Below are 144,179 nucleotides of genomic sequence, written 5' to 3' on the forward strand. Positions count from 1 at the left end.
TTTAGCACTAGAGATTAGGACAACTTTATTTTCTGCAAAAATATCCTTATTGCAAGGTAGATTAGGGATATTTTTCTCTCCCCCTTTTTTTCCTTTTAAAACTGAATGTTTTTCCATCTCTTTTTCACACCAATAATCCCAATATGTGGATATAAAACTGTTACGTACCTGCTTCTATCTCCAGATTAGCAACATATGTATATCTGTATAGGCCAATAATAATGACAAGATATTAGGGTTATCAGTTCTTTATTAGCAATATTAGCCAAAAGATTACCTTCATATGTTCTTTCTGAAATACAGCCTTCAATTTTCATGCTCTCTCATCCATTAATTTGGACAGCAGAAGCATCTTGGTAGTCATACTCTCTCATTCAGCAGATTACGGCCATACTCCACAGGATACGCCTGATCCCGTTTGATCTTGGAAGCAAACCTGTGGCAGGCCTGATCAGTAACTGTGTGGGGGACCAGCAGCGAACACCTGGTGCAGTAAACAACCCAGCTGAACAGCAGAAGTAAGACACCCCCTTCGACTTTTCTATTCTTTTCTTTACCCTATCTCTTTTATATCTTAAAACTTTAGCAGGTACCATCAAATACGTTACATACAAAACTATCTCTTTGTCTTCATTAACGATTTTCTCTATTTTACAAATAGTTTGGTTAGTATATCTTCATACCAAATTAGCACTTAATCGCACTTTCAGACTTCTGTCTGTAGCAAAAAGTCGAATGATACAATATTCATCAAGTAAAAGCCTTCCCGGGTACACAGCTGCCTAAACATAGAGCAGACGGTGTATAAGAACCCTCATAGGCAACATCCAAAATCGTTACATCACATATATCCTCTTTTATATCGCAAGCACCCATAAACACAGAGGATACTAAAACCAAGGTATTTTCTCTCTGGGACCAAAACTTATTTATTAATTACTAATAATTTTCACCAAGGCGTTTATTATCACTACATCTATTTTGATAAATTGTCAAGATAAGCATAATTAATATGCACCATTATTTGTAAACAAATCTTTATAAACTGTGTCACTTTATTTTTAATATAATTATTAAAAGTTATGTTTTAAATGTCTAAATGAAGAGTGCCCCAACATAGAGTCTTTCTCCTCTCCTGTTTTAGTACTGTAAACCTACTGACTCTGGGAGCACCACCGACTAGTAATTGGTACACTCAGTGTACATTATCATTATAAAGTCGGTCACAGACCAGGAACCTACATAGGTCAATGTCTGTATCAATAACCTGTTGCGGAACTATCCTTGTAAGTTTTACCTCTATAATTATTGCAGAGGGAATAGCTGAATGGCAATAAAGTTATAAATACTTGCAGCTGTATAATAGAGGAGATACAGTATTTGTGGAAGTGATAAATCTAATCTCACTAAATAAAAGATACACTGAGAGCAATGAGAGAGTACTGATAAGCAGGGCAGTACAGAGCCTGGCTGGGCCCAGGTGCTTTTCAAGAGGTGTGGCTTAATCACAGGAGGTGTGGTCATGCACCCTTAGAAAAAAATACTGAAAAAAATGGTATTTTAAGCACCTACATGGCCACACAGCAGCGTGTGCCGGGCTGAGGGGAAGAGCTGCAGCTGCTGCCAGGTAAGGGGGACCAAGGCCCCTACTGGACCCCTCTATCAGACCTGGGCCCAGGTAAGTTGTACCCTCTCTCCTCTGCACCACTGCTGATAGGGCTCTAAGCGGATTGATTGATTGATTGATTGATTGATTTAATGTATTTTATAATGCAGATAATTATTTCTAACAAGGCAAATTAGCCCATATATACTAATAAATAACTGATATCTAGGCAGTAAGAAAAGACAGCAGCCAGGGGTCTTTTAAAATAATTTTATTACACTTGTTTTTTTAATAACTAGTGTGAATTATAAAGCGCTATGGAATGTTCTGCATTATATAAGAAACTGATAATAAACAAATTAGCACTCTTAGATGGAGTTGTTTGCATTGTACTTCATAACAATTACTGTTCTTATATGTCATTCTATAGATTTACATTGTTGCCCAGGTAAAAGTTCAGATGAAATGGTCCAATTCATTCACTTTTAATAAAATTGATCAGTAATATTTTCTCCAAGGCCTAAAATCCCAGAATACCCATTTGTAGCAAATGGTTATACACTGACCATTTATCAGGTAGACTGCAATGTGCCATTCTGGAGCTGCACACATCACGGATATGTTCTCAGATGAACCCTGGTGCACATCACCACTAACTGAATCAGCCTCTAAGTATCATTTTACAGTGGAGGAACATTGTCAACTCTGCACCATGTGGGTATAGTAAAGGTGGGTACTCACATAGCGGTATTCTAAGCAATCTGACTAGATTGCTTAGAATTTAAGCCTGATCGCTCCGTGTGTACCCCTTACAGCGATAGCGATGTGCAGCCCCGCGCATCGCTATTGCTGCTGCTAGATTGGCCTGCATGCAGGCTAATCTAGCGTGTCGCTCACTTCACCCGCTGGGTGAAGTGAGCGCCCCCCCATCTCCCCCCGCACGCTCAGCACACATCGCGCTGTGCTGAGCAGCGGGAGAGATGTGTGCTGAGCGGTTCGCTCAGCACACATCTCTCCCACATCGGCCCGTCTATATGGGCCTTTAGAATAGTCACAAAGTGCAGGCCAATGCTTCACTGGATAATGGCTGATGTAGATTTTATGTAATAGAAACCTTCCCACGCTCAGATAGACCACTGACTGCAACCATATCTTTATTTTTGTAGATAATGAAGACAAGGGATCAGGAGTAGATCCAATCATCAAACCGGAACAAGGCAACACCTTTATGGCACGTGACCAAGGCGATACCTCTGGAAACTATTTTGCAGACCAAGGCTCATCTACAGATATTCATGGAGACCAAGACCAATTTGCTGCATATTTTCATGATAACCAAGGCCAATTTTCTGGATCTCCAGTATAGGAACAAGGGGGTTTAGGGATATAGAGGGAAGATTGGTTCTGGGGAGTATTTGTTTAAAAATTTAACAATTTGGTTTTGAATAACCTGGAATTACAGTATAGGACTAATAGGGTCTGGGGATATAAAGGGAAGAAGGATTCTGGGGGGTTGGAGACTATTTGTATAACAATGTAACAGTTTGTTTTCTAATAAAGAAAGAAACCTACACTTATCTGCATAAGGTTTATTTGTAACAAAGGGCCTGATTTGAAGTTGGGAATGCACTGCAGTTGGGGCAGATGTAAATTGTGCAGAAAGATTTAGATGTAACAAGGGGCGTGCCAAAACTCAGATCTAAATTACAGTTTAATAATATAGCTGCCCAACACTTGTGGACTACACACATAAGCAGCAAGTATTTACATATTACCTAGCAAGCTGCAAAAAATCAGGGTACTACTGTGGTATTTGTCAGTGAATTTATACACCCCCAACCTGCTGCAAAATAATCTTGTTCAAACTTATTTCTTACTTCTGATGAAGCTAGGTGACCGTGCCTAGGGAAACGCGTTAAGTGACAAGCTGCCACCAACATATGCATTCCATCCTGTGAGGATCCAGATATGGACTTTTAACACAAATATTCCTGCCTTGGAAATTTCTCTGTGGGACTGCATCATTACAGCACTGATTGGAGTTAATCAGCCTCTGCATAAAACATCTCAGCTTGCCTGCTGTTATTTTCCAAGCTCTTGGAGGACTCCATCACCATGGGTAACACCAGCTGTATTTAAACAACACTATTCCCCAGGGAACTTTATTTCTCAGTCCGGGATCACATGTGGATGCATACTAGCAGCTATTCTTATTTTGATCCTCAGCTTCAATCTATGCCCAATCTTATTTGTTTTTAAGTGACATTTTAACTGTTTAGTGAATAAATTATTTACTTGTTCAATTCATCCACGTTTTTGTTATTATTATTGGAGAAACTTCTACTAGCGCCAGTACACCTTTTCCTTTATTTCTACTTAAACTGTTTGCATTCTAGTACTGCAGTATCACAGAGTACCTAGGAAACACTGACGTGCGGTGGGGTGAGGCAGAGTCTTTACTGTCATACTAACGTTTGCACCAGAGTTTTGACTGTATAAAGTATATAAAAAATACAAAGAATATGTTAGAAATATCTTCTTTGCATTATTCTAATAATTTTATAGCCAAAACTCTGGAGTAAAAAGTCTATGGCAGGGGAGGCAGTGCCTCCCCTGCCTATCTTTTCCGCACATTTCTGTTCAAAACTTACCAAATTTCCAGTAGTTTACACTGCTTCACCTGTGTATAATGCAGTGGCGTGCGGTGAGGTCAGTGGCTGGTGAGGCACTACAGCCATAATGTCCGCCGAATCTGCCGATGACCCCTACCGCCGCCGAGCCAATGCCCGCTACTGCCCCTGAGTCGATCCCCGCTGCCACCGCCACTGGCTTACAAACTCGGCCACCATAAACTGACCCATCCCTCCGCCACTAATTTGCATCTCACTCCGATGCCGCCAATGCCCGCTGCCTGCCTGCTCATCATACTTGTGATATATTGTACATTTTTATAGAAAAAAAAATGAGTGTTTGGTACTGGGAAGGGAGTGGGAGGAGGACATGAATGCAATTCTGTTGTCCAGGGCTACCATTAACTTAATGGAGAAGGGTCTGAATGGGTTAAAAAATGTAAAAAAAAAAATGCGTGAGGTCCCCCCTCCTAAGTATAACCAGCCTCAGGCTCTTTGAACCGGTCCTGGTTGTTTAAATACTGGGGAAAAATTGGACAGGGGTTCCCCGTATTTAGACAACCAGCACCGGGCTCTTAGTCCGGTCCTGGTTCCAAAAATACGGGGGACAAAAGATGTAGGGGTCCCCCGTATTTTTAAAACCAGCACCGGGCTCCACTAGCCAGGGACATAATGCCACAGCCGGGGGACACATTTACGTAGGTCCCTGCGGCCATGGCATTACCCCCCCAACTAGTCACCACTGGCCGGGGTTCCCTGGAGGAGTGGGGATCCCTTAAATCAAGGGGTCCCCCCCCTCCAGGCACCCAAGGGCCAGGGGTGAAGCCCGAGGCTGTCCCCAGCACCCCTGGGCGGTGGGTGCCAGGCTGATAATCATGAGTTTTAAAAAAAGAATATTGTTTTTTGTTGTGGAACTACAAGGCCCAGAAAGCCTCCCCCGCTTGCTGGTACTTGGAGAACCTCAAGTACCAGCATTCGGGGAAATAAGGGGCTCGCTGGTACTTGTAGTTCTACAACAACAAAAAAATACCCAAATAAAAACACAACACACACACACCGTGAAAGTAACATTTTATTATAACACACTTACACGCTCACACATACTTACCTACATCCCACGCCGAGAATCACATCCACTTGTCCAGTAGAATCCGATAGCGGACCTGTAAAAAATGAGAGATAACTTACCTACATCCCACACCGAGAATCACGTCCACTTGTCCAGTAGAATCCTATAGCGGACCTGTAAAAAATGAGAGATTACTTACCTACATCCCACGCCGAGAATCACGTCCACTTGTCCAGTAGAATCCTATAGCGGACCTGTAAAAAATGAGAGATTACTTACCTACATCCCACGCCGAGAATCACGTCCACTTGTCCAGTAGAATCCTATAGCGGACCTGTAAAAAATGAGAGATTACTTACCTACATCCCACGCCGAGAATCACATCCACTTGTCCAGTAGAATCCTATAGCGGACCTGTAAAAAATGAGAGATTACTTACCTACATCCCACGCCGAGAATCACGTCCACTTGTCCAGTAGAATCCTATAGCGGACCTGTAAAAAATGAGAGATTACTTACCTACATCCCACGCCGAGAATCACGTCCACTTGTCCAGCAGAATCAGAATCCAATACGGGTACCTGTAACAGTGAATGAAAATAAGCAGTTACAGAGAGAGAGAGAGAGAGAGAGAGAGAGAGAGAGAACAGCCGCACAAGAGAGAGGCTCACTTGTCGCTCTGGCCCGTTGCTTAGTAACGGGACGCCTGGCAACAACAAGCAGTCTGAGCGGAGGCTGTACAGACGGGATATGGAGGCGGACGGCTGCAGAGACGGATGGGATCTGGAGGCGGCAGGCCCAGTGGAGAGGTGAGCACTGCGGGGACATTTTACACAAAACAAATAGAAAACTAACTCACCCCTCACTCCTGCTTCAGCCCCGACACTCCAACGCCGGTCACAGCTGCCGGGTCCCGCCGCCTCTTCCGCCTCCAGCGTCGCGTGGGTGATTGGACAGCGGATCCAGCACTTGATCCGCTGCCCAATCACAGGTGCCTCGCTGACATGGGGCTGGTGTCCCTGTCAGCGAGGCACTTCTTTCAGTGCCGCTTTCCCTATCTATTTGAATGGGCTTATACAGCCCAGTGCTTGGCCCCGCCCCCCGCTCTGCCCCGTTCTCATTATCCACGGGAGGCACTGCTATCAGTGCCTCCCAAATGCATTTACATGCATCAAATTATTACAATTAAATAAAGAAGATACTTATGACACAGACTATGTGTCATAAGTATCTTCATTGTATGATTGTAATAATTAAATCACAGGGGAGGCACTGCCTCCCCTGCCTCCCCTGACTGCACGTCCCTGGTATAATGCCCAGATGTACGCTTTGGCCCATAAATTGCATGTAAATCTGGCTCTGGGGCTACCCAGTGCCTTCTGAGCTATTTAGCTCACCGCACGTCCCTGCTAGGAAATTGCAAACAAATGTGGGGCCCTCAATGGTATTTTGACAGCTAACACTCTTCAAAATATGAAAGGTTTTATAGCTTTATATTATAGTTTATTGTATTTATTTATAAGATGTATCTTTATATTGTGAAGTGTTATTGTCAGGTGAGATCCAATATCATAGATTTTATAGCAGAGGCATAAAACCAGGTTTGTTTTGGTGCTAGACCATGCTGGATTAGAATAATCCTTATGTTAAAAAACACAGACAAAATAAATATTTTTATTGAAAGGTAACAGTCCCTCATTTTATTTATTATTTATTATTATTTATTACCAGTTATTTATATAGCGCACACAAATTCCGCAGCGCTTTACAGAGAATATTCGGTCATTCACATCAGTCCCTGCCCCAGTGGAGCTTACAATCCATATTCCCTATCACATGTACACGCATTTTGGGGTCTATTTATTAAAACCATTTAACTGACGATTTTTCCCTTCAAAACAGTTTATAAGATTGTGGGGGGGGGGGGGGGGGGGGTTGTTTACATTTCATTTAATATAGTTTAAAACATATTTTTTTTTTAAATATTTAAATATTATATTATGCACATCTGCAGAACGGATCTCCTCGTCAAAAACTCGGGGAGACAGTGGGCCGGCGCAGTCACATGTGATCTGACCATGCCGGTTAAGTGGTTAATTATCAGGTTTTAGACTTGATAATTATAATTTCTTATCACTTAGAAATTATGTACCACTGGGATGTGTGAAAGCACACCTGCAGGTACAGCTAGGAGATGCCAAAGGAGCCCATCTGTGTGATGCGCAAAAGTAATGTCATCTATGTATTTCATGCTGTGGGGGCTGGTCACCCTACTGCACATGAGTGGTCATCAGACATTAAGTACAGCCTCCCATGCACCATTTTCTCACTAGTAGTAGTAATGTCACTTCCCAAACACACGTATCATCCATCTCTGAAATAACACTGAGGCTGAGGAACAAATCAAGAGCCTAATTCAGACCTTATCGCTGCAGCAAAATTGTTGTCCAACGGGCAAAGCTATATGCACTGCAGTTGGGGCAAATATAACATGTGCGGAGTGAGTTAGATTTGGGTTGGTTACTTTGTTTCTGTGCAGGGTAAATATTCAGTGGCACATGCAGGGGGGGGTTTCCGAGCCCCCAGAAACCCCCCCCCCCCCCCTCTACCCCAAAATTTCTTTCTTTTTTTTATTTCTTTTTTTGCTGCATTTTTCGAGCCGAGTATTATTAATGGCTGTCTAGTGTCCTCTGCAGCCTGCTGTCTTCCTGTTGGCACTTGTAAGTGCTTAATAAAAGTTTACTTTATTTTAATTACACATACATATAAACACACACACACATATGATATACAGGCGGAGTATCCCTTATCCAAAATGCTTGGGACCAGAGAAATTTTGGATATCGGATTTTTCTGTATTTTGGAATAATTGCATACCATAATGAGATATTATGGTGATGGAACCTAAATCTAAGCACAGAATGCATTTATGTTACATATACACCTTATACACCCAGCCTGAAGGTAATTTTAGCCAATATTTTTATAACTTTCTGCATTAAACAAAGTGTGTGTACATTCACACAATTCATTTATGTTTCATATACACACCTTATGCACACAGCCTGGAGGTCATTTAATACAATATTTTTTAATAACTTTGAGTATTAAACAAAGTTTGTGTACATTGAGCCATCAAAAAACAAAGTTTTCACTATCTCAGTCTCACTCAAAAAAGTCTGTAATTCGGAATATTTGGATATGGGATACTCAACCAGTATATACATGTATATATATATATATATATATATATATATATACACACACACACATGTGTACTGTATATATATATATATATATATATATATGCATGTTTAATATGCTATGTGTATATGTATGTGTGTATATATATATATATATATATATATATATATATATATCTATATAAAAACAAATACTCTCCCTTTGCGCTAATTTGTAAGACCTGTCACCCTGAATAAATACGTATGTAAACTATTTGGTATAGGCAGCCTGATTCAACTAAGTCCCCTGTTAGAAGGGACTGGAAATAAGGAATATACAACAATAGAAGAATTGGCGCCAGGGGGTCGCATCAACTCCCACTATTCCAACCCCTAATTGGTTAATACTTTTTTTTTAAATTAATAACAACATGTTCCATCATAAAACATTTATTAAAAACATATTCAAATTAATACACAGGAGATATATTATTCCACACTTTAAGATGTATGACTCTTAGCGCTGAATACAAATGTTGAAGGATCACAACAATCTCTTCCTTCTCCTTATAGTTGGTTCGGAGATAGCTTCACAACACAGACAACCCAACGCGTTTCGTCTTATACAAAAGACTTCATCAGGGGTATCTCTAAAATTGTAAAAAATCTTATCAGAACTAAAAATAATTGTTCCTTAATAAAAATGCATAATACATTCAATCAAAATATATGAGGAACATATCATTATAATAGAACAAGGATATATCAGAGCAGACAGAATGAAAAGGAAGAAAATTACAATTGAATCTTGGGTCCTACCTCAAGCAGCTGAGAAGTACAGTAGTTTATACAAACAGTATAATGCGACAAAACTTGTTCATACATGCATGATGGAAACTTCAATATAACACCGAGGCTTTCTGATGAACAGTCAGTGTGGCCTAATTGGAAAAATATTGACCTCATCATATATACTGAGTGTTCATATTATATATGTAATAAAAATATATCATAATGTCCCCTCACATACCTTGTGGTGAGATAACTTGTACAAAAATTCGGAAACCAAGGTACTGAAGGGTAACTTAGAAAGGAAACCTAATAAATTCATATTTAGGGCAAATTAGTGAATGGTCATTATCAGATATTTAATTAGTCAATGATATCAGTTTTGACTTAGGATAATTGATGCATTTTATAATGAAACCGTATTTAAAGAACAACCTCCCTTTTTAGGTATAACATTTATTGGAGGTTTTTAAGACAAAAAACTCTATTGCTGATCACTACTACCATTCTGGCCCATAGCAATTAAATACTCTAATGAGTCCAGCTGTTTTATTGATTGACATAACGAAAGTGCTGATCTTTAAACCCAGACTCTAAAAAGTGCTGGAATGAATTATCAAAGAATAAACTTTTAATTACATACTGTCACAAAATCAAAAGAGATGTGAAAGTGAATATATCCAACCATTGAAAGCACTAAAGTGCAATATTGCAAATATACATGAATAAAATATACATAGTGACATTTACATTTCTCTATCGTCCTAGTGGATGCTGGGGTTCCTGAAAGGACCATGGGGAATAGCGGCTCCGCAGGAGACAGGGCACAAAAAGTAAAGCTTTAGGATCAGGTGGTGTGCACTGGCTCCTCCCCCTATGACCCTCCTCCAAGCCTCAGTTAGATTTTTGTGCCCGGCCGAGAAGGGTGCAATCTAGGTGGCTCTCCTAAAGAGCTGCTTAGAAAAGTTTAGCTTAGGTTTTTTATTTTACAGTGAGTCCTGCTGGCAACAGGATCACTGCAACGAGGGACTTAGGGGAGAAGAAGTGAACTCACCTGCGTGCAGGATGGATTGGCTTCTTTGGCTACTGGACATTAGCTCAGTACAGGCTGGATGGTCACCGGAGCCTCGCCGCCGGCCCCCTTGCAGATGCTGAAACGAGAAGAGGTCCAGAATCGGCGGCAGAAGACTCCTCAGTCTTCTTAAGGTAGCGCACAGCACTGCAGCTGTGCGCCATTTCCTCTCAGCACACTTCACACGGCAGTCACTGAGGGTGCAGGGCGCTGGGAGGGGGGCGCCCTGGGAGGCAAATGAAAACCTTTTTTGGCTAAAAATACCTCACATATAGCCTCCGGGGGCTATATGGAGATATTTAACCCCTGCCAGAATCCATTAAAGAGCGGGAGACGAGCCCGCCGAAAAAGGGGCGGGGCCTATCTCCTCAGCACACAGCGCCATTTTCCCTCACAGAAAGGCTGGAGGGAAGGCTCCCAGGCTCTCCCCTGCACTGCACTACAGAAACAGGGTTAAAACAGAGAGGGGGGGCACTAATTTGGCGTTAGAAATATATAAAAGATGCTATAAGGGAAAACACTTATATAAGGTTGTCCCTATATAATTATAGCGTTTTTGGTGTGTGCTGGCAAACTCTCCCTCTGTCTCTCCAAAGGGCTAGTGGGTCCTGTCCTCTATCAGAGCATTCCCTGTGTGTGTGCTGTGTGTCGGTACGTGTGTGTCGACATGTATGAGGACGATGTTGGTGAGGAGGCGGAGCAATTGCCTGTAATGGTGATGTCACTCTCTAGGGAGTCGACACCGGAATGGATGGCTTATTTAGGGAATTACGTGATAATGTCAACACGCTGCAAGGTCGGTTGACGACATGAGACGGCCGACAAACAATTAGTACCGGTCCAGACGTCTCAGAAACACCGTCAGGGGTTTTAAAACGCCCGTTTACTTTAGTCGGTCGACACAGACACAGACATGGACACTGAATCCAGTGTCGACGGTGAATAAACAAACGTATTCCTTATTAGGGCCACACGTTAAGGGCAATGAAGGAGGTGTTACATATTTCTGATACTACAAGTACCACAAAAGAGGGTATTATGTGGGATGTGAAAAAACTACCGTAGTTTTTCCTGAATCAGATAAATTAAATGAAGTGTGTGATGATGCGTGGGTTCCCCCCGATAGAAAATTATGGGCGGTATACCCTTTCCCGCCAGAAGTTAGGGCGCGTTGGGAAACACCCCTTAGGGTGGACAAGGCGCTCACACGCTTATCAAAACAAGTGGCGGTACCGTCTATAGATAGGGCCGTCCTCATGGAGCCAGCTGACAGGAGGCTGGAAAATATCATAAAAAGTATATACACACATACTGGTGTTATACTGCGACCAGCGATCGCCTCAGCCTGGATGTGCAGAGCTGGGGTGGCTTGGTCGGATTCCCTGACTAAAAATATTGATACCCTTGACAGGGACAGTATTTTATTGACTATAGAGCATTTAAAGGATGCATTTTCTATATATGCGAGATGCACAGAGGGATATTTGCACTCTGGCATCAAGAGTAAGTGCGATGTCCATATCTGCCAGAAGATGTTTATGGACACGACAGTGGTCAGGTGATGCAGATTCCAAACGGCACAAAGGTGTATTGCCGTATAAAGGAAGAGGAGTTATTTGGGGTCGGTCCATCGGACCTGGTGGCCACGGCAACTGCTGGAAAATCCAGCGTTTTTACCCTAAGTCACATCTCTGCAGAAAAAGACACCGTCTTTTCAGCCTCAGTCCTTTCGTCCCTATAAGAGTCATATCTGCCCAGGGATAGAGGAAAGGGAAGAAGACTGCAGCAGGCAGCCCATTCCCAGGAACAGAAGCGTTCCACCGCTTCTGCCAAGCTCTCAGCATGACGCTGGGACCGTACAGGACCCCTGGATCCTACATGTAGTATCCCAGGGGTACAGATTGGAATGTCGAGACGTTTCCCCTTCGCAGGCTCCTGAAGTCTGGTTTACCAAGGTCTCCCTCCGACAAGGAGGCAGTATGGGAAACAATTCACAAGCTGTATTCCCAGCAGGTGATAATCAAATTACCCCTCCTACAACAAGAAAAGGGGTATTATTCCACATTATATTGTGGTACTGAAGCCAGAAGGCTAGGTGAGACCTATTCTAAATCTAAAAAAATTTGAACACTTACAAAGGTTCAAATCAAGATGGAGTCACTCAGAGCAGTGATAACGAACCAGGAAGAAGGGGACTATATAGTGTCCCGAGACATCAGGGATGCTTACCTCCATGTCCAAAATTTGCCCTTCTCACTAAGGGTACCTCAGGTTCGTGGTACAGAACTGTCACTATCAGTTTCAGACGCTGCCGTTTGGATTGTCCACGGCACCCCGGGTCTTTACCAAGGTAATGGCCGAAATGATGATTCTTCTTCGAAGAAAAGGCGTCTTAATTATCCCTTACTTGGACGATCTCCTGATAAGGGCAAAGTCCAGGGAACAGTTGGAGGTCGGAGTAGCAATACTGCTACAACAGCACGGGTGGATTCTAAATATTCCAAAATCGCAGCTGATCCCGACGACAAGTCTGCTGTGCCTAGGGATGATTCTGGACACAGTCCAGAAAAAGGTGTTTCTCCCGGAAGAGAAAGCCAGGGAGTTATCCGAGCTAGTCAGGAACCTCCTAAAATCAGTGCATCATTGCACAAGGGTCCTGGTAAAGATGGTGACTTCCTACGAAGCAATTCCATTCGGCAGATTTCACGCAAGAATTTTTCAGTGGGATCTGCTGGACAAATGGTCTGGATCGCATCTTCAGATGCATCAGCGGATAACCCTATATCCAAGGACAAGGGTGTCTCTCCTGTGGTGGTTACAGAGTGCTCATCTTCTAGAGGGCCGCAGATTCGGCATTCAGGATTGGATGCTGGTGACCACGGAGGCCAGCCCGAGAGGCTGGGGAACAGTCACACAAGGAAAAAATTTCCAGGGAGTGTGATCAAGTCTGGAGACTTTTCTCCACATAAATATACTGGAGCTAAGGGTAAATTTATAATACTCTAAGCCTAGCAAGACCTCTGCTTCAAGGTCAGCCGGTATTGATCCAGTGGGAAAAACATCACTGCAGTCGCCCACGTAAATAGACAGGGCGGCACAAGAAGCAGGAGGGCAATGGAAAAAACTGCAAGGACTTTTCGCTGGGCGGAAAATCATGTGATAGCACTGTCAGCAGTGTTTCATTCCGGGAATGGAAACTGGGAAGCAGACTTCCTCAGCAGGCACGACCTCCACCCGGCAGAATGGAAACTTCATCGGGAAGTTTTCCACATGATTGTAAACCGTTGGGAAATACCAAAGGTGGACATGATGGCGTCCCGTCTGAACAAAAAACGGGCCAGGTATTGCGCCAGGTTAAGAGACCCTCAGGCAATAGCTGTGGACGTTCTGGTAACACCATGGATGTACCAGTCGGTGTATGTGTTCCATCCTCTGCTTCTCATACCTAAGGTACTGAGACTTATAAGACGTAGAGGAGTAAGAACTATACTCATGGCTCCGGATTGGCCAAGAAGGACTTGGTACCCGGAACTTCAAGAGATGCTCACAGAGGACTTATGGCCTCTGCCGCTAAGAAGGGACTTGTTTCAGCAAGTACCATGTCTGTTCCAAGACTTACCGCAGCTGCGTTTGACGGCATGGCGGTGGAACGCCGGATCCTAAGGGAAAAAGGCATTCTGGAAGAGGTCATTCCTACCCTGGTCAAAGCCAGAAAGGAGGTGACCGCACAACATTATCACCACATGTGGCAAAAATATGTTGCGTGGTGTGAGGCCAGAAAGGCCCCACGAAGAAATTTCAACTCGGTCGATTCCTGCATTTCCTGCAAACAGGAGTGTCTATGGGCCTCAAATTGGGGTCCATTAAGGTTCAAATTTCGGCCCTGTCGATTTTCTTCCAGAAAGAAGTGGCTTCAGTTCCTGAAGTCCAGAAGTTTGTCAAGGGAGTATTGAATATACAACCCCATTTTGTGCCTCCAGTGGCACTGTGGGATCTCAACGTAGTTCTGGGATTCCTCAAATCACATTGGTTTAAAACCAGTCAAATCTGTGGATTTGAAGCATCTCGCATGAAAAGTGACCATGCTCTTGGCCCTGGCCTGGACCAGGCGCGTGTCAAATTGGTGGTTTTTTTCTCAAAAAAGCCCATATCTGGTTGTCCATTTGGACAGGGCAGAGCTGCGGACTCGTCCCCAGTTCTCTCCCTAAGGTGGTGTCAGTGTTTCACCTGAACCAGCTTATTTTGGTGCCTTGCGCCTACTAGGGACTTGGAGGACTCCAGGTTGCTAGATGTTGTCAGGGCCCTGTAAATATAGGTTCCAGGACGGCTGGAGTCAGGAAAACTGACTTGCTGTTATCCTGTATGCACCCAACAAACTGGGTGCTCTTGCTTCTAAGCAGACTATTGCTAGTTGGATGTGTAATACAATTCAGCTTGCACATTCTGTGGCAGGCCTGCCACAGCCAAAATATCTAAATGCCCATTCCACAAGGAAGGTGGGCTTATCTTGGGCGGCTGCCCGAGGGGTCTCGGCTTTACAACTTTGCCGAGCGGCTATTTAGTCAGGGGCAAACACGTTGGTAAAATCCTACAAATTTGATACCCTGGCTAAGGAGGACCTGGAGTTCTCTCATTCGGTGCTGCAGAGTCATCCGCACTCTCCCGCCCGTTTGGGAGCTTTGGTATTATCCCCATGGTCCTTTCAGGAACCCCAGCATCCACTAGGACGATAGAGAAAATAAGAATTTACTTACCGATAATTCTATTTCTCGGAGTCCGTAGTGGATGCTGGGCGCCCATCCCAAGTGCGGATTATCTGCAATACTTGTACATAGTTACAAAAATCGGGTTATTATTGTTGTGAGCCATCTTTTCAGAGGCTCCGCTGTTATCATACTGTTAACTGGGTTCAGATCACAGGTTGTACAGTGTGATTGGTGTGGCTGGTATGAGTCTTACCCGGAATTCAAAATCCTTCCTTATTGTGTACGCTCGTCCGGGCACAGTATCCTAACTGAGGCTTGGAGGAGGGTCATAGGGGGAGGAGCCAGTGCACACCACCTGATCCTAAAGCTTTACTTTTTGTGCCCTGTCTCCTGCGGAGCCGCTATTCCCCATGGTCCTTTCAGGAACCCCAGCATCCACTACGGACTCCGAGAAATAGAATTATCGGTAAGTAAATTCTTATTATTTAAACAGAGCTTTGTTCAGAATGATGCCATATTCCCTCACCTTCTATATATCTGCAGTGGACACTCAGTACCTGTGCAATGAAGCACCAGACTAAATGTTACCCCTTATAAAGGGAAAGGTGATGATGTCATCACATATCCTATTTTGATTGGTGCACAAATAAAGGCTAATTATAGCCTGATTATTAATAGTATAAACTAACCAACCTATGAATTTTATCCTCTTATCATTAGGATTGATTCACTATAATAATCCTCACCCTTATATCCACCCAATATAAGTAAAAGTTTAATTGTTATATGACCCACAATGCACTGCAGTGTGAGTCTCATTGAAAGCTGCTTTTGTGAATGAATTACAGTATTAGTAGCCAATCACTGTGTAATAGGGGCGGGTACTTTAGCCTCTGATATTAGAATATCTGTGTATATCTATAAATAAACATATTGTGAGCACTTAAGAGACACTGCTGTGGGGAAAGTGCTTCCCTTTAGCCCCCTCCACCACCTCTGATCGTTAAAACGAACGGTCCAGGACGCTGCACGCGTCTGCTATAGCGGGACCTTATGCATTCCAGCGCCATCTTTGTTTTGCGTTCCACCAGCCCCGTCCGGCGCTTCCCGTCATCTGACCTGATCACAGGTTATAGGCGGCCAATAAGGAGACTCTCTACCGATTACAGAAGCTAGAATACCGAACGACCGTTCAATAGATAGCCACTTGTACATACTTTAACCCCCGCTTGAATCAATCATTAGTGTCTCATCTGACAATAAATTCCATACCTATGGGGCATACTTATTTCTATTCCATACATTAGAGGAGAAATGAGAGGTCAGAACCCATCATATCCCATATAGTGTACCTATATGAACTATACAGATAGCCTCAGGCCCTATTTAAAAACAGGACTAGGACCCTCGTATAGTTCACAACTCCTATGAGCCCGTTTTGTGGGAAATGCATATCCCACATACGTTTCCCGTATAACGTAAAATTTAATTTGAATTGATTTATACTTCGACGGGACCACTAGTATACCCATCTTCTAAATAGTATTTGATTTAAATGGGTCATGAATTCTTCCACTACCAGTGTAAAACCTTATAAACAGTCATGTTCAATATATTATTAAATTGTGCTATATATGATCAATTGATGCCCATACACATTCTTATAAGTGAAATCTCGTAGCTACTACACTAACGTGATATCATCTTTACCTCATAAATTAGTGATATATTATTACAACCCACACCCTTTACAACGCTATATATCAATTGATACTTTACTGTATATGAATCAACTCGTAAAAACTAATGGTTGATTCAGATTAATTTAAAACTTTAAATATAGAACCTAAGGTTCTGTTATACTATACTATCACCTAATGTGCTATACGTGTTACTTGAATCCATATTAACTCTATACTATCCTCCCTACAGCTTGAAGTGATGTACAGTATACGGACACCCCTATGAACAAAGCTCCATCTTTACAATAGTATAGTCATATAAACATAAATACACATACTGACAATTTATTAAATTACATCCTACTCTTATGGCCTAAAATACCTTCTTAGTTTGAACCGGGGGAAGGTATAAGCTAATAACTGAACCTGTCACTGAGCAAGCATAGTCAATACATCAAAGGAGGGTTTGTCTCCCTTAAAGGAAGACTGCCATGTCTATGCTCTCGTTCAATCCATTCGGAATGAGGGTATTTAGGGTATAGATCCAATAAGATTCCTTCTTAGTTAACTGTTTATCTCTATCACCTCCTCTCTTATCTTCCTGTGTATTTTCAATCACTGTAAATGTCAAGCCCTGAACATCTGAATCATGTTTTTCCTGAAAGTGGCGGGGGAGGCTATGATTCTGAACTTTATTTCTAATATTCCGCAGGTGTTCCTGTATCCTTATTTTAAGGCTTCTCTTGGTTTTGCCTATATACGATAACTTGCAACTACATTCGATCTTGTATAACACATAGTTAGTATTGCAGGTAACCACTGACATTAAGCTGTGTGTTTTATTACCCTCATCTTTCCAATGGAAGCCCTTCTTATCTACAAAACGGCAGCAGTTACATTTATTACAAGGAAAAAGGCCCCTTCGCTTCATGAGGGGGTGTCCGTTGATATTCTCTACATTTTGTTGGATGGTTTGAAGTTGACTGGGTGCCAATAAGTTCTTAAGATTTTTGGATTTTCTAAAGACGATGTTTGGTCTGTTGGGTAGATGTGGCCCCAATACAGGGTCCTTGAGGAGAAGGTGCCAATGTCGGTACATAATGTGCTTGATCTTAACATTTTCTTGATTGTGTTGCGTGATGAAGGGTCTCTCCGACTGACGTTTTGCTATTTGTAAACGTCAGTCGGAGAGACCCTTCATCACGCAACACAATCAAGAAAATGTTAAGATCAAGCACATTATGTACCGACATTGGCACCTTCTCCTCAAGGACCCTGTATTGGGACCACATCTACCCAACAGACCAAACATCGTCTTTAGAAAATCCAAAAATCTTAAGAACTTATTGGCACCCAGTCAACTTCAAACCATCCAACAAAATGTAGAGAATACCAACGGTCACCCCCTCATGAAGCGAAGGGGCCTTTTTCCTTGTAATAAATGTAACTGCTGCCGTTTTGTAGATAAGAAGGGCTTCCATTGGAAGGATGAGGGCAATAAAACACACAGCTTAATGTCAGTGGTTACCTGCAATACTAACTATGTGGTATACAAGATCGAATGTAGTTGCAAGTTATCATATATAGGCAAAACCAAGAGAAGCCTTAAAATAAGGATACAGGAACACCTGCGGAATATTAGAAATAAAGTTCAGAATCATAGCCTCCCCCGCCACTTTCAGGAAAAACATGATTCAGATGTTCAGGGCTTGACATTTACAGTGATTGAACATATACAGGAAGATAAGAGAGGAGGTGATAGAGATAAACAGTTAACTAAGAAGGAATCTTTCTGGATCTATACCCTCAATACCCTCATTCCGAATGGATTGAACGAGAGCATAGACATGGCAGTCTTCCTTTAAGGGAGACAAACCCTCCTTTGATGTATTGACTATGCTTGCTCAGTGACAGGTTCAGTTATTAGCTTATACCTTCCCCCGGTTCAAACTAAGAAGGTATTTTAGGCCATAAGAGTAGGATGTAATTTAATAAATTGTCAGTATGTGTATTTATGTTTATATGACTATACTATTGTAAAGATGGAGCTTTGTTCATAGGGGTGTACAGTGGCGTAAGTTTGCCCCAGTCGCCCGGAGGCATGATAAATGTTGTTGCCCCCCCCTACATACATACACACCCCCACACACACACCCTCTTCATATGTAGCTATCCGGCACTCATGGAGAACAGTAGCAGCGTGCTCAGGTGCCTTTCCCAATAGTAATATAGATACACAAGCAAAGTGGACGGCACTCCAAGTCAGTCATCACAATAAAATAGACACCAGCATACCTTTATAGCACACCTACAGTACTCCCTCACCCACCAGCGTGTCACAATGTAGATGCCTTGGCGCAGTGGTGTGCCGATATATATATCTATATATAAAAAATGCACAAATGCCTTTTTCACTTAAAAACACACAAACGCCTATTTCACATAAAAACACACACACACAAATGTCTCTTTCACTTAAACACAAATACCTATTTTACTTAAAAACACACAAGCGCCTTTTTCACTTAAACACACACACAAATGCCTCTTTCACTTAAACACACACACATGCCTCTCACTTACACTCACGCCTCTTACTTACACACACCTCCTTCGCTTAAACACACACACACATGCCTCCTTTGCTTAAACACACGCCTCCTTCGCTTAAACACACATGCCTCATTCGCTTAAACACACACACTCCTCACTTACACACATGCCTCTCACTTACACACACGCCTCCTTCACTTAAACATACACACGCCTCTCACTTTTACACACACACAAATGCCTCTTTTACTTAAACACACATATGCCTCACACACACACACACACACACACACACGTCTCCCTTACATGCACACATACCTCTTTCACTTAAAAACACACACAAACAAAAACATATGCCTCCTTCACTCACACACACACCTCACTTAAACATGCACACATAAAACACAGTGCTGCCAACATTTATTAAAGACCCCCCCAGCACCCCTCCCCCTTCCAACTACACACACCCCCACACAGTGCAGCTTGAGGCAAGTGCTGCCAGTGCCTACCTGCTGCTAACAGCCCAACGGAGGAACAGGGAGCTTCACTCGGCCAACTCAACTGGAAGGGCCTGGCAGGAGCTGCACTCTGGAGCTCCCCCTAGCTGCAGCCACAGACAGCTCTCTGTATATATGAGGAGGCAGCTTCTGTGTCACTGACTCGAAAGCTCCTCGCAGCAAATGATCGCCAGGGTCAGTCAGCTGGAGACAATGGAGGAGATGTGCCCCCTTGAGGGCAGGAGCCCGGCGGCAGCCGACTCCACTGCCTCCCAGAGTTTTGCCCCTGGGGGTGTCCGTATACTGTACATCACTTCAAGCTGTAGGGAGGATAGTATAGAGTTAATATGGATTCAAGTAACACGTATAGCACATTAGGTAATAGTATAGTATAACAGAACCTTAGGTTCTATATTTAAAGTTTTAAATTAATCTGAATCAACCATTAGTTTTTACGAGTTGATTCATATACAGTAAAGTATCAATTCATATATAGCGTTGTAAAGGGTGTGGGTTGTAATAATATATCACTAATTTATGAGGTAAAGATGATATCACGTTAGTGTAGTAGCTACGAGATTTCACTTATAAGAATGTGTATGGGCATCAATTGATCATATGTAGCACAATTTAATAATATATTGAACATGACTGTTTATAAGGTTTTACACTGGTAGTGAAAGAATTCACGACCCATTTAAATCAAATACTATTTAGAAGATGGGTATACTAGTGGTCCCATTGAAGTATAAATCAATTCAAATGAAATTTTACGTTATACGGGAAACGTATGTGGGATATGCATTTCCCACAAAACGGGCTCATAGGAATTGTGAACTATACGAGGGTCCTAGTCCTGTTTTTAAATAGGGCCTGAGGCTATCTGTATAGTTCATATAGGTACACTATATGGGATATGATGGGTTCTGACCTCTCATTTCTCCTCTAATGTATGGAATAGAAATAAGTATGCCCCATAGGTATGGAATTTATTGTCAGATGAGACACTAATGATTGATTCAAGCGGGGGTTAAAGTATGTACAAGTGGCTATCTATTGAACGGTCGTTCGGTATTCTAGCTTCTGTAATCGGTAGAGAGTCTCCTTATTGGCCGCCTATAACCTGTGATCAGGTCAGATGACGGGAAGCGCCGGACGGGGCTGGTGGAACGCAAAACAGAGATGGCGCTGGAACGCATTAGGTCCTGCTATAGCGGACGCGTGCAGCGTCCTGGACCGTTCGTTTTAACGATCAGAGGTGGTGGAGGGGGCTGAAGGGAAGCACTTTCCCCACAGCAGTGTCTCTTAAGTGCTCACAATATGTTTATTTATAGATATACACAGATATTCTAATATCAGAGGCTAAAGTACCCGCCCCTATTACACAGTGATTGGCTACTAATACTGTAATTCATTCACAAAAGCAGCTTTCAATGAGACTCACACTGCAATGCATTGTGGGTCATATAACAATTAAACTTTTACTTATATTGGGTGGATATAAGGGTGAGGATTATTATAGTGAATCAATCCTAATGATAAGAGGATAAAATTCATAGGTTGGTTAGTTTATACCATTAATAATCAGGCTATAATTAGCCTTTATTTGTGCACCAATCAAAATAGGATATGTGATGACATCATCACCTTTCCCTTTATAAGGGGTAACATTTAGTCTGGTGCTTCATTGCACAGGTACTGAGCGTCCACTGCAGATATATAGAAGGTGAGGGAATATGGCATCATTCTGAACAAAGCTCTGTTTAAATTTGTAAATGTCACTATGTATATTTTATTCATGTATATTTGCAATATTGCACTTTAGTGCTTTCAATGGTTGGATATATTCACTTTCACATCTCTTTTGATTTTGTGACAGTATGTAATTAAAAGTTTATTCTTTGATAATTCATTCCAGCACTTTTTAGAGTCTGGGTTTAATGATCAGCACTTTCATTATGTCAATCAATGAAACAGCTGGACTCATTAGAGTATTTAATTGCTATGGGCCAGAATGGTAGTAGTGATCAGCAAGAGTTTTTTTGTCTTAAAAACCTCCAATAAATGTTATACCTAAAAAGGGAGGTTGTTCTTTAAATACGGTTTCATTATAAAATGCATCAATTATCCTAAGTCAAAACTGATATCATTGACTAATTAAATATCTGATAATGACCTTTCACTAATTTGCCCTAAATATGAATTTATTAGGTTTCCTTTCTAAGTGACCCTTCAGTACCTTGGTTTCCGAATTTTTGTACAAGTTCTCACCACAAGGTATGTGAGGGGACATTATGATATATTTTTATTACATATATAATATGAACACTCAGTATATATGATGAGGTAAATATTTTTCCAATTAGGCCACACTGATTGTTCATCAGAAAGCCTCGGTGTTATATTGAAGTTTCCATCATGCATGTATGAACAAGTTTTGTCGCATTATACTGTTTGTATAAACTACTGTACTTCTCAGCTGCTTGAGGTAGGACCCAAGATTCAATTGTAATTTTCTTCCTTTTCATTCTGTCTGCTCTGATATATCCTTGTTCTATTATAATGATATGTTCCTCATATATTTTGATTGAATGTATTATGCATTTTTATTAAGGAACAATTATTTTTAGTTCTGATAAGATTTTTTACTATTGTAGAGATACCCCTGATGAAGTCTTTTGTATAAGACGAAACGCGTTGGGTTGTCTGTGTTGTGAAGCTATCTCCGAACCAACTATAAGGAGAAGGAGGAGATTGTTGTGATCCTTTAACATTTGTATTCAGCGCTAAGAGTCATACATCTTAAAGTGTGGAATAATTTATCTCCTGTGTATTAATTTGAATATGTTTTTAATAAATGTTTTATGATGGAACATGTTATTTTAAAAAAAAGTATTAACCAATTAGGGGTTGGAATACTGGGAGTTGATGCGACCCCCTGGAGCCAATTCTTCTATTGTTTTATATATATATATATATACCATATGTGTGTGTATATATATATATATATATATATATATATATATATATATATATATGTATATATACACACACACACACACTAGTTTTACGGACCCAGCATATACTGGGTCACCTCCCGTGCTTGGCTTCTCCCAGTTCTGGAGTGGAAAACCCCATGCAAATCCTGCATTTGCCACTGATAATGGCTGCTTTATTTTTACACTGCAATTTAGATTACAGTTTGAACACACCCCACCCAAATTCAACTCTCTCTGCACATGTTATATCTGCCCCACCTGCAGAGCACATGGTTTTGCCCATTGGAGAACAATTTTACTGCTGCAATAAGGTCCGAATTAGGCCCACAGAGTTCAAAGAACAACCTAGAGAAGAGTCCAAGGGTATTCAAAAGCACTATGCTGGCCCGGCAACAGGGGAGTTCATGGAAGACAATTGTACTGGGCTCCAAGATTCTTGGTATTCCAGATCACATACTGTGCTGTATTCAGCAGGGCGCAGGCAGAAAGAGGGAGACTGGCAGGCAACACATTAAAAGTTTATTTTTTTTCCACCCGGGTTGCATGATGTCATAGAAACATAGAATTTGAAGGCAGGTAAGAACCATTTGGCCATCTTGTCTATCTTTCTAGGGTGTGGTTATTAGGGTTAGGGGTTACAGTTGGATTAGGGGTTTGGGTTAAAGTTTTGGTTAGAGCATTATTGTTAGGATCAAGGTTTGGATTCACCACTTAACTGGCAATAATGTATGTGATATGACCGCAGCCAATAGTGCATTACTTGGCAATGTCTTAGCACATATGATGGGTAGCAGTTGATATAAAGACAGACACAATAACAATGGTCATAATCCCAACAGCCATTGATCAACATTCAAAATACTGACATGGTCAAAATACCGACATTCATTATACCAACATGTTCAAAATGCCGACATGTCAAAATGCCAACATACGTTTTTAAAGAATTTTTGCTCAAAAACAGACTTGTTTATACTTTACCATCCCAGTGGACCTGGAGGGGCAATATAGACTTCATCCTGCTGTAGCCACACCTGGGAGTGATGCGGCAGTCTCTCACCACCGGCATCACTCCCAAAATCATGCCCCAGAATTCAAAGTGGGGATCAGATGCCGGAAGTAAACATGCGATGATGGGAACATTTCTCCCCTCCCAGCACAATTATGCTGATCACTGCATATGCAGAGATCAGCTACAGCAGGGGGTACTGATTATCAGTCCTGCCCATGACCCGCACTCAGACATGGCCCTAACCGATTTGGCAAGACTTCAAGACTTTGGTTAATGCCCCCTAGCAGATAATCCCAACACAAACCTTTGTGTTTATATGCAGATAGGGTGGCATGTTGACATACACCCTAGAACCGGGGGGGGGCATAATGACATACATACAGTGCCATGGAGGGATATGGTGACACACACACTGCAGCCTGGATGGGGGTGCACGGTGACATACACACTGGGGCCTGGAGGAGGTTCACTGGTGCCTGGGAAGATATATTGTAATATACCCTGAGGCCATGGTGACACACTGTGACCTTGGCATGGTGACATATGTACATACTGGGGTCTTGGAGGACATGGTGACATACATATTGGGGCCTGGGGGCATGTTGCCATACCCACTAGGAGCATGGGGGCATGGGACATATGCTGGGGCCTGGGTGTATATGGTGACACACATACTTGGGATTTGGTGGGGGCATGATGATATACACTGGGGCCTGTGGGGGGAATAGTGACATATATACAGGTGCCTGGTGGGGATATGGTGACATACACACTGGGGCTTGTGCATGATGACATACACCATGGGGTCTGGTAGGACATGGTGGCATACATAATGGAGCCTGGACAGGGATATGAAGACATACATATTGGGGAGTGGTTGCAAGGTGGCACACTGGAAACTGTGGGGCAGAAACAGGGGGGAATGGTTACATTGTGACCAAAGACAGTACAATATGGCACACACTGTATCTTGGTTGGGGGGCATGGATACATACACAGTGGGAATTTGTTGGGTACAAAATGACACACACACTAGTTTGGGGAGGAACATGGTTACATACGCACTGGGGCCTTGTAGGGTACAAAATGACACACATAAGACACACGCACACTGTAGCTGTTCGGGGGGTCAACATGGTGACACATACAGTTTACTGGTGCCTGGAGGAAAGAAGAGACAGCTACATTGATATAGTAAGCAGCATTGCTCAGACTAAATTGAGCACGCACTGGTGAAGTTCAGACCAGAGGATGCAGCTTGTTCACAGATGTGGGGCCTTACCGGCACTCCCATAGGCTCAACCGCCATCATTTCTCCATTGGCCCGCAGCAGGTAAAAGCAGCAGTGTTCTCCATGACTGATGGAGCCTGCCCTTACTCCTCATTAGCTCCTGCTCCACCCACGCCATGCCCCGGCATCCACACACTGGTCACCATGGTGGTCAAATCAGTATGTCAAAGTAATTAATTGGGTGAGCAGGTGATCAGTCACAGTGCCTACTCTACCCCTATTCCACTCCTGCATCAGCCAAAGGCTACACTGCAATTGTTCATAAAAAAATAAAAAAAAATTATTAATACACTTTGCCACCAGTGAGAGACAGGCTGGTCCTAGAGTAGGGATGCCCCTAGGCATTCCAAATGATAGGCATTTGCCTATAATACAGATGTGTCCACTTACATCTTTGCTAATTTGCTAAATTTGGCACAACATGCAAAACATGGCTCAGGTGTTTTGCATGAGTAACAGGTGGATGGATTTTTTAATTTTTGTTTGCCATAATAGAATATGTATAAAGTAACATATTAAAGAAGCAAGTTAAGAAAAATCACAAGGCATGGCTAAATCTCTGAGTCTATAGTATGTTAAACCAAGCCATACATGGCCGGATATAGCAAAGATGTATGTGGACACATCTGTACCTACAGTGTATGTCTGGCTCTGCCCAGTTTATGCTGCACTCTGCAAAGAGATTAGGGGGACTGGCTTCCACAGAAGTGGGGGGAATTGGGGGGGGGGAAATCTTTTGGCACTGGGCGTGGGGTAAGGAGGGGGGGTGTGATGCTCCCCAATTTTTTTGGCTGGTGTATATATATATATATATATATATATATATATATACTTGCAATTCAGTCGGCACTCTATGGATTAAGAAATCACAACTAGCCTCCGTGCAGCGTTAGACATGTCTAACGCTGCACGGAGGCTAGTTGTGATTTCTTAATCCATAGAGTGCCGACTGAATTGCAAGTATTTGTTGTGCCACCTCAGGCACCAGTTGTAAGGCACCTACCACTTTGTGATGTTCGTTTAAATCCCATTTGGACACTCACTATTACACTGTACTGCACGGAAGTGTTTGCTTGTACACAGAATTATGGAGCAAAATGCAAGTGTGACCCAGGACGTCCCAGGGTGTAATATCATGGGTAATATGACCCCTGGTGAGACATTTAGTTTTACCCAGGAACAGATTGATAACATCTTGTCCAAAGAAATTTTACCTGTTATGGACACAGCAATGAAAGCTGAAGATTGTCTGTTCCAGCTTATGAAATTTAAACGCAGGGAAATAGACTTCTTGTTACATGGCATATCCCTCACCGAATACTACAGAGAGCATAAAATACCCAGAGGATTCCGTATCCGCAATGTGCCGACTATTGGGCGTCACAACCCGGAATTTGTCAGAAAGTGGATCGGAATCCTCAATAAATGTGCCTTCGATCTTATGGTCTTGGTGATCGAGGAGGCAAACAGGGAATTACAGCTCACACGGCAGAAAATTGCGACCTTTGAAAGGGAGAATATGAAGGTGCTGGAATCTGATAAATCCCAAGATTGGGTTCACAAACTGGAGACCCAGTGTGACCAATACAGGCGGGATTTACTCAAGTTTAAGCGTAATAAAAAGATGACGGTAGACCAGGATTATGATGACAACAAAGTCTACAGGTGGCTAGCGGGCGTGGATGGTTCGGACAAACCGCGATTTACACAGAGACGTAGACCGTGGCAGAGGACGAAACAAGGCCCCAGGAGTGCTAAATCCAGCAGCGACAGTGATTTTGCCTTTTCAGAATCTGAGGAAGCCTCTGGCAGTGTCCCTTTAGGACAAGCCACGAAAGAAGGCTCTGGCAGGTCCGACGCACTCCCACCCGCAGGGGTGGCCAGAACAAAAGGGGTCAGAAAAGCCGCCCAGGACAAGAACTACACTTAATATTCAATTTGTCCCGCAGAACCATCACGTCCACTGAAACACAGGTCCTAAGTCGTGGACTTAGCTTTGTACCGACCAATGCGCATGATCCATTCAATTGGTCGCGAGACCTACATCAATTCACCAGAAAGCTTAGGCTTAAAGAATTTTTTCAGAATTCTCCCCAACAAACCGTCGCACCTTCTGTATTTGACAAGTTTTTGCAACAAGCCTCCAGATCCAAGTTCGATCCAGTTTCCTCTAATCCCTCCATTAGAACCTTCAGCAGGCTCATGGAAGAATCGGTCAGCAGATTTGTGGCTGCTCCTGCAAAAATCAAATTGAACATGTCCGTCAGTGAGAGAGAAGCTTTAAAAAATCTACAGTCCTATAAGGACATTGTGATCCGGCCCGCCGATAAGGGCGGGGCCATAGTTATCATGGATCTGGAGTATTATAGGGAGGAAGCTCTGAGCCAATTAGCTGATCAGGAGGTATACCGTAAGCTCTCTAAGAATCCAACGTTAGAATACCAACAAGAACTGTTCACTATATTGGAAGAAGCAAAGACACAGGGCTTATTGCCCGATAAAGTACATAAGGTGTTATGTGTCCAGTTCCCAAAGAGCCCCATACTGTATACTATCCCGAAGCTTCATAAACACCAAACGAAACCGCCCGGGAGACCGATGATCTCCGCCAGAGACTCTTTATTCCAACCAGTGTCCCGACTTTTGGATAGTATTTTACAGCCGCTATTATTGGAACAAGGAACATTTCTCAAGGACACTAATTCTTTTATTTTGAAATTGCAGGAGCTTGCTACGGTACCACCTGGCACCTTGATGTGTTGCCTGGATGTTTGCAGCCTATATACATCCATCCCACATCAGGAGGGGATGTGTGCGATGCGGGATTTCCTGGAGGATAACCTGTCTCCATCTGTATTTAACCACAGCTTGTTCTTGACCCTGTTAGAGCTCACCTTAAGCAGAAATTACTTCTTGTTTGATGGTGAGTTCTACTTGCAGCTACGAGGGTGCGCGATGGGTTCATCGGTAGCACCCTCGTATGCTAATATCTACATGTTTGCTCAAGAACATAAGATGTTTTTTACCAATCCAGCAGTAGCTGAGAATATCATCCTTTATACCAGGTATATCGATGATGTTTTCCTGTTATGGGGGGGTGGGAAAGAAGCCTTCCTGGGATTGATGTCAGAAATTAATGCTCTCCCTTCCCCTATTAAATTCACGTATGTCTGCGAAGAGAGGGAAGCTAACTTTCTTGACGTGAAAATTGTACTCAAGGAGGGTGGTATTTCTACTGAAATCTTCTCCAAACCCACCGACAGGAACACATTGTTGATGGCCTCCAGTCATCATCCCAAGCCGTTGAAAAAGGGAGTGTCCCTGTCCCAGATGATGCGGGTAGCTCGCATCACAAGTGATAGTGAAAAGATCCCGGCCCTTCTAGACAATATGATCCTTAAATTTTTACAGAGGGGTTATGACAATTCAGTATTGCAGTCTCAAAAACAACAGGTGCTGCAGATGTCCAGGGAGCAGTTGTTACATCCAATAAAAAAAGATCCCAGTAATATCCTCCCTTGGGCCACTGACTTCTCAACGGCTAGTCCAATCATCCGCAGGGCTTCAAAAGCCCTGTGGCCTATAGTGTCATCGGATCCAGAATTACCATCATTCAAAAATATTAAACCCATTGCTGCATTCAGGCGTGGCGCTAATTTGCGTGATAGAATTGTAAAAACAGACATCACTGGGATGGGTAGCTTACCGGTTATTAATATCCAAAAAAAAGCTCCGGGTTGCTACCGTTGCCCTAAGTGCACAACGTGTAGTTATATGGTGCCTTGTAAAGATTTTCAGCATCCACATAGGAGTGTTAAATTCTCTATCAGACAGGTAATTACCTGCAGCACCTCATTTGTGGTGTATGCTATTGTTTGCCCATGTGGTTTATTCTACATTGGGCAAACCACACGCAAATTTAGCGAACGCATGGCGGCACACCGTTCTGCCATTAAATTGACTCTGGAGGGTAAACCTGTTGACCAGCCGGTGGCCCGGCATTTTAAAAACGCAGGCCACCCTCTTAGTTCCTTAAAATACTTTGGTATTGAACATGTTCCATTATCCATGAGGGGAGGGGACAGAGCTAGGATCCTACTGGAGAAGGAGACTCGTTGGATTTTAAAATTAGATACGTTTTGGCCTCGCGGCCTGAACGACAAGATTAATTGGAACACACTTGGTTAGGCATTACGTGCCCATTATTGAATATGCGTTTCCATAAAAGTATTGGGGAGGGAGAACCCATGTAGCTTCTACATTTATTTATATAGTTTCAATGGTTTAAGGCTTATTGCTTATCACTATTGAACCCTTTGTTTCCAGTTATTAGGAGTCCGGTTTCCACTCTTGGGTATTCTCCTGGGCTACACAGCAGGGACTTTAATGTTCCTGTATCAGTGATCTGTTTGTATACAATTGCTTGTTTTCTATGTACATTATTTGTTTTTTGTTGTTTATTATGTTCAACTGTATGTGCATCAGATTACCTGCCTCCCCCCTCCGATCACAAGCTTCCTGGCCATGGAGGAAGCTGAGCCGGCACCCTGTGAAGCGCAGCAGGGACGAGGTGAGCCGCAAACATCGGCTCGCCATGGTAACCAGTGACGCGCTGACCGGAAGTGACCCGGCGGCTTCACTTCCGGAAGCCAGGACGCGGGGAGAGACGGCGGTGGGGAGCACTGCAGCGGGTATTTAGGTGGGGTAAGTGTTGTATGTGTGTCTTGTCCATTTGTTGGTGGTGTTGCTGTCTACTTGAGGAAAGGGCTGCTGCCCTGAAACAGCTGTCGTTTTTTGCAATACACCTTATTTTCATATACATTGCGTCCAGTGCCGTTTTCTTCTTGGAGTACTATATATATATATATATATATATATATATATATAAATATAATATACTGTAGCTTGGCACTCTGGATAAATACTGCATCGAAATGGGGTGCCATCCCAAATTCTTAATAGTTACCAAATGTCTTTTTCAAAGAAAGGACGAGGCGGCACTCCCATAAATTGAAATCAAGCTTGTGTATTTAGGCAATCATCATAATCTCAGATGGGTGGATGTCGACGTTTCAAGGCTCGCAGGCCTTTTCGTCAGGACGTGAATACAAGTGAAAAATTCTTAGAAACATATCTCATTACTGTGTCAGTCTTACCTTTAAATAAGAGTGTGCAGTCCGGTACAGGGACGCCCGCTGCTCCCGCCCGGCCGGAAGTGAGGAGGGTCCCATATTGACGTGTTTCCTGTCAGACGGTTACCTCGGAGACGCTGTAGCTTCGGAAACACTGTGGCCACACGCGTCCTACTCCGTTGCCTGGGTAACAGCGCCGCGGCCGCCACTCGTTCCTGCACACAAATACACAATGTGAAAGCATCGTGATACATTATGTATAGATACATCGGTGTATAGATAGTGTTAAAAAATGTGAAACATACAACATATATAATTAAAAATCGGTATATTAGAGAATACATCAACTGCACTTTAGGTAAAAAATTCCATTAATAATTCAATTAATAACTAAATCATAGACAAAACACCTTATATACAGTATATTCACTTAATATTCATAATATTATTCTTTAAATACCCGCTGGTTTATAGCAACTCTCAGAATTACAGGAATATATTCCAGGAATTTTTTTCGTTAAGGCCTCTAGGTGAAATGGTGTCCAAAATATATATCCATTTTGATTCACACTAACTAAGGCGTTTCTTACGGTCACCACCTCGAATATCATTAGGAATGTGATCTATTATTTTGTACCTTAAAGAGGCTAAAGTGTGTTGAGCTTTACTTGAAATGGCGAGCCACCGGTTGGTCGCAATCTTTATTCTACAATGCTGCTTTTATAGCCGAGCGATGTAAATCCATACGCTCTCTAAATGTGCGAATAGTCTGACCAACATAATATAGCCCGCAGGGGCACATAATAATATACACTACAAATTGCATCATGCAATTTAAGACATGATTAACCTTAAATTTACGGCCCGTATGTGGATGTTTAAAATATGCTCCGGTTTCCATAAAACTGCACTTCGTGCATGATGCACATTTGTAACAACCCAACTTCTTTTTCTGTAACAGGAAAGAGCTACTGGGATTGACGGGTACATGCCTGATATTAGTTTTCACTAACAGATCACGCGAGTTTCTACCCCTTTTGTAACAGGGCATGATATTTTTATTTTTAAAAACCGGTAACTCACTATCACCTGATACAATAGGCCACAATGCTTTGGTGGCACGTGGTAAAACCTGGCTAGCCTAAGTGTATTCAGAAACTAGTGGAATCCTATCCTGTTTTTTATCCCTTGATTCTGACTTTAGCAAATTTTGTCTCGGGGTTGCTAACACTTGTTTCTTCGTTTCCTCTAATAAGGATAAAGGATATCCTCGCTTAGTGAATTTCTCTGAAACTAGATCAAGGGCAGGTGCAAGCTGACTAGGGTTACTAGTGATTCTAGCTACTCTAAGCATCTGAGATTTTGGGAGAGCTTTTTTTCATGGTGGAGAGTGACAACTACTGTGATGTAACAGAGTATTCCGATCTGTATGTTTATGGAAAACTTCCGTAAATATATTGGTTTTCCTTAATTTTAACCAATACATCCAGATAATTGATTTCTGTTTGGCTGTATTGAAACGTAAATTTTACCGGATGGTTTAAAGAGTTAATGTTTGTTACCAACTCTATTAGCTCAGATTCTGAGCCTGTCCAAATAATGAAAAGATCATCTATGTATCTTGTATACATCATGATCTTTTTAGATATAGATGGATCTGTAAAGAAAAAATTACGCTCTTGCTCAAACATAAATACATTGGCGTACGATGGGGCCACATTCGTCCCCATCGCACAGCCAGTGCACTGTAAATATTTCCTGTTGTGTAAGAAATTTTTTTTTGTAAGGATAAATCTAAGTAATTCCAAAAACAGTGAAATATCAAAATCAGTAAAATGATTAGAATGTAAAAATAGCTTCATACAGTCTAGACCCATAGTATGTGGTATTACTGTATATAAATTTTTCACATCCAGGGTACACAGGAATGCCCCGCTGGGAATATTCTTCAATTGGCCCAACTTTAACAAAAATTGCGTGGTATCTTTCAAGAACGTACTTTGTTTAACCACTAACGGTTGTAACAAATAGTCCAAAAATTTAGATATTGGTTGTAAAAGAGACCCTCTCGCCGATATAATCGGCCTACCCGGGGGGTTTTGGGCATTCTTGTGTACCTTGGGAATCGTATACAAAATAGGGATGACTGGATGAGACTGGATCAATGCATCATGCAATTTTTTATTGATAACTCCGTTCCTCACAGCAGTAGTTAAGATCAAATCAAGTTCACGCTTATATTGATCACTCGGGTTTTGCGTTAATTTCAAATAGGTATTTGGCTCTGCTAGCTGTTGATCTATTTCCTCAATGTATTTGCTAGTGTCCATAACAACTATGGCCCCGTCCTTTTCCGCGGGCCGTATAACAATATCAGGGTATGATCTTAAGTCCCGTAAGGCTTGTTTCTGTAATCTATCCAGATTATGAAATTGTTTTTTGGACGCCATATCAAATTTATTTACGGATTCATCTAGCAAACGTGAGAATGTTCTTAAAGAAGAATTATTAGAAGCAGGATCAAATTTAGATCTAGAAAACTTTTTATGAAAGTCCCGGAATGGATCATCTTGTACAGGCAATTGGTTTTGGAAAAACTCTTTGATCCGAAGAGATCTATTGAACCGGTGAAGATCAATTTTCCATTTAAGGTCATTGTGTGGATTACTGGGAATAAATGATAGTCCTTTATTGAGTACCGAGATCTCTGTAGACGACAAGGTACGTGAAGATAAATTAAAGACTAGTTCCTGGCCTTGCTCTTGTTTATTAGCGGCTTTGTATATTCTTTCCGACTGCCTCCCCCGTCGCGTGGGCTTGTTCCAGGAACCTCGTTTTTTGACCGGGTAAATCTACTCACAGGCGTTCTTTATGAGTGAGTTTCATCAGAATCATTGACATTGAAGTCGCTATCACTGTTGGATTGGTTTCCTCATTGTTGTCTTCTATCTTGAGATGTACGAGGGCGGTTATATGAACGATTGCCCTTGGTAGTAGTACCCGACAGCCAATGGTACACCCTTTGATCCTCATAGTCAGTTTGTACCACGGTCAATTTGCTTTTTTTAAATTTCAGTAACTCTTGTCGATAGGACTTACATTGTTGTGCAAGCTTTTCCCAGGTCGCTTTATGTTTTTTATCCTCCAATTAGGTTTTGTAACTGATGTTAAATTCATCAATCATGCATGTACCCGTCAGTCCCAGTAGCTATTTCCTGTTACAGAAAAAGAAGAAGTTGGGTTGTTACAAATGTGCATCATGCACAACGTGCAGTTTTATGGAACCCAGAGTATATTTTAAACATCCACATACGGGCCGTAAATTTAAGATTAATCATGTCTTAAATTGCATGATGCAATTTGTAGTGTATATTATTATGTGCCCCTGCGGGCTATATTATGTTGGTCAGACTATTCGCACATTTAGAGAGCGTATGGCTTTACATCGCTCGGCTATAAAAGCAGCATTGGAGAATAAAGATTGCGACCAACCGGTGGCTCGCCATTTCAAGGAAGCTCAACACACTTTAGCCTCTTTAAGGTACAAAATAATAGATCACATTCCTAATGATATTCGAGGTGGTGACCGTAAGAAACGCCTTAGTCAGTGTGAATCAAAATGGATATATATTTTGGACACCATTTCACCTAGAGGCCTTAACGAAAAAATTTCCTGGAATATATTCCTGTAATTCTGAGAGTTGCTATAAACCAGCGGGTATTTAAAGAATAATATTATGAATATTAAGTGAATATGCTGTATATAAGGTGTGTTGTCTATGATTTAGTTATTAATTGAATTATTAATGGAATTTTTTAACTAAAGTGCAGTTGATGTATTCTCCGATATAATTTTTTTAAATTATATATGTTGTATGTTTCACATTTTTTAACACTATCTATACACCGATGTATCTATACATAATGTATCACGATGCTTTCACATTGTGTATTTATGTGCAGGAACGAGTGGCGGCCGCGGCGCTGTTACCCAGGCAACGGAGTAGGACGCGTGTGGCCACGGTGTTTCCGAAGCTACAGCGTCTCCGAGGTAACCGTCTGACAGGAAACACGTCAGTATGGGACCCTCCTCACTTCCGGCCAGGCGGGAGCAGCGGGCGTCCGTGTACCGGACTGCACACTCTTATTTAAAGGTAAGACTGACACAGTAATGAGATATGTTTCTAGGAATTTTTCACTTGTATTCACGTCCTGACGAAAAGGCCTGCGAGCCTTGAAACGTCGACATCCACCCATCTGAGATTATGATTGCCTAAATACACCAGCTTGATTTCAATTTGTGGGAGTTCCGCCTCATCCTTTCTTTGAAAAAGACATTTGGTAACTATATATATATATATATATATATATCAGTGGCGTGCAGTGAGGTCAGTGGCTGGTGAGGCATGCCCACTAAAGCCGCCGCTATGGCTGCTACCAGAGGTGAGTTTAGACCTCATGGAGCCCTAAGCAACACACGGATTTGGGGCCCCCTTCCTCATACAATCCATAGCACTATATCCTGTCATCACCGCCCCTGGCTGTGCCTGCTGTGCTTGAGTCTCCTTCTACCCAGGGCCGGCGCCACCACTAGGCAGCTTTAGGCAGCTGCCTGTGAGCGCTAGCACTTAAAGGGCGGCACTGAGTGGAACGGCATGAGGGATGTAAAGCACCCACTCCATGCTCACTCGCTGGCCGCTGCTGGATTTGTCTGGGGCTGGAGCTGCATGTCCGTTGCCTGTCCCCACCTACCCCTCCTCCATCGTTCACTTCCTCTCTCCCTGCTGCAAGTGCCAAATGTTATTGGTACCGGCATCGCAGCAGGGAGGAGATTACTGTGGGGCCATCAGGTCTGCAGTTTAGCCGGGAGGAGTAGAGAGCAATCAGCCATCCTCTAACATAGTCCTCCTGTTCCCTATGCTCCCGCGGCTGTAGTCACTCAGAGAGTGCGGGTGGCACTGGCAACATGTTTTGGGGGCGGGCTCTTTCAGTGTGGGCGAGTTGTGCCCTGCGTGTACTCACTGTCAGCCAGACCAGTCTGTTTTGCTACAGCCAGTGACTCCCGTCCTGTTCAGGCTGACGCTGGGGGGATCAATGCCATTTACAGGGAACTCCTGTCCCCGCCTCCGCCTATGTTCCTAACTGGTGCTGCGTGATGATAATGATCTCGGCATGCAGAGACAAACCCAGTCTCTGCCCTGCCATGCTCCCGAGGCTAGTCCCTCCCCCAAGATCAGCCACCAATGAGCAGCATTCTATTCTCACAGACACGCCCCTCCCCCTCAACCTTCTTCCTCTTATCCACGGCCGCGGCGCCAACTCCAAAACACCACTGTCCCCGAGATGGCAAATAAGGATAATATGATGCTGGTCCTAATACTGCAGCGGATCCCCTGTTCACTGGCCTCACTCAGGTTAGTGATATGGCTGCGTTACTCCTCTCATACGGTCAGCAGGACTCGCTGCAGGCTGACTCAGGAAGCAGGTAAGTAATATAATAGTGCTGGGTGGTGAGTGGGCTACTCTCCTCCCTCACACTGTCCTGCATTGACCTTCTCACTGCACTTCTCCCCCCTCAAAGTGCGTCAGGGGGGGGGCGGGGGTGTTAGAGATAGGGAAGTTGCTGTTATGATTAGATATGAACAGGGCAATATGTCAAACTGTGAGATGGCCATTATTCATGTATCTCTCCCTCATGTCTCTCTTTCCCCCATATCCCCCTTTCTCTCTCTCTTTCCCCCCATGTCCCTCTCTCTCTCCTTCCCCATGTCACTCTTGGCTGTTGAACTTACAAGATGCTGCCTCCGCACTTTTTCTCCTCCTGAAGGGCTGGGTATTTGGGGGGGGGGGGGGGATGCTGAAAGTTTGCCTAGGGTGCTGTGAAACCTTGCACCGGTCCTGCTTCTACCTGCACTAAAGCAGTAGGGAGCAGATTCCAGAGCCTCCTCTCGGACAGCATGGGGACAGACTCTGCTCACCTCCATTCTCCGCCAGCAGCAGCAGGTCTCCCAACAGCTGCACTGCTGCTTGTGATGGAGACTGGAGACAAGCAGAGTCATCCCTGGCCAGCAGTACCAGTATAGGAATGGGCTCTACCTGGCGCAGTTTAGAAACAGGCTGCAGGCTACATATCCCCACTTCAAAATTCCACTTCGACCACTGTGAGGGATGGTATCAAATCCTGGCACTTCAGATGACGACGGTCAGAATACCGACAGCGTCATCCCGATGTGCAGGATGACGCTGTCGGTATTCTGACCGTCGTCATCTGAAGTGCCAGGATTCTGATACCATCCCTCACAGTGGTCGAAGTGGAATTTTGAAGTGGGGATATGGAAAAGTGAAGGATGCAATTATGTGCGCGCCGAAGGCGCGTGCGCTCCTGATAAGGGGGCATGGCCACTCACAAGGGGTGCGTGCCCTTCCATGTAGTTTACCACACCATATACCCCACAATAGAAGAACCCCTTATACTGTCTAGTACTGGTGCCCAATTCACATTATAGCACACATAATGAGCCGAAACTCACATTATAGCACACTGAATGAGCTGAAATTCACATTATAGCACACATGAGCCGAAACTCACATTATAGCACACTGAATGAGCCGAAACTCACATTGTAGCACATTGAATGAGCTGAAATTCACATTGTAGCACACTGAATGAGCCGCAATTCAGATTGTAGCACACTGAATGAGACGAAATTCACCTTGTAGCACACTGAATGAGCCGAAATTCACCTTGTAGCACACTGAATGAGCCGAAATTCACATTGTAGCACACTGAATGAGCCAAAATTCACCTTGTAGCACACTGAATGAGCCGAAATTCACATTGTAGCACACTGAATGAGCCGAAATTCACATTGTAGCACACTGAATGAGCCGAAATTCACCTTGTAGCACACTGAATGAGCCGAAATTTACCTTGTAGAACACTGAATGAGCCGAAATTCACCTTGTAGCACACTGAATGAGCCGAAATTCACCTTGTAGCACACTGAATGAGCCGAAATTCACCTTGTAGCACACTGAATGAGCCGAAATTCACCTTGTAGCACACTGAATGAGCCAAAATTCACATTGTAGCACACTGAATGAGCCGAAATTCACCTTGTAGCACACTGAATGAGCCGAAATTTACCTTGTAGAACACTGAATGAGCCGAAATTCACATTATAGCACACTGAATGAGCCGAAATTCACATTGTAGCACACTGAATGAGCCGGAATTCACATTGTAGCACAATGAATGAGCCGGAATTCACATTATAGCACACTGAATGAGCCGAAATTCACCTTGTAGCACACTGAATGAGCCGACATTCACATTATAGCATACTGAATGAGCCGGAATTCACATTATAGCACACTGAATGAGCCGAAATTCACATCTGGCGTATGACTATGCTGCGCTCACCCCCGCTGGTGGCTCATGTGGTGTATACATACATCACATGAGTCGCCAGCGGGGGTGATCGCAGCAGTCTCAGCGGAGCCCCAGGCACAGCACTGCAGCTTCCCCCGGCCGACACTCAATGAGCTGCCAGCGGGGGGTGAGCGCAGGATAGTGTCAGTGAAGCCCTGGGCACGGGCTGGCACTACAGCTTCCCCCAGGCGCCCAATACCCCAGAGACCAGGAGGCTGACTGTGAGCTGGGGGTGGAGCCATGGGCAGTAAATTCCTCAGCTCGCGGCTCCACCCCCAGCTCACAGTCAGCCTCCTGGTCTGTTGCGTGTGCAGCCACGGCGACGTAATTACGTCCCGGCGCCACTGGGTGGGGAGAGTTTGGGAATTTACAAGCTACTCACCAGTCACCAGTGTCTGTCAATAGCGGCTGTGGCCTCTCACATAATCCCAGATGCTGCGGCCAAGCCTCTGCAACTTCTCCTGCGCTCCCTCCAGCTGACAGCCCAGCTCAGCTGGCAAGTGAACGGCGGGCGGTAGTGAGGTGGAGGGGGGAGATGAGCAGCACTGGCGGTGAGCGGGGGGGGGGGGGGGAGTAGTCTGTGGGGAAGATGAGCAGCACTGGCAGTGAGCGGGGGGGAGATGAGCAGCACTGGCAGTGAGCAGGGAAGGGGCTGTGGGGAAGATGAACAGCACTGGCAGTGAGCGGGGTGGGCAGTGAGAAGCACTGGCAGTGAGCGGGGTGGGAAGTGAGAAGCACTGGCAGTGAGCGGGATGGGAAGTGAAAAGCACTGGCGGTGAGCGGAAGGAGGGGTGGGGGCTGTGGGGAAGATGAGCAGCACTGGCAGTGAGCGGGGGGGGGGGGAGATGACCAGCACTGGCAGCGAGCGGGGGGGGGGGGGATGATGAGCACTGGCGGTGAGCGTGGAGGGAGAGATGAGCAGCATTGGCACTGAGCGGGGGGGGGGGGGATGTGCAGCACCAGCGGTTGTTTGGGGGGTGGGGGGGTCGGGAGATGAGCAGCACTGACAGTGAGCGGGTGGTGGTGGGGGGGGGGTAGATGAGCAGCACCAGATGAGTGGGGTGGGGGGAGGTAATGAGCAGCACCAGGTGAGCAGGGGGGGGGGGGGAGGAGAGATGAGCAGCACTGGCACTGAGAGGGGGGGGGGGGGAGATGAGAGGAGAGATGAGCTGCACTGATGGTGAGCGGGGGGGGGGGATGAGCAGCACCAGGGGAGCGGGGGGAGGTGATGAGCAGCACCAGGTGAGCGGAGCCGGGAGGGGGGGGGGGGGGTTTGGAGACGGGCAGCACTAGCACCGAGCGGGGGGGAGATGAGAAGCACTAGTGGTGGTTGGGGCGGGAGAGATGAGCAGCACCAGGTGAGTGGGGGGGGAGGTTTGGGGGGAGAGACGGCAGCACTAGCACCGAGCGGGGGGAGATGAGAAGCACTAGTGGTGGTTGGGGGGGGGGGGGAGAAATGAGCTGCAGTGATGGTGAGCAGGGGGGAGATGAGCAGCACCAGGTGAGCGGAGGGGGGGGGAGAAGATGATAAGCAGCACCAGGTGAGCGGGGGGATAAGGAGAGATGAGCAACACTCACTAGCACTGAGCAGGGGGGGGAGAGGGGGGAGATGAGCAGCACACCATGAGATGAGAGGCACCAGCGGTGGTTGCGGGGGGAGGGCAGCACTGACGGTGAGCGGGCGGGGGGGGGGATGAGCAGCGCCGGCGGTGTGCGGATGATTAGCGGCGCACAGCTCTACACAGCCGCCTAGTCAGGAGGAGAGGTCAGCACCAGGTGAGGGGGAAAGGGGTCGGGGGTGATGAGCGGCGGCGCCGGCGGTGTGCGGGTGATGCGGGTCTGGCCGGAGGAAGGAGGATCGGACAGTGCCCAATCATATCTGCCTCAGATGCAGGGGCGTGCTTTCATATGGGCAGAAAGCACGCCCCTGTCACTGAGGCACTCACACTGGTGCCGCTTTTCCTGTTTTTTTTAATGGGCTTTTACAGCCCTCTCCTTGGCCCCGCCTCCTGCCCGCCCCCCGCTTCCGGACCTTTGTCATTATCTACAGACCTGTTTTTGGTTAGATCAACACAGAGGACTTGTGGACACTCGCTCAGGTTAGAGGAAAGGAGATTCCGCACAATACGGCGTAAAGGCTTTTTCACGGTAAGGACAATACGTGTTTGGAATTCCCTGCCCGAGGGAGTTGTAATGGCGGAATCTGTCAACACCTTTAAGAATGGGTTAGATAAATTCCTATTGGATAAGGATATCCAGGGGTATGGTGCATAGTCATGCATTATAGTTACTATAAATAGGGATAAAATGCAATGGCTGACAGCAGCATCAGTCAGAAAGTTTAGTCAAATCATCATGCATAGGACACCACAAATAGGTTGAACTCGATGGACAATTGTCTTTTTTCAACCTCAGATACTATGTTACTATGTTACTATGTATGTTACAGGAGGCACCGCTCTCGATGCCTCTAAAAAAAAATTTCACCTGTTTGAAAATGTAGAAATGATTAAAATAATATAAAGCATATACTTAGGACACAGAATATGTGTCAGAAGTATCTTCTTTATATTATTGTAATCATTAATGACAGGGGAGAATGACAGGGTAGGCACTGCCTCCCCTGCCTCCCCTGACTGCACGTCCCTGATATATATATATATATATATATATATATATATAATACAGTGTTTCTCCACACTTCAGTGGAGAAAGATAGCACTCTCCAGACTTGCAAGATATAGTATAAACAATAAAGTCATTTATTCAAAAACTTGGTTCCATGTAACTTAATGTCACAAATACAGTATATACACAGAAGGGGCTCACCAACGTTTCGGTCCTATATTAGGACCTTTCTCAAGGTATATGCCAGTAAATCCATATTCAGAGTATCAGTGGCAACAACAGCAGCTTCAAGGAGGAACCAGGACCTGCATAATGCCTCCCAGGTCCCCTATATATACCTAAATGCTAATGGACACCGGAATCATATGTCTCAGTGGCCGCCGCGTCACTTCCGGTTAGACCGGAAGTTGTGTACCATCGGCGCCGCGCTGTATAAACAGCCTAGTCAATCACCATAACTAGCAATGTTAGACTCCCTTCTAGGCAGCCTTCCCAGTTGTACAGTGTAATCTGCGGCCGCTGCGGTCAGCCGAGTAGTTTCCCCGGCTCGACCGCTGGTTGCTATGGTAACGCGTAATGCCGCTAGGTCACTTCCGGTCTAAACCGGAAGTAGTGCGTTCCACACTGTAGTGTTATGCCTGTCAGGCAGTGATCATGTTCACTGACAGGGGACTTTTACAAACATGTAGTGGCATAAGAGTATCTGGGCTGGCGGCAAGACTTTAGTTCGCACTACTACACCATCACCCTGACTACCAGAACCACACGGTGTATAGGTGGCTACTAGGTGACTCAAGACCTACTAGACCACAGAGAGGTTTCCGACAACGGCGTCAGGGTCGGCGACAGTACGCCACCTCGGATGCTGGATCATCTGCCTCCACTTCGGATACAGAGCAGATTGATAATCGTCGACCTCGTAACACAGCTTTTTTAGGACAGAGTTTAGACGCAGGTCTACCCCCCAGCGGGGGACGCGCAGACCACACCCAAGGAAGGGGCGACATATGGCGAAGGTGCAGGGACAAAAACAAAGTTTAGTCTTCAATTTGACAGATAGACCACTTGATGAGGCCACATTGAGCCTTCTCTCCCGTGGCCTGTCTTTTGTACCCATGTGTCCACATAAACCCTTTGAGACGACCATCGACATGTACAAATTTGGGTGCAAACTGAGGCTCCGTGAACACTATGGGGATAGCAGCCTTGACAATAGGTCCCCCTTTCGTCCACCATCGACATACGATCCACCCTCATCCAACCCCAGCATAAAGACGTACATTCGATTGGTAGAACAGGATATTAGCACAGGTACTCCTAGGAAGCCCTATGACAACCTTTCCAAACGGGAAAGGCAGGCACTAAGAACACTCCGAAATGATACCTCTATCGTCATTAGACCAGCAGACAAGGGGGGAGCGATCGTTGTGCAGGAGTGGGGTGACTATAACAAGGAGATTTGCAGACAGTTAGCCGATACAACTACCTATTTAGGTTGTGCTACCAACCCTATCCCCAATTTCAAAAACCAAGTGGATCGGCTATTACAACATAGCCTCCAATCCAAGTGGATCGATAAACACACCTTTGACTTTCTCACGGTTCCTCACCCAGTGTGCCCCATTATTTACACCTTACCCAAAGTCCATAAAACACTCTCTCATCCACCAGGTAGGCCAATCATTTCGGCAAGACATTCACTGCTGCAACCATTGGCAGTTTATGTGGACTCATTTTTGCAACCAATAGTACAACAGTCAGATAGCGACATCAGGGATACTATGGATTTCCTCACCAAACTCTCCGAACTACCACAACTATGTGGAGATGTCAGATTGGCAACTATGGACGTATGCTCACTATACACCATTATTCCTCATAAAGACGGACTGCAAGCATTAAGGGAGGCCCTCGATACCCACCCTCCGGCCAACCCACCGATTGACTTCATCATTCAACTAGCTGAAGCAGCTTTGAAGCTCAATCACTTCTCCTACCTGGACAAGTATTATGTACAACAATCCGGGACCGCTATGGGTTCTAATTTGGCGCCGGCATACGCTAATATCTTCATGGCGGCCTACGAGAAGAAGCACATCCTACCAGCATATGGGGCTCACATTTTGATGTACAAACGTTTCATCGATGATATCTTTATTCTCTGGACTAGAACAACTGAGATGTTTAACCTGATGGTTGAGGCGCTGAATAAACTGGAAAACCCGGTGAAATTTACACACCAGATTGATGACCACCATATTAATTTCCTTGACATCACGGTCTCAATAGAAGACCATGTGATCAACACGACGCTCTTCAGGAAGCCCACCGACAGGAACACCCTCCTTCTTTCTACCAGCCAACATCCACCAGCACTCAAAGAGAATCTGCCCATTTCCCAATTTTTGAGGGTTATGAGGAATAACTCCTACCCAGTGAACATGGAACAACAGTTGAAGGAGATGTCGATGAGATTCCGAGAACGTGGGTACTCAGATGGCTGTGTACAACGATGTCTACACAAAGCCCGTGTAAAATTTACAGCACTGGACACAACAGACACAAGTGCCCACATCGTTACCTCAAGTTTGAATACCAACACTGATAGGATGGTCTTCACCACGACATTCGATAGCGAGTCCGGTAAGATTAACAAAGCCCTCCGTAAGAGGTGGCCCATCATTACAACGGATACTTCACTGAAGGCAAAAAATACACGACCACCAATGATGGCGTATCGAAAATCACCGAACCTAAAACAACTCCTATTAAGACCGACAGCGACCCCGACTGCTCCGGGTAGGACAACTTGGCTGCAAGAGCAGAAACCGGGATGCTTCAAATGCACCGGCTGCACCACGTGCCGGAGCATGCTTACCGGCCCCACTTTTCCCCATCCACATTCTGGACGTCCAATCAAGATCAAATACAAACTACATTGTCTTATGGACCATGTCATTTACATCCTCACATGCCCTTGCGGGTTATATTATGTCGGGATGACATCAAGATGGTTCCGTGATAGGATGGCCAATCATAGGACCACCATCCACCAAGCAATTGAATCCAAGAAGGCAGAACAACCAGTACCAAGACACTTTTTGGCACATCAACACCAGGTATCCAATCTCAGGTGTAAGCTGATTGATTGGGTACCTTCACCCGCCCGCGGAGGAGACCGTACTCTGACTTTGAAACGAAGAGAAAGCTATTGGATCCATAGACTAGATACGATTGCTCCTAGAGGGAGAATGAAAATAATCCTCTCTCAATATTTCTCGGCTAGCTGCGTGGAAGTTCTCATTCTACCTGCTTCCTTCCTTTTTGGACATCTGCCACAGACTTACCTAATTAAGATTCAAGCTGGCCCGATTTGTGACCTGGTTCAGTCGACATTGGCGATCTTCGATTTATATACCCATAATGACTGTACCCAAACTTCACAGCACAGCCCCAACCCTATATCTGGGCTGGCGGCAAGACTTTAGTTCGCACTACTACACCATCCCCCTGAGGGGTCATCTGCGCATGACACACTGCTAAAACACCTTACTGGTCACAACTGGGCCCTAAGATGTGCCCTAAGTAGGACTGGGTATCTCCGACTTGACCCGGGTGGGCAGCCCCTCTGCCCTGAATCCTTGTTGCATATTTATGTATATATATCCCTGGGGCGAAGGCTCGCCTAGGGTAACGTTTATACACAATTGACTTTAAACCTAATTTGGCATATATCAGTTTTATTTCTGCATTGGTGTGACGCGCGTAGCGCACACTATTATGTATGTTATGATTTGACTTATATTTATAATACTATGTGTAGTCTCCCAGGTCTCCGTTATACCGACCAACACTCCCTTGTATTACCACTTCTACATCCTTTACTCTTATGCCACTACATGTTTGTAAAAGTCCCCTGCCAGTGAACATGATCACTGCCTGACACGCATAACACTACGAGCGTGGAACGCACTACTTCCGGTTTAGACCGGAAGTGACCTAGCGGCATTACGCGTTACCATAGCAACCAGCGGTCGAGCCGGGGAAACTACTCGGCTGACCGCAGCAGCCGCAGATTACACTGTACAACTGGGAAGGCTGCCTAGAAGGGAGTCTAACATTGCTAGTTATGGTGATTGACTAGGCTGTTTATACAGCGCGGCGCCGATGGTACACAACTTCCGGTCTAACCGGAAGTGACGCGGTGGCCACTGAGACATATGATTCCGGTGTCCATTAGCATTTAGGTATATATAGGAGACCTGGGAGGCATTATGCAGGTCCTGGTTCCTCCTTGAAGCTGCTGTTGTTGCCACTGATACTCTGAATATGGATTGACTGGCATATACCTTGAGAAAGGTCCTAATATAGGACCGAAACGTTGGTGAGCCCCTTCTGTGTATATACTGTATTTGTGACATTAAGTTACATGGAACCAAGTTTTTGAATAAATGACTTTATTGTTTATACTATATCTTGCAAGTCTGGAGAGTGCTATCTTTCTCCACTGAAGTGTGGAGAAACACTGTATTGTACTAATGAGTCTGAACCTGTGATTGGATTAGACTTTGATTTGGCACCCCAGCCGTTACCTGTGTTGGGTGAGAGTGTGGGACTTCCCCTACATATTATTTGGGTATACTTAGCATGCTGAGTGTATCTTTTCCTGCACCCACTACATTTGTTTGATTGTGAACCAGGCATTCTGCATGATCTGCACATAGCACGTCTTATTCACACGTTACCTGTTTAGTGTCACAACTGAGGGCCTGAGCTGACGGGAGGCAGCCTCAGTTGTAGGGGCTGAGATGTACCGGAACCTGGGAGGTTGTATCAGACCCCTGGACATGTAAGTAACATGAATAATAACTGCCCGAAGGCGTGACCACGACAACTTGGATAAAAGTCAATGATGTTTATTATGACAACTCCGCAACACAGCAGCAGTAAAAGAAAACGTAAAAGTCAGCAAAGAATAAATACAGTTCCTGGGAACTACAGGATGGCAGGAGCCATAGGGCACTGGTAGTGTGAGATAGTTCTTATGATCTTCTAGATGGAAAGTCCTTACCAGGCCCGACTGTAGATATGGAGATAACCCAGGATTGTGCCAGCTGGTGTTCCAGGAAAAGCTGGGTTGCTGAAGATAAAACAGCTGCTGTGGATACTGGCTGGAACCAGACTGTTGTTAGCACGGAGTGGATACTGGCTGGAACCAGTTAAATAATAAATGAACTTGGGAGCGATGAAATATGAACTGAAATGTAGAACTTGAGAGCGGAGAAATAATAATACCGGTGGAGAGTGGTAAAGTGTAGAAAGGACACCGGCCCTTTAAGGGAAGCTGTACTCTGCTGGAAGCTGAGCTGGAAGCAGGTAATGTTGTAGCTGGAAACAGATGAATCCACAATGGATTGGAGAGTCAGGCTACACCGCAGGTGGAATGCTGGTGCGGGTCTCTATGGTGGAAGTCTTGAGACAGGAGCTGGAACCTGGAAGACAATCACAGGAGAGAGACAAACAGGAACTAGGTTTGACAACCAAAGCACTGACGCCTTCCTTGCTCAGGCACAGTGTATTTATACCTGCAGCAAGGAAGGGATTGGCTAGGCAATTATGCAGATTAACAATACTGACAACAGATTGGAGGAAATGATCAGCTGACAGAATCCAAGACGGCTGCGCCCATGCAGACACTTGGAGGGAAGTTTGGTTTGTAATCCATGTGGTAATGAAAACAGTAATGGCGGCGCCGGCCACTGGAGACAGGAGACGCCAGGCTGACAAGTGCACATCCAACCACGCGGACACAGCGGAGGCCGCGGCTGACGTAATCGCCACTCAGACACTCTGCATGCAGAAGCTCAGGGACGGCGGCGGAGGCCGCAGGAGACGCCATGCCAGGTGTAATATGGCGTTTACTGTGACAGCGTCTCAGAGTGACAGGAGAGGATACAGGAATGTAAACATTAGGATAACAGATGGGATCCGGTCCTGGAGCGCTGAGCCAGCCTTAGGAGGCATCTGATGGGTAAGAAATGGCGTCCAGATACCCGGATCGTGACAGCACCCCCCCCTTTAGGAGTGGCCCCAGGACACTTCTTTGGCTTTTGAGGAAACTTGGAATGGAATCTCCGGACCAAGGCAGGAGCATGGACATCAGAAGCATTGGTCCATGAACGTTCCTCAGGGCCATAACCCTTCCAGTCAATAAGATATTGTAGTTGACCGTAACGGTGACGTGAGTCCAGGATCTTGACTACTTCATACTCAACGCCTCGTTGAGTTTGGACTTTCGGAGTTGGAGGAAGTGAGGAATGAAACCGATTCAAGATCAGCGGTTTCAACAGGGAAACATGGAATGTCCTGGGTATTTTTAAGAAGGGAGGCAACTGAAGTCTGTAAGCAACAGGATTGATGACTTGTTCAATCTTGAAAGGACCGATATAGCGAGGTGCAAACTTCATACTGGGAACTCTTAACCTCAAATTCTTCGTGGATAACCATACCCGGTCACCCACCTTGAGAGCAGGAACTGCTCGACGCTTCTTATCCGCAAACTTCTTGTACCTGAACGATGCCTTGAGCAGAGCTGATCGTACGCTCTTCCAGATATTGGCAAACTGACGCAAGGTGATATCCACTGCGGGAACAGAAGTTGCTGGAAGCGGTTGGAACTCAGGGACTTTAGGGTGGAATCCAAAGTTAGTGAAGAATGGTGTTGAAGCAGATGAAGAATGATACTGGTTGTTATGACAGAACTCGGCCCAGGGAAGTAATTGAACCCAGTCATCTTGAGAGGAGGACACATAGATGCGGAGGAAGGCCTCCAAGTCCTGATTCACCCTCTCGGTTTGACCATTGGTCTGAGGATGGTAAGCCGTGGAAAACTTTAGCTTGACTTGGAGGACTTGACATAAACTTCGCCAGAATTTGGCTGTGAATTGAACTCCTCGATCTGAAATAATTTCTTCAGGAAGACCGTGGAGTCGGAAGATCTCTTGTATGAATACTTGAGCCAACTTGGAAGCTGACGGAAGACCGGTGAGAGGAATGAAGTGTGCCATCTTGGTGAACCGGTCAACTACCACCCAGATGGTATTGAACTTGTTGCACATGGGTAAGTCTGTAATGAAATCCATCGACAAGTGGGTCCAGGGTCGACGGGGAACGGATAGTGGAACCAGTTGCCCCGCAGGCGACTGGCGGGATACTTTATGTTGGGCACACTTTGGGCAAGATGCAATAAACTCCAAGACGTCCTTTTTCAGAGTTGGCCACCAATAGGACCTAGAGATAAACTCCAGGGTTTTTTGGATACCTGTATGTCCGGCAAAACGGGAAGCATGGGCCCAATGCATGAGCTTCTTCCTTAGCATCGACTTCACAAAACTTTTCCCTGATGGGGGCGTAGAGTCCATCCCTACCGTGGAGAATGCCAACGGATTTATAATAGGATGCTTGTCTGAAGACTCTGACTCATTTTCTTGCTCCCATGAGCGGGAAAGGGCATCGGCCTTGCGATTCTGAGAGCCCGGACAGAACTGGAGTTTAAAGTCGAACCTGGAAAAGAAAAGTGCCCATCTGGCCCGACGAGGGTTGAGACATTGTGCGCCCTTCAGGTATAAAAGGTTCTTGTGGTCTGTAAGTATGGTGATTGAATGAGAAGCTCCCTCCAACAGATACCTCCACTCTTCTAGAGCGAGCTTGATGGCTAGCAACTCCTGGTCGCCAATGGCATAGTTGCGCTCAGCTGGGGAGAACTTCCGGGAGAAGAAACTGCAAGGGTGTAAATGGCCATCTTTAGCCCTCTGAGATAACACCGCTCCTACTCCAACGGAGGAGGCATCCACCTCTAAGATGAAAGGAGAGTCGATGTCAGGCTGTTTCAGAACAGGCGCAGAGATGAACCTTTGTTTTAAAAGATGAAATGCTTGCATGGCTTCTTCAGACCACTTGGACGGGTTAGCACCCTTCTTAGTGAAAGCAGTAATAGGCGCCACAATGGTGGAAAAGTCTCGTATAAACTTTCGGTAATAGTTGGCGAACCCTAAGAACCTCTGGACCCCTTTGAGGGTTAAGGGTACCGGCCAATTTTGGATTGCTTGTAGTTTCTCAGGATCCATCTCTAGTCCGGAACCGGACACAATGTACCCTAGAAACGGAATGGACTTGACTTCAAAGACGCATTTTTCTAATTTGCAATAGAGATGATTGACACGGAGACGGGACAGAACCTCTTTAACCCAAAAACGATGTTCCTCTAAATCGTTGGCAAAAATGAGGATATCGTCTAGATAGACCACGACATGACGGTATAGAATGTCTCTGAAGATCTCATTGACAAAATGCTGGAAGACAGCTGGAGCATTGCTCAATCCGAAGGGCATGACGAGGTACTCATAATGTCCGTCACAGGTGTTAAAGGCGGTCTTCCACTCGTCACCCTCACGGATCCGGATGAGATTGTATGCACCTCGCAAGTCCAGCTTTGTAAAGATGGTAGCTCCGCTAACTCTGTCAAAGAGCTCAGTAATCAGGGGTAAAGGATAACGGTTCTTGATGGTAATGTCGTTCAAACCTCTGTAGTCGATGCACGGCCGCAGACCACCATCTTTCTTTTTTACAAAAAAGAAGCCTGCGCCGGCTGGAGAAGAAGAAGGTCGAATGAACCCCTTTGCTAGGTTCTCTTTAATATATTCCTCCATAGAATGCGTCTCAGGCAGAGACAACGGATAAGGTCGGCCTCGAGGTGGAACCTTCCCTGGAACGAGATCAATCGGACAGTCCCATTCTCTATGAGGAGGAAGGATATCAGCAGAAGCTTTACTGAACACATCCGTGAAATCTTGATATGGAGGAGGTGGAACATCAGACGACCTGGGGGAGGAAGAACAGACAGGCAATACTTTAAACAAACATGTCTCAGCACAGGAGGAACCCCATGCCAGGATTTGCGTAGTCGTCCAATCAGTTGTAGGATTGTGAAGACGGAGCCATGGAAGGCCCAGGACCACAGGATGTGTGGCTCTTGGAATCACTAAAAAAGAAATAAGTTCGGAATGAAGAACTCCCACTCTCAGACGAACTGGTAGAGTCCTTAAAGAAATAACTGCATCAAAAATTTTGCTGCCATCCACGGCAGTTAAAGAAATGGACGAAGGAAGTCTCTCGGTGGGTAGGGACCACCGTTTAACATAGGCTTCGGTAATAAAGTTCCCAGCTGCTCCGGAATCAAGGAGGGCAATGACGTTCCGATAACGTTGAGCAACTTGAAGCGAGACTGAGAGATTACAATCTTGAGGAGATGGAGAGGAGATCATTACTCCTAGCCGGCCCTCTCCTTGGCGAGCTAGGATTTGGAGTTTCCCGGACGTTTGGGACAGGCATTAATGGTGTGAGACGGAGTTGCACAATAGAGACAGAGAAACTCGGAGAGACGTCTTCGGCGCTCAGCAGGAGTTAAACGGGAACGGCCAAGTTGCATGGGCTCATCTTTAGATGGTGACAGTTGACGAGGAGGAGGAGCAGAAGATTTTGGAGCAGATGATCTTCCACGCTCAGTTGCTCTCTCTCTGAAACGTAAATCAACTTTCGTGCAGAGTGAGATTAGCTCATCTAACTTAGAAGGTAAGTCTCTGGTAGCTAACTCATCTTTAATACGCTCAGATAAGCCATGCCAGAATGCAGCATACAGGGCCTCGTCGTTCCATGCCAGTTCGGATGCCAGGATCTGGAACTGTATCAGATATTGTCCTACAGTACGTGACCCCTGGCGTAAACGGAGAATCTCGGATGAAGCTGAGGTTACCCGGCCTGGCTCGTCGAAGATGCGCCTGAATGTTGACACGAAGGCAGTGTAGGAAGATAGCAGGGTGTCGGACCTCTCCCATAACGGTGATGCCCAATCAAGGGCTGAGCCACTGAGAAGAGAAATAATGTAGGCAATTTTTGTACGGTCACTGGGAAAATTGCCAGGTTGTAGCTCAAACTGAATCTCACACTGGTTGAGAAATCCCCTGCAGAATCTTGGAGATCCGTCAAATTTTGCTGGCGTTGGAAGATGAAGACGTGGAGCAGAAATGGGTAAGGTGGGTGGGGTAATAGCTGGAGTCACTGTGGTTGACGCACCAGACGCGCCTGATCCACGGAGAGTTGTCTGAATCCCATCCAGCCGAGTAGAGAGATCCTGGAGACAGCGGATGATGTGGCCCTGTGCAGCCTCCTGATGTTCTAGTCGGGCTGCCAGTTCTTGCATCGGCCTGGCCGCTTGATCCTGGTCTCCGGCTGGATTCATTAGGTCAGTGCTTACTGTCACAACTGAGGGCCTGAGCTGACGGGAGGCAGCCTCAGTTGTAGGGGCTGAGATGTACCGGAACCTGGGAGGTTGTATCAGACCCCTGGACATGTAAGTAACATGAATAATAACTGCCCGAAGGCGTGACCACGACAACTTGGATAAAAGTCAATGATGTTTATTATGACAACTCCGCAACACAGCAGCAGTAAAAGAAAACGTAAAAGTCAGCAAAGAATAAATACAGTTCCTGGGAACTACAGGATGGCAGGAGCCATAGGGCACTGGTAGTGTGAGATAGTTCTTATGATCTTCTAGATGGAAAGTCCTTACCAGGCCCGACTATAGATATGGAGATAACCCAGGATTGTGCCAGCTGGTGTTCCAGGAAAAGCTGGGTTGCTGAAGATAAAACAGCTGCTGTGGATACTGGCTGGAACCAGACTGTTGTTAGCACGGAGTGGATACTGGCTGGAACCAGTTAAATAATAAATGAACTTGGGAGCGATGAAATATGAACTGAAATGTAGAACTTGAGAGCGGAGAAATAATAATACCGGTGGAGAGTGGTAAAGTGTAGAAAGGACACCGGCCCTTTAAGGGAAGCTGTACTCTGCTGGAAGCTGAGCTGGAAGCAGGTAATGTTGTAGCTGGAAACAGATGAATCCACAATGGATTGGAGAGTCAGGCTACACCGCAGGTGGAATGCTGGTGCGGGTCTCTATGGTGGAAGTCTTGAGACAGGAGCTGGAACCTGGAAGACAATCACAGGAGAGAGACAAACAGGAACTAGGTTTGACAACCAAAGCACTGACGCCTTCCTTGCTCAAGCACAGTGTATTTATACCTGCAGCAAGGAAGGGATTGGCTAGGCAATTATGCAGATTAACAATACTGACAACAGATTGGAGGAAATGATCAGCTGACAGAATCCAAGACGGCTGCGCCCATGCAGACACTTGGAGGGAAGTTTGGTTTGTAATCCATGTGGTAATGAAAACAGTAATGGCGGCGCCGGCCACTGGAGACAGGAGACGCCAGGCTGACAAGTGCACATCCAACCACGCGGACACAGTGGAGGCCGCGGCTGACGTAATCGCCACTCAGACACTCTGCATGCAGAAGCTCAGGGACGGCGGCGGAGGCCGCGGGAGACGCCATGCCAGGTGTAATATGGCGTTTACTGTGACAGCGTCTCAGAGTGACAGGAGAGGATACAGGAATGTAAACATTAGGATAACAGATGGGATCCGGTCCTGGAGCGCTGAGCCAGCCTTAGGAGGCATCTGATGGGTAAGAAATGGCGTCCAGATACCCGGATCGTGACATTTAGTTTCATCCGTGTACTAATGAGTCTGACCCTGTGATTGGATTAGACTTTGATTTGGCACCCCAGCCGTTACCTGTGTTGGCTGAGAGTGTGGGACTTCCCCTACATATATATATATTATATATATATATATATATATATATATATATATATATATATATATATATATATATATATATATATATATATAATCTATAAATTGGCACATGGGGATTGGGGTCACAAAATATTGGGGGCCCACTGACATTGGGAGTGAGGGTATGGGGGATCTGTTACCAGTAGGGTGTGGTGGTTATAATGTTGGGAATTATTTTGCTACTGGATGTACAATTTCTTCTTGGGGGAAAGAAGTATTTTACAATAAAGGCCTATGGACACGGTAGTGTGTTGAAAAACACCCACTAAGTATTTATTTTTTAACAAAATATTTCAATGTATTTTTCTAAATATATTTTAAACTTTTTTCAATAAAAAAAAAAGACAATATCTAAGCAGTTTCTGGAGGGGGGGATAAAAATCATATTTGTGAGGGTTAGGATAATAATGTTAGGATTAAGGGTAAGGATTAGGATATTAGTGTTAGAGAATTAGGATTAAGGAAGTGGTTCCCAAATTTTTTGAATCACAGCGCCCTAGAGCATCATCATTTTTTTCACAGCACCCCTAGGACAAACGTTTCTTGGTGAGAAATTTAGAAAGATATTAAATTCAGTAAATTGTGTTTATAGGTCATCCTTAGGTTCAGTTATGTAGTGATGGACAGGACTTGCTTATATTTGTCCACATATTTTATGATTGGAAGCCACCAGCACTTGTTTTGTCTATTAAAATTGGCATAAATAATTTGAATTGGTCCTGGACCACCAACTCAGGGCACCCCTGCGAGTGTCCCAAGGCACCTCAGGGTGACACGGCACACCGTTTGAGAACCACAGGATAAAGGGTTATGATATTAATGTTAGGATTAAGGGTGAGGGTTAAAGTATAAGGGTGAGAGGGTATGTGGACAGATACTCATGGCCAGGTCACTGAGATTCAGCTGGAGAGTGTCCGGGGGGGATGCGGTTATGTGACTGGCAGTTGGGAGACCGCCGGTCAAGATACCAGGATCCTGAACAATGCATAGCCCACTGGTTGGCATGCTGACCTACAGGGACTATTCCCACTTGTGGGTGTCCACGACACTCAGAGTGGGAATAGAACCTGTGGCATGTGCAGCGAGCCACTGAATCCTCTGAGTGGCGTTGGCATGGTGACCGGTGGTGGTCTCCCGACTGCCAGTCACACAAACCCAACAGGTCCAGGGTGAAGAGCGGAAGCTATAGGGAAAAACCTAAAACTAACAGAGATGCAGCAAGCCTGATCTCCTTGCAATGTCCAAGCAGGGTGCCCAGAAAGTAGTGTCCAGGATATATAGAAAACAGGTGTTTGAATTAGAGAGAAGCCAAAGCAGTTCCTTCAAAGTAGCTTTAGAGAAGTAGAAATTTCAGGTCTACTTTTATCTTGCTGTTTCCCATTTGTTTAACTCATGTATAACTCTAATAATGTTGTAATGGGTGGTCTTCAGTTTGCCGGCTGTCGGGATCCCGGTGCACAGCATAGCATGGCGCATGTAGCACACCACCGTGCCCGCAGCGAGCCCGCAAGGGGCTCATTTGCACTCGTCCAGCTGTTGGTATGCTGGTGGTTGGTATGCTATCCGCCGGGAGCCCGGCCACCGGCATACCATACTACACACGTTGTAACACACACATCCCTGCTCCCACAGAATTTATTTTCCAAAATGTATTGCTGAATTATCAAGGTTGCAAATTCTACAGCTATTAATTACTTCTGTTTAAATTTAGTTGAATTTTGTTTGCCCTATGCTGATGTCCTACCTACCTTCTCTCCTATCTGCTGCATCATGGACTCCAACTCAACTGTCTCTTTCTTTCTCTGGAATTCTGCACTATATGTTACTCCTTTATAAATCACTCACCCTGCCCACTGTAACCGCCTCACCTGGTACTGTCAAGGGCAGGATGATCGACCCATGGAAATTTTATGCAGTGATTATCCCATTAGTCCACTTTTCACTTTATCCTTATATTTACCAGTTCCATGTATTTCTTATTTGAACACTGCAACCAACAGGCCTTTCAACCTCATGCAAACTCATCAGTCCATTTAAACATATGTACATATGTTTCTCACATCCTCATGCAGTCTAAGAACAGTTGTTATATCATGATTTGCTTGCAACTCATGTATGTTTTTTGATGTAATGCTTTGCTTGTAATTGGCATTGCATGTGTGGGGAAGTTGCTCAGTGAAACATAGGGGGTCATTCCGAGTTGTTCGCTCGGTAAAAATCTTCGCATCGCAGCGATTTTCCGCTTAATGCGCATGCGCAATGTCCGCACTGCAACTGCGCCAAGTAAATTTGCTATGCACTTAGGAATTTTACTCACGGCATTTTCATCGTTCTGGCGATCGTAATGTGATTGACAGGAAATGGGTGTTACTGGGCGGAAACAGGCCGTTTTATGGGCGTGTGGGAAAAAACGCTACCGTTTCCGGAAAAAACTCAGGAGTGGCCGGAGAAACGGGGGAGTGTCTGGGCGAACGCTGGGTGTGTTTGTGACGTCAAACCAGGAACGACAAGCACTGAAATGATTGCAGATGCCGAGTAAGTCTGGAGCTACTCAGAAACTGCTACGAGGTGTGTAATCGCAATATTGCGAATACATCGTTCGCAATTTTAAGATGCTAAGATTCACTCCCAGTAGGCGGCGGCTTAGCATGAGCAAATCTGCTAAAATCCGCTTGCGAGCGAACAACTCGGAATGACCCCCATAGTATATTATTGCATGCTGTCTGGTGTTTACCTCCTTTGATCGTTTGGCCATTTATGGTCAGGTGTACTATATCTTTACATTTAGTGAGGTGTAGTCATGGTGTATATGATAGAGTCTGATTCCTGATTAGTAAAAGAAAACAAATACCAAACACTGAGCAACATCACCAAACAGGTAATTTCAACTTTAAACTTGTCATTTATTTTATACTGTCTGGCAGGGCCGGCTCTACCATTAGGCAGATTTAGGCTGCTGCCTAGGGCCGCCTTCCATTGGAGGGCGCCACTGAATTCATCTAACAAAAAACTGAATGATATGAAAGTGACCTCCTCCTTTTACACTGCGCTGGCCACTGCTGTGGGTCTAGTCAGGTACAGCCACCACTATCAGGCTGTACCACATAATGTCTCAGCGTTTCCTCTGTGCTGACATGTGTAACAAAGTCATGTGAAGGCACATAGGGGAGGATTTAACTGTGGATCCGGGGGGGGCCCCTCTACGGCCGCTTCTCATAGCCCTGATGTACCTACCTCCTCCAGGCCCCTAGATCCCGGCTCTCCATCAGCAAGCAGCAATTGACTACATGTCAGCTCCCAGCAGCATTGCTGTAATGCTGCTGCCGCCTGTAAGAGGAACCAATTATCAGGGAAAACAAGGAAACAACTTTTAGGTAAGTAACCCATGGGGGTTCTGCGGGACCACAGACAGTGCAGATCTTACAGCCTGATGGGTGGTTTGCACCTGTAAACAGCATAATAGGGAAAACACAGGCACTGGGGCACAATGCAGTACATGTGGAGGTAGGGGGATCAGTAATGAACTTACATATGGGGAATGGAACACAATAAGGAGCAAACAACTATATGTATCTGTGTGTATGTGTGTGTATGTATACACATATAATTAAATATCCCCACCAGACCACATATACGGATGCATATCTCGGCATTTAGTGAAAATGTGAAATTGGCATCAGTGTATTGTACAATCCTTAACATGCCGGATAGTTTGTATACATAGGCAGAAAAAATGGTCGCCATTCAAGGATTTGAAAGTGAAAGTATACATGCGAACAAAGTCACAAAATGTTGTGACTTTGATTACAAAATATTTTCACCTTAAAAGTCCTTGAGTGTTGTCCCTTTCCTCTGTATATGTATAATGATGCAATTCACCCAGCCCACCTAGTCGCAACCTGCATCTACCCTCCTAGAGGTGGTGGTGTTTTTTTTTTTTTTTTTTGCAGGTTAGGGGGTGCGATGCTGAAGCTTTGCCTAGGGTGCAGAGAGACCTTGCACTGGCCCTGCTGTCTGGACATGGCTACTAATAACAGATGCACAGACAAAATTCTTAAAGCTATGTGTGCAAATGCTAGGAGCTTAGGAGACTAAATTCCAGAGTTAATTGTGATAATGACAAAGGATAACCTGGATACTGTGGCAATTACAGAGTCATGGTGCAATGAGAATCATGACTTTGACATAGCTATACCAGGATACAATTTATTTAGGAAGGATAAAATGAGAAGAATAGCAGGAGGGGTAGCAATGTATGTGGAAAAAAAGCATATATGCTACTTTAATACAAAAAATTGAATACAAATTTGAGGCCCTTTGGGTCCCCATAGAAACTGGAGAGAAGAACATTATTCGCATTGGGGTGATCTATAGACCACTAGGCTAGGGGCAGGATTTGGACAGGAACCTATTGTTGGACAGCACTAAAATGGCTCTAAAGGGAGAAGTTATAATCATGGGAGACTTTAATTTACCTGATGTTTATGGGAGAGGTCTTTTGCAAGTTCAGCTACAAGTGGCAAGTTTCTAAATTCCTTACAGGAAGCTTCTCTCAAGCAATTGGTGAGGGAGCCCACTCGCAAAGACTTAATATTAGATTTAATTCTTACATATGGTGACAGGATATCAGACATATATGTGGGTGAGCACCTGGGATCCGGTGATCATCAAGCAGTATGGTATAGTATAAAGACAGGATCCAACTCCTGTCACACAAAAACCAAGGTGTTGAATTTTAGAAATGAGGAGATGGTTAAGTGATTCATTGGCAGACTGGAGGAACTTGGAAGGAGTGCAGGAGAGATGGGAAAAACTAAAAAGTGCAATACTAAGGGCAACAGACCTTTGTATCAAAAGGGTTAGGAAAAGCACCAGGAAAAGGAAGCCAATGTGGTTCACAAAAGTAGTATCAACTAGTGAGAATGCAAAAAAAATGGCTTTTAGGAAATACAAAGACTCAAAAGAATAACGACAAAGAGGTGTATCTTGATAGACGGAAGGATGCTAAGAAAGTGATCAGACGTGCAAAGGCAGAAGCTGAGGAGAAAATGGCCCAGTCAGTAGATAAAGGGGGCAAAACTTTTTTTTTAAGTATATAAGTGAAAGGAGAAAATCAAATGGAGGAATAATAAGACTTAAGACAGAGAGTGAGCATTTTTGTTCAGTATTTACTACAGAAGGAGAAGGGAAGGGGCCACAGTTAAGTTGCAAGGACATTCATAAAAGTAAGGTAGATGAAAGTACATTTACAGAGGAGAAGGTCCTAACAGAACTTTCAAAACTAAAAAAGTGGATAAATCAATGGGGCCAGATGGGATACACCCAAGGATAGTAAAAGAGCTAAAAGATATGCTGGTGATACCTTTAACAGAATTATTTAACCAGTCACTAAATGCAGGTGCCATTCTAGAGGACTGGAAAAGAGCAATGTAGCACAAAAGTGGTAGCAAGGTAGAAACAAGTAACTACAGACCAGGAAGCCTTACATCAGTAGTAGGGAAAATAATGGAAAAACTATTAAAAGAAAGAGTTGTGGAATATCTTAAATCAAACAACTTACAGGATGCAAAACAGCATGGATTTACTGGTGGAAGATCATGCCAAACAAATCTTATTGACTTTTTTGACTCTGTGACGAAAATAATAGATCAAGGGGTAGCTGTAGATGTAGCATATCTAGACTTTAGTAAGGCATTTGACACTGTCTCACATAGCAGACTACTAAATAAACTTGAAAGCATAGGGGTGGATTATAAAACAGTTAAATGGTTAAAAACCTGGTTGCAGGATAGGAAACAGACAGACAGTTGTAGTAAATGGAGTGCAATCTATGGAGGGAAATGTTACCAGTGGAGTACCCTAAGGATCTGTACTTGGACCAGTTCTCTTTAATAACTTTGTTGGTTACATTGCAAATGGTATTAAAGGGAAAGTATGCCTTTTTGCAGATGATACAAAGATATGCAACAGGGAAGACATGCCAGGAGGGGTAAAACAAATGATTGATGACCTAGGTAGGCTTGAGAAATGGTCAAGAATGTGGCAACTACAGTTTAATGCTAAACAATTCCAAATCATGCACTTGGGTCTCAAATACCCAAAGGCTAAATATAGCATCAAGGGTACTATAATGGAAACTACTGAGGAGGAAAGGGATTTAGGAGTCACTATTTCAAGTGACTTAAAGGCAGGAAAGCAATGCAACAAAGCAATGAGAAAAGTAAGTCAGATGCTTGGTTGCATAGGGAGAGGAATCAGTAGCAGGAAAAAAGAAGTAATAATGCCACTGTATAGGTCATTGGTACGGCCCCATCTTGAATACTCTGTCCAGTTCCGGAGGCCATATCTCCAGAAGGATATAAATACATTAGAGAGTGTACAAAGAAGGGCAACTAAAATGGTGCTTGGCCTACATCACAAAACTTACCCAGAAAGGCTAAAAGATCTTAACATGTATAGTTTGGAGGCGAGAAGGGAAAGGGGGGACATGATTGAAACTTTCAAATATACCAAGGTTCTTAACAAAGTTCAGGAGGGAAACATTCTTCAAAGGAAGAGAAGTATTAGAACTCGAGGACATATACTGAAACTGGAGGGAGGCAGGTTCAGGGGAAATTTAAGGAAAAATGACTTCACAGAAAGGGTAGTGGATAAGTGGAATAGCCTCCCATCAGAGGTGGTAGAGGCTAAGACGGTAGAGCAATTTAAACATGCTTGGGATAGGCATATGAATATCCTTACAAAGAATTAAGATTCAAAAAGGGAAGCGATTTCCTAAAGGATAAAAAAAGGGGGCAGACTAGATGGGCCAAGTGGTTCTTATCTGCCGTCAAATTCTATGTTTCTATGTAACATAGTGTAAACAACATGGCTTCCTCATCTGGTGCTCTGTGTAGAATAAAAAATGTATGGTTTGGATGAACTTGCAAGGATCATGCCAAGCATTTTATCTCCTCCATTATGTAGAAAAAAGTTTATAGAGAACTAGTTCTCTGGTGGTATGCCAATTCCACCCTCCTGGCGTTAATTTTAAAATTAATTATAGAATAATACAAAAAAGATACAATACACTGCAGCGTGTGTTTCAAGACTTGGTTAGAGTCTTCAGCATGTATAGGTAAAGTGTAAAATGAAAACACCGCGCTGTGAGGTATCTATTCTATTTGTTATTTCAATAAGTCACCCATATGTTTTATTTATCACACAAACTAGAACCAATAAACCTAGAAATAATGACACAGACAACTGTATAAATTGGAAAAAATGGAGGTCACAGCCAGATTTATTAAATTCTAATCAGAATTGAAAATATTATTCACCGGTGGCGAAAAAGCAGTGTCAACTCGGCCATGGCTTAAAACTTTAATTTTTAAACAAATGGGGCGGAGTTTCTGCCCCTTGCGCAATCCGTCCTGGGTAGAACCATCTCCCCTTAATTAGCACAGTGCTGGTCCCTCCATAAGATGGTGACCTGGTCCTCCCCTGAGGTAGTGACCGACTCGCCTTTTCTCAAAGGGGAAATGCTAGCCAAGCTCTGCTGCGCTAAATTAAGCCGCCGAATAGCACTGCTTTCCGCCAAATTCGGAGGCTCTAGACTACGAAAACCGCCACCACAACTTAAAACCTCAAACCTCCTTTCAACACCTCAATAAGGCTGTGACAAATAACTCCAAACCACTCTCAGATAAATGCACTCCATCCAACCTATATAAATATTCCTGCTCGTAATGCAAATCTGGGTGTTTAACAACTTTTCCACCTAAACTAATGACATATCTGGAGGTTGGGCACTGAGTTTCCTTCTTACTTTATCTAAAGCCGCTCCCCCTTGGGTGCCCCTCCAAAATCTACACGGTACCACTTCTGACCATACCACCTTAATCAAAGGCCAATGCTCTGTGATTATCTGAAAATCCTTTTTTATGGCGTTAATAAGTTCTATACCTTTAAATGTACCCAGATCATTGCCACCTAAATGTATCACCAAACAATCAGGGGCATCCCATTTTTCTTCGAAGTTCCAGAGCACACTTAATAGGTTGTTCCATCTCATTCCCCTTAAACCTATCCACCTCACTTCAAAAGGGAACAACTTGTACATCCTGTGCCTACTGGCCCAATAAATATATGAGTAACACACAATCCACACCCGGCTTGATAATGTCAAACAAAAACCTGTAGAAAAAACAACAAAACAAAGAACATTTTATTCAATATTACTATAATCTTTAACGAAACTGCTAAAGAGAAACAGGGAAGGATAAAAACTTAGTTGTTTAGGCGACCCAGATGGAGGTGAACAACACCAAACCTCAAAAATGTTGTGAGGAAAAAGGTGAAAAGCACTCCAATCCCCCTTTAACGGCGGGTGGCTTATGGCCCTGGGATTCCGAAACAACAAACTCGCAGGACGCCTACCACTAATGCAACTTATCACTCCTAATATATCCCTTATAAACACCCGACTTCCAGCGCCCTAACCTTTTAATATCCTCGCTGGAAGAACCTGTCGATGCTGCGCAAGTTGCTGCACCTATCCTAAAAGAATGGGACCCATAACTCTCCAGCGGAAGGTCCAACGCTATCAAACACATATTGAAGACACTTGTGCATTGAAATTTGGATAAAGGATTAAGATCCTTATGACCCAACCATTGCTCCCCCCCTTTTGGACGAAACTGACCATAAGCCTGTGCTAATCTTACTGGGCAAATGCTCGGCTCCTTATGCATAGGAAAATAAATCCATTTACCTCTCCCTAGTTGATCCGTTTTGGAATGGTGTATTTTAATAAGCAGCTTATTATCCTTCAACATTACATTATTTAACAACATGCCTGAATCCACTGAACTTTTGCTTTTTGCCGCTATCTCACCTACTCTAACAGCCCCGCAAAAAAGCTATAGCAAATGCTAAACTAAAAAAGGGCGACCACAAATTCCCCTAATGCAATACCAGAAACCGCGATAATTAACTCTTTCAATAACTCAATGTCGATTGGTCTACATGCGCCACTTACACCTGCTTGCTCCTTAGCCCAACCCCTCAAAGCCTTTGATAAAATAAAAGATTTAGTTGGGTCTGACAACCCTTCCAAACGCAAAAAATATGAAATTCCTGCTAAAGCACCCAACATAGCTGCTTTATAACGACCCCTCTCATGCCATAACCATACAAATTCTAATATAGCATCGTGGATACTCTTACCCCTACCTCCAGAATTCAAATACGCCTGCCAATCCTCCCAAGCTGCAGAATACGATCTCAAAGTTCCCGGGGCCAACGCCTTCAATGCTAAAGCTTTCATGCCGGTTTGATGATCTGCCATACAAATTCGGGACATGATAAACCTTCCATTTTTGCTGCTGGGGCTAATGCTCTAAATCTATCCCATTGAAAACGAGATAAAGCATCCGCTATCCCGTTCTCAACCCCAGGGACATGCCTAGCATTCAAATCTATATTCAACTGTAAAAACCTAACGGTCAAATGCCGTAGCAACCTCAAAGCGTGTGAACACGAAGATTTTTGAATATTAATCGCTTGAACCACCCTTAAATTATCACACCAGAATAAAATCCTCTGATTCCTAAGCCTAAAACCCCATATCTCAATTGCGACAATTATTGGAAAAAGCTCAAGCAAAAGCATACGGTCAGTAAACTTCCTTGTGCGCCATTCCTCAGGCCAAACTTCGGCGCACCATTCCCCTTCAAAATAAGCACCGAAACCTAACGACTCTGATGCATCTGTGAAAAACTGCAGCTCACGATTACTCATTTCTTCATGCAACCAAATGCGTACACCATTGAACTCACTCAAAAATGTTACTGCAATAAAATTTTCTAACAAGATCCTTAAATTATTCACTTTCTCCGCTGGCAATCTACAAAGGCCTGCCTCAGTATCAATTTCTATGCCCAGATAAGATAAACGGGTCACAGGCCCCTATGTTTTATCTTTAGCTATCGGTACACCCATAACCGAAAAAAGCGCTTGAACTAAAAAAAATAATAATTCCTGGCGCACTGAGCTACCCGCAGGACCTGCCAACAAGAAGCCATCCAAATAATGGGTGACTCCCAACTGACCGGTGCCTGCCCGCACACACCACTGTAGAAATGAACTAAAACCTTCAAAATATAAAACACGAAACTGAACAGCCCATAGGCAACACCTATCTACATAAAATTGACCATCCATCTTGAAACCCATAAACTTCAACGAATCAGGGTGCAGCGGTAACAGTCTAAAGGCTGATTCTATACCCACTTTTGCTAACAACGCTCCCGAACTAAAACCTTTAACCATAGCCACAGCTTCTTCAAAAAGACTGATATTTTACGCTATACAAAGAGGGGTCAAGAGCCTCGTTTATTGAGCCCCCTTCCGGGTAGGAAAGGTACTCAATTATCCTACATCTTCCTGGCTCTTTCTTTGGAACTACCCCCAATGGAGAAACGCAAAATTCAGCTAGAGGTGGACTTTCAAAAGGGCCACACATACGCCCTAAAACAACTTCAGCTGCAATCTTCATTCTTACTATCCCTGGAAAATCTGTAGCTGACTTTAGGTTTCTCTGGCCAAAACTATAACCGGCCTAACTACAGGTAGATTGAAACTGAATTTAAAACCTTGCAATAAAAATGCTGCCACCTCCCTAAGAGGATAGCAGCCTAACCATCGTTCTAAAAGTTCTAAATTCACTGAACTGCGGGTCTGTTGCAGTCCTTTGCTGGGTGATTTCCTCCACACAGCATACAGACGTGCCTATATCGACACAATTTTCCCCTATTACATTGTGCGTTATTAAACGCGTAACATTTTCCTCCTCCTGCCGTGTTAAAACCTGGTCTGACCTGAAAGGGCTGCCTTCTACCCATCTGTTCCATAGGAAGCCTATTGCTTTGAGTCACTTCTAACCATACCTCCACATCCTTAAACCCCAAACTTAAAATCTTTTGGCCATCCTGCTTTTTCCTAAATAACTCATCATACTGCCTCCAAACATTTTGCCTCGCCATAAGATACATATTATGTACCAGGTGAAAATACTTCAGAATATTTATGATTTCTGATGGACGAGACTCCATATAGCAAGCCCAAATATATAAATCCCTGCAAGCCAGTTAGGATAATTCATTCTAGCTTCTTCAGCAGCCGCCCCCCCAGCCTTTGCTGTGCCCAACGCTCTTTTAGCGTCATGCGTAATCGCAAACATATCTACAAAATCGGCCTTTCTTTATTCTTTCCCTAACCTTAGACCTAACTCCTCTTAGAATTGCCATATTCGCTCAATGTACGCTATCACCTGTTGCATCAGGAGCCGAGCTGCTCGCTACGCTACACCCTCCCTTTGAACTTTTACGCTTCCCTCTAAGGTGCTGAATGAATGTCAGCGTAAATTTGCGCGGATTCTCCAGTGAACTAGACGTATCAGATGATTCGTCGGAATGAGGAAAAAAAACAAAAAACATTTTCGCGCTAAGCTGAACTTTTGAATTTTTCTCACCAGTTCCAGAAGTAGAAGGACCCGCGTCCGCGTCTCCTGCGTCCAGTGGAATCTTGCCTGCTGCTGATGTGTGCAATGAAGCTGTATGAGATGCTAAAACCTGCGGACTCAATAAAACAGCATTACTTCCTGCTTGACCGGCCCCTTCTGACCAGCCGGTCACTACCGACGCCGCTCGTACTTGAGATTGCGCACGTGCAATATTCACCTCCAACTGCCGTGGTGATGGGGGTCCGGCCGGTGGAGGAATTTGGGGCAGGGTCGGCAAACCTATCTGATGAGCGCTCATGAATTGATTAGGTGCAGGCTGCAACCAATGTGCATATTGATTGCCTGCCTGCCTGCCGGGGGGGGGAAGGGGGGGGGGGGAATTGCACAACTTGAAGTACGGCACAGGGTTGGTAAAACTGACTTAAATGAGGCATTTGAGTATTAAACAAATGCTGCTGCCCTGCCACATGCCGATGCATTATATTCTGTGGAGCCCCTTGGCTGAAATATGGGGACCATGAAACCTGCGGGGGCTGAAAAACCCCCACCCGCCTGCATTTGTAATTGAGAGGAAGGAGGGGGAGGGGGGGGGGATTCTAAGCAATCCCCTTGCCAACTCTGAGCCTGCCACTGCAGGCCCTGGAGAATTGAAATTCTCCCTTGTTATATTTTCCTGCCTAACATTCTGGGCTCCTGATATGGGAGAGGCTAATATACTGCCTCTCCCCTGGAGCCCTGCTGGATAAATAATGATGCCCCCTGCAGCCGTGCTCCCCCCCCCCCCCCAGCTCCTGAAGCTGTGGGAGGAGGGCTAATGGCCGCCATGTTATTTGACATGGCGACGGGGGCGGGGCTTTTAGCAGCAAGGGCCGATGCACCCAACCCGCTGCTTGCTATTAATGGAGGCTGGGGTGTGTGCTCGTGGGGCTGGCCGTCATGCCTGACAGCCAGGCCCGCAGCACAGAAGGAGAGAGAGGCGGGTGAGCGCTCACCGCTGCCTCTGGCCGAGCAGCGCGGGCGCTGGGGACTGCCCGCCTGGCTCCCCTCACAGCGTAATGCCGTGCTCCTCTCAGCGCCGGAGAGGCAGCGGCTGCAGTGAGAGGCTTAGATGCATCAACCAGCCAGCCAGGAGGGGGCGCACTGCGGCGGGGCGAGGTATACTAAGTAAATAGAAGCTAACAAAGTTACCTCAGTACAGGACAAGAAAATTAACAGCCTTGACTAAATTAAACACTTATGAAATTAACTAAATAAAAACTAGCTAAACCACAATAATAACTAATTTAAAGATGAATAACAAAAACCTAAGCTATAATAACAACCTAAGCTATAATAACAACCTAAATAATATTGATAACCCTGCAGAGTGATACCAGTTACATTACCAGTCCAGGGATCACAAAATGGCAAGAGGAATCAGATTACCTCAGCCCTCACTTAAATAAACTAATAGAACCCGCCTACCTAAACCCTTCTCATTGGATAACTTATTTGATTGACAAACTTCAATGACCTATCAACTAATATCAACACAAAAACCAGATCTATCTAGCTTAGTTACATAAACAAACAGGGTGCTTATTAGAGATGAGCGGGTTCGGTTTCTCTGAATCCGAACCCGCACGAACTTCATGTTTTTTTTCACGGGTCCGAGCGACTCGGATCTTCCCGCCTTGCTCGGTTAACCCGAGCGCGCCCGAACGTCATCATGACGCTGTCGGATTCTCGCGAGGCTCGGATTCTATCGCGAGACTCGGATTCTATATAAGGAGCCGCGCGTCGCCGCCATTTTCACACGTGCATTGAGATTGATAGGGAGAGGACGTGGCTGGCGTCCTCTCCGTTTAGAATAGATTAGAGAGACACTTGATTTACTAATTTTGGGGAGCATTAGGAGTACTCAGTACAGTGCAGAGTTTTGCTGATAGTGACCACCAGTTTTATTTATAATCCGTTCTCTGCCTGAAAAAAGCGATACACAGCACACAGTGACTCAGTCACATACCATATCTGTGTGCACTGCTCAGGCTCAGGCCAGTGTGCTGCATCATCTATTATCTATATATAATATTATATATATCTGATTATCTGTCTGACTGCTCAGCTCACACAGCTTATAATTGTGGGGGAGACTGGGGAGCACTACTGCAGTGCCAGTTATAGGTTATAGCAGGAGCCAGGAGTACATAATATATTATATAGTGAGTGACCACCAGACACACAGTGCAGTTTATTTAATATATCCGTTCTCTGCCTGAAAAAAGCGATACACACAGTGACTCAGTCAGTCACATACCATATCTGTGTGCACTGCTCAGGCTCAGGCCAGTGTGCTGCATCATCTATATATATTATATATCTGTCTGACTGCTCAGCTCACACAGCTTATAATTGTGGGGGAGACTGGGGAGCACTACTGCAGTGCCAGTTATAGGTTATAGCAGGAGCCAGGAGTACATAATATTATATTAAAACAGTGCACACTTTTGCTGCAGGAGTGCCACTGCCAGTGTGACTAGTGACCAGTGACCTGACCACCAGTATATATAATATTAGTAGTATACTATCTCTTTATCAACCAGTCTATATTAGCAGCAGACACAGTACAGTGCGGTAGTTCACGGCTGTGGCTACCTCTGTGTCGGCACTCGGCAGCCCGTCCATAATTGTATATACCACCTAACCGTGGTTTTTTTTTCTTTCTTTATACATACATACTAGTTACGAGTATACTATCTCTTTATCAACCAGTCTATATTAGCAGCAGACACAGTACAGTGCGGTAGTTCACGGCTGTGGCTACCTCTGTGTCGGCACTCGGCAGCCCGTCCATAATTGTATATACCACCTAACCGTGTTTTTTTTTTCTTTCTTTATACATACATACTAGTTACGAGTATACTATCTCTTTATCAACCAGTCTATATATTAGCAGCAGACACAGTACAGTGCGGTAGTTCACGGCTGTGGCTACCTCTGTGTCGGCACTCGGCAGCCCGTCCATAATTGTATATACCACCTAACCGTGGTTTTTTTTTCTTTCTTTATACATACATACTAGTTACGAGTATACTATCTCTTTATCAACCAGTCTATATTAGCAGCAGACACAGTACAGTGCGGTAGTTCACGGCTGTGGCTACCTCTGTGTCGGCACTCGGCAGCCCGTCCATAATTGTATATACCACCTAACCGTGTTTTTTTTTTCTTTCTTTATACATACATACTAGTTACGAGTATACTATCTCTTTATCAACCAGTCTATATATTAGCAGCAGACACAGTACAGTGCGGTAGTTCACGGCTGTGGCTACCTCTGTGTCGGCACTCGGCAGCCCGTCCATAATTGTATACTAGTATCCAATCCATCCATCTCCATTGTTTACCTGAGGTGCCTTTTAGTTGTGCCTATTAAAATATGGAGAACAAAAATGTTGAGGTTCCAAAATTAGGGAAAGATCAAGATCCACTTCCACCTCGTGCTGAAGCTGCTGCCACTAGTCATGGCCGAGACGATGAAATGCCAGCAACGTCGTCTGCCAAGGCCGATGCCCAATGGCATAGTACAGAGCATGTCAAAACCAAAACACCAAATATCAGTAAAAAAAGGACTCCAAAACCTAAAATAAAATTGTCGGAGGAGAAGCATAAACTTGCCAATATGCCATTTACCACACGGAGTGGCAAGGAACGGCTGAGGCCCTGGCCTATGTTCATGGCTAGTGGTTCAGCTTCACATGAGGATGGAAGCACTCAGCCTCTCGCTAGAAAACTGAAAAGACTCAAGCTGGCAAAAGCACCGCAAAGAACTGTGCGTTCTTTGAAATCCCAAATCCACAAGGAGAGTCCAATTGTGTCGGTTGCGATGCCTGACCTTCCCAACACTGGACGTGAAGAGCATGCGCCTTCCACCATTTGCACGCCCCCTGCAAGTGCTGGAAGGAGCACCCGCAGTCCAGTTCCTGATAGTCAGATTGAAGATGTCAGTGTTGAAGTACACCAGGATGAGGAGGATATGGGTGTTGCTGGCGCTGGGGAGGAAATTGACCAGGAGGATTCTGATGGTGAGGTGGTTTGTTTAAGTCAGGCACCCGGGGAGACACCTGTTGTCCGTGGGAGGAATATGGCCGTTGACATGCCAGGTGAAAATACCAAAAAAATCAGCTCTTCGGTGTGGAGGTATTTCACCAGAAATGCGGACAACAGGTGTCAAGCCGTGTGTTCCCTTTGTCAAGCTGTAATAAGTAGGGGTAAGGACGTTAACCACCTCGGAACATCCTCCCTTATACGTCACCTGCAGCGCATTCATAATAAGTCAGTGACAAGTTCAAAAACTTTGGGTGACAGCGGAAGCAGTCCACTGACCAGTAAATCCCTTCCTCTTGTAACCAAGCTCACGCAAACCACCCCACCAACTCCCTCAGTGTCAATTTCCTCCTTCCCCAGGAATGCCAATAGTCCTGCAGGCCATGTCACTGGCAATTCTGACGAGTCCTCTCCTGCCTGGGATTCCTCCGATGCATCCTTGCGTGTAACGCCTACTGCTGCTGGCGCTGCTGTTGTTGCCGCTGGGAGTCGATGGTCATCCCAGAGGGGAAGTCGTAAGCCCACTTGTACTACTTCCAGTAAGCAATTGACTGTTCAACAGTCCTTTGCGAGGAAGATGAAATATCACAGCAGTCATCCTACTGCAAAGCGGATAACTGAGTCCTTGACAACTATGTTGGTGTTAGACGTGCGTCCGGTATCCGCCGTTAGTTCACAGGGAACTAGACAATTTATTGAGGCAGTGTGCCCCCGTTACCAAATACCATCTAGGTTCCACTTCTCTAGGCAGGCGATACCGAGAATGTACACGGACGTCAGAAAAAGACTCACCAGTGTCCTAAAAAATGCAGTTGTACCCAATGTCCACTTAACCACGGACATGTGGACAAGTGGAGCAGGGCAGGGTCAGGACTATATGACTGTGACAGCCCACTGGGTAGATGTATGGACTCCCGCCGCAAGAACAGCAGCGGCGGCACCAGTAGCAGCATCTCGCAAACGCCAACTCTTTCCTAGGCAGGCTACGCTTTGTATCACCGCTTTCCAGAATACGCACACAGCTGAAAACCTCTTACGGCAACTGAGGAAGATCATCGCGGAATGGCTTACCCCAATTGGACTCTCCTGTGGATTTGTGGCATCGGACAACGCCAGCAATATTGTGTGTGCATTAAATATGGGCAAATTCCAGCACGTCCCATGTTTTGCACATACCTTGAATTTGGTGGTGCAGAATTTTTTAAAAAACGACAGGGGCGTGCAAGAGATGCTGTCGGTGGCCAGAAAAATTGCGGGACACTTTCGGCGTACAGGCACCACGTACAGAAGACTGGAGCACCACCAAAAACTACTGAACCTGCCCTGCCATCATCTGAAGCAAGAAGTGGTAACGAGGTGGAATTCAACCCTCTATATGCTTCAGAGGTTGGAGGAGCAGCAAAAGGCCATTCAAGCCTATACAATTGAGCACGATATAGGAGGTGGAATGCACCTGTCTCAAGTGCAGTGGAGAATGATTTCAACGTTGTGCAAGGTTCTGATGCCCTTTGAACTTGCCACACGTGAAGTCAGTTCAGACACTGCCAGCCTGAGTCAGGTCATTCCCCTCATCAGGCTTTTGCAGAAGAAGCTGGAGGCATTGAAGAAGGAGCTAAAAGGGAGCGATTCCGCTAGGCATGTGGGACTTGTGGATGCAGCCCTTAATTCGCTTAACAAGGATTCACGGGTGGTCAATCTGTTGAAATCAGAGCACTACATTTTGGCCACCGTGCTCGATCCTAGATTTAAAGCCTACCTTGGATCTCTCTTTCCGGCAGACACAGGTCTGCTGGGGTTGAAAGACCTGCTGGTGACAAAATTGTCAAGTCAAGCGGAACGCGACCTGTCAACATCTCCTCCTTCACATTCTCCCGCAACTGGGGGTGCGAGGAAAAGGCTCAGAATTCCGAGCCCACCCGCTGGCGGTGATGCAGGGCAGTCTGGAGCGACTGCTGATGCTGACATCTGGTCCGGACTGAAGGACCTGACAACGATTACGGACATGTCGTCTACTGTCACTGCATATGATTCTCTCAACATTGATAGAATGGTGGAGGATTATATGAGTGACCGCATCCAAGTAGGCACGTCACACAGTCCGTACTTATACTGGCAGGAAAAAGAGGCAATTTGGAGGCCCTTGCACAAACTGGCTTTATTCTACCTAAGTTGCCCTCCCACAAGTGTGTACTCCGAAAGAGTGTTTAGTGCCGCCGCTCACCTTGTCAGCAATCGGCGTACGAGGTTACATCCAGAAAATGTGGAGAAGATGATGTTCATTAAAATGAATTATAATCAATTCCTCCGCGGAGACATTGACCAGCAGCAATTGCCTCCACAAAGTACACAGGGAGCTGAGATGGTGGATTCCAGTGGGGACGAATTGATAATCTGTGAGGAGGGGGATGTACACGGTGATATATCGGAGGGTGAAGATGAGGTGGACATCTTGCCTCTGTAGAGCCAGTTTGTGCAAGGAGAGATTAATTGCTTCTTTTTTGGGGGGGGTCCAAACCAACCCGTCATATCAGTCACAGTCGTGTGGCAGACCCTGTCACTGAAATGATGGGTTGGTTAAAGTGTGCATGTCCTGTTTTGTTTATACAACATAAGGGTGGGTGGGAGGGCCCAAGGACAATTCCATCTTGCACCTCTTTTTTCTTTTCTTTTTCTTTGCATCATGTGCTGATTGGGGAGGGTTTTTTGGAAGGGACATCCTGCGTGACACTGCAGTGCCACTCCTAGATGGGCCCGGTGTTTGTGTCGGCCACTAGGGTCGCTAATCTTACTCACACAGCTACCTCATTGCGCCTCTTTTTTTCTTTGCGTCATGTGCTGTTTGGGGAGGGTTTTTTGGAAGGGACATCCTGCGTGACACTGCAGTGCCACTCCTAGATGGGCCCGGTGTTTGTGTCGGCCACTAGGGTCGCTAATCTTACTCACACAGCTACCTCATTGCGCCTCTTTTTTTCTTTGCGTCATGTGCTGTTTGGGGAGGGTTTTTTGGAAGGGACATCCTGCGTGACACTGCAGTGCCACTCCTAGATGGGCCCGGTGTTTGTGTCGGCCACTAGGGTCGCTAATCTTACTCACACAGCTACCTCATTGCGCCTCTTTTTTCTTTGCGTCATGTGCTGTTTGGGGAGGGTTTTTTGGAAGGGCCATCCTGCGTGACACTGCAGTGCCACTCCTAGATGGGCCCGGTGTTTGTGTCGGCCACTAGGGTCGCTAATCTTACTCACACAGCTACCTCATTGCGCCTCTTTTTTTCTTTGCGTCATGTGCTGTTTGGGGAGGGTTTTTTGGAAGGGACATCCTGCGTGACACTGCAGTGCCACTCCTAGATGGGCCCGGTGTTTGTGTCGGCCACTAGGGTCGCTTATCTTACTCACACAGCGACCTCGGTGCAAATTTTAGGACTAAAAATAATATTGTGAGGTGTGAGGTATTCAGAATAGACTGAAAATGAGTGTAAATTATGGTTTTTGAGGTTAATAATACTTTGGGATCAAAATGACCCCCAAATTCTATGATTTAAGCTGTTTTTTAGTGTTTTTTGAAAAAAACACCCGAATCCAAAACACACCCGAATCCGACAAAAAAAATTCGGTGAGGTTTTGCCAAAACGCGTTCGAACCCAAAACACGGCCGCGGAACCGAACCCAAAACCAAAACACAAAACCCGAAAAATTTCAGGCGCTCATCTCTAGTGCTTATATTCACTCTATCCTATGCAGTCTTTCGTTCCTTTTAAACCAAATATAAACGATCTAAATATGTAAACATATATAGTGGTTGTATATATATCAGAGATGAGGTCGGGAGACTTCCGTAATTAGCACATAAATACATTTATTTCATAATACATGTTAAAAACAAAAACTAAAATCCTAATCTAATATACATGCATAGCTTTCAAATCAAGAACAAGAGGAGATTTTCCTGATCAGCATGTGAATAAATATATTGTTAATTTACATAGAAACATAGAATTTGACGGCCGATAAGAACCACTTGGCCCATCTAGTCTGCCCCATTTCTTTTAACTTTTAGGAAATCGCTTCCCTTTTTGAATCTTAATTCTTTGTAAGGATATTATTCATATGCCTATCCCAAGCATGTTTAAATTGCTCTACCGACTTAGCCTCTACCACCTCTGATGGGAGGCTATTCCACTTATCCACTACCCTTTCTGTGAAGTAATTTTTCCTTAAATTTCCCCTGAACCTGCCTCCCTCCAGTTTCAGTATATGTCCTCGAGTTTAAATCAATAATAAATTAACAATATATTTATTCACATGCTGATCAGGAAAATCTCCTCTTGTTCTTGATTTGAAAGCTATGCATGCATATTAGATTAGGATTTTAGTTTTTGTTTTTAACATGTATTATGAAATAAATGTATTTATGTGCTAATTACGGAAGTCTCCCGACCTCATCTCTGATATATATATATAGCCACTATATATGTTTACATATTTAGATTGTTTATAGTTGGTTTATTGAAATAACAAATAGATACCTCACAGCGCTGTGTTTTCATTTTACACTCCTCCATTATGTGTCATCAATTCCAGGCATGGCCTTTTCTGCCCAGTGAATTGCCAGGTGGAAGTAAGTCCTGTCTCATCCCTCCCACAAAGTAACCTTTACAATGTGCCGAACGTGGCTGGATCACTATGATTTGCGATGGACGGGATGCCGGTGGTTAGAATACTGACAGCAGCATCCCATCCATCATAATCCCGACAGCCCACCAGTAAGTCCCCTATCCCTTGTCTGCCCCCTACCCTAACCCTCCCTGGTGGTGCCTAACCCTCCCTGCTTTGTGCCTAACCCTCCCTTCCCTGCTGCCTAATCCTAACCCTCCCTGCTTTGTGCCTAACCCTCCCTTCCCTGCTAACTAATCCTAACCCTCCCTGCTTGATACCTAACCCTAACCTCCCCTTCTATGTGCCTAACCCTCCCCGCCCCGGTCCCTAACCCTAACCTTCCCTTATATGTGCATAACCCTCCCCGGTCCCTAACCCTAACCTTCCTGGCCCTGCAGCCTAATCCCCTTCTTCTGTCTAAACCTAACCTCCTGTGGCAGTACAATCGGGATGCCTGCTGTCAGTAATGTGACACCAGCATCCAGTGCAGCATCGGTATCTCAATGTCGGCATTGCCTCCTACTTCTGGGATCCCGGCATCTGTATATCAACCACCGGGATCCCGTCTGTTGGAAAGCTAACTGCTTCCCCTCACCTGGTATGTTTGTGGATGGGATAGAAAATACATGTAACAGATGGTTATGTTGGGATCCTAGCATTAGGTCACTGCAATCACCCCATTTTGTGTCATCTCTTCTAGGTGTGACTGATTCTACCCCGGGTGCACCCAACATGACTGCCGCTCCTTGTACCTTTCTTGGATTGAATATATAACCCTTAGACTGTATTACCCAAAATGACTGCACCAACCCTGCATAAAGTAGAGATGAGCGGGTTCGGTTCCTCGGAATCCGAACCCGCCCGAACTTCAGTTTTTTTTTACACGGGGCCGAGCGACTCTGATCTTCCCGCCTTGCTCGGTTAACCCGAGCGCGCCCGAACGTCATCATCCCGCTGTCGGATTCTCGCGAGGCTCGGATTCTATATAAGGAGCCGCGCGTCGCCACCATTTTCACACGTGCATTGAGATTCATAGGGAGAGGACGTGGCTGGCGTCCTCTCCGTTTATAGAAAAGAGAGTGAGACTAGAGTAGAGAGAGACACAGTAGTAATTTTGGGGAGCATTAGGAGGAGAGTACTTTAGGAGGAGTACTACTACTTGCTGAAGTGATAGATAGATAGTGTGACTGTATAATGTATATCTGACTTGTGGGGGAGACACTGACAGTGGGGAGCAGTTAGAGTCTGAGAGCAGGACTTGCTGCCAGAGTGCCACACTGCCATTGTGACCACACTGACCACCAGTATAATATATATTGTGATTGTCTGCTTAGGAGTACTACTTGCAAGTTGCTGATAGTGTGACCAGTGACCTGACCACCAGTTTAATAATCACCACCAGTTTAATATATATATATAATTGTATATAATATATATATAATATTGTATACCACCTACCCATTTTTTTTTTCTTTCTTCTTCTTTATACATACTACTATAGTAGCTTACTGTAGCAGTCTGCGGTGCTGCTGAGCTGACAGTGTCCAGCAGGTCCGTCATCAGTCATTACATAATAAATATATATTATATACCTGTCCGGCTGCAGTACTAGTGATATTATATATATATTGATTTCATCTCATTATCATCCAGTCTATATTAGCAGCAGACACAGTACGGTAGTCCACGGCTGTAGCTACCTCTGTGTCGGCAGTCGCTCGTCCATCCATAAGTATACTAGTATCCATCCATCTCCATTGTTTACCTGAGGTGCCTTTTAGTTGTGCCTATTAAAATATGGAGAACAAAAATGTTGAGGTTCCAAAATTAGGGAAAGATCAAGATCCACTTCCACCTCGTGCTGAAGCTGCTGCCACTAGTCATGGCCGAGACGATGAAATGCCAGCAACGTCGTCTGCCAAGGCCGATGCCCAATGTCATAGTACAGAGCATGTAAAATCCAAAACACCAAATATCAGTAAAAAAAGGACTCCAAAATCTAAAATAAAATTGTCGGAGGAGAAGCGTAAACTTGCCAATATGCCATTTACCACACGGAGTGGCAAGGAACGGCTGAGGCCCTGGCCTATGTTCATGGCTAGTGGTTCAGCTTCACATGAGGATGGAAGCACTCAGCCTCTTGCTAGAAAAATGAAAAGACTCAAGCTGGCAAAAGCACCGCAAAGAACTGTGCGTTCTTCCAAATCCCAAATCCACAAGGAGAGTCCAATTGTGTCGGTTGCGATGCCTGACCTTCCCAACACTGGACGTGAAGAGCATGCGCCTTCCACCATTTGCACGCCCCCTGCAAGTGCTGGAAGGAGCACCCGCAGTCCAGTTCCTGATAGTCAGATTGAAGATGTCAGTGTTGAAGTACACCAGGATGAGGAGGATATGGGTGTTGCTGGCGCTGGGGAGGAAATTGACAAGGAGGATTCTGATGGTGAGGTGGTTTGTTTAAGTCAGGCACCCGGGGAGACACCTGTTGTCCGTGGGAGGAATATGGCCGTTGACATGCCTGGTGAAAATACCAAAAAAATCAGCTCTTCGGTGTGGAAGTATTTCACCAGAAATGCGGACAACATTTGTCAAGCCGTGTGTTGCCTTTGTCAAGCTGTAATAAGTAGGGGTAAGGACGTTAACCACCTCGGAACATCCTCCCTTATACGTCACCTGCAGCGCATTCATAATAAGTCAGTGACAAGTTCAAAAACTTTGGGCGACAGCGGAAGCAGTCCACTGACCAGTAAATCCCTTCCTCTTGTAACCAAGCTCACGCAAACCACCCCACCAACTCCCTCAGTGTCAATTTCCTCCTTCCCCAGGAATGCCAATAGTCCTGCAGGCCATGTCATTGGCAATTCTGACGAGTCCTCTCCTGCCTGGGATTCCTCCAATGCATCCTTGCGTGTAACGCCTACTGCTGCTGGCGCTGCTGTTGTTGCTGCTGGGAGTCGATGGTCATCCCAGAGGGGAAGTCGTACTCGTAAGCCCACTTTTACTACTTCCACCAAGCAATTGACTGTCCAACAGTCCTTTGCGAGGAAGATGAAATATCACAGCAGTCATCCTGCTGCAAAGCGGATAACTGAGGCCTTGGCATCCTGGGTGGTGAGAAACGTGGTTCCGGTATCCATCATTACTGCAGAGCCAACTAGAGACTTGTTGGAGGTACTGTGTCCCCGGTACCAAATACCATCTAGGTTCCATTTCTCTAGGCAGGCGATACCGAAAATGTACACAGACCTCAGAAAAAGAGTCACCAGTGTCCTAAAAAATGCAGCTGTACCCAATGTCCACTTAACCACGGACATGTGGACAAGTGGAGCAGGGCAGGGTCAGGACTATATGACTGTGACAGCCCACTGGGTAGATGTATGGACTCCCGCCGCAAGAACAGCAGCGGCGGCACCAGTAGCAGCATCTCGCAAACGCCAACTCTTTCCTAGGCAGGCTACGCTTTGTATCACCGGTTTCCAGAATACGCACACAGCTGAAAACCTCTTACGGCAACTGAGGAAGATCATCGCGGAATGGCTTACCCCAATTGGACTCTCCTGTGGATTTATGGCATCGGACAACGCCAGCAATATTGTGTGCGCATTAAATCTGGGCAAATTCCAGCACGTCCCATGTTTTGCACATACCTTGAATTTGGTGGTGCAGAATTTTTTTAAAAACGACAGGGGCGTGCAAGAGATGCTGTCGGTGGCCAGAAGAATTGCGGGACACTTTCGGCGTACAGGCACCACGTACAGAAGACTGGAGCAACACCAAAAACGCCTGAACCTGCCCTGCCATCATCTGAAGCAAGAAGTGGTAACGAGGTGGAATTCAACCCTATATATGCTTCAGAGGTTGGAGGAGCAGCAAAAGGCCATTCAAGCCTATACAATTCAGCACAATATAGGAGGTGGAATGCACCTGTCTCAAGCGCAGTGGAGAATGATTTCAACGTTGTGCAAGGTTCTGCTGCCCTTTGAACTTGCCACACGTGAAGTCAGTTCAGACACTGCCAGCCTGAGTCAGGTCATTCCCCTCATCAGGCTTTTGCAGAAGAAGCTGGAGACATTGAAGGAGGAGCTAACACGGAGCGATTCCGCTAGGCATGTGGGACTTGTGGATGGAGCCCTTAATTCGCTTAACAAGGATTCACGGGTGGTCAATCTGTTGAAATCAGAGCACTACATTTTGGCCACCGTGCTCGATCCTAGATTTAAAACCTACCTTGGATCTCTCTTTCCGGCAGACACAAGTCTGCTGGGGTTCAAAGACCTGCTGGTGAGAAAATTGTCAAGTCAAGCGGAACGCGACCTGTCAACATCTCCTCCTTCACATTCTCCCGCAACTGGGGGTGCGAGGAAAAGGCTCAGAATTCCGAGCCCACCCGCTGGCGGTGATGCAGGGCAGTCTGGAGCGACTGCTGATGCTGACATCTGGTCCGGACTGAAGGACCTGTCAACGATTACGGACATGTCGTCTACTGTCACTGCATATGATTCTCTCCCCATTGAAAGAATGGTGGAGGATTATATGAGTGACCGCATCCAAGTAGGCACGTCACACAGTCCGTACTTATACTGGCAGGAAAAAGAGGCAATTTGGAGGCCCTTGCACAAACTGGCTTTATTCTACCTAAGTTGTCCTCCCACAAGTGTGTACTCCGAAAGAGTGTTTAGTGCCGCCGCTCACCTTGTCAGCAATCGGCGTACGAGGTTACTTCCAGAAAATGTGGAGAAGATGATGTTCATTAAAATGAATTATAATCAATTCCTCCGTGGAGACATTGACCAGCAGCAATTGCCTCCACAAAGTACACAGGGAGCTGAGATGGTGGATTCCAGTGGGGACGAATTGATAATCTGTGAGGAGGGGGATGTACACGGTGATATATCGGAGGATGATGATGAGGTGGACATCTTGCCTCTGTAGAGCCAGTTTGTGCAAGGAGAGATTAATTGCTTCTTTTTTGGTGGGGGTCCAAACCAACCCGTCATTTCAGTCACAGTCGTGTGGCAGACCCTGTCACTGAAATGATGGGTTGGTTAAAGTGTGCATGTCCTGTTTATACAACATAAGGGTGGGTGGGAGGGCCCAAGGACAATTCCATCTTGCACCTCTTTTTTCTTTCATTTTTCTTTGCGTCATGTGCTGTTTGGGGAGTGTTTTTTGGAAGGGCCATCCTGCGTGACACTGCAGTGCCACTCCTAGATGGGCCCGGTGTTTGTGTCGGCCACTAGGGTCGCTTATCTTACTCACACAGCTACCTCATTGCGCCTCTTTTTTTCTTTGCGTCATGTGCTGTTTGGGGAGTGTTTTTTGGAAGGGCCATCCTGCGTGACACTGCAGTGCCACTCCTAGATGGGCCCGGTGTTTGTGTCGGCCACTAGGGTCGCTTATCTTACTCACACAGCTACCTCATTGCGCCTCTTTTTTTCTTTGCGTCATGTGCTGTTTGGGGAGTGTTTTTTGGAAGGGCCATCCTGCGTGACACTGCAGTGCCACTCCTAGATGGGCCCGGTGTTTGTGTCGGCCACTAGGGTCGCTTATCTTACTCACACAGCTACCTCATTGCGCCTCTTTTTTTCTTTGCGTCATGTGCTGTTTGGGGAGTGTTTTTTTGAAGGGCCATCCTGCGTGACACTGCAGTGCCACTCCTAGATGGGCCCGGTGTTTGTGTCGGCCACTAGGGTCGCTTATCTTACTCACACAGCTACCTCGGTGCAAATTTTAGGACTAAAAATAATATTGTGAGGTGTGAGGTATTCAGAATAGACTGAAAATGAGTGGAAATAATGGTTATTGAGGTTAATAATACTTTGGGATCAAAATGACCCCCAAATTCTATGATTTAAGCTGTTTTTTAGGGTTTTTTGAAAAAAACACCCGAATCCAAAACACACCCGAATCCGACAAAAAAAATTCGGTGAGGTTTTGCCAAAACGCGGTCGAACCCAAAACACGGCCGCGGAACCGAACCCAAAACCAAAACACAAAACCCGAAAAATTTCAAGTGCACATCTCTAGCATAAAGTGTTTTTCTACTTGCTGTAATACTTTCTTATTTTCTGTTATTTATGGATCTGATTGCATTTGATCATGATACAGGATTACTTACTGTTCTTAATGCTAGCCATACATAAGAACAGTATCATTCCAAACGATAATCTGGCAGTGCATAGGAACAAATGATAACCAGCCATTTGCTGCCAAGTGAAAAAAAATAAGGAAGAAAACGGTCTGGCCAACTAGTCAGGAAACTTAAACCTGTTTGATTTTTCTCAACTAATCATTCTAGTATAGGGGGAACTTTCCCTCTAACTGAAAGATAAGTAGGTGGACACTGACCCACCCCTAGAGCAGCCAGCACCATACACTACCCTTCCCAGTACAGCCACCAGCAGCAGCGATAGCACCTAGTTATCACTACCCCAGAGCAGCCAGCACCATACACTACCCTCCCCAGTACAGCCACCAGCAGCAGCGATAGCACCTAGTTATCACTACCCTAGAGCAGCCAGCACCATACACTACCCTCCCTAGTACAGCCCCCAGCAGCAGTGATAGCACCTAGTTATCACTACCCCAGAGCAGCCAGCACTATACACTGCCCTCCCCAGTACAGCCCCCAGCAGCAGCGATAGAACCTAGTTATCACTACCCCAGAGCAGCCAGCACCATACACTACCCTCCCCAGTACAGCCCCCAGCAGCAGCGATAGCACCTAGTTATCACTACCCCAGAGCAGCCAGCACCATACACTACCCTCCCCAGTACAGCCCCCAGCAGCAGCGATAGCACCTAGTTATCACTACCCCAGAGCAGCCAGCATCATACACTACCCTCCCCAGTACAAACACCAGCAGCAGCGATAGCACCTAGTTATCACTACCCCAGAGCAGCCAGCACCATACACTACCCTCCCCAGTACAAACACCAGCAGCAGCGACAGCACCTAGTTATCACTACCCCAGAGCAGCCAGCACCATACACTACCCTCCCCAGTACAGCCACCAGCAGCAGCGATAGCACCTAGTTATCACTACCCCAGAGCAGCCAGCACGGTACACTACCCTCCCCAGTACAGCCACCAGCAGCAGCGATAGCACCTAGTTATCACTACCCCAGAGCAGCCAGCACCATACACTTCCCTCCCAAGTACAGCCCCCAGCAGCAGCGATAGCACCTAGTTATCACTACCCCAGAGCAGCCAGCACCATACACTACCCTCCCCAGTACAGCCACCAGCAGCAGCGATAGCACCTAGTTATCACTACCCCAGAGCAGCCAGCACCATACACTACCCTCCCCAGTACAGCCACCAGCAGCAGCGATAGCACCTAGTTATCACTACCCCGGAGCAGCCAGCACTGTACACTACCCTCCCCAGTACAGTCACCAGCAGCAGCGATAGCACCTAGTTATCACTACCCCAGAGCAGCCATCACCATACACTACCCTCCCCAGTACAGCCCCCAGCAGCAGCGATAGCACCTAGTTATCACTACCCCAGAGCAGCCAGCACCATACACTACCCTCCCCAGTACAGCCCCCAGCACAGTGGCGTAACTACTGCCCCCGCAGTCCTCGCGGTGGCTTGGGGGCGAGGGGCTGCGGGGGCGCCACTGATTTACAGCAGACTGACATGCGGACGAGCATCCGCATGTCAGTCTGCAGTCTCCTTCCCTCCGCCGCTTGTTGGAGGGACACGGAGGGCACACAGCGCGCCTCCGTGTCCCTCCTGCTGCATCAGCTCCGGCGGCCGCGGGTCTAATAGGGGGAAGTGCCGTCCATGAGCTCTAATTGGCTCACGAACCGGCACTTCCCCCTATTAGACCCGCGGCCGCCGGAGATGATGCAGCAGGAGGGACACAGGAGAGACGAGCTGTGCCCTCCGTGTCCCTCCAAAAAGCGACGGCGGTGGGGGGTAAATATCTGGCACTGGGGGCATATATGGCACGGGGGGGGGATATCTGGCACTGGGGCATATATGGCACTGGGGGGGAATATCTGGCACTGGGGGCATATATGGCACTGGGGGGGATATCTGGCACTGGGGGCATATATGGCACGGGGGGCATATATGGCACTGGGGGCATATATGACTGGGGGGAATATCGGGCACTGGGGGGGAATATCTGGCACTGGGGGGGAATATCTGGCACTGGGGGGGAATATCTGGCACTGGGGGGGAATATCTGGCACTGGGGGGGAATATCTGGCACTGGGGGCATATGTGGCACTGGGGGGGCATATGTGGCACTGGGGGCATATGTGGCACTGGGGGGGCATATGTGTACCTGGCACATGGGGGACGACGACTATATTTGGCACTGGGGCATGTAAGTACCTGGCACCGTGGGGGAATATCTGGCACTGGGGATATATGTGGCACTGGGAGCACAGCCCTAGCAACAAGGACTACCTCCTAGCAACGAGCATGACACCCAGTGCATGAAACACCTGGCAACGAGCATGACACCCAGTGCATGAAACACCTGGCAACGAGCATGACACCCAGTGCATGAAACCCCTGGCAACGAGCATGACACCCTGAGCATGAAAACCCCTGGCACCGTGCATGGAACCAAGAGCATGAAACCCCTGGCAACGAGCATGACACCCAGCGCATGAAACCCCTGACAACGAGCAGGTAATTGAAAAGTAATTAGAAGCCTTACTGTAGGACTTAATGTGTAATGGGCATTACGGTGTGTGGCATAATGTATCACGGACATTGCGGTGTGTGTCATAATGTGTCACAGGCATTACGGTGTATGGTATACTATATCGCGGGCATTGTGATATGTGGTATAATGTCTCAGGGTCATTGCAGTGTGTGGCATAATGTATCACGGACATTGCGGTGTGTGTCATAATGTGTCAGGCATTACGGTGTGTGGTATACTATATCACGGGCATTGTGGTATGTGGTATAATGTCTCAGGGTCATTGCAGTGTGGCATAATACATAACGGGCATTGCGATGTGTGGCATAGGGTATAATGGGCAGGGCATTGCGGTATGTGTCACAGGCATTACGGTGTATGGTATACTATATCACGGGCATTGTGGTATAATGTCTCAAGGTCATTGCAGTGTGTGGCATAATGTGTCACAGGCATTGTATGTGCTATAATGTATCGGGCATTGCAGTGTGTGGCATAATGTATCACGGACATTGCGGTGTGTGTCATAATGTGTCACAGACATTGTATGTGCTATAATGTATCAGGGGCATTGCAGTGTGTAGCATAATGTATCACGGACATTGCGATTCCTGTCATAATGTGTCACAGACATTACGGTGTGTGGCATAATGTGTCGGAGGCATTACAGTGTGTGCATATTGTGTCGTGCATTATTGTGTGCGGCATAATGTCTAAGGGCCATTGCAGTATGTGGCATAATGTATACTGGGCATTACTATAAGGAGGAAAAATGACAAATAATGTAAGGGGCATGAATCAGGATTATTTTTCTTTCCTGTGGTGGCTAACGTCTGGGCGTGCAGGTTGCAAAACTGGGGTATAAGGTAGTCTTTTCCTGCAATGCCACGCCCCTTTATGCGAAACCACGCCCACTCCAACAAAACCACGCCCCTATTTTGGCGCGCGCGCCTTCGACGCGCGCATATTTATCCCTTTCTTGCTCCCAATTATGGAGCATGAAGGGGGGGGGGGGGCGCCGAAGAATTTTTTGGCTTGGGGGAGAAAAATTTCTAGTTACGCCACTGCCCCAGCAGCAGCGATAGCACCTAGTTATCACTACCCCAGAGCAGCCAGCACCATACACTACCCTCCCCAGTACAGCCCCCAGCAGCAGCGATAGCACCTAGTTATCACTACCCCAGAGCAGCCAGCACCATACACTACCCTCCCCAGTACAGCCACCAGCAGCAGTGATAGCACCTATTTATCACTACCCCTAGAGCAGCCAGCACCATACACTACCCTCCCCAGTACAGCCACCAGCAGCAGTGATAGCACCTAGTTATCACTACCCCAGAGCAGCCAGCACCATACACTACCCTCCCCAGTACAGCCCCCAGCAGCAGTGATAGCACCTAGTTATCACTACCCCAGAGCTGCCAGCACCATACACTACCCTCCCCAGTACAGCCACCAGCAGCAGTGATAGCACCTAGTTATCACTACCCCAGAGCAGCCAGCACCATACACTACCCTCCCCAGTACAGCCACCAGCAGCAGTGATAGTACCTAGTTATCACTACCCCAGAGCAGCCAGCACCATACACTACCCTCCCCAGTACAGCCCCCAGCAGCAGCGATAGCACCTAGTTATCACTACCCCAGAGCAGCCAGCACCATACACTACCCTCCCCAGTACAGCCCCCAGCAGCAGTGATAGCACCTACAGTAGTTATCACTACCCCAGAGCAGCCAGCACCATACACTACCCTCCCAGTACAGCCACCAGCAGCAGCGATAGCACCTAGTTATCACTACTCCAGAGCAGCCAGCACCATACACTACCCTCCCCAGTACAAACAAAAGCAGCAGCGATAGCACCTAGTTATCACTACCCCAGAGCAGCCAGCACCATGCACTACCCTCCCCAGTACAGCCCCCAGCAGCAGCGATAGCACCTAGTTATCACTACCCCAGAGCAGCCAGCATCATACACTACCCTCCCCAGTACAAACACCAGCAGCAGCGATAGCACCTAGTTATCACTACCCCAGAGCAGCCAGCACTGTACACTACCCTCCCCAGTACAGCCCCCAGCAGCAGTGATAGCACCTAGTTATCACTACCCCAGAGCAGCCAGCATCATACACTACCCTCCCCAGTACAAACACCAGCAGCAGCGATAGCACCTAGTTATCACTACCCCAGAGCAGCCAGCACCATACACTACCCTCCCCAGTACAAACACCAGCAGCAGCGACAGCACCTAGTTATCACTACCCCAGAGCAGCCAGCACCATACACTACCTTCCCCAGTACAGCCACCAGCAGCAGCGATAGCACCTAGTTATTAGAGATGAGCGCCTGAAATTTTTCGGGTTTTGTGTTTTGGTTTTGGGTTCGGTTCCGCGGCCGTGTTTTGGGTTCGACCGCGTTTTGGCAAAACCTCACCGAATTTTTTTTGTCGGATTCGGGTGTGTTTTGGATTCGGGTGTTTTTTTCAAAAAACACTAAAAAACAGCTTAAATCATTGAATTTGCGGTCATTTTGATCCCATAGTATTATTAACCTCAATAACCATAATTTATACTCATTTTCAGTCTATTCTGAACACCTCACACCTCACAATATTATTTTTAGTCCTAAAATTTGCACCGAGGTCGCTGTGTGACTAAGATAAGCGACCCAAGTGGCCGACACAAACACCTGGCCCATCTAGGAGTGGCACTGCAGTGTCACGCAGGATGGCCCTTCAAAAAAATACTCCCCAAACAGCACATGACGCAAAGAAAAAAAGAGGCGCAATGAGGTAGCTGACTGTGTGAGTAAGACTAGCGACCCTAGTGGCCGACACAAACACCGGGCCCATCTAGGAGTGGCACTGCAGTGTCACGCAGGATGTCCCTTCCAAAAAACCCTCCCCAAACAGCACATGACGCAAAGAAAAAAAAGAGGCGCAATGAGGTAGCTGACTGTGTGAGTAAGACTAGCGACCCTAGTGGCCGACACAAACACCGGGCCCATCTAGGAGTGGCACTGCAGTGTCACGCAGGATGGCCCTTCCAAAAAACCCTCCCCAAACAGCACATGACGCAAAGAAAAAGAAAAGAAAAAAGAGGTGCAAGATGGAATTGTCCTTGGGCCCTCCCACCCTTATGTTGTATAAACAAAACAGGACATGCACACTTTAACCAACCCATCATTTCAGTGACAGGGTCTGCCACACGACTGTGACTGATATGACGGGTTGGTTTGGACCCCCCCCCCAAAAAAGAAGCAATTAATCTCTCCTTGCACAAACTGGCTCTACAGAGGCAAGATGTCCACCTCATCATCACCCTCCGATATATCACCGTGTACATCCCCCTCCTCACAGATTATCAATTCGTCCCCACTGGAATCCACCATCTCAGCTCCCTGTGTACTTTGTGGAGGCAATTGCTGCTGGTCAATGTCTCCGCGGAGGAATTGATTATAATTCATTTTAATGAACATCATCTTCTCCACATTTTCTGGATGTAACCTCGTACGCCGATTGCTGACAAGGTGAGCGGCGGCACTAAACACTCTTTCGGAGTACACACTTGTGGGAGGGCAACTTAGGTAGAATAAAGCCAGTTTGTGCAAGGGCCTCCAAATTGCCTCTTTTTCCTGCCAGTATAAGTACGGACTGTGTGACGTGCCTACTTGGATGCGGTCACTCATATAATCCTCCACCATTCTATCAATGTTGAGAGAATCATATGCAGTGACAGTAGACGACATGTCCGTAATCGTTGTCAGGTCCTTCAGTCCGGACCAGATGTCAGCATCAGCAGTCGCTCCAGACTGCCCTGCATCACCGCCAGCGGGTGGGCTCGGAATTCTGAGCCTTTTCCTCGCACCCCCAGTTTCGGGAGAATGTGAAGGAGGAGATGTTGACAGGTCGCGTTCCGCTTGACTTGACAATTTTGTCACCAGCAGGTCTTTCAACCCCAGCAGACTTGTGTCTGCCGGAAAGAGAGATCCAAGGTAGGCTTTAAATCTAGGATCGAGCACGGTGGCCAAAATGTAGTGCTCTGATTTCAACAGATTGACCACCCGTGAATCCTTGTTAAGCGAATTAAGGGCTCCATCCACAAGTCCCACATGCCTAGCGGAATCGCTCCGTGTTAGCTCCTCCTTCAATGTCTCCAGCTTCTTCTGCAAAAGCCTGATGAGGGGAATGACCTGACTCAGGCTGGCAGTGTCTGAACTGACTTCACGTGTGGCAAGTTCAAAGGGCATCAGAACCTTGCACAACGTTGAAATCATTCTCCACTGCGCTTGAGACAGGTGCATTCCACCTACTATATCGTGCTCAATTGTATAGGCTTGAATGGCCTTTTGCTGCTCCTCCAACCTCTGAAGCATATAGAGGGTTGAATTCCACCTCGTTACCACTTCTTGCTTCAGATGATGGCAGGGCAGGTTCAGTAGTTTTTGGTGGTGCTCCAGTCTTCTGTACGTGGTGCCTGTACGCCGAAAGTGTCCCGCAATTCTTCTGGCCACCGACAGCATCTCTTGCACGCCCCTGTCGTTTTTTTTAAAATTCTGCACCACCAAATTCAAGGTATGTGCAAAACATGGGACGTGCTGGAATTTGCCCATATTTAATGCACACACAATATTGCTGGCGTTGTCCGATGCCACAAATCCACAGGAGAGTCCAATTGGGGTAAGCCATTCCGCGATGATCTTCCTCAGTTGCCGTAAGAGGTTTTCAGCTGTGTGCGTATTCTGGAAAGCGGTGATACAAAGCGTAGCCTGCCTAGGAAAGAGTTGGCGTTTGCGAGATGCTGCTACTGGTGCCGCCGCTGCTGTTCTTGCGGCGGGAGTCCATACATCTACCCAGTGGGCTGTCACAGTCATATAGTCCTGACCCTGCCCTGCTCCACTTGTCCACATGTCCGTGGTTAAGTGGACATTGGGTACAACTGCATTTTTTAGGACACTGGTGAGTCTTTTTCTGACGTCCGTGTACATTCTCGGTATCGCCTGCCTAGAGAAGTGGAACCTAGATGGTATTTGGTAACGGGGGCACACTGCCTCAATAAATTGTCTAGTTCCCTGTGAACTAACGGCGGATACCGGACGCACGTCTAACACCAACATAGTTGTCAAGGCCTCAGTTATCCGCTTTGCAGCAGGATGACTGCTGTGATATTTCATCTTCCTCGCAAAGGACTGTTGAACAGTCAATTGCTTACTGGAAGTAGTACAAGTGGGCTTACGACTTCCCCTCTGGGATGACCATCGACTCCCAGCAGCAACAACAGCAGCGCCAGCAGCAGTAGGCGTTACACGCAAGGATGCATCGGAGGAATCCCAGGCAGGAGAGGACTCGTCAGAATTGCCAGTGACATTGCCTGCAGGACTATTGGCATTCCTGGGGAAGGAGGAAATTGACACTGAGGGAGTTGGTGGGGTGGTTTGCATGAGCTTGGTTACAAGAGGAAGGGATTTACTGGTCAGTGGACTGCTTCCGCTGTCACCCAAAGTTTTTGAACTTGTCACTGACTTATTATGAATGCGCTGCAGGTGACGTATAAGGGAGGATGTTCCGAGGTGGTTAACGTCCTTACCCCTACTTATTACAGCTTGACAAAGGGAACACACGGCTTGACACCTGTTGTCCGCATTTCTGGTGAAATACTTCCACACCGAAGAGCTGATTTTTTTGGTATTTTCACCAGGCATGTCAACGGCCATATTCCTACCACGGACAACAGGTGTCTCCCCGGGTGCCTGACTTAAACAAACCACCTCACCATCAGAATCCTCCTGGTCAATTTCCTCCCCAGCGCCAGCAACACCCATATCCTCCTCATCCTGGTGTACTTCAACACTGACATCTTCAATCTGACTATCAGGAACTGGACTGCGGGTGCTCCTTCCATCACTTGCAGGGGGCGTGCAAATGGTGGAAGGCGCATGCTCTTCACGTCCAGTGTTGGGAAGGTCAGGCATCGCAACCGACACAATTGGAGTCGGACTCTCCTTGTGGATTTGGGATTTCGAAGAACGCACAGTTCTTTGCGGTGCTACTGCTTTTGCCAGCTTTAGTCTTTTCATTTTTCTAGCGAGAGGCTGAGTGCTTCCATCCTCATGTGAAGCTGAACCACTAGCCATGAACATAGGCCAGGGCCTCAGCCGTTCCTTGCCACTCCGTGTGGTAAATGGCATATTGGCAAGTTTACGCTTCTCCTCCGACAATTTTATTTTAGGTTTTGGAGTCCTTTTTTTACTGATATTTGGTGTTTTGGATTTGACATGCTCTGTACTATGACATTGGGCATCGGCCTTGGCAGACGACGTTGCTGGCATTTTATTGTCTCGGCCATGACTAGTGGCAGCAGCTTCAGCACGAGGTGGAAGTGGATCTTGATCTTTCCCTAATTTTGGAACCTCAACATTTTTGTTCTCCATATTTTAATAGGCACAACTAAAAGGCACCTCAGGTAAACAATGGAGATGGATGGATTGGATACTAGTATACAATTATGGACGGGCTGCCGAGTGCCGACACAGAGGTAGCCACAGCCGTGAACTACCGCACTGTACTGTGTCTGCTGCTAATATATAGACTGGTTGATAAAGAGATAGTATACTCGTAACTAGTATGTATGTATAAAGAAAGAAAAAAAAACCACGGTTAGGTGGTATATACAATTATGGACGGGCTGCCGAGTGCCGACACAGAGGTAGCCACAGCCGTGAACTACCGCACTGTACTGTGTCTGCTGCTAATATAGACTGGTTGATAAAGAGATAGTATACTCGTAACTAGTATGTATGTATAAAGAAAGAAAAAAAAACCACGGTTAGGTGGTATATACAATTATGGACGGGCTGCCGAGTGCCGACACAGAGGTAGACACAGCCGTGAACTACCGCACTGTACTGTGTCTGCTGCTAATATATAGACTGGTTGATAAAGAGATAGTATACTCGTAACTAGTATGTATGTATAAAGAAAGAAAAAAAAACCACGGTTAGGTGGTATATACAATTATGGACGGGCTGCCGAGTGCCGACACAGAGGTAGCCACAGCCGTGAACTACCGCACTGTACTGTGTCTGCTGCTAATATATAGACTGGTTGATAAAGAGATAGTATACTCGTAACTAGTATGTATGTATAAAGAAAGAAAAAAAAACCACGGTTAGGTGGTATATACAATTATGGACGGGCTGCCGAGTGCCGACACAGAGGTAGACACAGCCGTGAACTACCGCACTGTACTGTGTCTGCTGCTAATATAGACTGGTTGATAAAGAGATAGTATACTCGTAACTAGTATGTATGTATAAAGAAAGAAAAAAAAACCACGGTTAGGTGGTATATACAATTATGGACGGGCTGCCGAGTGCCGACACAGAGGTAGCCACAGCCGTGAACTACCGCACCGTACTGTGTCTGCTGCTAATATATAGACTGGTTGATAAAGAGATAGTATACTCGTAACTAGTATGTATGTATAAAGAAAGAAAAAAAAACCACGGTTAGGTGGTATATACAATTATGGACGGGCTGCCGAGTGCCGACACAGAGGTAGACACAGCCGTGAACTACCGCACTGTACTGTGTCTGCTGCTAATATAGACTGGTTGATAAAGAGATAGTATACTCGTAACTAGTATGTATGTATAAAGAAAGAAAAAAAAACCACGGTTAGGTGGTATATACAATTATGGACGGGCTGCCGAGTGCCGACACAGAGGTAGCCACAGCCGTGAACTACCGCACTGTACTGTGTCTGCTGCTAATATATAGACTGGTTGATAAAGAGATAGTATACTCGTAACTAGTATGTATGTATAAAGAAAGAAAAAAAAACCACGGTTAGGTGGTATATACAATTATGGACGGGCTGCCGAGTGCCGACACAGAGGTAGCCACAGCCGTGAACTACCGCACTGTACTGTGTCTGCTGCTAATATATAGACTGGTTGATAAAGAGATAGTATACTCGTAACTAGTATGTATGTATAAAGAAAGAAAAAAAAACCACGGTTAGGTGGTATATACAATTATGGACGGGCTGCCGAGTGCCGACACAGAGGTAGCCACAGCCGTGAACTACCGCACTGTACTGTGTCTGCTGCTAATATAGACTGGTTGATAAAGAGATAGTATACTACTAATATTATATATACTGGTGGTCAGGTCACTGGTCACTAGTCACACTGGCAGTGGCACTCCTGCAGCAAAAGTGTGCACTGTTTAATTTTAATATAATATTATGTACTCCTGGCTCCTGCTATAACCTATAACTGGCACTGCAGTGCTCCCCAGTCTCCCCCACAATTATAAGCTGTGTGAGCTGAGCACAGTCAGATATATATATACATTGATGCAGCACACTGGGCTGAGCAGTGCACACAGATATGGTATGTGACTGAGTCACTGTGTGTATCGTTTTTTTCAGGCAGAGAACGGATATATTAAATAAAACAAACAACTGCTCTGTCTGGTGGTCACTGTGGTCGTCAGTCACTAAACTCTGCACTCTCTTCTACAGTATCACAGCCTCAGGTCAATCTCTCTCTCTCTCTCTCTCAACCCTAATCTAAATGGAGAGGACGCCAGCCACGTCCTCTCCCTATCAATCTCAATGCACGTGTGAAAATGGCGGCGACGCGCGGCTCCTTATATAGAATCCGAGTCTCGCGAGAATCCGACAGCGTCATGATGACGTTCGGGCGCGCTCGGGTTAACCGAGCAAGGCGGGAGGATCCGAGTCTGCTCGGATCCGTGAAAAAAACCATGAAGTTCTGGCGGGTTCGGATTCAGAGAAACCGAACCCGCTCATCTCTACTAGTTATCACTACCCCAGACCAGCCAGCACGGTACACTACCCTCCCCAGTACAGCCACCAGCAGCAGCGATAGCACCTAGTTATCACTACCCCAGAGCAGCCATCACCATACACTACCCTCCCCAGTACAGCCCCCAGCAGCAGCGATAGCACCTAGTTATCACTACCCCAGAGCAGCCAGCACCATACACTACCCTCCCCAGTACAGCCCCCAGCACAGTGGCGTAACTACTGCCCCCGCAGTCCTCGCGGTGGCTTGGGGGCGAGGGGCTGCGGGGGCGCCACTGATTTACAGCAGACTGACATGCGGACGAGCGTCCGCATGTCAATCTGCAGTCTCCTTCCCTCCGCCGCTTGTTGGAGGGACACGGAGGGCACACAGCGCGCCTCCCTGTGTCCCTCCTGCTGCATCATCTCCGGCGGCCGCGGGTCTAATAGGGGGAAGTGCCGTCCGTGAGCTCTAATTGGCTCACGAACCGGCACTTCCCCCTATTAGACCCGCGGCCGCCGGAGATGATGCAGCAGGAGGGACACAGGAGAGACGAGCTGTGCCCTCCGTGTCCCTCCAAAAAGCGACGGCGGGGGGGGGTAAATATCTGGCACTGGGGGCATATATGGCACGGGGGGGGGATATCTGGCACTGGGGCATATATGGCACTGGGGGGGAATATCTGGCACTGGGGGCATATATGGCACTGGGTGCATATATGGCACTGGGGGAATATCTGGCACGGGGGGAATATCTGGCACTGGGGGGGAATATCTGGCACTGGGGGGGAATATCTGGCACTGGGGGGGAATATCTGGCACTGGGGGGGAATATCTGGCACTGGGGGGGAATATCTGGCACTGGGGGGGAATATCTGGCACTGGGGGGGAATATTTGGCACTGGGTGGGAATATATAGCACTGGGGGCATATCTGGCACTGGGGGGGAATATCTGGCACTGGGGGCATATGTGGCACTGGGGGCATATGTGGCACTGGGGGGGTATATGTGTACCTGGCACATGGGGGACGACGACTATATTTGGCACTGGGGCATGTAAGTACCTGGCACCGTGGGGGAATATCTGGCACTGGGGACATATGTGGCACTGGGAGCACAGCCCTAGCAACAAGGACTACCTCCTAGCAACGAGCATGACACCCAGTGCATGAAACACCTGGCAACGAGCATGACACCCAGTGCATGAAACCCCTGGCAACGAGCATGACACCCTGAGCATGAAAACCCCTGGCACCGTGCATGGAACCAAGAGCATGAAACCCCTGGCAACGAGCATGACACCCAGTGCATGAAACCCCTGACAACGAGCAGGTAATTGAAAAGTAATTAGAAGCCTTACTGTAGGACTTAATGTGTAATGGGCATTACGGTGTGTGGCATAATGTATCACGGACATTGCGGTGTGTGTCATAATGTGTCACAGGCATTACGGTGTATGGTATACTATATCGCGGGCATTGTGATATGTGGTATAATGTCTCAGGGTCATTGCAGTGTGTGGCATAATGTATCACGGACATTGCGGTGTGTGTCATAATGTGTCAGGCATTACGGTGTGTGGTATACTATATCACGGGCATTGTGGTATGTGGTATAATGTCTCAGGGTCATTGCAGTGTGGCATAATACATAACGGGCATTGCGATGTGTGGCATAGGGTATAACGGGCAGGGCATTGCGGTATGTGTCACAGGCATTACGGTGTATGGTATACTATATCACGGGCATTGTGGTATAATGTCTCAAGGTCATTGCAGTGTGTGGCATAATGTGTCACAGGCATTGTATGTGCTATAATGTATCGGGCATTGCAGTGTGTGGCATAATGTATCACGGACATTGCGGTGTGTGTCATAATGTGTCACAGACATTGTATGTGCTATAATGTATCAGGGGCATTGCAGTGTGTAGCATAATGCATCACGGACATTGCGATTCCTGTCATAATGTGTCACAGACATTACGGTGTGTGGCATAATGTGTCGGGGGCATTACAGTGTGTGCATATTGTGTCGTGCATTATTGTGTGCGGCATAATGTCTAAGGGCCATTGCAGTATGTGGCATAATGTATACTGGGCATTACTATAAGGAGGACAAATGACAAATAATGTAAGGGGCATGAATCAGGATTATTTTTCTTTCCTGTGGTGACTAACGTCTGGGCGTGCAGGTTGCAAAACTGGGGTGTAAGGTAGTCTTTTCCTGCAATGCCACGCCCCTTTATGCGAAACCACGCCCACTCCAACAAAACCACGCCCCTATTTTGGCGCGCGCGCCTTCGACGCGCGCATATTTATCCCTTTCTTGCTCCCAATTATGGAGCATGAAGGTGGGGGGGGGGGGCCGCCGAAGAATTTTTTGGCTTGGGGGAGAAAAATTTCTAGTTACGCCACTGCCCCAGCAGCAGCGATAGCACCTAGTTATCACTACCCCAGAGCAGCCAGCACCATACACTACCCTCCCCAGTACAGCCCCCAGCAGCAGCGATAGCACCTAGTTATCACTACCCCAGAGCAGCCAGCACCATACACTACCCTCCCCAGTACAGCCACCAGCAGCAGTGATAGCACCTAGTTATCACTACCCCAGAGCAGCCAGCACCATACACTACCCTCCCCAGTACAGCCCCCAGCAGCAGCGATAGCACCTAGTTATCACTACCCCAGAGCAGCCAGCACCATACACTACCCTCCCCAGTACAGCCCCCAGCAGCAGTGATAGCACCTAGTTATCACTACCCCAGAGCAGCCAGCACCATACACTGCCCTCCCCAGTACAGCCACCAGCAGCAGCGATAGCACCTAGTTATCACTACCCTAGAGCAGCCAGCACCATACACTACCCTCCCCAGTACAAACACCAGCAGCAGCGATAGCACCTAGTTATCACTACCCCTAGAGCAGCCAGCATCATACACTACCCTCACCAGTACAGCCACCAGCAGCAGTGATAGCACCTAGTTATCACTACCCCAGAGCAGCCAGCACCATACACTACCCTCCCCAGTACAGCCACCCGCAGCAGCGATAGCACCTAGTTATCACTACCCCAGAGCAGCCAGCACCATACACTGTCCTCCCCAGTACAGCCACCAGCAGCAGCGATAGCACCTAGTTATCACTACCCCAGAGCAGCCAGCACCATACACTGCCCTCCCCAGTACAGCCACCAGCAGCAGTGATAGCACCTAGTTATCACTACCCTAGAGCAGCCAGCACTGTACACTACCCTCCCCAGTACAGCCCCCAGCAGCAGCGATAGCACCTAGTTATCACTACCCCAGAGCAGCCTGCACTGTACAATCCCCCCTTTAGACAACCAGTACTTGTCACCTAGCCGCTCTATAAGTTGGTGTCCGGTCTTTGGGTCCACAACACTTAGGTCAACACTCAATAGGTTGACCACTATTAGTCAACATGCATCAGGTTGACATGGCAAAGGTCGACACATGAAAAGGTCAACATCAGTTTTTCACATTTTTTCTTAATTTTTTTGAACTTTTTCATACTTTATGATCCACGTGAACTACATTTGGGAATAAAAACCCGAAGCACGGTGAGCAAAGCAAACCATGCAAGGAGACACGGGGTGTAATTCAGACCCGATTGCTGCTGTGCATTTTCCCACAGTGGGCAATCGGGTCTGAACTGCGCATGCACCTCAATGCGCAGGTGCGTTGGTCTGCAGCGACGGGGATCGCCCGGCAAGATGGTGCAAACAAAGTAATCGCATGGGCGATCGCAAGGTGACTGACAGGAAGAGGCTATTTGTTGGTGGTAACTGACCATATTAGAGGAGTGTCCGGAAAAACACAGGAGGATCCAGGCATTTGGAAGAAGGGTTTCTGACGTCAGCTCCGGCCCCGATCATCGCAGCAGCTGAGTAAGTCCTGGGCTATACAGAGACTGCACAAACTTTTGTTTGTGCAGCTCTCCGCACATGCGATCGCACACCTGCACAGAGAATTCCCCCCACTGTAGGCGGCGATTACCTGATCGCAGGTATGAAAAAAAACACACACTAACGATCATGTATTAATTAGGCCCACAGGGCACTAATTGAGGTTCCCGGTCACTTTACAAAGAAAACACCCCAAAAAATAAAAAAATAACTAATATCGACCTTCTCCAGGTCGACCTAATTACGGTGTCAACCTAGGCACTGTCGAGCAATAGTAGTCGACCTAATGACTGTCGACCTAGTTACTGTCAGCCCTTTAATCCACACCCCTATAAGTCAGCCGGTGATATGTAAATAAATAAAGACTATATATATTCTCAATAAAAGAAACCAGCACCTCTAATTAATGCATAATAAATCCTTTATCAAAAAACATGTGTTGAATGAATAAAACACCAAAGGCATTAAAGAGCAGTATCAGAACAAGCACATGGGGTACCTGCTGGAAGCAAACTGCATAGCTCCGCAGTGTAGCAGCTGATCATGATGCAAGCCTCCGGTGACAGTAGGTTAGTGAGTCATCAAGCCATTTCGGTGCTCAAAAAGGCACCTTCATCCTGGATCAGCTGCTACACTGCGGAGCTATGCAGTTTGCTTCCAGCAGGTATCCAGGAGCGGATCTTGGTGCGGGCAAGCAGTGCCTTTGCCCGGGGCGCTGCGGCCTGGGGGCGCGGCGGCAGTCACCTCGCAGGCACCGCCACCTGCCCGCACCCCGCTCCACGGCTGCAGCAGACGCCGTGGGCTGTGTGGGCATCCGCTGCAGCCGGCTCCAGGCACAGACACTAGAGGTCGTTATTGACCTCTAGTGTCTGTGCGGCGCTATGGGAGAGACATCATGACGTCTCTCCCATAGAGAGGAGCGGGCGGCCAGAAAAGAGGGGGCACAACTACTGGGGGCAAATAAAGAGGAGGCACAAATACTGGGGGCAAATAAAGAGGGGGCATATCTACAGGGGCAAATCAACTGGGGGGCACAGCTACTGGGAGCATAACTGGCCATGCCCCTCCCCTATGAAGCCCCCCCCCCCGCACACTAACTGTTTTGCCATGGGGGGGGGGCGCCACAAGGGGTAGAACCGGCCCTGCAGGTATCCCATGTGCTTGTTCTGATACTCCTTTTTGATGCCTTTGCTGTTTAATTCAATTAGCACATATATTTTGATTAAGGATTTATTATGCATTAATTGGAGGTGCTGGTTTCTTTTATTGAGACTACTGTAACTGATTATGTGACCAGCACTCTTACCATGGACTATAATTGTGTGCGGCAGACTATAACAATTATATTATATTATATTATATTATATTATACAGGTTGAGTATCCCTTATCCAAAATGCTTGGGACCAGAGGTATTTTGGATATGGGATTTTTCCGTATTTTGGAATAATTGCATTCCATAATGAGATATCATGGCGATGGGACCTAAATCTAAGCACAGAATGCATTTATGTTCCATATACACACAGACTGAAGGTTATTTTAGCCAATATTTTTTATAACTTTGTGCATTAAACAAAGTGTGTGTACATTCACACAATTCATTTATGTTTCATATACACCTTATACACACAGCCTGAAGGTCATTTAATACAATATTTTCAATAACTTTGTGTATTTAACAAAGTTTGTGTAGATTGAGCCATCAAAAAACAAAGGTTTCACTATCTCACTCTCGCTCAAAAAAGTCCGTATTTCGGAATATTCCGTATTTCGGAATATTTGGATATGTGATACTCAACCTGTATATTATATTATATATTTATATATATATATATATATATATATACATATATATATATATACATACACACACACACACATACTGTCTTTTGTTGCCCATTATATTCAGCATGGTTGGTTTTACATCTATATTGTGTTACAGCTACATTGTGCTACATTTACATTGTGAGATACAAAGTGCTGTTCTTATACATTTTTGCAGCTAAGTCAAAACACACAATACAGAATAAGCTGTGATACATTGGTATAATAAAAAATATAATTGGTAAAATTAAAATAAAATCACACATATTGAAATAAAAAAAATATTTATTCAAAACATGCAGAAGTAGGCAGACACTATCTGTCTACTTCTGTGACATCACAAGTTGGAGGTAAGTTGGCTGGTTTAATAACGTTTTCTAGTTGGCTACTCTGATGAGAAATTTGGTTAGATGTGTGAAGCACCATTTTCAGTTGTATAGACCAGTTGGTCAGTTGGATGGCTGGAGGAAAGTTGGTCTGATGTATGGCTTATTTTCGGAGGCTAATAGTGATAAGAGAGCTGGCATAGAAGATTGCATGAGGAATGCAACCATGCTGCTGTTAGCTGTTACTGGACAGCTTATTGCACGAGACTAAAGATTTTGGGATGAACCACTTGCATGATTACACTACAATTGGTGTATGAGTGCCTTGCCTGTGTTCCTTCAGCAGGGTTGGATTGGCCCATGGGAATACTGGAATGGTTTGCTGGTGGGCTTGGCCCCATGGCCCCACCCTCTCCTTACTGGCTGTGCTTCCCCCATTCCTGGCCAATTCATATATTGTGCCCCAGTCTGCCCATAAGTGGGCACTAAGACTCATTGGTGGAAGAGGGGGGAGAGAGGGAGGCTGCTGGACACTGTGGGGGGAGAGAGCCACTGCTGGGGGCAGAGAGGGGGGCATGATAGCTGCTGCAGGGGGAGAGCCACAGTGGGGGGCACAAAGGGATTGCTGGCTGCTGTGGGGTGTCAGTGAGGGTGTTTGCTATTCACTGCTGGAGGGAGAGAGGGGCCTGCTGGTGTCTACTGCACAGGGGTGTGTGTATGTGCTTAAGTGGGTGTCAGGGGTCCCTGCTATGAGCCTCCTAAACTGTGCTCATGTCTATATATACACATTTGTGTCAGTGTGTCAGCATCTGTTTGTGTGTCCGCATCAGTGTATCAGCATCTGTGTCAGCATCAGTCTGTGTGTCAGCATCAGTGTCCCCATCCCACCCCACCCCTGCAACCCAAGAATGTACACTATCCACCAAATTTTTTATTGTGGAGCTCAATGTGTTTTTTTTTCCATGTGAGGGCCAATGTTTTTATTTTCAGTGGAAGAAGGGTTGATACCCCTTTAAGGTAAACTATTCTCTCCTCAGCTCGGTAGTCGGTCAGCTCCGAGAGGGAATCGCCGTGTCCGGATCCGACGGAAGATTTGCCAGGTCCGTTGAAGGTTCCGGTACCTGAAGGTGAGAGAGAGCGGCGCCTGGTGAGTACCGAGACTACACCTGGCGCCGCTGCAGGCACCACCACACGCGCAGCCGCACCTCTCACATGTGCATGCATTTGTGTTGCACCACACATGCGTCCTCCTGATGCTGTTCGTACAGAGTCACGGATTCAGATGCATGCATCAAGAAATGTATTAAAAATGTGTTGGAATTCCCTGGGCGTTTAGAAAAGGGTTTGATATCCAGACACAAAAGGTAATGTAGTATGGGCATGTTGCTGATAGTGGTTGTTTACAGAAATACTGAATCACACACATTAAGGCCATACTTGGATGATCTGCACCTAGCATAGCATTTAAAAACACACAAAGCATGATTGCAGCATCTGTAGGTACTGACAGTGGGAGTCTCAGTCCTTGCATATTTACAAGCACATATACAAGGGAAGTGCATTGTAGCAGCATTACTATAAATTCACAGACACAACTGCAGCAAAAGATGTAAGTTAGGCCACATAAGGAGAGACACACCCTGCTTGACAGACCCTAGCCATTAGGGTTCCATCAATTTCCTGGGCTGGTTTTCCATTCCAATCCGCCCCTGTCCTCCAGATTCATTTTCCCCAATGTCTTGCCAGCCTCATCCTTGCCTGTGTCTCTACAGCAACATCCATGCTCTGTTTCTCCAGCACCACCATGGTGTTTACATTCACATCTCCCCTATGTCTCTCCAGCTTCCCCTGCTCTGGGTCTCAACATCTCCAGCCATTGACTCTTCTCTTCTGTGTTTCCCAGCCTTATTCCCTGCTGTGTAGCTCAGCATCATCCCCCTGTATCCATTGGCCTTGTCCAACCCCTGTACCTCTGCACTACATTCCCCATAGCTTCAGCATTATCCTTCCAAGCCACTGCATCACCACCCTTACCAACCCTCGCATACCCCCTTGTGTCTCTCCATCTATAGCCACACTTACCTACTGCTGCCAGCTGCTTCTCTTTGCAGTTTCTCTGCGATCTGACAGCACAACGTTATATAGTGCTTTTTCTCCCATAGGACTCAAGGCACTTTATAGACATCAAAGCCAATCCCAAATGGTAAAAGTGAGAGTTGGGAGCTGGCTGGCAGGAGCAGCACTCATGAACAGCAACGAGTGACAACGAGAACATCACTCATAGCCAAATCTGCCCTTTGTATTACAGCAAGTAGAAAAACACATAATGCAGGGTTGCTGCAGTCATTTTTGGCATGTTGGGCACACTATGTAGCCCTGTTTAGAAATAGTTTAGTAAATAACCTGCTGTGTCATGGTCTTTACCCTGGAACAGCCATCTTGTACATTGCTGAGATCCATGATCTAGGGTTCATTTTAATAATATTATGAATTTTGCCCAATTAAATATCATTTCTGCATAAAGAAACAACAACAAGAAATAATATAAATGTGGTATTTAGCAACAGTCCCATGTTGGGGCACAGACACTGATGATAGCCCAGTGAACAGTTGGAAGTAAAGCGATAGCTTCCTACAGAGGCTAATGCTCTAGTATAGACTAAAGGGTAGATATCCAAAGGATCCCTTTCCAATAAGAAATGTAGAACATTAGCACATAGGCTACTATGGACTAACTCCATCTGAAGCTAAGGGTGTGTACACACTATGCAATATTACATACGATCCAGCTGCTATTGGCTTATGATATTGTATAGTATGTATGCTCAATATTGGGTTTGATGCGCGCTCCCGCTGGTCATGTGCTGCGTAACCCGATGGACCTACCAAATGCAGCATGGCCCTGCTCCTCCCACCTCCGCCACTCCCACTGATGTGTACATAACCTTAGCTTATTGGATCTTGGTAAATTTGCCTTAATCACAGTCCCTATACACAGCTATGGTGACAGTTTTTGGGAATGATAAATGAGGGACCACAATAGATAGCTCTGATTTCTGCTGCAGTACCCTGATAAATATCAACATTACATAAAAAAGTCAATTTTCTGAGAACTGGTGAATTACTGTAACCTGATAATTATGACCCTATGGGGTAAATTTTCTAAAGCTTCTAAAAATTAAAAGTGGTGATGTTGCCCATAGCAACCAGATTCTATCATTTTCTAGGTTGCAATAGAGAAATGACATACAGAATCTGCTTGGTTGCTATAGGCAACATCCCCACTTTTCATTATTAGAAGCTTTAGTAAATTTACCCCTCAGTGAGTAGAGGGCCCAGATCTGTGAGTAGACTGCGGCATAGTGTTGGCCCCACCTCCGGTCTAATCATTATGGCGCTTCATGCAATTACATATTAAAGTCCCAATAGCATCATGAAAATGCCGCAGAGAGCAGAGGTGATAACATGATGGACATCAGCAGTGCAAAGAAGATATCATAGATAAATCACAAATTGTATTGACTGCTACAAATTAAATACAATTGACCTTTGTTGCCAAGTTTGGGATTCAATATAATAAAGTAAGTTGTTCTGCATTTGACTGGAAATCTCATCTGATGTCTGGGCCTGTTTGCTGATGATTAGATAATTTAGCGTTTCTTTGTTAATTCAATCACAGCAAAGTTTGAATATGTTTAAACAGACTAATCTGTATTTGAATTGTCTGATACCCACCGACAGACATCATCGCAGATCAAAGAGCTCTTATCAGACAATAAGGAATAACACAGTTACCTTTTAATTTGTTACAGTTGACACAAACTGTATGGATTGTAATGGTAGAAATAGTCTCGTCTTCTGCTCTATAGTGCTGAGTATTGTGCTTATCAGACCGGTTGTACAGTTATGTCAGATGGGAGTACATATACATCCAATACTCCTATGAGATGTAGATTGAATGAGGTGATATTAATAATCACTGCTAAGGTCACATCCTGCTTATATTACATTGTCCTAGAGACATTATGGGGCTGGGGCTGAATTGGACCAAAAACACATTTTATATTGCCTGGGCAACCTGTGTCCTGGCTTTGTGTGAAAGGGACTGCCCAGGTTCAGGGACTGATCTTGAAAATGTGACAAAGAGTCAAGCTATTAGTATGCAGAGCTGGATTACCGGCAATTAGAGATGATGTCATCTCCATGCACCAGCAAAGAGATAACCCAGCAATAACCCGGGTCCAGCCTGGAGTGCAAACACGATTTCAAGAAGCTAGACTCAGCATGAAACCATGTTCAATAACGCAGGTTGGACCCGGTTATTGGTGCGAAAGGGATATAAGACTGCAAATAAGTAATTGTGTTCTATGTAGTGATGAGCGGGTTCGGTTTCTCGGAAACCGAACCCCCCCGAACTTCACCCATTTTACACGGGTCCGAGGCAGGTTCGAACCTTCCCGCCTTGCTCGGCTAACCCAATCGCGCCCGAACGTCATCATCCCGCTGTCGGATTCTCGCGAGATTCGGATTCTATATAAGCAGCCGCACGTCGCCGCCATTTTCACTCGTGCATTGGAGATGATGGGGAGAGGACGTGGCTGGCGTCGCGTCCTCTCCGTTTATTGTAGAAGTTGATTGGTTTATTGCTTAATTGTGGGGAGGATTGGGGAGCAGCTGTTAGGAGGAGTACAGTGCAGAGTTTTGCTGATAAGTGACCACCAGTTTTTATCCGTTCTCTGCCTGAAAAAACGCTCCATACCTTATCTGTGCTCAGTGTGCTGCATAATATATCTGTGCGGAGTGCTCACACTGCTTAATTGTGGGGACTGGGGAGCAGCTATAGCAGGAGTACAGTGCAGAGTTTTGCTGACAGTGACCACCAGTATACGTTGTCTGCCTGAAAAACACTCCATATCTGTGCTCAGTGTGCTGCTTTATTATTGTGGGGACTGGGGACCACCAGTAATTAATATTATATAGGAGGAGTACAGTGCAGAGTGCACTGCTGTACCTACCTCTGTGTCGTCATCCATTAAGTATACTATCCATCTACATTCTATACCTGTGGTGCATTTTAGTTTTGCAGTTTGCCGACACAGTGTCCACCAGTATACTATATATAGCAGTACGAAACGGAAGGCCACTGCTGTGCCTACCTCTGTGTCGTCATTAAGTATACTATCCATCTACATTCTATACCTGTGGTGCATTTTAGTTTTGCAGTTTGCCGACACAGTGTCCACCAGTATACTATATATAGCAGTACGATACGGAAGGCCACTGCTGTGCCTACCTCTGTGTCGTCATTAAGTATACTATCCATCTACATTCTATACCTGTGGTGCGCCTCTTTTTTTCTTTGCATCATGTGCTGTTTGGGGACAATTTTTTTGAAGGGCCATCCTGCCTGACACTGCAGTGCCACTCCTACATGGGCCAGGTGTTTGTGTCGGCCACTTGTGTCGCTTAGCTTAGTCACACAGCGACCTTGGTGCGCCTCTTTTTTTCTTTGCATCATGTGCTGTTTGGGGACTATTTTTTTTGAAGGGCCATCCTGCCTGACACTGCAGTGCCACTCCTAGATGGGCCAGGTGTTTGTGTCGGCCACTTGTGTCGCTTAGCTTAGCCATCCAGCGACCTCGGTGCAAATTTTAGGACTAAAAATAATATTGTGAGGTGTGAGGTGTTCAGAATAGACTGGAAATGAGTGGAAATTATGGTTATTGAGGTTAATAATAATATGGGATCAAAATGACCCCCAAATTCTATGATTTAAGCTGTTTTTTTAGGGTTTTTTGAAAAAAAAACACCCGAATCCAAAACACACCCGAATCCGACAAAAAATTTTCGGTGAGGTTTTGCCAAAACGCGTCCGAATCCAAAACACGGCCGTGGAACCGAACCCAAAACCAAAACCCGAAAAATTTCCGGTGCACATCACTAGTTCTATGATATATCTGCAGTTGCATGAAACAATAGATCACTGCGGCTGTGGCTACTTTCATACGCTATAAGGGTTAGTTAAACATCTGATATTGGGGGTAATTCAGACTTGATCATATATGTGCTAAATTTACCACATCCACGATCACTTTCACAGACATGTGGGGGGACGCCCAGCACCGGGCTAGTCCACCCACATGTCTGGCTCTGCCCCCCCCCCCCCCCCCCTGCACAAGTACAAAAGCATTGCACGGCAGTGATGCTTTAGTACCTGAAGAGTAGCTCCCTACCAGCGCAGCTCCTGCACACTGGCAGGGAGTTACCCATTGCTCTCTGGGTTGCAGCAGCTGCATATGATATCACGCAGCCACTGCAGCCTGCCCCCGCATGATCCGGGCACACCTGCGTTGCCGGACCGCTCCTCCAAAGTGGCAGCCCTACGCTACTGGCCCACCCCTTCCCCGTCTAGCGAACGCCTCTGCCTGTCAATCAGGCAGAGGCAATCGCTGGGCTGAAATACCTATCACATCTCTGGCATGTGCAGGAACACTGCGGCGCCTGCGCATGTGCAGTTTACACCTGATCACACGCTGTACAAAAACGCACAGCAGTGATCAGGTCTGAATTAGCCCCTTTATTCAGATGAATTCTAAATGAAAGTGCAGTGCAAAATATAATTACAGGTACTCTGTAATATGTCACCAAAGAATATTAAGCTACATTGAGCTGTTTTATTTGCATATATTCAATTAAAACTGACAGTATGAAAGACTATCCCTATCATGACCTAAGCTCTCCCTGTTCTATTCTACTTCCAAATTAGCCCTATTTCTCTTCATAGGCTGTAATGAAGTTAAAGGTGGCTGAAGCTCCAAGATTCTGTCCGACCTTGTACTTTTTTTTTTAAAGTGGCAATTATTTACAAGGTAAAACCAACCTGGCTTTGCCTTATAAATGATTGCCACTTTAAAAAAAAAACCATACGAGCCCATCCGGAATCTCCGATATCTGGCTGTCTCACTCGGCTGGCCCCATGTGTTTGTGTGTATGTGTAGCTACAGTGTCGGACTGGGGCATGAAGGGCCCTCCAGGGAAATGCAATCACAGGGGCCTCCCAAGGGGCATTGCCATATGCTGTAAGGGGTGCTGATATATAATCAGTACAGTCACACTGACTATGGGGTGTAATAATGGGTATTATAAGGGATGGGTGACCTGCTAGGCTGCTACAATCAGTAAGGGGGAGGCACTAATGTCATTGGTTGTAATAATAATTAATATAAGGTATGGGTGCCTGCATTATCTGTCAGTACCACCCCTACTGATTGTACTATATACCCCATCCTTTATAATACCCATTACTGCACTTCTCAATCAGTGACTTTATTGTGTTATACATCAGTGCCTTTAGGCACTACAATCAGTGAGTGAAGCACTGATATACTATATAATTAATACAGACAATGACGAAGGGGTGTAATAATGGATATTATAAACTGTTGTTAGAAATGCAGTCAGTGAGTGAGGGGGGATAATAATGAGTATTTTAGGTGATGGGGCCTGCTATAATCAGTAAGCTTGGGTCACTCATATACAATGCTGTCAGTGAGTGAGGGTGTAATAATGTGGTATGGGGACCTGATACATTCAGTGAGGGAAGTGGTGTATTAAGGGCCATCTTTTCGAATGGGCTCAATGGGCACTTGCCCATGGGCCCAGGAGTCTAAGGGCCCTAGGCTGATAGCTGTGGGTCCCCTTTTTACAGGGGTACCAGATTTTTGAAAATTGGCAATGGGGAACCGGAATAATCAGACTTCAAAGCAGTGGTCCCCATCTGAGCCTTTTAATGGCTCTTCCGAGCCAGATATCACAGGTTCTGTCTGGTTTCTGAGGGAATATTCCAAAAGTTGGGACTCTCCCTTGGTGGAGACTGGAAGCTTGTCACTGCTATGCCCAGAACCAGAGATATCAGCCTTCCAGCCTTCAGCCTGATTCAGCTCCACACGCCTGGTATGCAGTTTTATATGTTCTGATGGATTTCATTGGCTTCCTGAACTTTGATCCCCAAGTCCCCAGTACCTCCTAAAAGGTGGGACTCTTTAGTGTTTTATCTAATTGAAAGCTAAGAAATCTATATCCATGAACTGGATTCTGGAGTCAAGCAAGATGCTCTCTGACCGGAAAATGATGAATAATAAACCCACTCCACTATCCATCCCTCTCCTGCATATTACACACCCCCTACCATCCTTGAAGTCATGTACAGGAGCCCCTTCATTCCCAATGCCCCCTTTTACAGTTCAGTGTTTACCCTCCTGCCCCATCTCCCACCATCTGTGCAGTAAAGGCGTAATTAGCAGAAATTACTGCTCCAGGTACTACATGCTGAGTGGAAGATAGAACACCCCTTAATGCCCATGTGACATCAAAGCTGCCCTCCACCCATACCGCTGGAGGATAGGTAGGGGTGGAGGGCAGAGGTGGATTTAAAATTTAAATCCACCTCTGATTCTACCAATGTTTAAAGAGTATATTATCTTCAAGTGTTAGAGAGTCGGCTCTCCATGGGATTTGAACGGGACCGACGTTAAATGACCCGGTTTACCCATTCACACTGCCAGGTAACCTGGGTTTCTCCCATGTTCAACCCTGCTAGTTACCTTGAAATGCCAGGGCACTTGACCCAGGATGTTTTTCAAGGACCCATTCACACTGAGCTGCCACCAGGGTAACATGAGATCTGACCTATTCAGAATATAGTAAAATCGGCAATGCTGGTGGTTGCAAGATGACAAAGAATCCATTGGTAGTGCAGCACCTGGCTGTCATTGCCTAAATTGAATACTTAACTACAGTATAAGTTCTGTGAGCCTTTAGCTAAATAAAACTTCTTCCTGTGAAGTGTGTGCAGCCTTGGGCTGTATTCAGAGCTGGGTCTGGCATGGGCATTGTAAGTGACTATGGCCTCATTTAGAACTTGTCTACAACATGGTTCTTTACTGGACACCCCTCCTTCTATCATTGTAACTGTGGAACAATGACTGGTTGGTGTCTATTGTAACCTCTTTGTGTTATACAATAAGTAATTAATTTATATAAGATACAATATACACAATACTGTATATGTACACAACATACAATATAACACAGATGGTAGGTTTGACTGTATTGTGGACATTGGCCCTGATTCAGAGATGGAGGCAGTGAGCATTAATGCTGCATTTTTGGTCACAGCAGCGATGATCAAATATTCCTGAGGAAAAAGACGCCTCCTGCATGCAGCACCGACCTGAGTACTGCGTCTGATGATACAGCATCAGATCACCATCAATCGCAGTCCCAGCATACTCAGGCTGGAAACCGGAACTCCTGCTGCGGGGCCAGGAAATCTGCATCCAAACACGCAGAGCCTGGCACTCCTACAACATGGGGGTAACATATCCCCCGTTTTTTAGAATGGTTCCCTTTGCAGCCCTCACTCACCAGTTTATAATGGGTGAAGTATACATGTTATGTGTGTAACAATAAAATATGTTGCAATACGGAACACAGAACAATTATAATGTTGGGAAATAACATGAACAGTACATCTATCAGTAATAACAGAAATATTAGAAGATGAATGACTGAATGTGTAACAGAAACAATTTAGGTGAGAAAGAGATGTAACGTTTGCTATGTAAAATGTAAGCAGATGAGACTAATAACTAGAGATACCATGTAGCTGTGTGACCCTGTAATGTAACTTGTAGTGTGATAACATTGTTATGTGACTGTAGACATGGAGTCTGTATTGTTCAGTGTGGCCCCTCCCAGAATACACAGACCTCAAACATACAGTAGGAGAGTAGGATGGGAGTCCTACATAAAGACTCCTCTCACCTCCACTCCTCACTCACTCTTCCTATACTCTGTACTGACTCAGATCTGTGGCTCACAATGCAGCTAGCACTCATACTCACCCTCTGCTGCTTTACCAGCATCCTGTCATTACCAGGTAAGTCATGCTTCCATTAGTTGTATTGCTATATATGTGCATGAGTGTATACAATATATTGACTTACTGTAGTTCTGTCATTATCACATCTGTAGCAAAAGTTCTCAAACTCAGTCCTCAGAACTACATACAATTCATGTTTTCTGGGGCTCTGCATAGCATTGCAAGTAGATCTTTTATGTGTCAGTGAGTAATGACTACACCTGTGCAGCTTCTAGGTGACCTGGAAAACATGAACTGTTTGGGGTCCTGTGGACTGAGTTTGGGAGCCTACTGTATATTTTATAGCCGAGTTTCCCAAATGCCGACATAACAGTTCAGGTTTTAAGGATATCCATGCAGGGCCGGTTCTTGCCCTTGCGGCGCCCCGGGCAAAAGTTAGGGGCGTGGTTTAACATGGGGGCGTGGTCAGTCACGCCCCCCATTTGTAGCGCCGCTGAAAAAAAAAAGAAGAAAAAAAAAATAAGATTTTACTTACCGATAAATCTATTTCTCGGAGTCCGTAGTGGATGCTGGGGTTCCTGAAAGGACCATGGGAATAGCGGCTCCGCAGGAGACAGGGCACAAAAAGTAAAGCTTTTTCCGATCAGGTGGTGTGCACTGGCTCCTCCCCCTATGACCCTCCTCCAGACTCCAGTTAGGTACTGTGCCCGGACGAGCGTACACAATAAGGGAGGATTTTGAATCCCGGGTAAGACTCATACCAGCCACACCAATCACACCGTACAACTTGTGATCTAAACCCAGTTAACAGTATGATAACAGCGGAGCCTCTGAAAGATGGCTTCCTACAACAATAACCCGAATTAGTTAACAATAACTATGTACAATTTATGCAGATAATCCGCACTTGGGATGGGCGCCCAGCATCCACTACGGACTCCGAGAAATAGATTTATCGGTAAGTAAAATCTTATTTTCTCTATCGTCCTAGTGGATGCTGGGGTTCCTGAAAGGACCATGGGGATTATACCAAAGCTCCCAAACGGGCGGGAGAGTGCGGATGACTCTGCAGCACCGAATGAGAGAACTCCAGGTCCTCCTTAGCCAGAGTATCAAATTTGTAAAATTTTACAAACGTGTTCTCCCCTGACCACGTAGCTGCTCGGCAAAGTTGTAATGCCGAGACCCCTCGGGCAGCCGCCCAAGATGAGCCCACCTTCCTTGTGGAGTGGGCCTTTACAGATTTAGGCTGTGGCAGGCCTGCCACAGAATGTGCCAGTTGGATTGTGCTACAGATCCAACGAGCAATCGTCTGCTTAGACGCAGGAGCACCCATCTTGTTGGGTGCATACAATATAAACAACGAGTCAGATTTTCTGACTCCAGCTGTTCTTGCAATATATATTTTTAATGCTCTGACAACGTCCAGTAACTTGGAGTCCTCCAAGTCACTTGTAGCCGCAGGCACTACAATAGGCTGGCTCAGATGAAATGCTGACACCACCTTAGGGAGAAAATGCGGACGAGTCCGCAGTTCTGCCCTGTCCGAATGGAAAATCAGATATGGGCTTTTGTAAGATAAAGCTGCCAATTCTGACACTCTCCTGGCAGAAGCCAGGGCTAGAAGCATGGTCACTTTCCAAGTGAGATATTTCAAATCCACCTTATTTTGTGGTTCAAACCAATGAGATTTTAGAAAATCCAAAACTACATTGAGATCCCACGGTGCCACTGGAGGCACCACAGGGGGCTGTATATGCAGCACTCCCTTAACAAAGGTCTGGACTTCAGGGACTGAAGCCAATTCTTTTTGAAAGAAAATCGACAGGGCCGAAATTTGAACCTTAATAGATCCCAATTTGAGACCCATAGACAATCCTGATTGCAGGAAATGTAGGAATCGACCCAGTTGAAATTCCTCCGTCGGAGCACTCCGATCTTCGCACCACGCAACATATTTTCGCCAAATTCGGTGATAATGTTGCACGGTTACTTCTTTCCTTGCTTTAATCAAAGTAGGAATGACTTCTTCCGGCATGCCTTTTTCCATTAGGATCCGGCGTTCAACCGCCATGCCGTCAAACGCAGCCGCGGTAAGTCTTGAAACAGACAGGGACCCTGCTGAAGCAAGTCCCTCCTTAGAGGTAGAGGCCACGGATCTTCCGTGATCATCTCTTGAAGTTCCGGGTACCAAGTCCTTCTTGGCCAATCCGGAACCACTAGTATCGTTCTTACGCCTCTTTGCCGTATAATTCTCAATACTTTTGGTATGAGAGGCAGAGGAGGAAACACATACACCGACTGGTACACCCAAGGCGTTACCAGCGCGTCCACAGCTATTGCCTGCGGATCTCTTGACCTGGCGCAATACCTGTCCAGTTTTTTGTTGAGGCGAGACGCCATCATGTCCACCATTGGTCTTTCCCAACGGGTTACCAGCATGTGGAAGACTTCTGGATGAAGTCCCCACTCTCCCGGGTGAAGATCGTGTCTGCTGAGGAAGTCTGCTTCCCAGTTGTCCACTCCCGGGATGAACACTGCTGACAGTGCTATCACATGATTCTCTGCCCAGCGAAGAATCCTTGCAGCTTCTGCCATTGCACTCCTGCTTCTTGTGCCGCCCTGTCTGTTCACATGGGCGACTGCCGTGTTCACATGTCCGACTGGATCAACACCGGTTTTCCCTGAAGCAGAGGTTCTGCCTGGCTTAGAGCATTGTATATTGCTCTTAGTTCCAGAATGTTTATGTGAAGAGACGTTTCCAGGCTTGTCCATACTCCCTGGAAGTTTCTTCCTTGTGTGACTGCTCCCCAGCCTCTCAGGCTGGCGTCCGTGGTCACCAGGATCCAATCCTGTATGCCGAATCTGCGGCCCTCCAATAGATGAGGACTCTGCAACCACCACAGAAGAGACACCCTTGTCCTTGGAGACAGGGTTATCCGTAGGTGCATCTGAAGATGCGACCCTGACCATTTGTCCAACAGATCCCTTTGGAAAATTCTTGCGTGGAATCTGCCGAATGGAATTGCTTCGTAAGAAGCCACCATTTTTCCCAGGACTCTTGTGCATTGATGTACAGACACCTTTCCTGGTTTTAGGAGGTTCCTGACAAGCTCGGATAACTCCTTGGCTTTTTCCTCCGGGAGAAAAACCTTTTTCTGAACCGTGTCCAGAATCATCCCTAGGAACAGCAGACGAGTTGTCGGCATTAACTGGGATTTTGGAATATTCAGAATCCACCCGTGCTGTTTTAGCACTTCTTGAGACAGTGCTAATCCCATCTCTAGCTGTTCTCTGGACCTCGCCCTTATTAGGAGATCGTCCAAGTATGGGATAATTAATACGCCTTTTCTTCGAAGAAGAATCATCATCTCGGCCATTACCTTTGTAAAGATCCGAGGTGCCGTGGACAATCCGAACGGCAGCGTCTGAAACTGATAGTGACAGTTTTGTACAACGAACCTGAGGTACCCCTGGTGTGAGGGGTAAATTGGAACGTGGAGATACGCATCCTTGATGTCCAAGGATACCATAAAGTCCCCCTCTTCCAGGTTCGCTATCACTGCTCTGAGTGACTCCATTTTGAACTTGAACTTCTTTATGTACAGGTTCAAGGACTTCAGATTTAGAATAGACCTTACCGAGCCATCCGGCTTCGGTACCACAAAAAGAGTGGAATAATACCCCTTCCCTTGTTGTAGAAGAGGTACCTTGACTATCACCTGCTGAGAGTACAGCTTGTGAATGGCTTCCAAAACCGTCTCCCTTTCGGAGGGGGACGTTGGTAAAGCAGACTTCAGGAAACGGCGAGGTGGATCCGTCTCTAATTCCAACCTGTACCCTTGAGATATTATCTGCAGGATCCAGGGATCTACCTGCGAGTGAGCCCACTGCGCGCTGTAATTTTTGAGACGACCGCCCACCGTCCCCGAGTCCGCTTGAGAAGCCCCAGCGTCATGCTGAGGCTTTTGTAGAAGCCGGGGAAGGCTTCTGTTCCTGGGAAGGAGCTGCGTGTTGCTGTCTCTTCCCTCGACCTTTGCCTCGTGGCAGATATGAATAGCCCTTTGCTCTCTTATTTTTAAAGGAACGAAAGGGCTGCGGTTGAAAAGTCGGTGCCTTTTTCTGTTGGGGAGTGACTTGAGGTAGAAAGGTGGATTTCCCGGCTGTAGCCGTGGCCACCAAATCTGATAGACCGACTCCAAATAACTCCTCCCCTTTATACGGCAAAACTTCCATATGCCGTTTTGAATCCGCATCGCCTGTCCACTGTCGCGTCCATAAAGCTCTTCTGGCCGAAATGGACATAGCACTTACCCGTGATGCCAGTGTGCAGATATCCCTCTGTGCATCACGCATATAAAGAAATGCATCCTTTATTTGTTCTAACGACAGTAAAATATTGTCCCTGTCCAGGGTATCAATATTTTCAATCAGGGACTCTGACCAAACTACCCCAGCACTGCCCATCCAGGCAGTCGCTACAGCTGGTCGTAGTATAACACCTGCATGTGTGTATATACTTTTTTGGATATTTTCCATCCTCCTATCTGATGGATCTTTAAGTGCGGCCGTCTCAGGAGAGGGTAACGCCACTTGTTTAGATAAGCGTGTTAGCGCCTTGTCCACCCTAGGAGGTGTTTCCCAGCGCTCCCTAACCTCTGGCGGGAAAGGGTATAATGCCAATAATTTCTTTGAAATTATCAGCTTTTATCAGGGGCAACCCACGCTTCATTACACACGTCATTTAATTCTTCTGATTCAGGAAAAACTATAGGTAGTTTTTTCATACCCCACATAATACCCTGTTTAGTGGTACCTGTAGTATCAGCTAAATGTAACGCCTCCTTCATTGCCAAAATCATATAACGTGTGGCCCTACTGGAAAATACGGTTGATTCGTCACCGTCACCACTGGAGTCATCGCCTGTGTCTGGGTCTGTGTCGACCGACTGAGGCAAAGGGCGTTTCACAGCCCCTGACGGTGTTTGAGTCGCCTGGACAGGCACTAATTGATTGTCCGGCCGCCTCATGTCGTCAAACGACTGCTTTAGCGTGTTGACACTATCCCGTAGTTCCATAAATAAAGGCATCCATTCCGGTGTCGACTCCCTAGGGGGTGACATCCTCATATTTGGCAATTGCTCCGCCTCCACACCAATATCGTCCTCATACATGTCGACACACACGTACCGACACACAGCAGACACACAGGGAATGCTCCTAACGAAGACAGGACCCACTAGCCCTTTGGGGAGACAGAGGGAGAGTTTGCCAGCACACACCAAAAGCGCTATATATATATATCAGGGATAGCCTTATAATAAGTGCTCCCTTATAGCTGCTTTGTTATATCAAAATATCGCCATAAATGTGCCCCCCCCTCTCTGTTTTACCCTGTTTCTGTAGTGCAGTGCAGGGGAGAGACTTGGGAGCCGTCCTGACCAGCGGAGCTGTGAGAGGAAATGGCGCCGTGTGCTGAGGAGATAGGCCCCGCCCCTTTTCTGGCGGGCTCGTCTCCCGCTATTTAGAAAAATTAGGCAGGGGTTAAATATCTCCATATAGCCTCTAGGGCTATATGTGAGGTATTTTTAGCCTTTATAGGTAATCATTTTGCCTCCCAGGGCGCCCCCCTCCCAGCGCCCTGCACCCTCAGTGACTGCCGTGTGAAGTGTGCTGAGAGGAAAATGGCGCACAGCTGCAGTGCTGTGCGCTACCTTTTGAAGACTGCAGGAGTCTTCAGCCGCCGATTCTGGACCTCTTCTGACTTCAGCATCTGCAAGGGGGCCGGCGGCGTGGCTCCGGTGACCATCCAGGCTGTACCTGTGATCGTCCCTCTGGAGCTTGATGTCCAGTAGCCAAGAAGCCAATCCATCCTGCACGCAGGTGAGTTGACTCCTTCTCCCCTCAGTCCCTCGCTGCAGTGATCCTGTTGCCAGCAGGAATCACTGTAAAATAAAAAACCTAGCTAAACTTTTTCTAAGCAGCTCTTTAGGAGAGCCACCTAGATTGCACCCTTCTCGGCCGGGCACAAAAATCTAACTGGAGTCTGGAGGAGGGTCATAGGGGGAGGAGCCAGTGCACACCACCTGATCGGAAAAAGCTTTACTTTTTGTGCCCTGTCTCCTGCGGAGCCGCTATTCCCATGGTCCTTTCAGGAACCCCAGCACCCACTAGGACGATAGAGAAAAGTATACTTACTGTACCCCGCTCCTGTTTCCAGACCCTGCAGACCGGCGCCGCTCTTCTCCTCGGATCTATGGGAGAGACGTCAGTCATGACGTCTCTCCCATAGCACAGCATAAGCGCTAGAGGTCAATTATGACCCCTAGCGTCTATGCCACAATGCTGTGCGGTGCGCGATGACGTCATCGCGCACCGCACACCAAAGGTCCTCTCCATGAAGGGAAACCAGACGCTTAGCGTCTGATTCCCTTCAGAGCGGGGGAGGACCAGCGCCACGAAGGGAAACCAGACGCATAGCGTCTGGTTCCCTTCGCACAGCGGGAGGGGGGGCACAGCGGGGGGACACTGCTGGAGCGCACACTGACAGTGGAGGATCTTGCCATGGTGTGGCGCCCTCCGGATGGCGCCGGCGCCCTCCGGAAGGCGGCGCCCCGGGCAAAAGTCCTGCTTGCCCGTGGCAAGATCCGCCACTGTATCCATGCTCGAGTCCAGATGGTTAAAACATAATGACTGAGGTATTAAGTCACCTGTGCTCAATTATAGATATTCCTAAAACCTGCACTGTAATGACAGATTTGGGGAAACTGATCTATGGTATCCTAAGCTCTATCAGTGAAATGATATATGAATTAGTTATTTGCTTGCTCATTTAATTTATTACCAGTTATTTATATAGAGCACACATATTCCGCAGCACTTTACAGAGATTATTTGGCCATTCACATTAGTCCATGCCCTAGTGGAGCTTACATTCTATATACCCTATCACATGTACAAGTCCACACATTCATGCTAGGGTTAATTTTGTTGGGAACCAATTAACCTACCAGTATATTTTTGGATTGTGGGAGGAAACGGGAGAACCCAGAGGAAACCCAGGCAAGTATGGGGAGCATATACAAAGTCCACACAGAATGGGCCATGATGGGAATCAAACCCATGACCTCAGTGCTGTGAGGCAGTAATGCTATCCATTACACCATGGGTCTTCAACCTGTGGCCCTCCAGCTGCTGTGAAACTACACATCCCAGCATGCCCTGCCACAGTTTTGCTATTAATGTATGCTAAAACTGAGGCAGGGCATGCTGGGATGTGTAGTTCCACAGCAGCTGGAGGGCCACAGGTTGAAGACCCATGCCACCATCAGTACATAAATGTAATATTGTGTTGCTCATTATACTGTAATATACTGTAATATATTTTTAAGAGTGTGATCATTGCAAATAAAACAATTTGCATGTATATGGGAATTAATATCTAGGATTAATCTACTTATACCCATTTCACACTAGCACTAAAGTCCTGGGTTTTTACACATGAATACACATCAACCTGGGATGTTTGTGTGTGAATGCAATCTACCTGAGACTAAGTACCCAACCTGCTCTTTAGCAGGATCGGGGCGGAGACCCAGGAAATTGCCGGGTGCAAGATCCAGCACATTCCTGGCTGTGATGTTTGAAAGATGCATCAGGTATACAGACATGTTTGTCTTGTATATACTGCGATAGTAAAGCACATTTATATGCAGTTTACATGATAACTCCACATACAGTAGATACAATAACAAAGACTTTCTTATTGAAGTGATGACACGGGGAACAGACATGTGGGAGCCCCCAGCAACTACAGAACAATCTTTCCCCAGTCACTGCACTTGCACTAGACTACCCATAACTAATCCATCCCCTTTCATTGTCATTTGGGGCCAGATGAAGATTTGGGGCCAGAGTTAAGGGCCGTATTCACGGCCCAATTTGGGAGAGATGTGTGCTGAGCGAACCGCTCATCACACATCTCTCCCCTCACTCAGCACAGTGCGATGTGTGTTGTGTGCAGGGGGAGACGGGGGGGCACTCATTTCACCCAGTAGGTAAAATGAGTGTACTGCTAGACTGAGCCTGTATGCAGGCCAATCTAGCGATAGCGATAGTGATGCGCGGGGCTGCACATCGCTATCACTGTGGGGGTAAACACGGAGAGATCACTGCTTAAAATCTAAGCAATCTAGTCAGATTCCTTATGTTCTAAACAGTGATCGCTCTGAGTACCCCCCCCCCCCCCCCCCCTTTAGATTTGGATGGAGTGTGTTCAAACTGAGATCTATATTGCAGTGTAAAATAAAGCAGCAGTATTTACCATGCACAGAAACATATATCCCACCCAAATCTAATTCTCTCTGTACATGTTACATCTGCCCCACCTGCAGTGCAACATGGTTTTTCCCAATTGCTAGCTTTTTTGGTTTGCTAATAACTCTGAATAACCCTTATCATTGTGACAATGGGAACAAACTCAGCTTTTAGTTTAATCACATCGTTCACATTTAATTTTTATATAAATGATTCTACCTAAGAGGTAATGTTGGTTTATTAAACCATCTATGTTTTGCTATTCATTTATTTCTCAAATATAATGTGTGGTGGGGGTGTGTACTGCCCAAACCATACCCTCATATACCTGCATTACTTGCAGCTGTCTTTTGTATTTAATTCCACAGTGTCACATGTCATTTGCATAGTAGAGTTGGAGCCCACTGTTCTCAGGCAGGTCATGTGATGGGCGGGGTAAGCATGCAATCAGAAAGCATGCCTGCTAAGAAATATTGTAATATTATAATAGAATGAGAGGTATTTATAGAAATATATATACAATATTATCACAGAAGTAACTGATACAGGTGACTAATGATGGCTTTTTCTTACCCTATAGTTGAGATCAACAACAATGGATGTACTGACTGTCCAGGTATGACCATATAAAACAGACATGTGTTTGATGTGTGGGATTATAGTTGGTGATAAGAATGTCTAATATTGTGCTACTGTATGTTATTATTATCCATTCTGGCTCATACTGGCAACATGTGTGGTGTAAATATATTTATTGTGTGTGTAGACATAGGTTACATAAAGGGCACTTAAGCTGTGTATATACTATACAATTATCTGGCAGATTATTTGTCAGATCTGGCTTTTGGAATTAAAATCTGTTGTTCAAACAAATTAGTTAAATCACAGATTTAATCAATTTGTATGAATGACAGTTTTTGTCCATTTTCCACTGTTTGGAAGCAAATGGTTGATTGTCATTTGCTCTCATTCATTACCAGCTTTTCATTCCAAACAGCCAGATCTGGCAGATAAATGTATAGGGTATGCCCAGCTTTAATCGCACATGTACAATCTAAGGTGCCAGGAATAAATTAATGAATAAGATGAAATTGAACAAAAATACATAAAATGTAAAAGCAACATTCAAATTCTTTCAGAACCCGGTCACTTTAGGTTGATCGACAAAAAATACTGAAAAAAATGGTATTTTAAGCACCTACATGGCCACACAGCAGCGTGTGCCGGGCTGAGGGGAAGAGCTGCAGCTGCTGCTAGGTAAGGGGGACCAAGGCCCCCACTTGTCCCCTCTATCAGACCTGGGCCCAGGTAATTTGTACCCTCCCCCCCCCTCAGCACCACTGCCGATAGGTCTCTAAGCTGATTGATTGATATTATGTATTTTATCATGCAGATAATTATTTCTAACAAGGCAAATTAGCCCATATATACTAATAAATAACTGATATCTAGGCAGTAAGAAAAGACAGCAGCCAGGGGTCTTTTATAAGAATATTATTACACTTGTTTTTTTAATAGCTAGTGTGAATTATAAAGCGCTATGGAATATGCTGCATTATATAAGAAACTGTTAATAAACAAATTAGCACTCTTAGATGGAGTTGTTTGCATTGTACTTCATAAACAATTACTGCTCTTATATGTCATTCTATAGATTTACATTGTTGCCCAGGTAAAAGTTCAGATGAAATGGTCCAATTCATTCACTTTTAATAAAATTGATCAGTAATATTTTCTCCAAGGCCTAAAATCCCAGAATACCCATTTGTAGCAAATGGTTATACACTGACCATTTATCAGATAGACTGCAATGTGCCATTCTGGAGCTGCACACATCACGGATATGTTCTCCGATGAACCCTGGTGCACATCACCACTAACTGAATCAGCCTCTAAGTATCATTTTACAGTGGAGGAACATTGTCAACTCTGCACCATGTGGTATAGTAAAGGTGGGTACTCACGGAGCGATATTCTAAGCAATCTGACTAGATTGCTTAGAATTTAAGCCTGATCGATCCGTGTGTACCCCTTACAGCGATAGCGATGCGCAGCCCCGCGCATCGCTATTGCTGCTGCTAGATTGACCTGCATGCAGGCCAATCTAGCGGGTCGCTCACTTCACCCGCTGGGTGAAGTGAGCGGCCCCCCATCTCCCCCCGCACGCTCAGCACAGATCGCAATGTGCTGAGCGGCGGGAGAGATGTGTGCTAAGCGGTTCGCTCAGCACACATCTCTCCCACATCGGCCCGTCTATATGGGCCTTTAGAATAGTCACAAAGTGCAGGCCCAATGCTTCACTGGATAATGGCTGATGTAGATTTTATGTAATAGAAACCTTCCCACGCTCAGATAGACCATTGACTGCAACCATATCTTTATTTTTGTAGATAATGAAGACAAGGGATCAGGAGTAGATCCAATCATCAAACCGGAACAAGGCAACACCTTTATGGCACGTGACCAAGGCGATTCTTCTGGAAACTATTTTGCAGACCAAGGCTCATCCACAGATATTCATGGAGACCAAGACCAATTTGCTGCATATTTTCATGATAACCAAGGCCAATTTTCTGGATCTCCAGTATAGGAACAATGGGGTTTAGGGATATAGAGGGAAGATTGGTTCTGGGGAGTATTTGTATAAAAATGTAACAATTTGGTTTTTAATAACCTGGAATTACAGTATAGGACTAATGGGGTCTGTGGATATAAAGGGAAGAAGGATTCTGGGGGTCCGGAGACTATTTGTATAACAATGTAACAGTTTGTTTTCTAATAAAGAAAGAAACCTACACCTATCTGCATAAGGTTTGTTTGTAACAAAGGGCCTGATTTGAAGTTGGGAATGCACTGCAGGTGGGGCAGATGTAAATTGTGCAGAAAGATTTAGATGTAACAAGGGGCGTGCCAAAACTCAGATCTAAATTACAGTGTAATAATATAGCTGCCCAACACTTGTGGACTACATGCACCCCCAACCTGCTGCAAAATCATCTTGTTCAAACTTATTTCTACTTAAACTGTTTGCAATCTAGTACTGCAGTATCACAGAGTACCTAGGAAATTGCAAAAAAAAAATGTGGGGCCCTCAATGGTATTTTGACAGTTAACACTCTTCAAAATATGAAAGGTTTTATAGCTTTATATTATAGTTTATTGTATTTATTTATAAGATATATCTTTATATTGTGAAGTGTTATTGTCAGGTGAGATCCAATATCATAGATTTTATAGCAGAGGCATAAAACCAGGCTTGTGTTGGTGATAGACCATGCTGGATTAGAATAATCCTAATGTTAAAACACAGACAAAAAAACTATTTTTATTGCAAGGTAACAGTCCCTCATTTTGAGGTCTATTTATTAAAACCACTTAACTGATGATTTTTCCCTTCAAAACAGTTTATAACATTGGGGGGGGGGGGGGGGTTGTTTACATTTTATTTAATATAGTTTAAAACATTTTTTTTTTAAATATTTAAATATTATATTATGCACATCTGCAGAACGGATCTCCTCGTCAAAAACTCGGGGAAACAGTGTGCCGGCGCAGTCACATGTGATCTGACCATGCCAGTTAAGTGGTTAATTATCAGGTTTTAGACTTGATAATTATAATTTCTTATCACTTAGAAATTATGTACCACTGAGATGTGTGAAAGAACACCTGCAGGCACAGCCAGGAGATGCCAAAGGAGCCCATCTGTGTGATGCGCAAAAGTAATGTCATCTATGTATTTCATGCTGTGGGGGTTGGTCACCCTACTGTACATGAGTGGTCAACAGACATTAAGTACAGCCTCCCATGCACCATTTTCTCACTAGTAGTAGTAATGTCACTTCCCAAACACACGTATCATCCATCTCTGAAATAACACTGAGGCTGAGGAACAAATCAAGAGCCTAATTCAGACCTTATCGCCGCAGCAAAATTGTTGTCCCACGGGCAAAGCTATATGCACTGCAGTTGGGGCAAATATAACATGTGCGGAGTGAGTTATATTTGGGTTGGTTATTTTGTTTCTGTGCAGGGTAAATATTCAGTGGCGCATGCAGGGGGGGTTCCGAGCACCCAGAAACCCCCCCCCCCCCCCCCCCTCTCCACCCCAAAAAAAATTATTTATTTTTTGAATTTCTTTTTTTGCTGCATTTTGCGAGCCGAGTATTATTAATGGCTGTCTAGTGTCCTCTGCAGCCTGCTGTCTTCCTGGTGGCACTTGTAAGTGCTTAATAAAAGTTTACTTTATTTTAATTACACATACATATAAACACACACACACACACACACACACACACACATATGATATACAGGCGGAGTATCCCTTATCCAAAATGCTTGGGACCAGAGGAATTTTGGATATCGGATTTTTCCGTATTTTGGAATAATTGCATACCATAATGAGATATTATGGTGATGAAACCTAAATCTAAGCACAGAATGCATTTATGTTACATATACACCTTATACACCCAGCCTGAAGGTAATTTTAGCCAATATTTTTATAACTTTCTACATGAAACAAAGTGTGTGTTCATTCACACAATTCATTTATGTTTCATATACACCTTATGCACACAACCTGAAGGTTATTTAATACAATATTTTTAATAACTTTGAGTATTAAACAAAGTTTGTGTACATTGAGCCATCAAAAAACAAAGGTTTCACTATCTCAGTCTCACTCAAAAAAAAGTCTGTATTTTGGAATATTTGGATATGGGATACTCAACCAGTATATACATGTGTATATATACACGTGTACTCTATGTGTGTATATATGTATGCATGTTTAATATGCTGTGTGTATATTTATATATATATATATATATATATATATATATATATATATGTAGATATGGTGTATATATATATATATATATATATATATATATATATATATATATATATATATATATATATATATATATATATATATATATATATATATATATATATACACACACACAGACACAAGAGTTTTACGGACTCAGCATATACTGGGTCTTCTCCCGTGCTTGGCTTCTCCCAGTCCTGGAAACCCCCCCCCCCCCCTCCCATGCAAATCCTGCATTTGCCACTGATAATGGCTGCTTTATTTTTACACTGCAATTTAGATTACAGTTTGAACACACCCCACCCAAATTGAACTCTCTCTGCACATGTTATATCTGCCCCACCTGCAGAGCACATGGTTTTGCCCATTGGAGAACAATTTTACTGCTGCAATAAGGTCCGAATTAGGCCCACAGAGTTCAAAGAACAACCTAGAGGAGAGTCCAAGAGTGTTCAAAAGCACTACGCTGGCCCGGCAACAGGGGAGTTCATGGAAGACAATTGCACTGGGCTCCAAGATTCTTGGTATTCCAGATCACATACTGTGCTGTATTCAGCAGGGTGCAGGCAGAAAGAGGGAGACTGGCAGGCAACACATTAAAAGTTGTTGTTTTTTCCACCAGGGTTGCATGATGTCATAGAAACATAGAATTTGAAGGCAGGTAAGAACCATTTGGCCATCTTGTCTATCTTTCTAGGGTGTGGTTATTAGGGTTAGGGGTACAGTTGGATTAGGGGTTTGGGTTAAAGTTTTGGTTAGAGCATTATTGTTAGGATCAAGGTTTGGATTCACCACTTAACTGGCAATAATGTATGTGATATGACCGCAGCCAATAGTGCATTACTTGGCAATGTCTTAGCACATATGATGGGTAGCAGTTGATATAACGACAGACACAATAACAATGGTCATAATCCCAACAGCCATTGATCAACATTCAAAATACGGACATGGTCAAAATACAGACATTCATTACACCAACATGTTCAAAATGCCGACATGTCAAAATGCCAACATACGTTTTTAAAGAATTTTTGCTCAAAAACAGACTTGTTCATACTTTACCATCCCAGTGGACCTGGAGGGGCAATATAATAGACTTCATCCTGCTGTAGCCACCCCTGGGAGTGATGCCGCAGTCTCTCACCACCGGCATCACTCCCAAAATCATGCCCAGAATTTAAAGTGGGAATCATACACCGGAAGTAAACATGTGATGATGGGAACATTTCTCCCCTCCCAGCACAATTATGCTGATCACTGCATATGCAGAGATCAGCTACAGCAGGGGGTACTGATGATCAGTCCTGCCCATGACCCGCACTCAGACATGGCCCTAACCGATTTGGCAAGACTTCAAGACTTTGGTTAATGCCCCCTAGCAGATAATCCCACCACAAACCTTAGTGTTTATATGCAGATAGGGTGGCATGTTGACATACACCCTAGAACCAGGGGGTGCATGATGACATACATACAGTGCCATGCAGGGCTATGGTGACACACACTGCAGCCTGGATGGGGGTGCACGGTGACATACACACTGGGGCCTGGAGGAGGGTCACTGGTGCCTGGGAAGATATATTGTCATACACCCTGAGGCCATGGTGACACACTGTGACCTTGGCATGGTGACATATGTACATACTGGGGTCTTGGAGGACATGGTGACATACATATTGGGGCCTGGGGGCATGTTGCCATACCCACTAGGAGCATGGGACATATGCTGGGGCCTGGGTGTATATGGTGACACACATACTTGGGATTTGGTGGGGGAATGGTGACATACACTGGGGCCTGTGGGGGGAATAGTGACATATATACAGGCGCCTGGTGGGGATATGGTGACATACACACTGGGGCTTGTGCATGATGACATACACCATGGGGTCTGGTAGGACATGGTGGCATACATAATGGAGCCTGGACAGGGATATGAAGACATACATATTGGGGAGTGGTTGCAAGGTGGCACACTGGAGATTGGGGGGCAGAAACAGGGGGGAATGGTTACTCTACATTGTGACCAAAGACAGTACAATATGGCACACACTGTATCTTGGTTGGGGGGCATGGATACATACACAGTGGGAATTTGTTGGGTACAAAATGACACACACTAGTTTGGGGAGGAACATGGTTACATACACACTGTGACCTTGTAGGGTACAAAATGACACACATAAGACACACGCACACTGTAGCTGTTAGGGAGGTCAACATGGTGACACATACAGTTTACTGGAGCCTGGAGGAAAGAAGAGACAGCTACATTGATATAGTAAGCAGCATTGCTAAGACTAAATTGAGTACACACTGGTGAAGCTCAGACCAGAGGATGCAGCTTGTTCACAGATGTGGGTCCTTACCGGCACTCCCATAGGCTTAACCTCCATTATTTTTCCATTGGCCCGCAGCAGGTAAAAGGAACAGTATTCTCCATGACTGCTGGAGCCTGCCCTTACTCCTCATTAGCTCCTGCTCCACCCACGCCATGCCCCGGCATCCACACACTGGTCACCATGGTGGTCAAATCAGTATGTCAAAGTAATTAATTGGGTGAGCAGGTGATCAGTCACAGTGCCTACTCTACCCCCGTTCCACTCCTGCATCAGCCAAAGGCTACACTGCAATTGTTCATAAAAAAATAAAAAAAACTTTTTAATACACTTTGCCACCAGTGAGAGACAGGCTGGTCCTAGAGTAGGGATGCCCCTAGGCATTCCAAATGATAGGCATTTGCCTATAATACCTACAGTGTATGTCTGGCTCTGCCCAGTTTATGCTGCACTCTGCAAAGAGATTAGGGGGACTGGCTTCCACAGAAGTGGGGGGGAGTTGGGGGGGGACAACCTTTGGCACTGGGCGTGGGGTAAGGAGCGGGGGTGTGATGCTCCCCAATTTTTTGGCTGGTATATTATATATAAAATCTATAAATTGGAACATGGGGATTGGGGTCACAAAATATTGGGGGCCCACTGACATTGGGAGTGAGGGTATGGGGGATCTGTTACCAGTAGGGTGTGGTGGTTATAATGCTGGGAATTATTTTGCTACTGGATGTACAATTTCTTCTTGGGGGAAAGAAGTATTTTACAATAAGGGCCTATGGACACGGTGGTGTGTTAAAAAACACCCACTAAGTATTTATTTTTTAACAAAATATTTCAATGTATTTTTCTAAATATATTTTAAACTTTTTTCAATGAAAAAAAAAGACAATATCTAAGCAGTTTCTGGAGGGGGGGATAAAAATCAGAATTGTGAGGGTTAGGATAATAATGTTAGGATTAAGGGTAAGGATTAGGGTATTAGTGTTAGAGAAATAGGATTAAGGAAGTGGATCCCAAACTTTTTTGAATCACAGCGCCCTAGAGCATCATAATTTTTTTCACAGCACCCCTAGGCCAAACGTTTCTTGTTGAGAAATTTAGAAAGAAATATTAAATTCAGTAAATTGTGTTTATATGTCATCCTTAGGTTCAGTTATGTAGTGATGGACAGGACTTGCTTATATTTGTCCACATATTTTATGATTGGAAGCCACCAGCACTTGTTTTGTCTATTAAAATTGGCATAAATAATTTGAATTGGTCCTGGACCACCAACTCAGGGCACCCCTGCGAGTGTCCCAAGGCACCTCAGGGAGACACGGCACCCAGTTTGAGAACCACTGGATAAAGGGTTATGATATTAATGTTAGGATTAAGGGTGATGGTTACAGTATAAGGGTGAGACGGTATGTGGACAGATACTCATGGCTAGGTCACTGAGATTCAGCTGGGGAGTGTCCCGGGGGGGATGCGGTTATGTGACTGGCAGTTGGGAGACCGCCGGTCAAGATACCAGGATCCTGAACAATGCATAGCCCACTGGTTGGCATGCTGACCTACAAGGACTATTCCCACTTGTGGGTGTCCACGACACTCAGAGTGGGAATAGAACCTGTGGCATGTGCAGCGAGCCACTGAATCCTCTAAGTGGCGTTGGTATGGTGACCGGTGGTGGTCTCCCGACTGCCAGTCACACAAACCCAACAGGTCCAGGGTGAAGAGCGGAAGCTATAGGGAAAAACCTAAAACTATCAGAGGTGTAGCAAGCCTTATCTCCTTGCAATGTCCAAGCAGGGTGCCCAGAAAGTAGTGTCCAGGATATGTAGAAAGCAGGTGTTTGAATTAGAGAGAAGCCAAAGCAGTTCCTTCAAAGTAGCTTTAGAGAGGTAGAAATTTCAGGTCTACTTTTATCTTGCTGTTTCCCATTTGTTTAACTCATGTATAACTCTAATAATGTTGTAATGGGTGGTCTTAATTTTGCCGGCTGTCGGGATCCCGATGCACAGCATAGCATGGCGCATGTAGCACACCACCGTGCCCGCAGCGAGCCCGCAAGGGGCTCATTTGCACTCGCCCAGCTGTTGGTATGCCAGCGGTCGGTATGCTGGTGGTTGTATGCTATCCGCCGGGAGCCCGGCCACCGGCATACCATACTACACACGTTGTAACACACACATCCCTGCTCCCACAGAATTTATTTTCCAAAATGTATTGCTGAATTATCAAGCTTTCAAATTCTACAGCTATTAATTACTTCTGTTTAAATTTAGTTGAATTTTGTTTGCCCTATGCTGATGTCCTACCTACCTTCTCTCCTATCTGCTGCATCATGGACTCCAACTCAACTGTCTCTTTCTTTCTCTGGAATTCCACACTATATGTTACACCTTTATAAATCACTCACCCTGCCCACTGTAACCGCCTCACCTGGTACTGTCAAGGGCAGGATGATCGACCCATGGAAATTTTATGCAGTGATTATCCCATTAGTCCACTTTTCACTTTATCCTTATATTTACCAGTTCCATGTATTTCTTATTTGAACACTGCAACCAACAGGCCTTTCAACCTCATGCAAACTCATCAGTCCATTTAAACATATGTACATATGTTTCTCACATCCTCATGCAGTCTAAGAACAGTTGTTATATCATGATTTGCTTGCAACTCATGTATGTTTTTTGATGTAATGTTTTGCTTGTAATTGGCATTGCATGTGTGGGGAAGTTGCTCAGTGAAACAGTTTATTATTGCATGCTGTCTGGTGTTTACCTCCTTTGATCGTTTGGCCATTTATGGTCAGGTGTACTATATCTTTACATTTAGTGAGGTGTAGTCATGGTGTATATGACAGAGTCTGATTCCTGATTAGTAAAAGAAAAGAAATACCAAACACTGAGCAACATCACCAAACAGGTAATTTCAACTTTAAACTTGTCATTTATTTTATACGGTCTGGCAGGGCCGGCTCTACCATTAGGCAGATTTAGGCTGCTGCCTAGGGCCGCCTTCCATTGGAGGGCGCCACTGAATTCATCTAACAAAAAACTGAATGATATGAAAGTGACCTCCTCCTTTTACACTGTGCTGGCCACTGCTGTGAGTCTAGTCAGGTACAGCCACCACTATCAGGCTGTACCACATAATGTCTCAGCGTTTCCTCTGTGCTGACATGTGTAACATAAAGTGATGTGAAGGCACATAGGGGAGGATGTAACTGTGGATCCGGGGCACCTCTACAGCCGCTTCTCATAGCCCTGATGTACCTACCTCCTCCAGGCCCCTAGATCCCGGCTCTCAATCAGCAAGCAGCAATTGACTACATGTCAGCTCCCAGCAGCATTGCTGTAATGCTGCTGCCGCCTGTAAGAGGAACCAATTATCAGGGAAAACAAGGAAACAACTTTTAGGTAAGTAACCCATGGGGGTTCTGCAGGACCACAGACAGTGCAGATCTTACAGCCTGATGGGTGGTTTGCACCTGTAAACAGCATAATAGGGAAAACACAGGCACTGGGGCACAATGCAGTATATGTGGAGGTAGGGGGATCAGTAATGAACTTACATATGGGGGAATGGAACACAATAAGGAGCAAACAACTATATGCATCTGTGTGTATATGTGTGTATGTATACACATATAATGAAATATCCCCACCAGACCACATATGCGGATGCATATCTCGGCATTTAGTGAAAATGTGAAATTGGCATCAATGTATTATATAATCCTTAACATGCCGGATAGTTTGTGTACATAGGCAGAAAAAATGGTCGCCATTCAAGGATTTGAAAGTGAAAGTATACATGCAAACAAAGTCACAAAATGTTGTGACTTTGATTACAATATACTTTTTCACCTTAAAAGTCCTTGAGTGTTGTCCCTTTCCTCTGTATATGTATAATGATGCAATTCACCCCAGCCCACCTAGTCGCAACCTGCATCTACCCTCCGAGAGGTGGTGGGTTTTTTTGCAGGTAAGGGGGTGCCAGGCTGAAGCTTTGCCTAGGGTGCAGAGAGACCTTGCACTGGCCCTGCTGTCTGGACATGGCTACTAATAACAGATGCACAGACAAAATTCTTAAAGCTATGTGTGCAAATGCTAGGAGCTTAGGAGACTAAATTCCAGAGTTAATTGTGATAATGACAAGGGAAAACCTGGATACTGTGGCAATTACAGAGTCATGGTGCAATGAGAATCATGACTTTGACATAGCTATACCAGGATACAATTTATTTAGGAAGGATAAAATGAGAAGAATAGCAGGAGGTGTAGCAATGTATGTGAAAAAAAGCATAAATGCTACTTTAATATAAAAAAATTGAATGCAAATTTGAGGCCCTTTGGGTCCCCATAGAAAATTTACCTGATGTTAATTGGGAGAGGTCTTTTGCAAGTTCAGCTACAAGTGGCAAGTTTCTAAATTCCTTACAGGAAGCTTCTCTCAAGCAATTGGTAAGGGAGCCCACTCGCAAAGACTTAATATTAGATTTAATTCTTACATATGGTGACAGGATATCAGACATATATGTGGGTGAGCACCTGGGATCCAGTGATCATCAAGCAGTATGGTATAGTATAAAGACAGGATCCAACTCCTGTCACACAAAAACCAAGGTGTTGAATTTTAGAAATGAGGAGATGTTTAAGTGATTCATTGGCAGACTGGAGGAACTTGGAAGGAGTGCAGGAAAGATGGGAAAAACTAAAAAGTGCAATACTAAGGGCAACAGACCTTTGTATCAAAAGGGTTAGGAAAAGCACAAGGAAAAGGAAGCCAATGTGGTTCACAAAAGTAGTATCAACTAGTGTGAAAGAAAAAAAAATGGCTTTTAGGAAATACAAAGACTCAAAAGAATAACGACAAAGAGGTGTATCTTGATAGACGGAAGGATGCTAAGAAAGTGATCAGACGTGCAAAGGCAGAAGCTGAGGAGAAAATGGCCCAGTCAGTAGATAAAGGGGGCAAAACTTTTTTTTTAAGTATATAAGTGAAAGGAGAAAATCAAATGGAGGAATAATAAGACTTAAGACAGAGAGTGAGCATTTGGTGGAGGGAGACAAGGCAATAGCAGATCACCTAAATAATTATTTTTGTTCAGTATTTACTACAGAAGGAGAAGGGAAGGGGCCACAGTTAAGTTGCAAGGACATTCATAAAAATAAGGTAGATGAAAGTACATTTACAGAGGAGAAGGTCCTAACAGAACTTTCAAAACTAAAAAAGTGGATAAATCAATGGGGCCAGATGGGATACACCCAAGGATAGTAAAAGAGCTAAAAGATGTGCTGGTGACACCTTTAACAGAATTATTTAACCAGTCACTAAATGCAGGTGCCATTCCAGAGGACTGGAAAAGAGCAATGTAGTCCCACTGCACAAAAGTGGTAGCAAGGTAGAAATAAGTAACTACAGACCAGTAAGCCTTACATCAGTAGTAGGGAAAATAATGGAAAAACTATTAAAAGAAAGACTTGTGGAATATCTTAAATCAAACAACTTACAGGATCCAAAACAGCATGGATTTACTGGTGGAAGATCATGCCAAACAAATCTTATTGACTTTTTTGACTCTGTGACGAAAATAATAGATCAAGGGGTAGCTGTAGATGTAGCATATCTAGACTTTAGTAAGGCATTTGACACTGTCTCACATAGCAGACTGCTAAATAAACTTGAAAGCATAGGGGTGGATTATAAAACAGTTAAATGGTTAAGAACCTGGTTGCAGGATAGGAAACAGACAGTTGTAGTAAATGGAGTGCAATCTATGGAGGGAAATGTTACCAGTGGAGTACCGTAGGGATCTGTACTTGGACCAGTTCTCTTTAATAACTTTGTTGGTTACATTGCAAATGGTATTAAAGGGAAAGTATACCTTTTTGCAGATGATACAAAGATATGCAACAGGGAAGACATGCCAGGAGGGGTAAAACAAATGATTGATGACCTAGGTAGGCTTGAGAAATGGTCAAGAATGTGGCAACTACAGTTGAATGCTAAACAATTCCAAATCATGCACTTGGGTTTCAAATACCCAAAGGCTAAATATAGCATCAAGGGTACTACAATGGAAACTACTGAGGAGGAAAGGGATTTAGGAGTCACTATTTCAAGTGACTTAAAGGCAGGAAAGCAATGCAACAAAGCAATGAGAAAGGCAAGTCATAGGGAGTTGCATGGTTGCATAGGGAGAGGAATCAGTAGCAGGAAAAAAGTAGTAATAATGCCACTGTAGAGGTCATTGGTACGGCCCCATCTGGAATACGGTGTCCAGTTCTGGAGGCCATATCTCCAGAAGGATATAAATACATTAGAGAGTGTACAAAGAAGGGCAACTAAAATGGTGCATGGCCTACATCACAAAACTTACCCAGAAAGGCTAAAAGATCTTAACATGTATAGTTTGGAGGCGAGAAGGGAAAGGGGGGACATGATTGAAACTTTCAAATATACCAAGGTTCCTAACAAAGTTCAGGAGGGAAACATTCTTCAAAGGAAGAGAAGTATTAGAACTCGAGGACATATACTGAAACTGGAGGGAGGCAGGTTCAGGGGAAATTTAAGGAAAAATTACTTTACAGAAAGGGTAGTGGATAAGTGGAATAGCCTACCATCAGAGGTGGTAGAGGCTAAGACGGTAGAGCAATTTAAACATGCTTGGGATAGGCATATGAATATCCTTACAAAGAATTAAGATTCAAAAAGGGAAGCGATTTCCTAAAGGATAAAAAAAAGGGGGCAGACTAGATGGGCCAAGTGGTTCTTATCTGCCGTCAAATTCTATGTTTCTATGTAACATAGTGTAAACAACATGGCTTCCTCATCTGGTGCTCTGTGTAGAATAAAAAATGTATGGTTTGGCTGAACTTGCAAGGATCATGCCAAGCATTTTATCTCCTCCATTATGTAGAAAAAAGTTTATAGAGAACTAGTTCTCTGGTGGTATGCCAATTCCACCCTCCTGGCGCTAATTTTAAAATTAATTATAGAATAATACAAATAGATACAATACACTGCAGCATGTGTTTCAAGACTTGGTTAGTGTCTTCAGCATGTATAGGTAAAGTGTAAAATGAAAACACCGCGCTGTGAGGTATCTATTTGTTATTTCAATAAACCAAATATAAATAATCTAAATATGTAAACCTATATAGTGGCTGTATATATATCAGAGATGAGGTCGGGAGACTTCCGTAATTAGCACATAAATAAATTTATTTCATAATACATGTTAAAAACAAAAACTAAAATCCTAATGTAATATGCATGCATAGCTTTCAAATCAAGAACAAGAGGAGATTTTCCTGATCAGCATGTGAATAAATATATTGTTAATTTATTATTGATTTATCCTCTAAATGTATATGCAACAGTTAGGTTGCTAAAGTTCTTGATAAGCAGTATATAGCAACTGTAGCAATATGTCCTTTGCACCTGGTCCACACAGGGTATGATTACTTTGTATGCCGGCGTCCCGGCTACAATGTATACATTTCAAACAGGTAGTATAAACACTGCTGTATAGTTACAAAAAAACCTCTTTATATCAGGCGCTAATATTAATTGTTATAAAAAAGCCCTTTTGGATATAATGAAACTCAGCTGCAAAAAGTTAATGACCTGGGGTTAACAGGTCAAATAAATTACACTGGACCACCCAAGTGCAATTAAACACAGAACTCCAATTTATAATAACTCTTGCGCTATAATTATATAATTACAAGATATGACTGACAAGAATAACAGACTCCTATAAAATTAAAAATATATTTAATATTGTATGAATTATCATGTATCATAAAACAAGACCGGTCTTAAAAGTTTAAACATCAAAAAATGACAAGTATATATACTTTCTAATAAATGGAGGTGGACTTTAAGCATAATCTGTGCACAGAAGTGTAAAAACAAGCTCTATAGCTATATGACTTATTTGATGAAATAAAAAAATTAAATCAAGTGTAGCTGCTGGTAAGACCCATATATTAATTGTTTCCAATAGATAGTCACTTTGTGTCAAAGTTCTTTAGGATATAAAAATCCAACATATAACGATGAAATGAATAAGAGCCTTTTGTAACCGGAATCTTACGTGAGGTGAGAGCAAGTGGTATCAGCAGAAGTGCATCCCGACGACCACCACAGTGGCTTGTAGCTGCGGGGAAAAAGGCACCTGCAATGGCGCCCACTGTGACTTAACCTGCTCCGTCACGATGAGGAAGCCCCTGTGGGAGGAGCGAAACGTGTCAGAAGCTGATTTTGTTGGACCCCAGCTGGAGTTAGACCCGCATCACGTACCGGCTGTAACATTCTTCTGCCTGGTCATTTGATTTTTGAGTGGAGAGGAGCCGCTTACCGGCGCCCGCAAACGGCACGTAGAGGTGGATATCCGTGGAGCATCGTGACGGAGCAGGTTAAGTCACAGTGGGCGCCATTGCAGGTGCCTTTTTCCCCGCAGCTACAAGCCACTGTGGTGGTCGTCGGGATGCACTTCTGCTGATACCACTTGCTCTCACCTCACGTAAGATTCCGGTTACAAAAGGCTCTTATTCATTTCATCGTTATATGTTGGATTTTTATATCCTAAAGAACTTTGACACAAAGTGACTATCTATTGGAAACAATTAATATATGGGTCTTACCAGCAGCTACACTTGATTTAATTTTTTTATTTCATCAAATAAGTCATATAGCTATAGAGCTTGTTTTTACACTTCTGTGCACAGATTATGCTTAAAGTCCACCTCCATTTATTAGAAAGTATATATACTTGTCATTTTTTGATGTTTAAACTTTTAAGACCGGTCTTGTTTTATGATACATGATAATTCATACAATATTAAATATATTTTTAATTTTATAGGAGTCTGTTATTCTTGTCAGTCATATCTTGTAATTTTATAATTATAGCGCAAGAGTTATTATAAATTGGACTGCTGTATAGTTACCGCTGTTCCCTTTTGTTGAAATAGCGTCTTTATCCCTTCTCACCTGGTGGTGAGGCTGTCACCGCCCCGGGTGATGTGTACTGGGGTAAGATGTCCAGAGAGGTGAGATAGATCACATGTATAGTGCGCTCATCAGGAAGGCTCCGTTCGCTCCGTTTGTTAACAGCCCAATGACGGCAGTGATGTAGTAGTCTGCGGCTGCAGGGGCACGGCACCTCACTCAATGTATACTGCAGTGGGATAGTGACAAGCGGTAATTCAATATGATGATTCCCGTAATGGTACACCAGTGCAAGGGTACTTCAGGAGCGTGGCATAAATGCGTTTCGTCCCACAATGCCTTGGGACTTCCTCACTTCTTCTAGAGAATAAATCAATAATAAATTAACAATATATTTATTCACATGCTGATCAGGAAAATCTCCTCTTGTTCTTGATTTGAAAGCTATGCATGCATATTACATTAGGATTTTAGTTTTTGTTTTTAACATGTATTATGAAATAAATGTATTTATGTGCTAATTACGGAAGTCTCCCGACCTCATCTCTGATATATATACAGCCACTATATAGGTTTACATATTTAGATTGTTTATAGTTGGTTTATTGAAATAACAAAATAGATACCTCACAGCGCGGTGTTTTCATTTTACACTCCTCCATTATGTGTCATCAATTCCAGGCATGGCCTTTTCTGCTCAGTGAATTGCCAGGTGGAAGTAAGTCCTGTCTCATCCCTCCCACAAAGTAACCTTTACAATGTGCCGAACGTGGCTGGCTCACCTGGTGATCAGTATGATTTTCGATGGACGGGATGCCGGCGGTTAGAATACGGACAGCAGCATCCCATCCATCATAATCCCGACAGCCCACCAGTAAGTCCCCTATCCCTCGTCTGCCCCCTATCCTAACCCTCCCTGCTTTGTGCCTAACCCTCCCTGCTTGATACCTAATCCTAACCTCCCCTTCTATGTGCCTAACCCTCCCCTCCCCGGTCCCTAACCCTAACCTTCCCTTATATGTGCATAACCCTCCCCTCCCCGGTCCCTAACCCTAACCTTCATGGCCCTGCAGCCTAACCCCCTTCCTCTGTCTAAACCTAACCCCATGCGGCAGTGCAATTGGAATGCCGGCTGTTAGTAATGTGACACCAGCATCCCGTGCAGCATCGGTATCTCAATGTCGGCATTGCCTCCTACTTCTGGGATCCCGGCATCTGTATATCAACCGCCGGGATCCCATCTGTTGGAAAGCTAACTGCTTCCCCTCACCTGGTATGTTTGTGGATGGGATAAAAAATACATGTAACAGATGGTTATGTTGGGATCCTAGCATTAGGTCACTGCAATCACCCCATTTTGTGTCATCTCTTCTAGGTGTGACTGATTCTACCCCGTGTGCACCCAACATGACTGCCTCTCCTGGTACCTTTCTTGGATTGAATATATAACCCATAGACTGTATTACCCAAAATGACTGCACCAACCCTGCATAAAGTGTTTTTCTACTTGCTGTAATACTTTCTTATTTTCTGTTATTTATGGATCTGATTGCATTTGATCATGATACAGGATTACTTACTGTTCTTAATGCTAACCATACATCAGAACAATATCATTCCAAACGATAATCTGGCAGTGCATAGGAACAAATGATAACCAGCCATTTGCTGCCAAGTGAAAAAAAATAAGGAAGAAAACGGTCTGGCCAACTAGTCAGGAAACTTAAACTTTTTTGATTTTTCTCAACTAATCATTCTACTATAGGGGGAACTTTCCCACTAACTGAAAGATAAGTAGGTGGACACTGACCCACCCCTAGAGCAGCCAGCACCATACACTACCCTCCCCAGTACAGCCCCCAGCAGCAGTGATAGCACCTAGTTATCACTACCCCAGAGCAGCCAGCACTGTACACTACCCTCCCCAGTACAGCCCCCAGCAGCAGTGATAGCACCTAGTTATCACTACCCCAGAGCAGCCAGCACCATACACTACCCTCCCCAGTACAGCCACCAGCAGCAGCGATAGCACCTAGTTATCACTACCCCAGAGCAGCCAGCACTGTACACTACCCTCCCCAGTACAGTCACCAGCAGCAGTGATACCACCTAGTTATCACTACCCCAGAGCAGCCAGCACTGTACACTAACCTCCCCAGTACAGTCACCAGCAGCAGTGATACCACCTAGTTATCACTACCCCAGAGCAGCCAGCACTGTACACTACCCTCCCCAGTACAGTCACCAGCAGCAGTGATACCACCTAGTTATCACTACCCCAGAGCAGCCAGCACTGTACACTACCCTCCCCAGTACAGTCACCAGCAGCAGTGATACCACCTAGTTATCACTACCCCAGAGCAGCCAGCACTGTACACTAACCTCCCCAGTACAGCCACCAGCAGCAGTGATAGCACCTAGTTATCACTACCCCAGAGCAGCCAGCACTGTACACTACCCTCCGCAGTACAGCCCCCAGCAGCAGCAATAGCACCTAGTTATCACTACCCCAGAGCAGCCAGCACCATACACTGCCCTCCCCAGTACAGCCCCCAGCAGCAGCGATAGCACCTAGTTATCACTACCCCAGAGCAGCCAGCACCATACACTACCCTCCCCAGTACAGCCACCAGCAGCAGCGATAGCACCTAGTTATCACTACCACAGAGCATCCAGCACCATTCCCGGGTTCACTACGACTGGCCGGCGGTCGGGCTCCCGGCGACCAGCATACCGGCGCCGGGAGCCCGACCGCCGGCTTACCGACCGTGTGGCGAGCGCAAATGAGCCCCTTGCAGGCTCGCTGCGCTCGCCACGCTACGGGCACGGTGGCGCGCTACACTATTTTATTCTCCCTCTATGGGGGTCGTGGACCCCCACGAGGGAAAATAAGTGTCGGTATGCTGGCTGTCGGGCTCCCGGCGCCGGTATACTGAGCGCCGGGAGCCCGACCGCCGGTATACAGAAGACCACTACCCTCCCCAGTACAGCAACCAGCAGCAGTGATAGCACCTAGTTATCACTACCCCAGAGCAGCCAGCACCATACACTACCCCCCCAGTACAGCCCCCAGCAGCAGCGATAGCACCTAGTTATCACTACCCCAGAGCAGCCAGCACCATACACTAACCTCCCCAGTACAGCCACCAGCAACAGCGATAGCACCTAGTTATCACTACCCCAGAGCAGCCAGCACCATACACTACCCTCCCCAGTACAGCCACCAGCAGCAGTGATAGCACCTAGTTATCACTACCCCAGAGCAGCCAGCACCATACACTACCCTCCCCAGTACAGCCCCCAGCAGCAGCGATAGCACCTAGTTATCACTACCCCTAGAGCAGCCAGCACCATACACTAACCTCCCCAGTACAGCCACCAGCAACAGCGATAGCACCTAGTTATCACTACCCCAGAGCAGCCAGCACCATACACTAACCTCCCCAGTACAGCCACCAGCAACAGCGATAGCACCTTGTTATCACTACCCCAGAGCAGCCAGCACCATACACTACCCTCCCCAGTACAGCCTCCAGCAGCAGTGATAGCACCTAGTTATCACTACCCCAGAGCAGCCAGCACCATACACTACCCTCCCCAGTACAGCCTCCAGCAGCAGTGATAGCACCTAGTAATCACTACCCCAGAGCAGCCAGCACCATACACTACCCTCCCCAGTACGGCCCCCAGCAGCAGTGATAGCACCTAGTTATCACTACCCCAGAGCAGCCAGCACTGTACAATCCCCCCTTTAGACAACCAGTACTTGTCACCTAGCCTCTCTATAAGTTGGTGTCCGGTCTTTGGGTCCACAACACTTAGGTCAACACTCAATAGGTTGACCACTATTAGTCAACATGCATCAGGTTGACATGGCAAAGGTCGACACATGAAAAGGTCAACATCAGTTTTTCACATTTTTTCTTAATTTTTTTGAACTTTTTCATACTTTATGATCCACGTGAACTACATTTGGGAATAAAAACCCGAAGCACGGTGAGCAAAGCAAACCATGCAAGGAGACACGGGGTGTAATTCAGACCCGATTGCTGCTGTGCATTTTCCCACAGTGGGCAATCGGGTCTGAACTGCGCATGCACCTCAATGCGCAGGTGCGTTGGTCTGCAGTGACTGGGATCGCCCGGCAAGATGGTGCAAACAAAGTAATCGCATGGGCGATCGCAAGATGACTGACAGGAAGAGGCTATTTGTTGGTGGTAACTGACCATATTAGAGGAGTGTCCGGAAAAACACAGGAGGATCCAGGCATTTGGAAGAAGGGTTTCTGACGTCAGCTCCGGCCCCGATCATCGCAGCAGCTGAGTAAGTCCTGGGCTATACAGAGACTGCACAAACTTTTGTTTGTGCAGCTCTCCGCACATGCGATCGCACACCTGCACAGAGAATTCCCCCCTCTGTAGGCGACTATTACCTGATCGCAGGTATGAAAAAAACACACACTAATGACCATGTATTAATTAGGCCCACGGGGCACTAATTGAGGTTCCCGGTCACTTTACAAAGAAAACAACACCCCAAAAAATAAAAAAAACTAATGTCGACCTTTTCCAGGTCGACCTATTACGGTGTCAACCTAGGCACTGTCGAGCAATAGTAGTCGACCTAATGACTGTCGACCTAGTTACTGTCAGCTTTTTAATCCACACCCCTATAAGTCAGCCGGTGATATGTAAATAAATAAAGACTATATATATTCTCAATAAAGAAACCAGCACCTCCAATTAATGCATAATAAATCCTTTATCAAAAAACATGTGTTGAATGAATAAACCACCAAAGGCATCAAATAGCAGTATCAGAACAAGCACATGGGGTACCTGCTGGAAGCAAACTGCATAGCTCCGCAGTGTAGCAGCTGATCATGATGCAAGCCTCCGGTGACAGTAGGTTAGTGAGTCATCAAGCCATTTCGGTGCTCAAAAAGGCACCTTCATCCTGGATCAGCTGCTACACTGCGGAGCTATGCAGTTTGCTTCCAGCAGGTATCCAGGAGCGGATCTTGGTGCGGGCAAGCAGTGCCTTTGCCCGGGGCGCTGCGGCCTGGGGGCGCGGCGGCAGTCACCCGGCAGGCACCGCCACCTGCCCGCACCCCACTCCACGGCTGCAGCAGACGCCGTGGGCTGTGTGGGCCTCCGCTGCAGCCGGCTCCAGGCACAGACACTAGAGGTCGTTATTGACCTCTAGTGTCTGTGCGGCGCTATGGGAGAGACGTCATGACGTCTCTCCCATAGAGAGGAGCGGGCGGCCAGAAAAGAGGGGGCACAACTACTGGGGGCAAATAAAGAGGAGGCACAAATACTGGGGGCAAATAAAGAGGGGGCATATCTACAGGGGCAAATCAACTGGGGGGCACAGCTACTGGGAGCATAACTGGCCACGCCCCTCCCCTATGAAGCCCCCCGCACACTAACTGTTTTGCCATGGGGGGGGGGGGGGGGCGCCACAAGGGGTAGAACCGGCCCTGCAGGTATGCCATGTGCTTGTTCTGATACTCCTTTTTGATGCCTTTGCTGTTTAATTCTATTAGCACATATATTTTGATTAAGGATTTATTATGCATTAATTGGAGGTGCTGGTTTCTTTTATTGAGACTACTGCAACTGATTATGTGACCAGCACTCTTACCATGGACTATAATTGTGTGCGGCAGGCTATAAAAATGATATATATATATATATATATATATATATATATATATATATATATATATATATATATATATATAGATACACACACACACACACACATATATACACACATATACAGTCTTTTGTTGCCCATTATATTCAGCATGGTTGGTTTTACATCTATATTGTGTTACAGCTACATTGTGCTACATTTACATTGTGAGATACAAAGTGCTGTTCTTATACATTTTTGCAGCTAAGTCAAAACACACAATACAGAATAAGCTGTGATACATTGGTATAATAAAAAATATAATTGGTAAAATTAAAGTAAAATCACACATATTGAAATAAAATAAAACAAATATTTATTCAAAACATGCAGAAGTAGGCAGACACTATCTGTCTACTTCTGTGACATCACAAGTTGGAGGTAAGTTGGCTGGTTTAATAACGTTTTCTAGTTGGCTACTCGGATGAGAAATTTGGTTAGATGTGTGAAGCACCATTTTCAGTTGTATAGACCAGTTGGTCAGTTGGATGGCTGGAGGAAAGTTGGTCTGATGTATGGCTTATTTTCGGAGGCTAGTAGTGATAAGGGTGCTGGCAGAGAAGATTGCATGAGGAATGCCACCATGCTGCTTTAGCTGTTACTGGACAGCTTATTGCATGAGACTAAAGATTCTGGGATGAACCACTTGCATGATTACACTACAATTGGTGTATGAGTGCCTTGCATGTGTTCCTTCAGCAGTGTTGGATTGGCCCATGGGAATACTGGAATGGTTTGCTGGTGGGCTTGGCCCCACCCTCTCCTTACTGGCTGTGCTTCCCCGATTCCTGGCCAATTCATATATTGTGCCCCAGTCTGCCCATAAGTGGGCACTAAGACTCATTGGTGGAAGAGGGGGGAGAGAGAGGGAGGCTGCTGGACACTGTGGGGGGAGAGAGACACTGCTGGGGGCAGAGAGGGGGGCATGATAGCTGCTGCAGGGGGAGAGAGCCACAGTGGGGGGCACAAAGGGATTGCTGGCTGCTGTGGGGTGACAGAGAGGGTGTTTGCTATTCACTGCTGGAGGGAGAGTGGGGCCTGCTGGTGTCTACTGCACAGGGGTGTGTGTATGTGCTTAAGTGGGTGTCAGGGGTCCCTGCTATGAGCCTCCTAAACTGTGCTCATGTCTATATATACATTTGTGTCAGTGTGTCAGCATCTGTTTGTGTGTCCGCATCAGTGTATCAGCATCTGTGTCAGCATCAGTGTGTCAGCATCAGTGTCCCCATCCCACCCCACCCCTGCAACCCAAGGATGTACACTATCCACCAAATTTTTTATTGTGGAGCTCAATGTGTTTTTTTTCCATGTGAGGGCCAATGTTTTTATTTTTTTATCTGTGGGAGCCAATGTGTTTTATTTTTTTCCTGTGGGAGATAGTTTTTTATTTTTCCTGTCCAGGGTCAATGTGTTTTTTTCTGTGTGGCGCCAATATGTTTTGTATTTTTCTGTGGGTGTCCGTATGTGTTTTTTTCCCTGTGGGGGCAATATTTTTTTCTGTGGGTTTCAATGTTTTTTATATGAGGGTCAATGTGTTTTTATTACTGTGAGGGCCAGTGTGGCAGCGTCTGTGTGGCAGCCCCTGTAGACACAATACTCCCTTCCAACCCAGGGACATACACTATCCACCATATTTTTGTTCCTGTGTTGGCCAATGTGTTTTTTTTTCTGTAGGGCCAGTGTGTGTGTTAGCGCCAAGAGGCACGCATCCTGGGCATTGCTTAGGAGCCGGGACTGTGCAATCTAGCAGTGATTGGTGCAGCATCATTTATATTCTTCCCCAGTACACTCCCAAAACACTGGTGATAGTTCCTGCTTTTGTGAGAACCTGTCAGCTCGCGTGAGAACCAGTCTGCTCATGTGAGAACGTGTCTATACATAAAACCTGGGGGCATCTGCGTACGGGGTGGACCTAATCTGCCCTGGAGAGGCGGCTGCTATAGGCAAAGTCTTTGGCTGCAGGAGGCTAAAAGACTGCTGGGCAAGGGTAATTGCATGAGCACCAGCCACAACCATTGGAAAGCCTATTGCACACTGTAGTCCACGTAACAGTGTGTGTGGGTAAACCTGTGGGGGCTAATGTGTTTTACATTTTTCTTGTGGGGGCCAATGTGTTTTATTGTTTTCTGTATGGGCCAATGTTTTGGGGGGTTTCTGTGGGGGTCAGTGGATTTTTTTCTGTGGAGGCCAATGTGAAGGATAATGTTTGTTTAATTTCCTGTGGGGGGCAATGATTTTTTTTTTATTGTTCTCTGTGGGAGACTTTTTTTGTTCTCTGTGGGGGCTAATGTGCTTTTGTTTTGTGGGGCCAATGTGTTTTTAGTCTGTGCATGCATTTGTGTTGCACCACACATGCGTCCTGATGCTGTTCGTACAGAGTCACGGATTCAGATGCATGCATCAAGAAATGTATTAAAAATGTGTTGGAATTCCCTGGGCGTTTAGAAAAGGGTTTGATATCTAGACACAAAAGGTAATGTAGTATGGGCATGTTGCTGATAGTGGTTGTTTACAGAAATGCTGAATCACACACATTGGAGGCCATACTTGGATGATCTGCACCTAGCATAGCATTTAAAAACACACAAAGCATGATTGCAGCATCTGTAGGCACTGACAGTGGGAGTCTCAGTCCTTGCATATTTACAAGCACGTACACAAGGAAAGTGCATTGTAGCAGCATTACTATAAATTCACAGACACAACTGCAGCAAAAGATGTAAGTCAGGCCATATAAGGAGAGACCCGCCCTACTTGACAGACCCTACCCCTTTAACCATTAGGGCTCCATCAATTTCCTGGGCTGGTTTTCCATCCCTATCCGCCCCTGTCCTCCAGCTTCATTTTCCCCAATGTCTTGCCAGCCTCATCCTTGCCTGTGTCTCTACAGCAACATCCATGCTCTGTTTCTCCAGCACCACCATGGTGTTTACATTCACATCTCCCCTATGTCTCTCCAGGTTCCTCTGCTCTGGGTCTCAACATCTCCAGCCATTGACTCTTCTCTTCTGTGTATCTCAGCATCATCCCTCCTGTGTCCCTCGGTCTTGTCCAACCCCTGTACCTCTGCACTACATTTCCCAAAGCGTCAGCATTATCCTTCCAAGCCACTGCATCACCACCCTTACCAACCCTTGCATACCCCCTTGTGTCTCTCCATCTATAGCCACACTTACCTACTGCTGCCAGCTGCTTCTCTTTGCAGTTTCTCTGCGATCTAACAGCACAACGTTATATAGTGCTTTTTCTCCCATAGGACTCAAGGCACTTTATAGACATCACAGCCAATCCCAAATGGTAAAAGTGACAGTTGGGAGCTGGCTGGCAGAAGCAGCACTCATGAACAGCAACGAGTGACAACGAGAACATCACTCATAGCCAAATCTGCCCTTTGTATTACAGCAAGTAGAAAAACACATAATGCAGGGTTGGTGCAGTCATTTTTGGCATGTTGGGCACACTATGTAGCCCTGTTTAGAAATAGTTTAGTAAATAACCTGCTGTGTCATGGTCTTTACCCTGGAACAGCCATCTTGTACATTGCTGAGATCCATGATCTAGAGTTCATTTTAATAATATTATGAATTTTGCACAATTAAATATAATTTCTGCATATAGAAACAACAATAAGAAATAATATAAAATGTGGTATTTAGCAACAGTCCCATGTTGGGGCACAGACACTGATGATAGCCCAGTGAACAGTTGGAAGTAAAGCGATAGCTTCCTACAGAGGCTAATGCTCTAGTATAGGATAAAGGATAGATATCCAAAGGATCCCTTTCCAATAAGAAATGTTGAAAATTAGCGCATAGGCTACTATGGACTAACTCCATCTGAAGCTAAGGGTGCGTACACACTATGCAATATTACATACGATCCGGCTGCGATTGGCTTATGATATTGTATAGTATGTATGCTCAATATTGGGTTTGATGCGCGCTCCCGCTGGTCATGTGCTGCGTAACCCGATGGACCTACCAAATGCAGCATGTCCCTGCTCCTCCCACCTCCGCCACTCCCACTGATGTGTACATAACCTTAGCTTATTGGATCTTGGTAAATTTGCCTTAATCACAGTCCCTATACACAGCTATGGTGACAGTTTTTGTGAATGATAAATGAGGGACCGCAATAGATATCTCTGATTTCTGCTGCAGTACCCTGATAAATATCAACATTACATAAAAAGTCAATTTTCTGAGAACTGGTAAATTACTGTAATCTGATAATTATGACCCTATGGGGTAAATTTGCTAAAGCTTCTAAAAATGAAAAGTGGTGATGTTGCCCATAGCAACCAGATTCTATCATTTTCTAGGTTGCAATAGAGAAATGATAGACAGAATCTGATTGGTTGCTTTGGGCAACATCCCCACTTTTCATTTTTAGAAGCTTTAGTAAATTTTCCCACAATGAGTAGACGGCCCAGATTTGTGAGTAGACTGCAGCATAGTGTTGGCCCCACCTCCGGTCTAATCATTATGGCGCTTCATGCAATTACATATTAAAGTCACAATAGCATCATGAAAATGCAGCAGAGAGCAGAGGTGATAACATGATGGACCTCAGCAATGCAAAGAAGATATTATAGATAAATCACAAATTGTATTGAGTGCTACAAATTAAATACAATTGACCTTTGTTGCCGAGTTTGGGATTCAATATAATAAAGTAAGTTGTTCTGCATCTGACTGGAAATCTCATCTGATGTCTGGGCCTGTTTGCTGATGATTAGATAATTTAGCGCTTCTTTGTTAATTCAATCACAGCAAAGTTTGAATATGTTTAAACAGACTAATCTGTATTTGAATTGTACGATACCCACCGACAGACGTCATCCCAGATCAAAGAGCTCTTATCAGACAATAAGGAATAACACAGTTACCCCTTAATCTATTACAGTTGACACAAACTGTATGGATTGTAATGGTAGAAATAGTCTCTTCTTCTGCTCTATAGTGCTGAGTATTGTGCTTATCAGACCGGTTGTACAGTTATGTCAGATGGGAGTACATATACATCCAATACTCCTATGAGATGTAGATTGAATGAGGTGATATTAATAATCACTGCTAAGGTCACATCCTGCTTATATTACATTGTCCTAGAAACATTATGGGGCTGGGGCTGAATTGGACCAAAAACATATTTTATATTGCCTGGGCAACCTGTGTCCTGGCTTTGTGTGAAAGGGACTGCCCAGGTTCAGCGCCTGGACTGTGACCAAGGTTAAACCCGGGACTGATCTTGAAAATGTGGTAAAGAGTCACGCTATTAGTATGCAGAGAGCTGGATTACCGGCAATTAGAGATGATGTCATCTCCATGCGCCAGCAAAGAGATAACCCAGCAATAACCAGGGTCCAGCCTGCAGTGCAAACACGATTTCAAGAAGCTGGACTCAGCATGAAACCATGTTCAATAACGCAGGTTGGACCCGGTTATTGGTGTGAAAGGGATATAAGACTGCAAATAAGTAATTGTGTTCTATGATATATCTGCAGTTGCATGAAACAATAGATCACTGCGGCTGTGGCTACTTTCATACGCTATAAGGGTTAGTTAAACACCTGATATTGGGGGTAATTCAGACTTGATCATATATGTGCTAAATTTACCACATCCACGATCACTTTCACAGACATGTGGGGGGACGCCCAGCACCGGGCTAGTCCACCCACATGTCTGGCTCTGCCCCCCCCCCCCCCCCTTCACAAGTACAAAAGCATTGCACGGCAGTGATGCTTTTGTACCTGAAGAGTAGCTCCCTACCAGCGCAGCTCCTGCACACTGGCAGGGAGTTACCCATTGCTCTCTGGGTTGCAGCAGCTGCATATGATATCACGCAGCCACTGCAGCCTGCCCCCGCATGGTCCGGGCACACCTGCGTTGCCGGACCGCGCCTCCAAAGTGGCAGCCCTACGCTGCTGGCCCACCCCGTCCCGCCTAGCGAACGCCTCTGCCTGTCAATCAGGCAGAAGCAATCGCTGGGCTGAAATACCTATCACATCTCTGGCATGTGCAGGCACACTGCGGCGCCTGCGCATGTGCAGTTTAGACCTGATCACACGCTGTACAAAAACACAGCAGTGATCAGGTCTGAATTAGCCCCTTTTCTCTATCGTCCTAGTGGATGCTGGGGTTCCTGAAAGGACCATGGGGAATAGCGGCTCGCCCCTTTATTTAGATTAATTCAAAATGAAAGTGCAGTGCAAAATATAATTACAGGCACTCTGTAATATGTCACCAAAGAATATTAAGCTACATTGAGCTGTTTTATTTGCATATATTCAATTAAAACTGACAGTTTGAAAGACTATGCCTATCATGACCTAAGCTCTTCCTGTTCTATTCTACTTCCAAATTAGCCCTATTTCTCTTCATAGGCTGTAATGAAGTGCAAGATGGATGAAGCTCCAAGATTCTGGCCGACCTTGTACTTTTTTTTTTTAAAGTGGCAATTATTTACAAGGTAAAACCAACCTGGCCTTGCCTTGTAAATGATTGCCACTGTAAAAAAAAAAAACCATACGAGCCCATCCGGAATCTCCGATATCTGGCTGTCTCACTCGGCTGGCCCATGTGTTTGTGCAGTGCCGTAACTAGGCATTTTAGCGCTGTGTGCAAAAAACGATAGTGGCGCCCCCCCCCCCCCCCCCAATGTAAGACAGGGGCAGTGCGCGCCGTAGGCGTGCAAAAAATTTATAGGGGCGTGGCTTAATGGGGGAGGGGCGTGGCCACAAAATAATAGCAATTCATACTACAGTCTACATTATTCAAATTACGCTGCACAGTAGCGCCCCTTTTATACATTACAATAGACAGCGTCCCCCTTTTTACACATTACAGCAGCCAGTCCCCCTTTTTACACATTGCGGCAGCCAGGCCCCCTTTTTACACATTGCGACATCCAGGCCCCCTTTTTACACATTACGGCAGCCAGTCCACCTTTTTACACATTACGGCAGCCAGTCCACCTTTTTACACATTACGGCAGCCAGTCCACCTTTTTACACATTGCGGCAGCCAGTCCCCCTTTTTACACATTGCGGCAGCCAGTCCCCCTTTTTACACATTGCGGCAGCCAGTCCCCCTTTTTACACATTGCGACATCCAGGCCCCCTTTTTACACATTACGGCAGCCAGTCCACCTTTTTACACATTACGGCAGCCAGTCCACCTTTTAACACATTGCGGCATCCAGGCCCCCTTTTTACACATTGCGGCAGCCAGGCCCCCTTTTTACACATTACGGCAGCCAGTTCCCCTTTTTACACATTGCGGCAGCCGGGACCCCATTTTACACATTGCGGCAGCCGGGACCCCATTTTACACATTGCGGCAGACGAGACCCCATTTTACACATTGCGGCAGACGAGACCCCATTTTACACATTGCGGCAGACGAGACCCCATTTTACACATTGCGGCAGACGGTGTCCGAGAGAGAGAGAGAGAGAGAGAGAGAGAGAGAGAGAGAGAGAGAGAGAGAGAGAGAGAGAGAGAGAGAGAGAGAGAGGGATATACTTACCTTCTCCCCGCCGACAGGCTCCTCGTGCAGCTTCCTCTCGGTGCAGGCTGTGTGAGGTGAGAAGGAGGAGGAGGGAGGGGGAGCAGCAGCAGCAGCGCTATTTGATTGGTAGTAAGCGCCGCTGCAGCATCCCCCTCTCCTCCTGTATTGGTTGCCTGGCGCTGCTGTGGATGCTGGGGAACCGCATCCCAGCATCCTTAGCAGTGCCGGGCAGCCAATACAGGAGGAGAGGGGGATGCTGCAGCGGCGCTTACTACCAATCAAATAGCGCTGCTGCGGCTCCCTGCTCCCCCTCCCTCCTCCTCCTTCTCTCCGCTGCCCGGCGCTGGTCCTCTTCTCCCTACACAGCGGGGCGCACGGCGCAGACTTCGGCGGCATGTAATGAGTCAATTTGACTCATTACATGCCGCTGGCCGTTACGCCCTCAGGGCAACTGAGCTGTGTGCCAAGCCCCCTTGGCACACACGTAGTTACGGCCCTGTGTTTGTGTGTATGTGTAGCTACAGTGTCGGACTGGGGCATGAAGGGCTTACCAGGGAAATGCAATCACAGTGGCCTCCCAAGGGGCATTGCCATATGCTGTAAGGGGTGCTGATATATAATCAGTACAGTCACACTGACTAAGGGGTGTAACTAATAATGGGTATTATAAGGGATGGGTGACCTGCTAGGCTGCTACAATCAGTAAGGGGGAGGCACTAATGTCATTGGTTGTAATAATAATTAATATAAGGTATGGGTGCCTGCATTATCTATCAGTACCACCCCTACTGATTGTACT

General features: G+C 45.5%; 2 long non-coding RNA genes across 2 annotated transcripts in view; one reads left to right on the forward strand and one right to left on the reverse strand.

Moving 5' to 3' along the window:
* LOC134969007 (uncharacterized) overlaps nt 1-3,913 on the forward strand; it is an 8,119-nt gene extending 4,206 nt beyond the window's left edge. The window contains exon 2 of the long non-coding RNA XR_010189373.1: nt 2,773-3,913. This is a non-coding gene — a long non-coding RNA (uncharacterized LOC134969007). The remainder of the gene's footprint in view (nt 1-2,772) is intronic.
* A 5,008-nt stretch (nt 3,914-8,921) lies between these two features.
* On the reverse strand, nt 8,922-105,952 carry LOC134969986 (uncharacterized). The gene is made up of 3 exons (XR_010189602.1): nt 105,847-105,952; nt 19,799-20,106; nt 8,922-9,137 (listed from the first exon to the last, which is right to left on the reverse strand). It is a non-coding gene; the product is annotated as an uncharacterized LOC134969986 (long non-coding RNA).
* Nucleotides 105,953-144,179: the final 38,227 nt, after the last annotated feature.

Source organism: Pseudophryne corroboree, chromosome 11 (assembly GCF_028390025.1).
Source record: "Pseudophryne corroboree isolate aPseCor3 chromosome 11, aPseCor3.hap2, whole genome shotgun sequence".
Taxonomy (NCBI): Eukaryota; Metazoa; Chordata; class Amphibia; order Anura; family Myobatrachidae; genus Pseudophryne; species Pseudophryne corroboree.